We start from the raw sequence: 101598 nt of genomic DNA, 5'->3' as shown, positions 1-101598 counted from the left end.
ACCCGCAGCTCCCGACGGCACCGACCGTGCCCCAGCCACCGCGGCGGCGGAGCCAGCCACGCCAGGGGCCGAGATGCGGTGGCAAGGGGGCTTGAGCCCCTCCCATGGTATTTGCTGGGTGGAAAAAAAAAGAAAAAAAAAACAAAAAATACTTTGCCAGTCTGGAGAACAGCTTTAGCTCTCCCATCTCTTGGCACAACAGCAAAGCCGCCCACCGTGGGACTGCTGAAATATCAGCAGCCAGCGCCGCCGCCTGCGAGGCCGGGTGGGCAGCGGCGCGGGAGGGCCGAGAGCCGCAGCTCGGGGCGGCCAGGTCACCCCGCCACCGCGGCCGCGCCGGGGGTGGGTGGCAGGACGGCAGCCTGCCAGATGACACCTCCGCAGCGCGCGTGGGACGGAGGCGGTCCACTGCTTTTGAATAAAATTTTAAAATTAAAGAAAAGAATAAATTCCCTGCACGGTTCTCTCCGAGCCAGCGATGGCGTCTGCTCGAGGAGCTGCGCCTTTCGGGTGGCCACGTCTCCCAAAACACTGGGTTCGGTGGTGACACTGCCAGTTCTGGTGAATCCCCCTGCAGCCAAGGCTGCGTCCCGCACAGATTCACCTCCCTCCCCCCGAACCCCAGCCCGCGCTCCTCGCTGTCCGGCTTCGGGGGGCTGGACCGTGGCCCCGGCTGTCAGCTGGAACAGCCTCCCAGCCTCGGACTTCTCCTCCTCCCCAGGTCCTACCACATCTGTGGATTCTCCGAAAGGGGAAGGGGAGCTGGAAGGAGAGAACGTCCCGGAGGAGGACACCGAGCCGGAGCGATGCGCCTCTCCAGCTCTCGGACCAGAGAGTCCCCTTGCCCCCAACCCCCCGGGGAGCGGCGCGGGGTCAGAGAGCGGAGGCTCAGCGCAGCCAAAGCTGCGTGGAGGCGAGCGGGGGGCACCCACCTGAGCACAACCAGGATGAGGAAATCCCCCGACAGGTCCCACGCCAGCCGCCCCGGGCTCGTTCGCATTTTCCTCTTCTGCTTTCGGTGCTTTTCCCCCCAGCTGCTCCCAGCTGAGCCCAGCGGTCCCCGCGGGGGCTGCCCCAGTCCCCAGCTCAAGGGCCACAGGTCTCCGCTCTCCGCCTCGTTGCTGATTTTACCAGTTTGCACCCCCCAAAAACCCCGCTTCCCGTGACACCTTGGGGGGGGTGTCACTACTTCCATTAAAAACCCCGTTTTTTGAGAAATGTTCAGGTCTGGGCTCATCCCGAATTTTCCCCGTTGAGGGAAACGCGTGGATTTTCACCGGGAAGAGGCTGGGCCGAGGCGACGCGGCAGCGTGCTCGCCGGGGAGCTGACATTTCACAGCAACGTTTGGCAAAGGATGAATTCAGCTTATCGCCCGGCGGAGCGGGGCCTCGCCAGACCCCTGCCTGCGCCAGGCTCAGCCCTCCTGGGCGCAACGGAAGATGCTCTGAAGTGCGGAGGATTCGGGGGGCAAAGCACCGGCCGCCGCAGTGGTGGCGTGTGGGAGGTGATGGAGAGGAGGGCCGTGCATCCCCACCTCCCTGCAATTCCCGGTTTTGCCAAACGCTGCCGGGGTGTCCCAGCAGATGGGACGTGTGGCTGTGGAGAGCCGCTGGCCCTTGGCCGTGCCCCCCAGCTCACCTCCCTGCGGGCAGGTCGGTGGTCCGTCAGCGCCGGCGGTGAACGCGGTGATGCTGCTGGCACCCAGGAGCTGGTGGGATGCGGGCGGCACCGAGAGCGTTGAGGGTGCAGCGATGGGACCCTCCCTCCCCACCCAAGAGCACAGGGCCAGGACGAGCATCCCACCGGCGGGGTCCCTCTGCCCCCACCCCAGAAATGAAGGGCTCAGAGCCAGGACTTTGAAACTCCAAGCTTTATTCTGTTGCTTCGGCAGCGGTGGGCATCACACGGAGGGAGGCGGGAGGCGAGGCCGCGGGGGCGCCGCGGCGGCCGGGGGGAAAGCTTGCTCCGCTCCCTGCGCCCCGGCGTGGGCCGGGGGCTCTAGTTGGTGGGGTGGTAGGCGCCGCGCTGGTGCCACTGCATGTCCCGGATGCGCCTGACCGACTGGATCTGGGGGTGCTGAGCGCCGAAATCTGAGCTGTCCTTGTAGTCCCCCTTCTCAAACAGGTACTGGTAGCCCCGGTAGCCAGGGTACTGGTATCCCACCCACCTGCCAAGGCAAGCGCGGGGGTCACACGCCGTCGCCGCGGCGCAGCACCGCGTCGCGATGCTTCGGCATCGCCCGCTCCCCGCCGTCCCCGGTACTCACGTGCCGCTCTGCACCCGCACGGACGAGACCTTCTCCTGGTAGCCGTGGGCGTGGAAGCTGGGCACGTCATCGTCGATGATTTCAATCTTCTTGCCGGTGAAGCTGGGGTTTTCGTACAGCACGATCTTGTGCTCCTGGCTGTCCTGTAGCGGGGAGAGCAGAGACGGGGCGTCAGCGGCAGCCGGCACCCGGGGCTGGAGGGGCAGAGCCCAGGGCCATGGGGAAACCGAGGCGAGGGGCCGGCGCCGCGCGCCGCCGCGCCCACCCGCGTCGGGGTGCTCGGCGTCCCTCCGTCCGGCTCAGGGAGCCGGCGCCCGCGCGGGCGCTGCCGGACTTACCGGCGGACATCCTCCGCTCCGGGGTCACCTGCCAGCGCCCCCGTCCCCGCGCTCCCTCCGACCCCCCCACCGGCTCCCTGGGCCCCGAGCGCTGGGGCGAGGGTGCGCAGGAGGGGGTGCCCCTCCGCCCGCGGGGCTGGGGAGGGCGGGGGAAGGCTGGGGAAGATTTCTGGCTGCAGACCTTGGTCTGGCGGGTGGGTAGTGGCTGTCTGGGTGCTCTCACCACTTTGATGGGTCTCAGGGAAGTGATGCTGTCGCTTCTCCGGCTGTTGGTCCAGGAGTCCCAGCGGGGGTACTCCCCCTTCTCAAACACAAACTGCTCCCCTTTGCAGCTTGCCTGCTCGTAGCCCACCCAGCTGGAAGAGAGCGGGGGACGAGTCTCAGACGGGGCAGCGGCACAGGGTCCGGCACCCCGGCGCTGACCCCGGCAAACGCCCCCGGCCGTGTCCCAGGTCACTGCTGCAACGGCACCGCAGGAGCACAGCGCTGCCGGCGTGGATGCTCAGACGTGGCGGCCTCCCATCCCTGGTCCCCGGGGACCCGCAGAAGGACGGGATCACCCACACGTCCCAGACAGGGCTGTGGTCCCGGGGTGCTCCACAGCTGCCCCGTTGCTCCTGGGTGCAGCGCACTGCCGGCTGTGGGACGCAGGCGGGGAACTCGCCCCGACGCTTTCCAGGGGCTCCCCATTGCCCAGACCCCCCAGCCTGGGGAGCAGAGCCCCTCTCCGCGGTCGGCTGGTGGACGGGAACAGGAGGTGGCAACTGCTGAGGGGTGGCCATTCCCCCCCCGTCCCTACGCCCCCAAAGGAAGGAAACCAAACTGGGGGTAACGCTGCAACCTGTGCCCGTGCCCACGCCCCTCCTGGATCCTTCCCACCGAGCAGGGCTGGGGGACACCAGCCCGCCCAGGGAACCCTGTCACCCCCTGCTCAACACTGGCACTGGGGCAAGCAGCACAGCAGCGTTGGCCACATGAAATTCGCTGTGCGGTGGGGGTACCAGCAACGGGGAGACCCCCTCCACATCCCTCCGCCCGCTCCCCCAGCCCCCCGGCACGTACGGTCCGGAGTGCACGAGGATGGAGCCCACTTTGTCCACGCCGGCGTCCTTCAGGTTGGGGCAGGCACCGCTCAGCTCATGGCAGCGGCCCTGGAAGTTCTCCTGCTCGAAGATGGCGATCTGGAAGAGAGCGGGGCCCTCAGAGCGGGGCGCGTCGCCTCTGGCACCGCGGGTTGGGGAGGCACCGGGGCAGCCGCGGGCGCCCAGTGCTGCCCGCTCAGCACGGATTTCATGGGCCAGCGGGGTGCAGATCTGCTGTCTCCGTGGCGCTGGCGGGAGATTGGGAGCTGATCCCTTCCCACCCGCTCTGGGATGTCAGCAAAACCCCACGTGTCGCCCACCCCGCTCCCTGTTCCCCTATCCCCCTGCAAGCGGCCGGGCACCGCAGCCGCCGATGCTTGGCGCCGGCCGGGAGCACTGCGGGTGCTGGCGAGGGGCTGCACCATGGCAGCTCGGCCGGGGTCCCAGGCCATGCGGGGGGCGATTTGGGCGCCCAGCGAGGCGGAGGATACCCTGGCCCCGCCGCAGAGCCGGGAAGCCACGCACTGACCTTGGAGCTGGGTTGCTGCTGCTTGGAGGCTGGCATTTGGTGCTCGGAAGCCATCATAAGCCGGGTTGTCCGCTGCCTTGGGAGGAAAACGTGCAAGGTTAAAAGCTGCCATCGAGGACACGCCCTGCGCTGTGCCTACGGCCCCGTGTCCGTCCATATCCCCCCGTCCATATCCCAGAGCCCACCCGGCGCCCTGCCGCTGCCTGCTCCGTGCTGCCCAGTTGCACGGAAAAGGGAAAGGGGTGCAGGGCCGGGGCTCGCGGCAGGGTGGGCGCAGACCGGGATCACCAGGGCCAGTCCCCGCTCAGGGCTGCTCGGCACCGCAAACTGCCCCGGGCTCATGGAGGAGCCCAGGCGATGGTCCCGGGGCAGCATCACCCAGGGTGGGACCCGCAAAGGTCTCCAGCCCGGAGCGAGGGGACCCGTGAGCCTAGGGTGTTCCCGAGTCATTCCTCACGGAGCCCAGTCCCCGCGGCCAAGGATTTCCCGCTGTCCCTGCCCAAAGTGCGACAGCGAGGAGCCCTCGTCCCGTGCGGGTGCCCAAACGGGCGACAGGGAGAAGCCCCGGGGCTGCTCCCACCGCTCGCCCCGGCTGTGCCTGTGCCGGGTGCCCAGCGCTCCCACAGCCCCCCTGCGAGAGACCCTCATCCTCACGGCCAGCAGGACCCCCTGTGCCTGAGGGGGCTCCAGACTGGGTGAGAACGGCTCCTTCCCAGTAAAACAAGAACCAGTACTCCTGCGCTAGCCACCCAGTTTGGGCTGCAGGGACAGGACGGTCCCCCCAGCTCAGCCCCTCATGCCTGCACCCCGCTGCCACCTCCGCGCCCCGGCCTGGCGCTGCGGGATGGAGCTCCAGCATCGGGGGAGGCAACGACAAAAAAGAGGACAATAAATAGAAATGTCTTACCAGTTATACCAGTACCCGCTTGAGCCAGTGAAGGGCTGGGGCTGAGAGGTGGAATTTATACCGAGCCGCAGCAGAACGGTGCCAAAACTATTTACAAAATAGTTAAAGCGTGATTCAAAGCGAGAATGCTGGATTAAAACCCAATGAAAACCAAGGTCAGCTGATCGGCCGCGGCCTTTGTCTCCCCAAACGCCAGGCCGGGGAGTTATTTCATTAGCTTTCACATTCGCGTCGCCCGCTTTGTTGGGTTTGTTGGCAAGGAGATTTGGAGTTTGCATGCATCAGCCGAATGCGTGCCAAGACCCCGGCCGGCCCGCGCAAACAAAGCGCCCGCCAGCCCTGCTTCAGGAGTTTTGGAGCCAGAGATTTTATCCCCCCGACGAACCCGCCAGCTGCCCCGCCGCTGCGGCCGCCGAAATCTGCTGAGGTTGGCTCTTTCCGGGCGCGATAAAACCCGCCGTCAATAACCGGTAAATGCCTGGCTTTGCGCGTCTGCAGCCCCGGCGAGCGTGTGCGCCCGCGCCCCGCCGCCCGTGCCACCGAGGGACCCCGCGAGGGTCCCGGGCCTGGGGGCACCACGGGAGCCCCTTCCCACCGCCACGTCCCGCTGACCACCCGGGGCTTCGGGGCTGGGCAGGAGCTGGCGGCACAATGCCGCGGGGCAGCATCCTCAGCCAGGCGTCGGGCTCCCCCTCTGCTGTCCCCCAGCCTTTTGGGGTCCCTGAGAAGCATCCCAGCCCCATGGGGCACCGGGAATGGCAACGCGAGGCCCTTCTGTCACACTGGGACAAAGCCGGGGTCGGCAGCGGGGGACACGTCCACCCTGGTGTTTTGCTGCCGGGGAACCTGGGGGGGGCACGTCAGGGCTGCGGGCTGATTTTGGCTGTAGCAAAGTGAGCTTCCTCGCGGAGGGACAGACACCAGCACAGCACCCACAGGCCCCTCTCAGCCCCTGCAGGAGCGGGACCCCCCTCGTCACCCCAGCAAGTGCCACACGTGGCCCAAACCAGCTCTCTCCCGCACGCAACATTTCTTGGGGGGGCCCGGAACGGACGTGCCGCTGGCCCCAGTGACGTGCTGGAGCCACCCTGACCGTGGGTGATGTGGCCCCGCGGGGCTGTGAGGGCCGCGGGCGACCGGGCAGCTCTACAAGAAGTCACAGCATGCCACAGACAGGTTTTGGCAGGTCAGCTTTGTGAGCAAGCGCCTGCGACGCTCCCGGCCCTGCCGTGAGCCATCTCTGTTCCCTGCACCTCCAGCTGCGGCACCGCGGCGGGATGCAGCCGCTGCCCTCATCGTCCTAGGCTGATTCACGGGGTCCCCGGCCCAGGACCCCCGCAGACCTGCCCCAGGTCCCGGTGCAGGACACCTGCATCCCTGCGGCTGCCATCCGGCGCATCCCAGCCCCTCGCACACCGCAGCAAGCGGCAGATGCAGCACTTGGCAGGGCTCTTGCCAGGCTGCAGTTCCCTCCCCTTGGCCGTGCCGGCCCGGTTTTAGCTCGGCTCAGCCGCGGGCAGCAGCGATGTCGCGGGCGACCACGCCGGCCCGGGGCCCCAGTCGCCCCACCGACTGTCCTGGAAGCAGCTTCTGCCACCCAGGGCCACGCCATCCCGTTTGAGAGCTGCAAACCCGAGCCCAAAATGAAAAGCTGCAGAGCAGCCGTTCCGGGGCTGGCATGAAGCGCCCCCAGCCCATCTCCCACCTCTGCCGCCAGCTTTGCGTGGTCCCCGGGCCCAGGGGTCCCCCAGCGTGTGGCCGCTAACCCCCACATTTGGCGACCAGAACGGCTGCCCCGTGCGTCAGAGACCATCCCCAGGGAGCACCCACCCCAGGCGCTGGCGGGGAGCTCCCTCAGGGCCAGGTCGGGGGTCCCGCAGGGCTCTGGGGCCAGGCACAGCCCTGACCCCGCGGGGTGAGCCCCCGTTTGGGCCTCACAAGGCCTGGCACCACCCAGGGATGACCATTCCCCACATCCCCACTGCTCCCGGGGCCCCTCTGTCCCCACCACCACTGCGCTGCCCGTGTCCCCCAGGACCCTCCAGCCACCCCCGCACCCTTCGGGCTGGGCGCTGTCCCGCAGCAGAGCGGGCAGGGCTGGGGAAAGCGGGGAAGGACCCAGCAGCAGGGCTCCCCAGGCTGGGGAGATATTTTGGGAAGGGGCAGAGTCACGGGAAAACCCTTGGCAGGAGGCCCGAGACCACCCGCCCCGGGCGGGCCGTCCCAGGCACAGGGCTCGGCTCCGCGCCACTTCGCACCGCCAGCCCCGCGCCGCAGCAGCGCCGGGGGTTATTTTTGGAAAGCCGCAGCCTTTATCTCGCGCTCGTTCCTTCCACGCTCCCACACAGGCACTGCTGGGGGCACTGCACGGCTCCCGGCCACGTCCCACCATCCCCAGACCACCGCTCTGCTCGCTGCCCCCCTCCCCGAGCGCAACCCCGGCCCCGGACCAAGCAGGGCTCGGGCAGCTTCCAGCTCAGAGTTTTATTGAGGGTTTTTGCACAAAAAAACCACCAAGGTCACGGCGCGAGGGCGGGCAGCCCCCGGCGCGGGCGGCAGCGCGGGGCCAGGCGTCCCTCAGCTGTTCTCGAAGGAGCCGCGCTGGTGCCACTGCTGGTCCCGCACGCGGCGCACGGACTGGATGAGGGGCTGGCTGGCGTCCCAGTCGTTCCAGTGGCGGTACTCGCCCTTCTCGAAGACGTGCTGGCGGCCCCGGTACCCCGGGTACTCGTAGCCCACCCACCTGCAGGGGACGGAGGCCGCGCTCAGCAGGGGCGGGGGGCTGCAGCGGGCGGTGATGGAGCCGCAGGCGCGCGATGCCACGCAGCGCTGCCCAGGGCCACGGCTCCATCGCCGCCAAGGGCCACCGCAACAAGGCTGCGGAGCCGGGCTGGGAGATGCCACCGTGCCAGGAGCAGTTGGGGACCCCAGGGCCGAGAAGGGGCCATGGCTTCCCCGCCCCTGCAGCAGTGCCCAGCGGAGCCCTGGGTCGGGGCGAGGAGCCGTCACAGCCCTGGTGACGCTGCTTGGGCCCCCTCACTCCCTCTGGGCCAGGGACAGGGCGGCAGCGGGGAGGGACCAAGGGACATGATGGGCACGAGCAGCACGGGGGGGACAGCCGCCCCGTCCCAGCCGCAGCGGCTGTGCCCCCACCCCGGGGGGACCAAGCACGGTACCACAGGACAGGGGTGCCCCCGCACGCCCCCGGTGCCACCGTCCTTACGTTCCGTTCAGGGCCCTGACGCTGGCCACGCGGTCCTGGAAGCCGTGGGCCCAGAGGCTGGGGACGTCGTCATCCACGATCTCCATCTTCCGCCCGGTGTAGCCCGCGTTCTCAAAGAGGTGGATCTTGTGGTCGGGGCTGTCCTGGGGGAACGCACGGGTCAGGGGCCGCCCTACCCTGTGTGTGCCCAGCCCTCCGCGACCCTCCCAGCCCGGTGGTCCCCACCGCTGTGACCGAGCTGCTCGTCCCCATCACAGCCGTACTCACGATCTGGAGGGGACGGACGGACATCAGGCTGTCGCTGTGGCGGCTGTTGGACCAGGAGTCCCAGCGCGGGTAGTCCCCCTTCTCCAGCACAAACTGCTCCCCGGCGAAGGCTTGCCGCTGGAAGCCCAGCCACCTGAGGGACCAGGGGGTCGGGGATGGCACTGCCAGCCCCGCACGGGGGGAGCGCCCCAGCATGGGGCAGGGCTGCTGCCCCCCGTGAGCGGGAGGTGAGGGGTGCTCTCCCGGCTCCCCCCGTCCCGGGGCTTTTCCAGCCTCCACACCCCAGACTTACGGGCCAGACTCCACCTGGATGGAGCCCACCTTCTCCAGGTCTTTCTCGGTGATGCTGGGGAGCTCCTCCGTCAGCTCACACCTCTTCCCCTGGAAGTTCTCCAGCTCATAGATCGTGATCTAAAGCGGGGAGAGATGTTGCTGCAGCCACGCTGCGGGGGGACGCCCTGCACCGGCCCTCGGCAAACGCGAGCAGCGGCAGAGCGAAGCGCTCCGGCCACGTCCCCTCTGTCCCTGTCACCCCGCGCCAGCGTCGCTCCTCTCCCGCGCGGTGGGATCCCGCCACGTGCGTCTGCCGCAGCAGACGGCTCCTGGCCTCCACTCTGCAGGCAGGCACCGGCCAAAGAGGTTTGCGTGGTAAGACACGGGCTGCGTTTCATCCGTGCCGGGCTGAAACAAGGTGACCGCCTCAAACACAGCATGGAAAACACGGAGGGTTTGTGCTAAGAGGCCTCCAAGGCCATGGGCCCCACCGTGGTCACAGCCCATCCTTTCCTGCTCACCGCTCCCTCCAGATCCGTTTGGTCCCCTGGCCTGGAACAAGCTCGTTTTAGGGTGTGTTTGTCTAAACCCTGCCAAGCAGAGACCACAATGCCTCCCCAGGACCCCCCGCTCTCAGCAGAGCTTCGAGGCTGAGCTGCAGGACGAGTTCGAGCCAGTACCAGCGGCCGGAGTGTGGTGGGGAGCAGGGCCCAGGGTGCCCAGCACAATTTGGGGACCAGGAGCGTCACTGGCCAGGCACCCCCCAGCCCCTGACCCAAAGGGGTCCCAACTGAAACCCCTCAGACTGGGAGAAGGGCAGAGCCTCCCGCAGACACCGCGTGACAGGGGTATCAAGGGGTGGGGGTGACCCCCGTGGTCCCCAGAACTTCCTTCCACCCCAAAGCAAGAAGCAGCCCAAGCTCCCGGCACCTCTTGGCCCCATTCGCAGGCTCTGCTCCCACCTCCAGTCTCCCTCGGCCAGGAGCAGCCTTGCCCGGCTTCCCGAGCTGCGGGAAGGGCTGCAACCATTGCAACACCCGCGGCCGATCTACCTCTGACCAACCCACGGGCACAAGAACTGTAACCTAAAAAAAACGCACCGGGAATTTCACCGCTCAAACCCAGAGCCGACCCCCGCCGTGACAGGATGCTTTATCTCCGGGATTAAAACGCCGCGCAGCTGCGCACCAGACCAAACGCAGCGTGCAGCGTCTCCTCCTGCCAGCCAGCAGCAAACCCCGGGACGAAGCCTCCCTCCCGGGCCCGCAGCCCCGCGCAGCTCGGCTCGGTGGGCGAGGAGCGGGTTTATCGGGGCGGTGACAGTGACGCTGCGGCACTGGGAGAGCCGGAGGCCGCCTGCCTCCCCAGTACAACCCGCAGCGCCTTGACACCAGCACCAGCCTGGCGCACGCGCGCTGCACGGCACGGGGACCTGCAGCATCACCCCAAGTCCGTCCGTCACCAGTTGCCCCCAGTATACCTTGTAATTGCCAGCTCGCTCGCCGGCACCCTCCCCAGTCGCCATCTGCTCGGGGGGACTTTGCTGCTCGGTCATTGTGCCTGCAAAACCCAAAGGGCAGGAGGTTAGCGCGGCGCCGCTTCCATGTCAGGTAGCGGCCTTTAAATCGTACAGCGCTTAAGGAAACAGAAAAGATGCAGCGGGCACGGGAACAGGTCGCAGAAGTGAACGCAGCTGCCCCCGAGCGAGCGGCTGTAAATCCCCAGGGATGTCCAGGCGAGAAGGGAGCGCTCCGTTATCCATCCTCCTCTCCCTCCTGCGCACGGGCCCCGTATCCTCACCCAGCATCACCGCGGCGCCGGAGAGCCCGTGGCCGCACCGTGGTCTTCCGAGCGACACGGGACCCCTCTCTGACCCCTGCTCGGTAACCTCCTGCCTAAAAGCCCGTGCTTTGTTTCCAGCAGGAATTTGCCAGGGTTCAGGCTCCAGCTGCTGAGATCTTTCCCCAGTAACACAAAGGCTGGCGGCTGGGCCTTGCTCCCGCCGCCCCGCGTCCCGGGGACACCAGGCCCGGCAGCCGGAGCCGCTGGTAGGAGGGCAGGGAAAGCCCCCTCCTTGCTCTCCAGGAACATCTCACAAAGTTCCTGCTGGAATGTTTGCACCCCGGCCGAACACGCCTGCCCCGTCCGCTCTCGCCGCGCGAACGCAAGGGGTTGCCGAGAGGTGAACCGGAGACGAAAAAAAGAAACCGAGTCTGACCGGCGTCCTTAACCACAACCCTGCGGCACCGCTTCTCGCCAAGCGTGAACAAGGCGAGACCTCAACTCAGCCGCGCTAATTCTTTCCTAAAGCCCCTTCCAGTCCAAGCAGCGCCGCCGCTACCTCTCCCGGCGTGGTTCCGCTCTGCCGGCCGGCGCGGGCGGCCCTGCTATTTATGGGTTGCTTCTGAACAGAACAGCACATTATTTGGACGCTGATACAGCAGCTGCGTCCACTGAATTCCATCCATGAGATTTCGTCTCAATAGCGCGGGCTTGCAGCGTGCCATGGAAACGTCATTCAGATTTCTCGCGGCCGTCCCTTAAAAATGTGCCACTCGATTTACAGAAGATTAACGTCAAAACTCACATCAGCACGTTCACGCTGCTTCTTGCCAGGTTCTCTGGAAAACTCTCCCATCAGCAGTTCACAGGAGGGTTTAGCCTAGAAACCAAGCACAGAGCAAAGCAAAAAAAAAAAAAAAAAAAGTGTGCGAAATATTTACTGTTTGTTTGGGCTGCACACCACCGGTGCTCAGCCGCGCTGCCGGGGAGGCCGGGCCCCAGCACAGCGCGCGGCGAGGCGCGGAGGCGATGGACCAAGCCCGGCACAAGAGACAATCCACGCAGAGCGCGGTGTAGCGCCGCACTCCGTCTCCAACGGGCTCTCTGTCGCCACGGCGGGTTCGGATGAGGGACGGGACAAACCCCTGCAGAGACCGGCCTTCCCCACAGGAGCCCGCCCGCGGGGTGCGGCACCGCTCCGACAGACAGAGCCCAGCACGTTTTCATATTTTCTTTGAATGTGAAACTGCTTGGCTGTAAAATACAAAATCACTTCCGTGCAGAAGGAAGACTCCAAGCAGAGCAGGGAATAGATGAATTTGTCTCTTTCACCAAAAGCGACAGCATCTGCTTTCCACAGATCGGAAACGCAGCATTTCCTCACCGGCCCTGCCTTGCCAGCGCCCTCGTCACGCTTGGCTCTGGAGCGGCTGCGCCGCCCATGAATCCCCCGTTCCCAAACTGGGGGAGCTCGCACATTGACAAGGCAATTGCCAAAATGCGACAGAAGGGGCACTGGATCTCACTGATTTGTCTTCCTGACAGAACCCAACTTCCTTTCGCTGTCAGCCTCTGAAAGCCCTTGGAGAAATGCATGCAGCACAGTGATAGAAAGTTGATTTTTTTCTTAACATCTGTCAGGAGCTAAACTGGAACCGTAATTGTACAGTACAACACGCAACAGCCAGAACAGCTTTGTTACTTAGGAAACTATGTAGTACAAACAGGGGGGACAGGCGCGGCTGGGCGCTCTCACCACGACCGCGCTTTCTAACCCCACCTCAGAAAGGACACCCACCACTCACCGCCTCCACTCGTACCAGTGCGCGCAGGAGTCGTTGGACCAGAGGTTCCTGGACTCGGCAGTCCCAGCTGAGAGGTCTCACAACATCGTATCCCTAAATCCTCAAGAAAAGCGCCACGGAGGCTGGTTTCTGCCCCAAAGCCCTGTCCTCACAGAAAGCCCATCTTTGTTCCTTAAATTTACATGAAGATGGAGGAAAAGCAACTGATAGCTCTTGTGCATGCAGAGCTCAGGTTGATGAGAAAGCAAACATCTGCTTTTCCTTCACAGCATCTCTATCTGGGACAGCGCGACCCCCCTGCGGCACTCACCCCAAAGGCAGCGGCTGGGGTGACGTGGGTGACGTACCCCACACATCCCTCACCCCTGGGCGCCGGCGGGGCTGCGGGCTGCTTTGCTGCCTCCATGCCTGTGGCTTGCCCACGCGTCCTTCAGGAAGGTGAAGGCGGGGGCACAGAGCACGGCTGGCCCGGGACCACCGGAGTTCTGCACACGCAGGTCCCCGGGCTCCAGAGGATCAGCCAGATGCCTGCCTCTCGCCTCCTGCGCGCAGTAACGCCAGGGGCACCGGCACCCTGGTATCAGCGCCCGCTTTCCTCCACAGCGAAGGGAAAAAGGCCTGGAGAAAGCAGTGCCCTTTACGGAGGCGCAGACTTTTGAAGCATTGTATTTAAAACTATTTATGCGATATTTGTCTCAGGCCTGCCCTGATCCCACTCAGCCGGTTCGGTGTGTCAGCTCCCCATTCCACCGCTCGACATGGAACCACGTCCCCGCGTTAACCCGCGAGGCAGGCGGCCCAGCTGGCTGCGCCGGCACAGGCACCAACGGTTATACCGAACCGACGCCGCTGCTCCAGATGAGACAGCCGATTAACAGTCCGCACCTAGAAATCTGACCCACCGTGCCTTTCACAGTTTGCCAGTAATTATTTGCAAACAAGTAAGAGGGTAAAGCAAACTTTTGTGCAAGCAGAAAGGTAGGGGGTCAGTACCTGTAAGGACACTTTATAAAAACGTTTCGGCCTTCAAAAGCTGAAGAACAGAAACGTCGCCTCTCTCTCTGCAGGAAGCACAGCAACACAGCACGACTCCGAACAGCCACGGGCTCCAATTAACGCTACACAGACCTTAAACAATGAATTTGCCAACAGAAAAGTTAGAAGGAAGAAATCCATAACTGGAGATTGCAATAGAAAGAAACAGAGCAACAGCGTAAATCTCCAAATGACAAACTGAAACGGAGGGAGGACTTCTGGTAATAATGAGAGAAGTGCAATCAGAAAGTATTTTTAAATTCCACAGACCATGTACTTTCACTTCTAAAAAACATTTCTCTACCGATGCAGGTTTTTAAGCAAGCAAAAAAAGCTGAGCAGCTGTCAGGGCCCCGCACTCCACGGGCAGCACCAGAGCCTCCATCACGTCCGTTATCCCCCAGACACGGCCGGGACAAGGGCTGGAACCCGCTCCAGGACAGGTCCTGGCAACAAACGGAACAGGATCCCTGACGAAAGCACCGAAGCTGAGAGCTCACTCCCATCTCAGCTTAACAGCAAAAAAAAGTATGTGGCAAAAGTAAAAGCATAAAAAATTCACAAGCGTTATTTGGAATTAAAATAGAATTGTATAAAGTGTATTACAGTATGCTATATCATTTAGGAAATAATAACATATTTATAGATCTTTTATTACAGAGTGATAACCTGAACAGAAGGAAACAGATATTTAATCCATGTACAATATAAAGAAATGATAGAGCAGAAAAAACACTTTCCCATTCAACAACATTCTAAAGATGCTTTTTAATCAGACATTTAAGCATTGAACATTTCTCAGTAGTAGGTTAAACTACCAAATACAGTAAGTTTCAGTGCATTGTCCCAGCGGATGTGGAAATGCAAACACATTCAAAGGGCTTGGTGGAAACCTAGCATTCGTGCCCTCAGCTTCCTCACACACAGCCAACGCTGCAGGGACAGAACTTCTGGCCCTCCCCTTTGGGCCAAGAACCACTAAATCCTCCAGTTACTGGTAACGCAACACTGCCAGCCTGCTGCACTCAAAACCCAGGCCTGCGTCAATATTCTCGTAGGCAGGGGAATTTACCTGATTTCTGGATGCTGTTTAAAGTAAGCCCCACTCCATCTGCTAACGCTACGGACAGCGATCAGCATTCTCCTCCCGCGCCTCCTCGCTGCTGCTCAGGGCTAGCCAAAGCGCGCGTCGCATGGGGCGTACAACAGCCGGCACACCTTGAGCGCTGCCGTAAAAAAAAAAAAAAAAAAAAAAAAAAAAAAAAAAAGTCCCGAAAGAGTCGTATGCAGAGCTTATCTGAAAGAGTCGCCTCTCCCACCATCATCTAAAGAAGAGGGAAGAAAATATGTGCAACATTTGGAAATGAGCTAAGAGTCTCTCTTTAACAGTGGTGACTGCGCTCAGATGAAGCCCCTCTCCCGCCGCCCAGGGTTAGAAGCCTCACAAAACGGAACGCTTGGCAGAAATTGGGTGATCATGTCTTCACTGGTAGCAGAAAGGGCTGTAAAACCGTAACAGTGGCAGCAGCTCTGATGTGAAATAGGGCAAAGCAGCAAGTAAGGATTTTTTACACATTCCTTTCATCTCCATTAAGTACCAGGAGCTGCCACCGGAACTAAATCTGGGAGAGAGAGATGCACATACAGGACGTGTCTCCTGGCATACTGCTGTTATTTCCTACGAGCAGACTGGGACTAAAAACCACCTCATCTGTGACTCCTCCACGAGAAGAATTGGCACATGGTTTTGGCAGCTACAAGCCCGATAGACAGCAGACCAGGCGTGCTGTTCTGGTTAGCAGACGCACCGTTGTTGTAACCCCACGCAAATCAAGCTTTCCGAAACGCTGATAATTTTAAAAAAGGAAAATTAGTTCAAGTGCTGGTGCTTTATCTTTAATATCTAGAGAAGCCCATCAGCAGGACGCGGGAAGCGCAACGTGAGGAGCGGTATCTGCTCCCGCTCCAGCCCCACCGCTGCCACGCTGTCCCACGCGACAACACCACAGAATAACCTCCCTTGCTGGGCTACATTTTTACTGAAAAGAGCACTTAATTGGGGAAAGAATAAAGTATGTCTTACATGGACACCTTGGTTGATATTTCAGAATCTGTATTCAAAGATATTAACATATTTGCGATATTAGTGACATTCATCACACCCGTGTTATGCGTGAGATACCTACACCACTACTAGAACATCGGTCTTACCAAATGAAGAAAAGTAAATCATCTGAGAAACTGAAGATCACATTTAGGTTATCCCACACAATCAGCATACAAATAAAAACTGAAACCTGGTATTTACAGATTAACGAATAAAAATATGAAGTGGGACTATCCAAACTGCTATTAAAGTGACATTCAACAATTAACTGGAACCCTGATATAAGTGTAACATCCTCCCTCTTCCCTTCCTTTTTTGTTATAAAAACAGTATTTACATTTTTTTTTTTTTCTAAAGAGAACTGGTTGACATTATTGCTTAATCCTTTTTAGGAAAGACATTCCAATGAAGCAATTACTCCACATGCTGACAAAACACAGAATATACCATTTCAAGAGTGACAAAAGTTAACATTTTGTTCATCTAAAAATTATATTCACCTGCTAGGTCAGCAGATCACATGTAAATATAAGCCAATCAAAAATACATTTTACAAAAAATAATCAAGTTTCCTTTTTCAATATGGCAGTAAACATAATTTGTTCTTTCACTCTCACCTTCCACTAACTTCGTTCTAAATAGGAGCTTACTATTTTTTCACAAAAAAAAAAAAAGATAAATTTGATTAAAATTGTTATTTTCATAAACAAACACAAAGCCCAGCCTTACACCTGATGTATCCACCAAAAGTCAAACTTCTGAGTGCTGAACACCTACATAGTCTTTGTTCAACAGTGAGGGGACTTCTCTGGTGCCCAGCACTCCTAGATCAGATATCACATCCTTCCAGACTTTCCGAAGCGCTAACTACGAACCACCGGCTCTTCTTCCCGGCAGCTCTAAAGTGCCTATCCTCCCACAGCTTTGTATTTGACTATGAATATCAAGCAGCTTTCTCCACAAAACAGGAAGGCACCATGCACATAGCAGTTGAGGCAGGAAGCAAACAGCAGCAACATGACACGTGAATTGTAGGTTCAGATGAGTTAAGGCTTCTGTTAAACTCCTTTAGCTTCTTCTAGGTAGGATCGCTACCTGGAAAGAAAAAACAGAAGCAACTGAAGTAACAGTATGACATGGTCAAGCAAGCAGTCAGACCCTTCCCCGTGTCTAACAGGAAAGCCTCCTCAAGGGCACGTAACGGGTGTAGTGTCATCTTGGTCTTGTCCCATTTAATGCAGTAAATGCTCCAGAGCTGCCCAGACACTGCCAAAACTCCAAGGTTTACAACATGTGCGCGAGCCCTGGTTATTCAGTGACAGACTCATTCTTGCTTGATGGAAGCACCATGAAGTCACAGCACAAACAGACAGAGTGTTGTTAAAATAAAATTATGTGCAGAGCATCAGTGAAACTGGATCCCCTGCAAATGAAAACTTCACTTCTAGGAAAACTGCTCCACCTCAACACAGAAAGGCTTTACATTCCGGATGCACACTCCGTGGTAAGTCTGCTTTAATGCTTCTGCTTACAGAGTGGTTACACTGACACACTGAGGAAACACCTTCCACGTGCATATGCATCACTGCACACTTTCACTTAACAAAGCCTCTCTTTACCTTTTCAAACCTGATTCTCGTAATGGCTCTGTCTCTTCTTTGATTTCAGCTCCTTCAGCCACTGAGGAGACTTTTCCTCTGACCTAAAAAAAAAAAAACCCAAAAAAAACCAACAAACCTCTTTATTGTTTAAAGAAAACCCATTAGAGAAACAAACAACAAAAAAAAAGAAATACACAGTTTCCCCTGCAGGCTTGGGAAGCCTGCTTGCATTATTGTTTTTCCCCACCAAAATGAGTCTCAGCAGCTGGTGAAGCCTCTCACCTGTCCTCCTTCTCCACGCTGGAGGGCAGCAGTCTGCTACCAGGAGTTCCAAGCTGCAGCTGTGGTTTAGGGGATTTGAACAGCTGAGCAGAACTTATTTCACCAGGACTCTCAGACTCTTGTTTTTTCCGCAGTTGAGCCTGAAAAATAAAAATAAAGAAAAGAGTTCCTTTTTAAGGCAGCATTCAGAGTTTCTTTGGAACGCAAACCAAGTAACCCAGATTTATAAAGCACAAAAAAAAGCCATGCCTGGAATCAGTGAATAAACTTTATAAACCCATGCAGTTCTGAAAGCATGTTTGCTATTGAAAAGTTTTTTTTTCCCAGATCACTTCATATTCCTAGCCAACAGCTGAAAGTAAGAAAGATAACTGCAAGGCTTTTCTACACATCACACCCACCCCCCACAAACAACATTCTCGTCCTCAGCAACATCTCCTAGCTCTGTTCCAGGAGTGCCTGCAGCTGCTGAACCGCTCTGACCCTCAGCTGAGGCGTTCTGCCGATGTTCACCTTGAGAACGGAGTGGTCCATTCCTGGAAACACGGGAAGTCTCTGAGCGTGCACAGAAGACGATCTCACAGGATGCTGTACCTTGTCTTCCTCATCAGAATCTTCCTGTTGCATAGTTTTCTTCTCTTCTAATTAATTGTTAAAAAAAAAAAAAAAAAAAAAAAAAAGGCGGGGGGAGGGGGGAAGGCATTAGTCAGCAGGCTTTTCATCTATACCTTGTTCCAGATCTCTCCATCCATTCAAAGCTGTATTAACAGCAATATTAATGCACCAGAGGGGTGGGCTCAATGCTTCAGAGATCACAGCAACAAACACACTAAGTACGCAGCCACACAACGATTGCCAGCTGACAGAGTTGAGGGAGCAGGAGGTGCTCCTCATTTAGTGAATGGTGCTACAGCAGGGACCTGTAATGAGCGTGTGCACTAAACCCTTAACTCACGTCGATGAGCAAGGATTTTCAACTCCGACACACTTCCTTACTGCAGCCTAAGGAACAGGACAGGCCAGGAGGGGACATTTCTAATAGGATGGATTTGAAGGAGTTGATTTACCCTTAACCAGGCCTCTTTAGTCCTGTAGTACTTCTTACAGATGCCAGAAAGAAAGGATATTTATGAGCACCTATAGAATATGAACAATCACAGTTGCTCTTACACATGGGCTTAGCTATAAAGAACGTGCTAGGGAATGCCTCCAACCACAGCGATTTCTGAACTCAGTGTTTTCTCAGGAAACAGAATTCTCTTAAGTTAGCAGGTAAAAGCTAAAGGAAATTGCATCGGAGCTCTCCTTCACCCTGGTCGTCTGTGGGTCTGGCTGCTGTGGCTCCCCTCGCTCCACAGGCTCCACGGAATGGAGGAGAAGGCTTGATTTAGAGGATGACCCAGAGGTGGGAAAAGGAAGCTGCTGTTAAACCTCGATGCAACTTCAGGGATGTCACACCACTGAGAAACTCCTGCCCTTAAAACCAAGTTGATTACAGCTAATTATTTCAGATAGTTGAGGGATACCTGTGGAATCTTTAAACATCCAGGTACTATCTGGTTCTTCCGTCAAAGAAAATCTGTTTTCAAACTCCAGCCCTCTGCTTCTTCTAAGCGAGTGGGAAATAGGAGCCCGACGACGTCTCTTCTTGCTGAGCTGTACACGATTTTTCAGCGCACTGGAGTCCAGAATAGTGGTTTGCTATAAAAAGAAATAAAGCCTTTACTTTCAATCAGCCTGAAAAAAAAAGTCATCATCTCTGTAATGATTTCCCAGCCTACTTTAATGCATTAACCCATTCAGTTTAATTAAACTATATATAATTTTCCGGATTATTATTCTTCTAGTTACTTAAAACTATATTAAAGAGAATTTATGATGAGGACATGCTAGATTGTGGCTAACTGGGTGCAATGATGATTCTTTGATCTCTCTTGGCTGCGGATGCCTGATCTGCATTAATTATTTTACTGAGAATAAAAAAAATAACTGCAATAAATAGGATTTTGGTTCCTAGAGTGTTTCAAGAATACAGGCCTTACTAGCTAGAAACAGCTGAAGGCCAGTAAGAAGATTGGGATCTAAAAAGAGCAACTACACAAAATTCTCCTGTAGCAGAGTGCTATAATTTCACTGTTCTGACAGGCTGCTATCCACAGAACATTCAAGCTGCTGACCAGCAACAAGGAGACTGCAAGTTAAGCCTCACGGCATTCAGAACATTTCTGTGATCAGTCGTTTCAAATACCTCCATCTCTGTGCATGACGGTAAGGCAAACATTTATAGAGCAAAAGGAGCCGTAATTTATTTATTTAAAGCAATTTGTTCTTAGAGACTTGCCTGTAATCACCAAACATCACTGAGCTTCCTCTTCTTCTTTGGAAGATGTGTTCTTATTTCTTTTCAAGAGATTTCGGGTCAGGAATAAACTGCTCACTAAACCAGTATATTCCCAGCTGCACTGAAGGTACTAATGGTTTAAAGAGACACCTTGAGCTGTCCAGGGAACAGCACAGTACAGGGCCATCTCCACTGCCTGCAGAACCACTGAGAGAAAATGCCATCAGCGCCGTTCTGGGCTACTAACGCTTCCCGTACAGAGCGGAAAGGGCACTGGGGATACCCTGCTGAAGGACTACTCACTGCTGCCAAGGCCAGGGCACGTGCAGCAAAGCAACGCACCACCAAACGCGGCCTCCGTTTCAGAGCCAGGGGGCTGCAAGACGAGAGCAGCACCTACTTCAGCAGAACACAGGTTTCTGCAGTTCCCCGAAAACGGCAGCACCAGCACAGAACAGAGCTGGCCGGAGGCACTTTCCAGCAGCCTGCGCAGGAAGCAGCTGTGATTTTACCAGTCAGTTCTGCTGCACCAGACCAAACTGCCTCCAGCACAAACCTGCTCGCATGCTTCCTACGTTCCGCAGAGCAGCCTGCTCCTCAACTCAGAAGGCGTTATGGCACTTCGACAGGCAAGGCAAGGCAAGGCAGCTTCCCAGCAGCTGCACCACCCGTTTAAGTTGGGAATCTTGCACTTTACCAATTTATCTGCCATTAGGTATTACATAATAATTAAAAAAAAAAGGTGCACCAACTCTTATTAAAAAAGAAAAAGCAGTATTTCCTAGGTGCTATACTGAAAATCTACAGTTGTGTTCATGCTTTCAAAGAGCACGAAACCTCATCTAACTGGTATGGCCAGAAATTATGTTCTTATACTCGCTGCAAGATTCTTAAGTACAAAGAAAAAAATCCTTTACAATGCAATTGTAAGCTACTACTGAAAGAAACCAATAGTAAATAAAAAAAAAATTATTAGTAAATGTCTTTATAGCCTTAAATCTGCATGGCTCATAGCACAGCAGTCACTAGCTATTTGTGTTACTTAATGATGTTTCCAGTGTTCAGAGCCATTTAACTCTCCTGTAACTGCTCACTAAGGAGCAGAAAAAGAAACAGAAACTTCATTAAGCCATTGGTACACATTATCTGAGGGCAATAGCTTTTTGGAATCTCTCAGAACCTAAGCAGTACCGGAACTAGAAGAACTTTGTAGCTTTGACCTTAAACTTCCAGGAAGGAAGTCAGCTGGGAAAATTAAATGTGACAAAGAAAAGGCAGAGGAAGACTGGGTGCACAGTTTTCAGAAGATACTGCTTCGCTGTGATTAACGCTGGTAACAACAGTTAACAGGAAAGGAGGACTTGTGTTTCCCATGATGGTAACTTACATCAATGAAAGAGAAATCAGTGGTCTTTTCGTCAGGGTAAGCATGTCCTGGAGGAGGTAAGTCGGTCCCATCAGTAGAGTCCATGTCAGTGCTGAAACGGTCCAAACTCTTGCTCCTTTGGTCTTTTGAGAAGTCATGGTGGTCAACCAGGGAGGCAGGCTCCGTTTGAGAGGACAGTGAAGATGGGTGGCTGTTTGGAGGCTGCTTTCTTGTTGAAATGACATCGTTTTCTGAGGAAGGAGATTCAGGCACAAAGCTGCAAATTAAGAAAACAAAATCTATGAGACTTCAGGGTAACAAATACATGCAAATATAGTTTGGATCATGCACACTCAGCAGATGATAAATAAAGTTAGAACTGAAACTGCAGCTAAAGGTGAAAAAGGCATCCTTGGAGGCAGCAGGCACCAGCAGCAAGGGCGTGGGTCACTTGCTTTATCACTGCTTTTTACACATGTGGATTCACAGTGCATTGAATAATACAAGTATGCAGATAAACTGTAATAAATTGATCGTAACATGCTTTTATTGCTCCTCCCCAGCACAAAGGCCCCTTCAAATGTACACAGGCAAATGAGGGGAGGCAAACAGCAAGCTGCTCAAAAGCCCCAAGCAATTAGCCCAGGTGATACACGAGAGCAGCAGACCTTGCGCTTTGGCACTGTACAGAGCTCAAATGCATCTGAAAGGACTGCGAAGGGCAATACCCTGTTTGCAGGCCCCAGGCAAAGAGTGACTGTTGAAAGGTTCTCCTCCTTGCTCATCCAAAACTGTCTTAAATACATACAAATGCTTACAGGTACAAAACAATAAACACTCCTCGACTGGAAGTGAAGTCCTGCAGGACACTGCAAGCTGCCTGCAGCCTTTACAAGAGCCCACCTTACAACACCCCGGCTGTTCACGTGCCCATCTTCTCCCTAGGAGGGCACTTTTTAATAGATACATATACCACAAGTACATTTGTATTAGCGTTACTTTAATTCATATTCATCTGTTATCAATATCTATTTTATACATACAGCAGATACAACAAATGTACGCCCACTTTTTCTGAAATCCCAACAAGGCTGTGTCTGCACATCTGGACCCGAGGAAAACGTGAGTGTACTGGGAATGGCCCCAGCCCCTGCGGCAGCTCCCGCAACGGTTTGCGCTCCACGCGCGCCAAGCACCAGGTGTGAGTGACTTCCATCTCACATGACTCGAAGGAAACCAAAACATCTTCAGCAGCGCAGAGGATTCAAACATTCTGGGATGTGATTTTTAGATGCTAACAGACACTGGATTAAAAAAAATATTACAGCCCTCGTGTCGTGACAGAAAGAAGTGTCTCTGTTGGTGCTGCCCTGAGAGAACAGCTCCTCCACGGCAGCTGCAGGAGGGTGCCAGGAGCTGCAGGAGCGGTGGGCAGCAGGTGGCACCCTAAGGCAGGGCGCTGGGAGCAGAGGCTTCGCGGAGAGCACCCAGGGCGGCAGCACCCGCGCCCCGGTGCGATGCTCCCAGCGTATTCCTAGGAATCCGCCCCTTGCCTGGACTAACAGACGAGTTGTGGGGTCAGGACTGAAAGCTGTACACTTATGTCTCCCCCTTTGTCACTCAGGTTTTTCCTTCAAGCAGCAGGAGACTGTAGGAACACAGTAAGGGTTCTACGGTCAGTGAAAACAGGGCTGTCTTGCTTCAAATTTTAGGTTTTAGTTTAAAAAACAAAACCTAAAGTATTTAAGGAGTTCAGATTTTTCTTCCCTGCTTAATAAGCATCTTTTGTTACTAAGCACCTTTTCTTGAACAAATATCTAGGAAAACTGTCCTAAAACAACAAAAAATTGAACACGTATGTATGAATACATGCACATTTTTTAAACAACAGCCCTTCGCATTTGGTAGAGCCCACCGTGACAGCAATGTTGGGAGGATAACACTCAGGGGTCTCCCGTTGCCAACAGCTCTCTAGCAGCAGCAGCAGATACCATTTCCAGCCTGGCAGAGCGAACGCTGCACAGAGGGTTTCCAGCACACGAGCAGAGGGAATGCCTCTTCCCCCGTTTAGCAGCGGGCCCCAGGATAATTAAGAACTGGCACTAATGAGCTCCAGGGGGAAGTTTTTGTCTAGTATCTGCTGCTGGTATCTGCAGCACTAGGCTTTAGATGCACTGGAATATGGAAGAACGCAGAGATGAAAGACAGTCTGCAGACTTATCACCCTTCACGGAAATTAAAACGTACACCGAAAGGACCCTGTCTGACGTGCGTGTCTCCAGAAAGCCTCTTCCCTTCCACATCCTAGCTTACACAACTCAGTACAGTTGCTCAAACTGAAACATTTGGGAGTAAGGGATGATGGAAATACGGATTAATTCATACTGATTGGGGGTTTCTAATACACAAACCTTTCTCACGGAGCCTCCTTGGGACTTCTCGCACCAGCTTTACACTCACTGTGGCACAGCTGATCACCGCACGGGTGACTCAAGTACAAACACTGCTATGCACAGTGGATCCTTTCCAGCTGAACAGCAAATTAGGGGAGAAATTCCCTTCAGAATAATGATCAAATATTGACATTTAAAACATGTTTTCAGTTCTCATTCCTGAGATGATTATGCATCTTTTCCTGTCACTTCATTAAGATTTCAAGTTTTATAAGCATATCTGTAAGCTGCCAGCAATGTTCAACAGGTGTCATTTACTGATGCTGCTCTGAAAAATTATGCTGCCTGGAGTGCACACAAGTATCAGCAGAATGGTTATCACCAATACGCAACAAACTAAGATCAACCTTAAATTTAATTGCAATTAATAGAGAGTTAGTTTTAGCGAGACAGTGCTCGGAGGCTCGGTGCTTTATGGCTCAGAGGCCATATAGAATGCGTTGCTTCAACACCTGAAATTAGGAGTCAAAAAAACATTTTTACATAGCTGCGGAGTCATAATCAAAAGGCAGCTCTCACTACTTGCCTAGGGCATCACACACGAAGTAACGGCCATTTAAAAATGCCCTTTATTCTGTAACTGCAGATTCCCATCTACAGGTAGCTGATACTCTACAGTGGGTTTTCTTTTCCAGAGCTTTGCTCTAGTCTAGCTTCAAGCATCTGAACAAATAGCTAAAGCCGTATGAAGTCAGAGCTGTATAGCTCCATCACCTAAGAAACACAGTCCCCTTTCTGGAAAACAGAATAGTTTTTCCTTATGAAGACTGTTCTCATCTAAAAGTAAGAATTTGCTATGATGTCAGCTTGGAAACACTTACTAGAGCACCTGAGAAAAAATAAAAATAATGTATTTTAAACAAAGTAAGAAAAATCCAGTTAACACCTACAAATTAAACTACCTCCTTCCATTCTACAGGGTTATTTGCCAAAGCCTACTGCAACCAGCCAAGCGCAGCCCCTTGCGCTCACTCGCGTGGTGACTAAGTTCCAGCCGAAATCCATCCTTCCTCCACCTTCCCAGAGGCTTACCTAGCAAAAGGACTGTGTTTATCCTGTTGCCATGTAGTCATGGCTTTTTATTTTAAAATTCTCTTCCTCTCCCAGAGCAAATGAGTTCATTCACAGATGCATTAATGAAACACTCCTAAGGGGGCTAAAATAATGGCTTCATGACTCAAATACTGGGAAATGCCAGAAACTGGAAGTTCCTCCAGACAGCAGCAGCAGGCCGGAGACGTTGCTTGGCTCCCCGTTTGCCCTCCTAGGACGCGGGTCACCATGCCTGTTTCTCCACTGCGCTGTCAGCCATGGGTTCAGCCTACGGCCAACCGCCGGCTGCGGGGGCGTATCGGGGTGCGTGAGGAATGCCACACCACGGGCTGCGTGCCTGGCGAGATATAAAGTCTAAGGGAAGTGAGCCAGGCAAAACAGGAAAGCTGAATTATCAGAGTCCCCTGTAAGTTCCTGCCTGTGCACCGAGCAGAGGACGAGACGACTGCCTCGGCGGCGGCCGAACACGGAGACGTGCTCGAATCACCCACGGCAAGAGGAGGAGAACATCTGCACTTGTCCCGGCGGAAGGCTGCCTGCTTTATAAAAAATAAACTGCAAACCAAAAGCAGTTTCAGTATATTCCAGGAAGATTTCCATTATTAATGCTTAAATACATCACTGCCATTTCTCTCCAAGTGCTTGCATTCGCACACCAGTAATTCTCCCACAATGAACCGTAAGTCAAGCTAAAGCAGAGCAAGGGGGTGGCAAAATGCTGAAGAGTCACTAAACTGTCATCATTACACTGTGAAAAAAGAAAAAACTAATCATTTCTTACAGTGGAGACAAAATTCCAGGACATGGGGATTGAGTTCAATACTTCGATTAACCAGAATTTTTGGGTGGAGCTTTTCTAAACAGGAAGAATCCTTCAGGTGTGAAATAACCTTCAAACGCTGCCTGCTTTGGAGCTGAGACAAGCATCTTTGCTAGGAAACTGATTTCAGAAAATGCCTATAACACACTGAAATTGCAGTTAATTTTACAGAAGACTTGGATTCACTGTTGGGCATGTCAGCTCGCTGAACTTCAGGCTGAAAGCTACTCGGATTTCATAAGCAATAAAATATTTATAACACACAGTTTGCCAGTGTAGAACACATCAAACATTATTGACGTTAATGTCTGCTATAAGATCTCAACAAATATAGCATTTAAAGAAAACCCAGATAAAATGCTCTTTTCATACGACACTGAGCAGATCGGATATCGGCTCAAACGGCGTAGATGAAGCTGCAATTTACACAACAGGTGTAAATCATAAAAACCCTCACGCTTCAGTGCTCTAGGTTTATCTCATGCAATCGTTTCAGTAACAGAGAAGCATCCGCAGCACTATCTTCCATTCCACTGATACTCCATTTCACCCTCCCCTTCCCCACACTAGCCCGCCTCCGAGCTGGCGAGATGTGGCGACGGCACTGAGGTTTACCAGGATGCACTACGCGGTGCGCCATGCGCCGTCCTGCTGCCGGAGCCAGAGCTGGCGGTCCCAGCGCTCCTTCCAGACGGAGTCTGCCCCTCAGCCTACCTGGTGGCACAGCTTTGAAGGCAACGCTAATTGCTATGGAAGAGATCAAATTAAAAAAAAAAAAAAAAAAAAATCCAAACCCCCAAACTGTTCGTGTACCGTGTCTAACCATAACCAGACACTTCTTCATCTACTCAAGAGGGAGAAAATCAGACAGCTTTAGCAAAATCTTCCCAGAACCCTAATTCCACCCATTGGAGGCACACATCATACAAGCAGGTAATCACTTTCTAAATGTGAAAATGCACATTCCTAATTATAATTACAAACACATAAAACCAAAGCATAAAAAAAAAAGTTTTGCTACCTATGCTAATCTAGTGAAAGCCATTTGGTGTATTCATTGAGAAAAACTGTTTTTCCTGTATCTTCTTTCTACCATTTCAGCACTAAAAAATAATATCTCACTTGTGCGTCATGTACTAGCGGACTGTTCAATCTGTACCAGCTCAAGGGGGTTTTGTCCTTGCTGATAAAAGCGGTGATGCTGCATTCTTACCAGAAGATGGAGTTTAAATTTCAAAACTCATTGCGATTTGAAGATATTAGAGAAATATTTCTTCACCTGCAGACTACAGAAGCTGTGCAGTCACTGGCTCTGAGCACTGACCTGTAGAAAAGCCATACGCATACACACACGTGCACACACGCCCACCCAAAGCCAGGTTTCTCCTCGTGACCCCGGCGCGTGGCAGAGGGGCCCCTGCTCGCCATACCTGCCCCCGCTGTGCCGCTGCTCGCCCCAGGTACCGTACTGGCTGTCGGGCTCCCGCACCAGCGTGTCCGTGTCCTTGGCTCCCGGGGGCTGCCTGGAGAAGCACTGCTTCAGCTGGTCCTGCAATGAAACAATTGAAACCTTTCATCATTGCTTTAGCCCGTGGCTGAATGATTAACAGATCTTCCTTGCTACGTGGTTTTGAATTGCCAGGTTAAACTTGGACCACATCAACCCAGGAATACGCTTAAACATGGCAAACAGCTATGAACTCGGAACGTCGACTCTCTACAAAACAAGCACTGTTTTCCTGCGCAAATAACCGCTTCTGGAGGCCAGAAGTGACTCCCTGGTTTTAGTGACTCCATACTGCTTTAATGTTACGCTTGTCTCAGGTTGCACAACATCTTTAGAAGCTCCTCTGCAAACACAAAGAGTTCTGCTGGGGACTACACTTGATCTCCCCGAGCATACAAGGGAAACGTCAGCTCTACTGCTCTTTTCCTGGTCTAGCAAAAGGACTTTTTTTTTTTTCCATCTCTTTCTTTGGAAGACATTCAAAATAAAAAGCATAAATAAATAAAAAGCCATAGTGCCAGACGCTAGAAAGCCTTTGACAAAATGATATGTGCTAATGTAGGTTCAGCCACAATGTACAGCATAGAAGGACAGACCACAGTGGTGATTCTGCGTTCTACTCTGCGCTCTCATGTCCTAAGCACTTTTATTTCTCAGATCTGCTGCTTTCACAAGAGGGAAACAGTGCATCTGAGGACCCTTCCCTGCCAGGGGAGAGAAGTGGGCCAGCAGCTGGTGCTGGCACCCAGACTTGCAGCAGGCCAACGCTGATGTGCTCCAGAACACAGCACTGTCACACCTTTTGTTTCGCAGTTGTACCGAGTTACACTCCGGAGTTAGATGGCTCCTGAAACAACGCATTGTGCATAGATAATTAAATATCGGTCCTTCTGCATTCATTACCCTGAACAAATACAGGAATGGCTTTCAACTTTACTTATGAAGATCTCATCTGACACCAGATTACTTTCCCCCCCACCTTTTATTTTAAGAGAGAAAAATCTTACGACAGGTGGAAAACAAAAATCACCAAAAAACCCCCAAACACCCACCCACTGCCTCAAACCCACCCAGCAGAACACGCTGGTGTTTGGGGCATCCCTCTCACTCCAGGCAGCAACACAAAGTGAGAACCACATTCAGCGAAACAGGATTCCTTTATATTACCAGGAAAAAAAAGTGACTGCATGTTTTCTTGTGGCCTTAATTCTGCAAACCTAAAGAATCCTGCCTTAAGACTATAAAAATACTGACATTAGGGGTAGCTCACCAACGCTGACAGCTGGCTACCGCAGCAGCCCTACAACGCTCGCACCGTTGTAAGCAGTGTCGATTTCCCCAGCCATTCTCTAGCTCTCCCGTGCGCTTTGCTGCCGACAAGGTGCTCTGTTTTAATGCTGCGTGAACTAAACAACGAAAGGCTCCACCATTTATTCCAACTATAACAACGCACTAGATAAAATTCTCAGCTTGCAGTACTGACGCGAAAGAGGGGCTCAGTTTGCGAGGTACAAGAAACAGAAGTTTCCTGCTTTTCACCTCCGGATGTTCCCACAGCCCAGCAACTCCCTGGCAGTAACTCTCGCGTTTCATACACAGATATATACCCTCAGAGGCAGTGGAGTTCTTGCGCTTCTCAGTGCGTTCCAGGAGCTGAGCTCTCAGCTGTCAGCGAGGCACACGCTTCTCCCAGCAGCCAGGTGGGCGGCAGGGGAAACGGTCTTGGATTTCTTGGAAACCACAGGGCATCTCCTCCGGCTCTGCCCAGGCACGTCTGCCTGTCTGTCCCCAAACTCCCTGTGTAGCTTTACACACCAGGGGCTGAGCGAACACGAACACCGCTGGGCTCAGCCTTCTGCCGTCACTCGGTGGCCACGCACCCTTTGGCAGGCTGGGTCACTTCCAGGAAAGGCACTAACGAGTACAAATCGTTACTCTCGCTTTCCTCCCCACTGCCCACGCTAGTTCAAGGGTTTTTTTAAAACTTGATGCTTGTTATGAATTTTTTCAATGCCAATCTCACAGTACAAGCTACCACATTCTTGTAAGCAATACGTACTGACTATTGATCAGCTTTTCCCGCTGTGGGCGCAGGAACAGTCGGGTCTGGATGAAGCGCTGCACCTGCAGCGCCGGGCAGGCTCAGGGCAGCACGCTCGCCGCCACGGCCCGAAGCCAGTAACGCCTGCTGCCACAGAGAGATGATGACCCAACAGACACAAGCCTGTTACCCTTTGGTTGGAAGCCAGTGTTTTCCACCCGCCACGGCTCCAGCACACTATCTCTGTGCACAGTATGCACCGTATTGCTTGCAACTGCTCACATCGTTTCTAGCTGGGAACAGTCTAAAAAGCTCAGGAACAGGATGGGGAGCAGCAGCAAAGCAGCTTTGTGTACCGCGCTCAGGAGACATTGTTTATAAACAGTGCGATGTTATCGTGACTGTGATGGTTGTGAGGAGAAACCATGCACAACCCAGATAATACCATCTCGGGGGCAACAGGGGAGAAATTTAGATGCAAGCATATCCCTCACCTGAAGGGTCAGTAATCCTCAATAAAATTTTACATTGCAGACAAACTGGTCAGTGGATACTCCTCCTTTTCAGGAAACATTTTCCTTGATATTATATATGTTTGAACTTTGAGATGCAGTTTATAACCTAAACGACACCATTAACACTCAGTGATCCTCTCCGCTAAAACCAAAACAAGCCTGAAAAAGAAATAACATTACTGCTTCCGTAGACATTGTGAACCTAAATTCAATAAAACAAACCGAGAAGTCTAAATGTAAGGAATTAGACACTCCAAAGTCATTTTGCTTCTGGAGGAAGCTACTTATTTCAGAAGATGACCGTGTGCCTTTCGCTGATGATCCCTTTCAACCCGTGCTTTTTAACAGGTCAAACGCTCAGCTGGTAAAAACAAACATTCTTTCAAGTCTACGATCACTCCCTAGGTCTAACCTACTTAAAAACCCCAGCTGAGAAGAACTGCAGGGAATTTAATGAGGTACGATAACCTGGACAGCTAGCTGAGAGAAAAAAGGTACCAGCCACAACCCAAACAGGGAGAGGCGAGAGGAGCCGGTCCTCTCCCCGGCTCACGGAGGTGGTGTCAGCTGGGAGACTGAGGGTGACGCAGAAAAGACATTTATAGCCCACGCTGCTTGGGGGAGGCGGCGGGTGCAGAGGAAGGAAGCAACAACAAACCATAAAGACTCTTCTTTCCAGTACATGATTAGCAGCAAGCACAAGACTGCTGAGTTCTAGCTTTTCTTTTGAAGATCTCTTTTCTATCATCTTCAGCGCGCTCCAGAGAGACTCAGGGCAATCTGGTAACACGGGAGCACTGCGCATCAGGGCCTGGGAGGTGCCTTGGAAAAACCCATTCCCTTCGTTTTCCAAATGCTGACTCTCAGTAACTATAAGCTTTTTTTTTTTTAAACAGAGTAGACACAAGTAACCCAATTAGATCACACAGATAAATTTGCAATTTCTGGCATTCACATTTTACTTGGAAGAACTTGGTGTTACAGACAGAGAGCGTCAATGAAGAACAAACTGGGATGACAAATGGAAAGCTTTAAAACATATGACAGACTGGGAAAATAACCTGAGACTTACTGCATGTACTAGAGCGACAATTCTCAGGTCTGTCACAAGCCCGCTGTATCACCGCCCCATAGTGCCCTGTATCACGTTAATTTACATCAAACCACAGGCGACAGATCACAGCACCCTACCTACTGCCCCACAGTGCTCACACCACGTCCCGTGGCACAAGGTGCACTGAAGCCAGCTTTCACCCAAGCACGGGGAGGAGAAGGAAATACTTTCCGACATGTACTAATCCCAGACATGACCAGCTTCTGCTTTATACTTTGCTCGCTAGCCTAAATCCTAATTTAAAGATCACTTCTTCAGAGGGATGAAAATAGTATTTCTTCTTCTTGGAAGAAGAAAGGGAAGTTGAAAGAAGAGGTGTACAACACATGGAGCTAGGCCAGATACAGCCGTTTCCTTGATAAAGGGAATTCTCCTGATAGGATAAAACCAGAAGTTTCAAAGGAAAAGACAAGAAAAAGAGGGGCCTGGTCTCTTCTCAGCACAGAAGATAAACTAGGAATTTTCTTATTTATAATCACAGAAAGGTATCTCCAATCAAATAAATACTACTCTCGATCAGTACTGAAATGCTGTAATTCTCCATGCTTTGATCTTTAACTTCATAATACTTACAACTGTAGCCAGGAAAAAAAATCAACTTAATTTTCATATGAAAGAAAACAGCCAAGTTGTATAATGATTTGCCTCTAGTTCTTCTAAAATGAGACATTATGATTACGCCTCTTCCAGTGCTCCCTTGGAATTAAGCTGGGTTTGGCAACAGCCCAGGGCCGATTACTCCTGCAATTTCCAGTTCCTGAAAATGATGCACACACAATATCGGTCCCGCTAGCACAAAAATTACCCGTAACCAAGAATGACTGCGTACATTGATGTGAAAAACTCCTTTGCACTGCTGCAAAGTAAGGACCTGGCATATGAGGAATACCAGCTGAAAGATCTCCTGAGTCAGAGTCTGCACAGACAGTTTCAAAAATATCTTTACTTGCAACAGAGACCCAGGCATCAGACAGCCAAAATGACACCCCACAGCCTGAAGTGCAAAAGCTAAAGTCAAAATCTACTGGCATCAATTGAATATGACTAGGTAACTGCACAATGGAATGAAGTTTTGACCATCTGCCCTGGTAATACAAAATTCAAAGAGAAAGGTTTTTGCTAAATTCCTGAAAATATTTTTGTCTCTCTCTCATTTTTTTAACTAAAAGAAGTCAGAAGTTTGGTCAAATTGCTCATATTCAGAACAACCCTCCCCCTTAAGTGTGACACTGCACTGAAGGAGAGTTTACAAGTCCCTGCAAGCCCAGAACACCCTGCCAGTTGTCCCCAGGAAAATGGCAATACAGCTTATGCTATTAACATTTTATTCTATTATTTCACAGTTGACTCTGCTTTGAACAGGATGCAGAGCTAGATGACCTCTGAGGTCTTTTCTTACCTGAATTATTCTACAATTATCCTAATGATTCTAAGGATTATTACTAAAATGTAAACTACACATTTTGGACCACTAACTGAATTACCAAGAACATAACACCCTATCAAAACCAACCAACAAAAACCGCCACAAAAAGAGAGCCTCAGAAACTACACAACATTTCACAGCCCGTACTATTTGCTCTTTGTAGGCATTCAAATGTCAGGACAGCAGTGGGGAAGTCTGACTCTGAGGAACCGGCATCCCAGGGTTGCCATGTATACTCACTATCCGGCGAATCAGCGCTGCCCACAAGGAGTAAGTCATGGTCCAAGACCAGCGTGGTCAGCTCCTAGCACCCAGGCGAGAAGATCTACCAGCTCGGTGTGTAAGTAAACTGCTGAAAGGAGCAAGTGCCTCAGGGTAATGCCCCAGGCAGAAGGCAGCTCCCTCTGGGTCCCACCCCACCCTCCATGCTGCAGTGACAGATAAACAGTTCCAGGAATTGCACATTTTCTTTCTGACCTCACTGATGAGGGAAGTTAAGAGACCTCCAGAGCAGGCTCCACCCACAGGCATCGATACTGAGGACGGCTGCCTCGGCCCTCCCAAACACCCTGCTCAGCACAGCATCTTCAAACCAGGGAAGCACTTGACAAACGCTGGAGACCAAGCCCAGGAGCAGTGACCACAGCAATTGAGTTAATCAGTCTCATAACCTCAACTACACGTTACCATACAGGCCATCTCCACGGCTGCCACCAGCAAGGAGACTGCGGGGAGCAGCCCTTGTTCCTGCCCAAGGGGACCGTCCTGCGGCCCTGGCGCAGAGGACCAGCTGGTTTAACGGGGCGACCCGCAGCCGCTGCCACGGTGCGCGAGTACACACTTGGGGAAACACAAGTATGCCGCAGCCTGCGTCCTGAAATGCTTACACAACGTATTGAGCAGTTACATCCTAAGGATCCACACTGCTTTACTCAAAACGCCTTTAAATTGTAAATGTTTATTTAATTTTTCCATGGGGGTACATCCCAAGTCCCACGGCATAAAACATTCTCATAAATCATATCAGCCACTACATCCTCACTGTTGCTATGCAACCCGGGCTGTCTCAGCCATATGTGTTTTTGCTACCTCTTCCACCGGGATACGATAAGCATCAGCCAATTATATCCCCGACGTTCAAAGCTGACAGCATTTACCTTATGAAACATGCGCTGTTTTTAGAGGCTGACTGCTTTAATTCCCCACATTTCCATAGCTTCCCAGCTTGATGCACAGCCCTGAATCCCAACCCCTTCTCCCAGAAAGGCACAGCAAAAGCTGCCGAAAAGCAGAGCTACGTCAGCAGAAACAAGGGGAAGGGCAGTCGTTCTTCCAGCCCCTAACCCGAGGGAGCAATGCTAGGAGTAAGTTGTGAAGGGTTGGTACCCGAGTGTAACTGGGGGGAGAGGGCGGAGAAGCTCCCAACGCTATATCCCATCTGCACTGCGAGCTCAGCTGCTCTCCTTTAAAAAGCTTTGTACTACACCCCGACAGACCTTATCGCCAGCGCTGCGGCCTTGCTGACAAGGAGAGCCAGCCTTCATCTCAGGAGCAAAACTCTGCTGCAGTATTGTATTTAAACGGAATCGAAACCAAACGAAATCCATTGCGTTTAACCTGTATCCCTTTGAAATGTATACACGCCTTATGCTACGGTAAAAATATTTTCACCCGAATCAAAACACTGAAGCTGTGCAACAGACCCAAACACTACCAATGATGGGACAAGCGGGTTAGCACAGCGCTGACAGCGCTCCTCAAGCACCAGCACAAAGCGTTCACTGGAAACGGTGAAGAAGAGCCAGATGAAATCACTGCCAGCAAGTTCAATGGTTTACTCAGGAACAAACAGCACGATCCCAGCAACACCTTTCCAGCCTAAACCTGAACCCCCAAGAAGCTGAATACCATCACAGCTCCCTACAACCCAGCATTTTCCACACCTTTTGAACACACAAAATAACCTCCCCTCCTTGCTGGTCTGTAGCTAACGGCTTCTCCTGCGTTAAGGGATCTTTCACGACCCTGAGCTGTGCCGTGCCTCCTGGGAGCCGGGTCCAGCCGAAAGGCTCACAATTTGACAGGCAGCACCAAAGAGACCCCAAGTTTACCAGAGCTGACTCTGGCCACAACAGAGAACGTTGCCAAACTAAACCAGGGGAAGGTAGCTTAGCCAGGAACCAGGTTACCACCGTGCAATGAAGTCCACTCACGGCTTTTGCAGGGACTCTCCGTGCAGTCAACCTCCCTGCTCCATTGAGGATTTCAAACACTGGAGTTTGTCATTTTTATACCCTGAAAATAGAGCTGCTATGACTCCCTGCGAGCACTCACCACACACACATCATGCGGTTTCAGCGCAAGGCTGAAACAGAGCAGACAGTGACTTGATGTGCAAAAAGCAGAGAAGAACCAAACGCTAAATATACACCCTGCCAGGGCTGCGTGAGCCATGACAGCACTTCCTCTCAGAGGTGGGAAGGCAGAAAACCAAAGCGGAGCAGAGGAAATAGTCGGGAACATCTTTAAAATCCCTCCTATGTCAACATATTACATTTTCTTTTCAGCCTCAGGCAGTCAAGTTAAAGAGAAATTAAATCCTAAGAAAGCCGCGGCAGCAGGACCAGAGCCAGAGGCACAGCAGCCTGTCCCTCAGGAAGGTTTTGAGCAGCAGCACGCTCTCCTACCTCAGGAATCCGCGCTCTCCCAGAGGGCACATGCAACTCCCATCAGCACTAATAGAAGTTGGCACCAGGAGCTGAATAGGATCCCTCATCCTCAGCACTGCGGGAGGTACAAGCCAGAACATGACTGTTTTATACTGTTATGCTAGAAAGTGAATACATTTGCTTTTTTTGAAAAGCTACAGGCTTGAAATCAACACCTCCTACTTGAAATACTTTATTTCACAGCTCTTCTGCACAGTTACCATTTTTCCACATAAGACACAAATTAAGCTTCAAACAAACATCCCTGGGAAAAAGGGCTCTTTAGTTTAGAGTCTAGATCCAAAGATGGAGAGGAAGTGAGAGGATTTATTGACAAGTGAATAACACACACACAGACTCTGGAAACCGTGCATTGCTTGCTTAAACAAAAATGAAAAATCTCAGGCAACTCAGAAGAAGTTTTATAAGACAGCAGTCAAAATACACCCAGGCCAATGAAACACCCCTAGGATTTCCTGAAACTATCACAATGTCACCACATTTCAATAAAAATGGATTGCCAGTGTTAAGAGTGGTGCTCAGTGGTGGTTTTCCTTAACACAATTTCTTCCCCTCTTACAGCTAACTGCTATCACTCAGTGCTAAAACAAACCAGCAAGGTGAACGAGCACAAAGTGACCATCTCTAAATGTATTCATGTTCCTTGCTTATGCTCTAAGAACATGGGAAAAACCAACTCCTCGCAGCCAGCCTCAGTAAAACCACAGAGGGAAGTGATTATTCCTGTCAAAATAACGAGGGAACAACAAAGGCAGCACTAAATACTCAGCACTGCAGTTTCATGGCCCACATTTACGCTGCCAGCTCTGTTCATGGCCTGTTAAACCAAAGAAAAGTTATTAAGAATAAAAAAGCATGAACTGTTCCAGTATTGGCCCTTGTATCTTCATTAATTAAACTGAACAGCCTTTCTCCTCCCCCTCCCCCTGAAAAAAGACAAACAACTCATTTTTAAAAGCATGCTTTCCGCAAACACGCTTCACGCCAGCGTAACGGCTCTCCGGAAGCTTAAAGATGAAGTTCCATTCACTGACAGCACAAAAAAAAAAAAAAAAAAAATACACATTTTTGAGAGTAATTCATTGCACTTTTAGTGAACATTAGGGTAAAATATTCAGCGACTACTTCTTGTAGGGTCTGTATCAAAATAGTCAAGCTCAGAATAAAAGTGTCAACTTGTCTTAACTTCTTTCCAGAAACAGTTTGCCGAAGATGTTCACCACAGAGGAGAAACATTGCAGACAGGCCTCGGGCAAAACCGAACAGCGCGTACCGATCAGTGCCTTTTAAAAGGGACACAGTCCCAGGCGACGTGCCGGTGAGTGGCAGCAGTATAACTCAAGCCTCAAGCCAGGTTTAAGGGGGCTCCTCTTGGCCCCCACATGCTCTCAGCGCCAGAGAGGGACTCTACTCCAGCAGAAAACGTGACAGCCCACCAGCTTCCCCAAGAAACAAACATCTGGGGCAATGGAAAGAACCCCAGGTGGGAATGTCAGCCCCTCGTAGGGCGGATGGTAGGCTGTACAGGCCTCTGAAGGACCGAGCGCCCTCCCGGCACATCTGGGGCTCCTGCAGTCAAACCAACCACTCATTTCCATCTGTATGTCGGAACCGTACCAAAACTGAACCCAAACCAAAGTAACTGCGGTGCTGTCAGACCAAGCTTGAATGCAAAGATGATTTTCATGAACTGACCAGTACAGCAGACAGCAACGCACAATTCGGTGCCCTTTGGAGCGACTTTCAGCGCACAGCAGAACAACTTGGGTCAAACACACGGACCTCTCACCGCCCCAGCACCACTGAACTCATCGTTTCTGCTCTGCTTCAGAATCTTCTCCCAAAGAATCAGAAACACCTCTGAGGTTTCCCACAGCTCTGCTGCTCACGCTAACAGCCTGAAAGGAGTCAAACTGCTTACAGAAACACCAACTGCCGCACTCAGTTAGCAGTGTAAGGGGATGGCGAAGCAGCCGCCGGCACTAACAACTCCCCGCTTTTGTTGTACTGCAACAAACTGGAGATCTAGAACTGATGGCACTGGCCATGAAACCAGAGATTGCACCTACCGCAGAAACATGACTGATATTACGGTGATCAAAACAGAGGTAATGTTTAACGAAAGCATCTCTGCTCCTGTTACAGCAAAGACACCGAGCTGATGACGTGAGATGAAAAATGGAAAAAAGCCTCAATAAAAATGTCTGGGAGAAAAATCAACTTCCATTTAAAAGGGTTCTGCTGTATGCTGTAAATAAAAACTTCTGCAAGCTCAGCTACAGATTTCCAGTTCCGATATTAATATTCCAGAATAACGATGCAATCAAAACTGGTCCTGTGTCATGATGTGCGGACAGTTCTCAGCACACGGGACCTGCAACAGCCAGTTTCTCCAGTCCACGCAGACACCCTTTTTCCTTCATTAAACACGAGAGCACTATATCACAGCTATTTGTAGAGTATCTTCTCAGACCCATCGAATCCAGTGTCCGTGGGAACACAAAGGACAGGTGACCAGCTTTGAAGAGACGGTGACAGGAACAGACTGCCGCCAGGCCAAGGGGAGGAAGGAAAAGCTTGGTGGGAAACGGAGCAGACGGGAAAAACAGGGCGCTCAGGGCTGCGTGCTGTCAACGCAGGCAGGCAAACGACAGAGAATTCTATTTCCATGAAGAAATTAACTGGAGTACTACAGGGAAAAATAATAATTAAAAAATAGTCTTTTTCCAAGCAGTTTGCTGTTGAATATACCAGAGAAGCTATTTGAAATAAAAATTATTCCTGCACTCCTGTCTGTCATTTGCAGAATTTGCATATACTAAATTCTGACTGATCAACTGTTGGTTTGAGGACCACGAGATAAACTAGTTTTAGCTCTCAGGCTCATTTTATCCCTCCACTTGTCCTAGCTTTTAAGCAGTTTTTGAAAACATGGCTGTACTTTCTCTAGATTCAGAATCCGATTGCCCTGGGTTGACATGTATTTATCCAGGTGTAATTTAAGGCACATGGATTTAAATTTAAAAAAAAAAAAAAAAAAAAAAAAAAAAGAAGTGCAGTTTAGAAGATATTTTCTAGGCACAAATTAAACTCACAACATCCTATGTCTAAAGACTGCGTCCCATATAGAAACTAGAGGACTGCATTTTAAATAAGGTACATCCAAGCCAGGCTCCCTCCCTGAGGAATCTGCCGCGGGATCTCCTCCCCGCGGCGCTACCGAGAGCACCGAGCATCCGAGACAGAGCTGGGTCGGGACATCAGCCCTGCCAGACATCCAGCAGGAAAATGTGACAAGGTACGAACAGAATAACAAAGCAAATACATAACCTCAAGCTGTTAAAGAGAAGTGTTTGAAAATAAAATTGCTTCCTCCCTCTCGCAGCCCGATTCCTACTTTTATGACCTCTAGCAAGGAAATAACCAATTAGGGCAAACCGCTTTCACTCCACTCGTAAAGCTCCTCTGCAGCGGATAGAAATCTCTCTTACAGCCCAGAAAATATTGCAATATCCCTAAGCCCTTTCCCAGCCACACAGCTTGCAGGAGTTACCAGCTAAAATATGCTGTAGTACGTTCTTAGCGAGGTGCCCACCCGCCGGTTTCCCCACATTGAAAGAGACCGGGAACTGCACCCATCTGTGTCAGAGCTGCGGAACTGGGCCGAGGTTTCCCGCTGTGGGATCCAGCGGACAGCACGCAGGGCATCAGCCCTTGGCCGTAAAAGCCACTACAAACATAGGATTGCAACTGAAGTACGGAACTAAACAGATAACAAGACAATTTTTGAGGCCAAGCACTTTTAAAAAGTCATAGATATTCAAATAAATGGATGAACACTTTAAATACGATACTCGTAATTCCTCTAAATAGCTCAAGGTGAGCGTTCACAAGTTGTTCTGGGGAAGACGCAATGGCACAAACTCCAAGCTTTCCCAAGTGCTGAGACCTTAAGTCTCAGCACAGGAGTTGGGCACAAGGTAAACCGAACTCACGCATCGAGCCAAGCACGCGCAGAATTACTGCTGAAACAGAGAACAGCAGCGCCGGTGGCTGTCACCAGTGCATTAACTGGAAAGGTCATCCCGTGTCTCACAATTTCTGCTCTGTAAGCAGGGTAGCATAAGGAAAGCAGTACAGTTGCCTTCTGCAGGTTCCACATTTCCATTTTTCAGTCTTTGTTTCTTTTAAACAAGTTTTTTAAAATTCAAATTATTCTAACAAATCTAAAATCTTAGCTTAAAAAAATAAACCAACTGAACTTCGCCATGCTAGCACTGTAACAGTGGTTACCAAATATTTTCCTCCACATTCTTTTGTGCTCACTTAACAGTATTTTCTTTTCCAGTACAACCAAACAGGAGGTGACTAGCAAGCTAGGACAAAAACGCTGTAACCATAACTGATAAAAAGGCCTGGAAATGGCCCGCACACAAAGGCCACACCTGCCCGAGGAATGCAGCTTCACCTTCAGTCATCCAGTGAGCCAACCTCCATGCGGCCTCAGCAGAACTTCATGTGTTGGCACTTTGCAATGAAAAACCACTTTGCAATGAAAAACCACTTCATTTCAAAAAAAAAAAAAAAAACAAACCCAAAAACCAAAACAAAACCCAAACCACGTTGGCCAATTCAGAGAGCAAGCTGTTCAGGACTGACCCACATCCTGGGGCCAAGGCCTTGGTCCCGATTCCACTCCAGTCAACGACAGAGCACATGCTTCCCACAGCTCTAGCGTCAGTCCTAAATCATCCCTTTCAGGTACAACTCCCAGTTGAGGCCCCGCTCCATGAAATAACGCAGAATACACTGCCTTTGTTTACCTTTCACACACCATAACCCCGAGACATTGCTGCTTTGCAGTGCTTGCTGGAACCAGACACGTGTGGAACAACGCCTGCGAGGAGCAGGGCAGACCCAGCCAGCCCCAACGGCCCGCACGCCCTCCACCCTACACAACTGGTGGTACCCCACCACGTAGCCATGCCATTTAATACAGACCGTCCTTCCCGAAAACAACCTGGAAACTGGGAAAGGACCAAGGGAGGGGAGGGGGCCCTGCACGGCACCGCGTCGCGATGAACCATGAGCTCTTCATCTTTCCTTTGCTCCCTGAAATTACACCCTGCCTCTGCCCCACAAGTCGTGCTGGTCACAACTTCTATTTCATGACAAGTAGCCATTTTTCTGACAAAAAAAAAAAAAAAAATCTCTTTTTCAAAAAAAGAGAAGAGAATAATGATTATTTACCATTGACTGTAGAGTGACAGCACTTAACTTCTTACAAATTTAGCTTCAGGCATTTTTTACTGAAAAATTACAAATACCGATGCACATTCAAAGTCACACTGACCTGTGGTGGTGAAATGACCAACACAAGTGCTAATCTTTTTCTAATTTTAGACAAATATTTGCCCTACCTTACTGCGTTGCTTTAAAAAAGATCAGCAACATATTTCCCATTCCCAAAACCTTGATTAACTGTGTTCCCCGGGAAATGACAATATCCCCCTGCACCGCAGAGAGAAGCCAGCTGGGAGCAGACACCGACAGCTCTACCTGAGGTGGTTTGGGGCTATTTTTAAGTTGAAAAGCAGACATGATGCCGGTTTTGTTATACAGGTAAAATGCTGCAACAAACCCAAGTTTTTTTGCACTGTATTTTCTACCTCCAGCGTCCCCAAAAGGTGAACAGCTTACAAGCTCAGGTGGCTCTGAACTGGTCTGCCTCTTCCTCAGAGAGGAAAACCTCTGCTGACTCCGCACCGAAAACCTTCGGAAGGACTCTCTGCTCCGGGACGCAAAGTGCCTGAAGGAGGAGGTTCGCTTGAAGGGAGTCCTGCTTCCAGCTTCCCCGCCCGGCCGTTCGTGAGCAACTGCAGTAGTGACTAAATTGAGAGCTTCCTGTAGGGATCTCCGCACTGTGCCCATCCACTGGGTCATGTGAGTTTGTGCCACTGTCAGTTTGTCTCCAAGGTAATCCATTTTTCCAGCAGAGATGAGAAATCTATATTCAGTAGCAATTACTGTAAAATATATTCTCCTTACAACCCTGATTTTATTTTGCAAAAAGCAGTTCCACTTATAAAATATTTTCAGCTAATGTAAACAGCACTGCACTAGAACCATCAGCATATTTCTATATTTAAATAACAAAATATATGCGAGGTTGGAGATTGGTATTCGTCAAGTAGGAAAAAAATAAAAAGACTTTTCCTACTTACAATCAGATTTCCAGAGTTCCATCAAAATACGTTTAAGTCAGCCATGTTAAAGAGAGAAATCAGGGTTTAAATCCTGACAGAGTCACTTGAGATTAGTCCATTTACAAGCACCAAATTAGTCTCTTACTGTCTCATTTCAGAGCCGGAAAAGCAACTCCCTTTTTAAGCCAAGTTTTTGCTTTGCTGTAAATATCAGAAGGATAAAAAAAAAAGTATTCTTCTGGCTCGGCAGCTTTTCAGGTAACAGTACATTAAACAAAGTTCTGATGCTTCTATACAATCCATTTAGCAGCAAAATAATTAGATCTTCTGAACAATAAATCCAAATTATTTTCTTCCCAAAAAACTCTGCAGGAAGGTATCAGCATCGGCAGAACCCCCTCCTCACCAGCCTTGCAGTTTTCAGGACCATTGCACAAAATTTCTACTTCCAGAGATGCAGATCACAAGCGCGTGAGCACAGCGGAGCTGAAGGGGAACTGTGTCAAGCCTGCTGCCTTCAAGACGGGACTTGCTGGCTGCTGGGAGCCTGCCCAGAGATCTTCTGAATGACATCAGCTCCTCCGCTTCAGGGGGGCTTCACGACGGAGGAACGTAGCTGGGAACGGTGAAACGCCGTACCAGTGGCCAGCAGAGACTTTCCCCACGCCTACTAAAGCCGCTGCACGCCCAGCTCCTCTCCTTATGCCATCTGGAGACGCGCTCGGAAGAAGCTGCTGGAGACCCCAGCTGCTGGCGAGCCCATCTCCGTCTGACGAGCGAGGCTTGCCGTGCTCTGAATGCTCCCCCAAACTGGCGCAAGAGGTTACACGCAGGCAAAAGCCGCCGCTGCCTCCGGTATCCTGTTCCCTCCTCCCTGTCCCTGCCTTGCCTCTTCTCCAGCGAGGAACAATGAGCGAGGTGGAAGAGCTGCAGAGCTCTGCCCAAGGAAGGCGCTGGGCTGGGCTTTATTATAGTACAGGCACGGGAACCATGGCAACGCAGGGAACAGCATCTGCCTGCTGCCGAAGCAGGCAGGAGTTACACAGATCTATTGGAATGATTCATAGTTTGCACATGTCACGTGTACTTACTGCTTTTAACCCTTCTTGGGGAAAACAATAGCAACTTCCCTGCCAGGGAATGCTGTACACCAACACCAACAGGCTTCCCGTTCAGGCGGGGCGGGTCAGGACAAAACCTACCCCCGCTGCCCTGGTTTGCTGGGGCGCCCAGGCAGCGCCGTCGCATGGAGCTGCTTTATTAGGCGACTTACAAACTGCAACGAGATGCTTCCAAGTTAGTGGCTGGGAAATCAGGACAGGATAATGATTAAGCCAGAAGCTCTAACCAAAGCCGAACAGGTCTGACCATTTGAAGAAGGTTTTTTCCACTTTCACACACCGCTCACAACTCCTGTCAGCAAGGGCTCGCTGTCACCCGCAGCTCCGCTCCCTCCCCGGCAGCCGGAGCACCACGGGGTCAGCACCGCCGCCGCGGTGGGGGTAACGAGAGGAGCCCCAGGTAACACCGAGCAGTTGGATGTCACCGGCCCCAGAATTTCTGGAAACATTTTGGGAGGAGAGCAGAAATAAAAGCCATGGTTTTAAAGCAATAAATGTAAGTAGGTGTCCCAAGTCAAGACAAGTTTAGAACCGAGCGGAAAGAGAGGCACAGGTACAAGGGTGAGAAAGGCACGCTGAAAGCTGCTCACTCTCCTGTTTATTCAAGGGAGTTTTTTTGTTGCTGTTGCTTAATTTGCCATACAAAGTACCACGGTCTTGCGTCATCCTCTCCTCCCCCCTAATCCTTTCAGGAAGAGGTTTAATGGAATGAAAAATTTCTAGATAATATTTTATGAAATGGCTCTCACAAAGTTTTATTGTATCAGCAATTCGACTTAGAAGCATGCACACAAGCATAAGATGCTCTGAGGAAATGGGGCGTCTGCCTTTTAAGCACTGCTTTTAGGAGGTGAACTCCACCAACCTGTAACTGAGCTCCAGGAAAAACTTCGGGGACAAAATGCAGTGTTCCCTATCTTATTCTTCATTTCTGAATACATTATATTTGTTTTGCATGTTCTCAAATTAGCAGTCTAACAAAAACTCTCAGTGTTAGAAGAGAATCCCACCAAAAAGGGAATCCAATCAATAGAGAAAAACCTTCTTCCTCACACAGCTCTCCTTTTAAATGGCTACACAGTTGTTTTTCTATGGAAATTGAAAGATGCTTTTGGTCAGATGTTCCGAGAGACAGGAACATCTTATATTTTTAAAGAAACACAAAAAAATTTATATTTATTCTGACACAGTTATGGATTACGCCTCATGAATGACAGAGATCGCTCATCCAAGGTTGAAATTTAAGACTTACTAACATTTTCATACTGTTTAATCTAAGCTCTATATTTCAAATGTCTGCATTTGCAAGTGCAGCTCTGTGCTCGCCGCAGTACAGGGATTCCTCACAAGGCACTTTGCTATTTAAGATGGTTTCAGGCTCTGTTTGATGCAGTGTCCCCCCAAAATAGCAAGCAGAGCGCTCTGGACTGTAGCTGCCATGCAACTCAGTCAGCAGTCCCTAAACAGGACAGGCACCGTGGCTCTGAAATCTAACCAAACTCCTGGTACATCACCTCTCACAAAACAGGAGGAGAGACACTACCAGACTCAACCCAGCATCCACAGAAGGCAGCTTCCTCACAGCTTGCTGCAAGAGCTTCTCACGCATGTATTTCACCTGAAGGATCTGAAAATTCACTAGAGAATATATTCCACCTTTTTATTCGGCCTCCCCTGAGAAGAGTGAGATGTTATACCCAGTTTACCATTCTCAGAAGACTGTAAAACTGCTGATTTGGGTCTAGTCTGCAATACTAAATTTAGTATCTTCTGGCTCCCACATGAACATACTGCTAGGTATTGAACTATACTCAGCAGCTAAATTATTGCTTAGACTTACACTTAATTAACACCATGGCAAAACATTTCAGAAGATAATCAGATGCACTTTCACCATCGAATTCAAATGGTTGAAGATTCTTCCATCCCTTCAGCTGAAGTGCAGTGACCGCATGTTCTCCTGCTTGAGCTCCATACCAAAACTGGTCTGGTTCAGCAGCTGCCAGGAGACTGACAGACTATGCAAACTTGGTTTCCTTAGAAAATCCATCTAAAAATAACTGAGGTCCAAAAAAAAAAAAAAAAAATGGATTAAGTGTTAAGAAAATTTGTGGGAATATTTTTATCAAAATGGATCTACATAACAATTACATAGAAAAACCATCCTCAGAAATCCCTCCCACTGGACACTGCAAGGACTGGACAGATTATTTCACAACTCCATTTTTTTTTTTTTTTTGCCCATGCTGACCTCTGCCTTGATCTATGCAGAGTGTGTGTGTGAGGAGAGTTACTATTCTGCTTTATTAAAGTGGACTGCTTCTGTCCTATCTATTCTGGTAAGTAAAATAATCCTTCGAAACCTCAGAGGACCCCATTAAATCAGCCGACCAAAGCTGGTGAACACTTGGAAAGTCTAAAGGCTGGAGTGTTCAAAAGCGGTAGGAAATTGAGTAGCAATCATGTTTTGGGGCTTTTCTGATTCAAGTGAGATTTTACCCATATGAAAAACACAAGCCACTATTAAAAAATAACATTAAAAGACATAAACCACCTTCACAACAGATGAAGGACTACACTAGCCATACAAAAGCACCAAGTTCAAAGAGCACGCTGCCACAGATGAGATCTCCTGCCTGCGGGCGTGCACACAACGGACACCAACTTCTCTTTATTTCTTTTTAAGGCTCCCCAGAATACGATGCTCTGTAGCACTCCGCACAAACTTCCCAGCTGGCAAAAGCTCACAACTGTATTTTAACTAAATAACAGCATGTGGGTTACAGACAGGCTCTCGATTTACTACTCTGGTGAATCTACAAGATGTTTTTGCCACCACCAGCCTACGGAACGCAGCTCAAACCACACAGGTGTTCTGTCACCGCCTCCCAGCCGCTTCAGCCCAGCAGTCATTCTGGCGGAGTCAGGGTTTCCTTCTGAACAAGCGTGGCACAAGATGATCTTCTGCCCTTGGAAAACACTGGTGATTATCTCACGCTGCAGCCACTCCGGATCTGTCAAGGGTCTGCAGTTCCAGAAAGCAGAGCACACATTGCTAACCAGTACTGCATGACTAATTACCACAGTAGCAAATGGGGGCTCGTTGTTCAAACACTGCTGGATACTTTTATTATTAAGATATCCCACCTACAACTCAAAAATACAATCCCTATTTTTCACCTCGTTCAGTAGAAACCAAAACTCTACAGTTACATTCTATTTTCCAAAAGCTTCTTTCAGCTCTTTTTGAGCTTTACCTGTTCTCAAACACATAATTATACTAACAACTATATAGGATGGAACATCAAATTAAAGCCAGGCTGGCATGCAGCACACACAGAATACACAGCACGAGGCAGGGGGAACCTGCAGCACAGCCCCACCGTGAGCGTGAGTGCTCAAGTCCTCGGGGTCTCTAGCAACGGCTGGGTGCCCCCACCACCACCTGCCTTCTGGCAGCCCCGGTGTGCATGGAACTGGGAATGCAGTCCAGCTGAAGGCCTACCAAAAGGATACTGGGGGTTAGTTTTCACCCAGACCTGGTCCCTGACTGATCCTTGGTCAGCAGAGCAGACGTGACAGAGAAGGATGGGCGGCGTTAGTTTAAACTGTGAGAATAAAGGTCTGCTTTTCCCTTGTGGGTCCCTTGGGCAGAAACCCCTTCTGATGCTTACATGCCTCACATGCCATCACTCTGCTTAAATTAGTAATTATTAATAATTCATGCACTTAAGTTTTTTCTGCGAGTCACCATCCCACGTACAAGCAAATACCATGATCAAGAACTTGCAGAGATCATGACAGCCTGAATTCCATCTCAGGCCTCTTAGTCTGTGCATCTCGATTACACCCAGCCTTCAGCCGCCACCGAGGAGCAAAGCCTGCCCTTGTAAGGCTGTTCTGGTCCTGCATTCCACACCGACTCTTTCTGTTTCATTAGTAAGAGAACTTAATTTAACCTGTTGTGTTTGACACAGGGACTATTTAAAGACGCAGCACCGTGCTGAGCTTAGTTGCACTGCTCCAGGCTCGATTACTCCTTGGGTTGCTCAGACACTACAAAACAACTTCTGGGTTTTTATATCCTCCTTATTTTTGCCTCTGTATTCTTTATTTTGCTGTCTGAATTGTCACGTTCAAAGAAAGACTACAAGCATTCCGAATGGCAGGCTGAATTTCTTACATGTGACAGCCCATAATAAAGGTTTTTACCATGTCACATTCTCATTTAAATTGAAAAAGAAGTGTTTCAGTACTCTGAAACGTCAAGTAATATTCTCAAGGCTTCCTAATGATCTGCCAGTTCACAACAGTCCTGCTTCCCCACCGTCCCAGCGCCCCGGCCCACATCTGGCAGAGACACAGCCTAACAGCTGGAGCAAGGGCTTTGGGTTTCTTCTTTCACTCCAAACAGAGATCGACTGAACTGCTTTAAAACAATCTTAACTCGGGAAAATACACAATCTGGTAAGAGCCTGGGCAGATACAGTATGTTTTGCTTTCCACATACAAAGAACAACACTGTTTGTGTATCAAGCTGCTTTCTTTAAAATGCTCCTACCTCCTTGCCAGTTCTCACGCCTCCCTTTCTCTTCAAAATGCCTTGCTATCACACAAACAAAACAGATCCCCTGGGTACACTTTGTAGAATATCTGCATTTGGGGAAATCTGAAAAATGCACAAGTTTCAATCAGGTGCTCAGGTTTTAGGGTGAAAATCACCTAAGTTTGTCGGCCAGGGTACATCTCACTTCCCTGGCAAGAACTCAGACCTACAGAATTACAGGCACTTTCTCTGCTGCTGTCAGAGAGCTGTCACAACTGTTCAGAGAACAGTCTGACGGCACAAAGTCTTTAATTTTTATCTTTGTTCATAGCAATCTTTTTAATTTAAGCTAAAAAAAAAAATAAAATTAACACAGAGCTTAAGTTAAACAAAAGGCTTACATTTAGGTCCATGAGCAAAAGCCTGGAACCGTTCAGGCTCCTGCACCTCTTTATGCTTGACAAGAGTTTAAAACCCAACATCACTTCAAAACCAGAACAAGCTGCTTGGTGCACGGGTGCAGAAGATGCTGCGACACGCATCGTCTAGGGGAAACAGAAATAAATCCCTCGGTCCAGTCAAGGTCTGTTCCGAGAGAGGAGAAAAGTGATACCATTCACAGCACAGCATCCATCTCTGTCACAAAGCCAGCAGCCCAGACAGCGATCCGCAGCAGGCCAAGCACCTTGTTTTCAGCTCAGCATCCTTCCGGCTCACACCTTCCCCGTGGGCTTCCAACACACTGGGCAGCACCAGCTCTGAGGCAGGTACCCCGTCTGCCCACACTGCAACAAATCAATCACAGAGGCCCCAACAAAACCAACACGGCTGCACGGGTACTCTGAAGACAACAAAAACCTTGCTTCCCCGCTGATTTTTACAGAGCATCACCTATACAATCACAAAATAATTGACGTGACGGCGACTCTGGGCCAGTCACTGAGGTAAGTTTGCTTCCTACGCCATCCTTGTCCCCGTTTGCTGTGCCTAGCTTTCCCGCCCCTCAAATCCAAGACTCCCCATGAAACTTAACACAGGCAAAGACAAAAGGGCTTAGTGGTTTTATCTGTTTTGGTTTAGGTTTTTTCTTCTTCATGCTGGTAGAATAAATATAATTCATACAGATGCCCAGGCTGTTTCACCTGCCACAAGAACCGTAAGTGTCTACGGTCAAGAGAAAAAAAAAATTTAAAGTGCAGAGGGGGAAAGAGTTGAATGGATGGAGTGTTTCAGCACAAGGACTTTGTACAGTGTCCATCTACAGGGAAATCTCTTTTGTAAACCAAAACACCGTGTATCTCAATATTTACACTAAATATTTGTTTTCTATTCCTACTTTTGTCTCCTACTGAAACTAAGCAAACTGAAACTAAGCAAATTACGCTCACGTATAGTTTTAATTTATGCTTATTCAGAATTTAAGACAACTTGCACAGAACTTGGCATTAAAGGCACCTCCCTCATACACAGAACCAACTACAAAAGAGACTGAAATTCCATTTCCAGGCTTTTTTCTTACATTAGGTTATTTTAGAAGCCCGCAGAGGCCTCACAAACTAGCGAGCAAGGACAGACTGCAGCAGCAGCAGGTTCTGGATTAAGGCTTGTGAAGTTTACACCAAGCACACAGTAATACAGCAGACTTCTAAAGAAAGGTGCTAAAGCACTTCAAAGTATCTCATCAATGCAGCCCATGGCTATTTTAAAAATCTTTATTTTAAACAGAGCTAATAATAACCTCAGAGTAATAGTAATTTCTTAAAGAAGTAAAGCATTTCAAACGTGGGAAACAATTACACTTTGCAATTCAGCGCCAATGGCTTTGCAGACAAAGATTTTAATTTACTCCTCCAGAGCGAAGAGCAAAGTGGAATTTCTCGACACTCGTGCACCATAACTGCAAAAAGGCCTGTGTAATAAAGCTGTCTTTGCAATTTGCCTCTGAAATCCGAATCTCGTCTGATCTGCAACAGGACAGAAAGATTCTTTATTTATCATCCAGTCAAACTTGCTTCAGGACAACGTTCGCCGAGAAACTGATCCGTGTCACTCCGAAGGCATCACAACGCCCAGCACACGAGTGCCGCGCAGACCACATCACGTCAGGACAAATACTCATCATGGTCTCGTCTCCTGCCCTGCGGTGTAATGGAATGGCGGCAGTGCAAGCTCTAGGAGACTGAATCGCTCTGACAGGCGGCTGCTGAAAACAGAAATGATGCCACCCGCACATTGTGCATCCTTACTCCACAGCTACCTTACTCTTGAAGGTCACCAGTGGTATTACTACGTTTATGTGCTAATTAACGGAGCTGAACTCACTTGGCTGCCACCACGCCATCCTGCCTCCTCCAGCCGAAACGCGCAGGGTAAGGAGCCAACGGCGATGCAGAACAGCCCAACGCCCAGGCGCGGAAGGGCCGAGGAAGGCTTTGTGCTCTGCCTTGCCGCGTGCTAACCTGACGATCCTCTCCAAGCACAAAAAGCGTTATAAAACCAACCCTGTTTTATGGCAAGCACAACAGGGTCCCTCGCGCAGGGGCAGAAAAGCAACAACGAACATTCCCTGCCACAGAAAGTGGCTTCAGGGAGGAAACCAGCAACTGCCCTCGGGCCTACGGCACAGGTTTTGCCAGCTTCCCCAGTTCAGACGCATACGCTTTGCCAAGGTTTCACAAACAACCGAACAGCTCACAGGCACTGCACACATTTTGAATATCAGCTACAAGAGGACAACAAAAAGGAACACTGAAAGGCAAAACAAGAGAAATACATCCTTTCTCCAGCTCTTGTGCAGAAAGACTTGGTTAGACTCCACAGAGGACAAAATGGCAGTGAAATTAAAAAAAAAAAAAAAAAAAAAAAAAAAAAGGAAAGAAGAAACAAAACCCCCACACTGCCCAGGTACAACTGTCATCTCACAGCATCACTGGAACGCCCCTGGCCAGGGGCAGGAACGGGAAGGAACCGGCACGAGCCATTCCCAGCTCAGCGTGCGAAGGGGTAGCAGACACACTGTTCCTCAGGCGTGGTGCTGGCTGAGCGCTGCTGCCAAGCGGAGCCAAGGCTCAGCACCAACGAAAACGGAGCGTACGTAGCCAGGGCCTCCTTCCTCACCTGCAGCCCAACTCCTCTTTCCCTGTCCCCCATTGCAGAATGGAAGTTTTGTTTCCAAAGGTCTCTGCAAGCGGTGCATCGCCTGTCTGGGGAGCAGGAAGGAAATTTTTTTCACCCCATTTTCTATTATTTGTCTCCAACCTTCTCACTCTGTATACATTCACCGGCGGTAAGAATGACTTGGAGTTAGAAGCTTCAAAACAAGCAGAAAAACGCATCTGGTGCTCAGGAAGTAAAGGTTAAAACGGCCAGGTCTCAAGAGAATTACAGGATTCAGAAGCAAGTATGAGGGAGATCCTTGAGACTCCATAACCCCACCGTGGTGGGAGGAACGTTAAAGGGGTAAACGTCTCACACCTACCCAGTGGTAATTCACTAAAGCCAAAGCTTACACCTGAGTATGGATTCCCGTCTCACCCACATCCTCTGACAAATAACACGTTCTCCGTGGCACACAGTGTTGTCCAACACAACACCGAAAACAGCAAAAAGCTGTAAAGCGTTCTGTGCGCCGCTGATGAAACTTCTGTGTGCACAGTTCCAACCCTTTTTAGATACAAAGGGGACTTTTACCATCTTTCCTTCTTCAGTCTTTTAAAAAATAGTGACCCAGTCTGATCAATAAATCTGACACACACAGACATCCACACTCTTCAAACAAGAGAAGAAAAAGATTAGAAATTTCGCTAGGACACAATCTTTCTCCCTCTCACGCAAGCAGCACGTTAGCGCATATGAAAGGAAGGATTTTATCACAGAGAAACGTTTTGCAATGTTTGCTCAAGAAGGTCAGATAGTGAACACATCTAATCCACCTGCCAGTCCCCCCCACAGCCTGACTCTTCCCACTGGGAACGCTCGGCCCTCCGTGGCCATGCACTCTGCTCACCTTTGTCAGCTCCCACCCACACCCTCGCTGTGCTACCACCGCCCTTCCCCACGTGTTTCGTTACACCATGGGGCTCGCATCCACTCGTTAGGTTATGAAGAAAAAATCACTTAGATTTGCATTCCTTGGTTTCACAGAACTGGACTTGCGATAAAAGAAAACACATTAATAATTTTCATGACTGAACGCTCCACATACTTGTTTACACCTGCCAAAATAGTTTTGCCTTTTTACTACCATGGCCATCCTTGGCAGGATCAGCAAAGCATTGCAGCTTCCCGTTTCATTTGTAATCAAAGCAGAAAGTCAGCCACCCTTTTCTCTGTACGAGATTCTGTGCACTTTTACAGTAATAATAAATTATTCCAAGATTAACAAAAACCTGTAAACAAAGGTAATTGTGAAATATAACTTGTAATCTAAACGTTTAAGCAATTAAAGTTTAAGTACGATTACCGGTAATAACTGCAACAACTAGAGTGCCAAAACAGTTTTTTTGAAAATGTGAATTCTTTTGTCCCCAAACTATGTTTCTCTTGAACGTAAGAAAGGCCCAGTTAAACATCCTGAGCACGCATAGTTTTTGTACCTTGAATTGTTTCGGTGTAAAACAAAGCTATCCACGTTAAAGCTGAGGGAACAAGCTAAAAATACTTATGTTGTTTGAAAGCCCATGTACATAATCACCCAGCACTTCCCTTCCATCTCAATGGAAGAGGAAAAACTGAAAAACAAAACAGAACCAGGAAATTCCTACAGCACAGATGCTTTGGAAAGTACTAAAAATATTTTCTTTACATTTATTTACATCAAAAGGATCAAGCCAAGCCAAAGATGGATAGTTACAGGGTTTTTTCCATTTATACAAACAAAAATCACCATGAGGGAAGTTTGGTTGGTTTTTTTAATAGACATTACCATACAAATACTAGACATCCCTTCCAACGTGGGCCCAAAACTACAACCAAATTAGCTACAAGCTGAGCAGCGAGCTGAGCATTACCTTTCACATCACTTAAAGATGCCATGGAAAACCAGGAGCTATCTTACCATAGGGGAGGTATCTAGTGTCAACAAGAAACGCAACGCGAGACTGACCCGTCAGCAAAGGAAGCTGTGTGCACAGTGAAATGAAAATACCAGCGCGTAAACAAACACAAAGCGGGCTGCACAGCACGCGCTCCCGGCAAACGCGCCCAGGCGTCCTCAGGAGCAGCGCTGGTGTTCTGATCAGATACGCCATCTCAGCACGCGACTGACGCGATGTTCCCCAAGGTCCCAGCCTTCAGTCAGGGAACCTCCGCGGCACGCCAGGCAGCCCCAGGGACGAGCGTCAGCCCGCACAGGATCTCCTCGTGCCAGGGGGCAAACAGAGCAGCACCAGAGCCAGGGCCCTTCCAGTAAATCCAACGTGGGAACAGGGATTTCTCCATCACCTGACCCGGGGACTCTCACACGTTAACCACCGGTAACTGCAAAACATCTGCAACAGAGACTCCTCAAGGACAGAATGTGGCCTAAAATACCTCCAGCTGCTAAACCTTTCTCACAGGGCAAAGAAGGTGAAGTGATGAACGAGAACAAGCATGGGAATATGCTGCTTCTGCTCAAAACAATAACAGAGGGGTTGGGAAATCCCTTGTTCCCGTGACTCAAATTACGTGCAAACAAGAAAAAAAAACAATCTGATATGAAGAGACATTCAAAATATTTCCTTCTCTGACCGATACGTTTTACTGTCAATTCAGACCTTCACAGGAGCAGGCATTCAAACCACTCCTCCCCAACATCGTTCTGCAAATGCAAGTTTAACTTCAGGGATAAGATCAGATTCACCGATTTAATGCCATCCCTTAAAATTTCACCCTGGAATTCTGATTCATCTCACTAAATGCGAGCTGATTAGTTTTGTAGCATTACAGCCCAGCAGCATCTCACTTCTCACCAGAGGCACTCAGCCCCGGTGCGCAGGCTGGACAGGGCTTGCCACCCCCATGCCGTAACAGGGAATCCCCTTCCGCGAGAAGAGCTCTTCCTGTGCACGGCCGGGCTTTTGGGGAAGCAGGATTTGGCCCACACACATTACATTCATCAAGTAGATTCTAGCAGTCAGAAAATGTCTCCTCAAATCTCACAAGTTTTAATGTTGCTTGGTAACATCCGACCCAGAGTCGGGGTCCGTTGTGGCGCGCTCCGAGCGTCAGGCAGCACGGGCAGTTCCAAACACAGCGAACAGGCGGGCCAGCCGCGAGAGGTGACAGACAGACTGCATGCTGTACCGGGGAACGATGCGTTCTCTGAAAGTCAGATTTGGTCCAAAGCACGCTGCTCTTTTAGATCAGTCAGCAAATGCCAAGTTTAGAGTCTCTCAAAGTGTATTTCTGTCGTCCTTCTCAAAGAGATAAAATGCGGAAGTTTTTATTACCATCTGCCGGGAGAAATTTGGTATTGCTTCTCTTTCTCCCAGAGGGTGCTCGGGTAATCCCCACCTACTGCAGGTTCAAGTCTGCTTTCAGAATTCAGAGAACACTCTGAGGGAAGAGCGTGCTTTTTTGCGCAAGGGATTTCCATCTTCAAAGAACAGTAACAAGAAGCTAGAAAGTAAAACTACATCTTAAATCGTTAGAGCTGTTCTCAGCACAATGGCATGCTGCCTGCCTAAACCACCTCCCCGCTGCGCAGCTGGGAAGCACGCAGCACCTGCTTGTTCTGTTTGCTCCCTACAAAACACTATTCCATGCACCTTTCATTTACATCAACCACTTCTTGATCCCAGTCAGTAAAACAAGTACCAGGAATGTTTATACAATACATCCTTCATCCATTTCATCTTGCAACCTGCCGTTTTTATGAAAAAAGCAGTGGCATTTATTTGCCATTGCTGTGTAACGCTGCATGCATACACAGTTCCATTATTTCTCGGACTCTGCTCGAACTGCCGCCTCCTCCCACGCGCAGCACGTCAGCCCCACGTCACCTGCGGGAGCGTGGCTGCGCAGCCCAGCCGCACAGCAGCCCGACGCTCCCGGTCCCCTGGGACGCGGTCAGTGCGCCCGTGGGGGACCACACGCCAGCCGACCCCGCGCTAGCACCCAGCTGCACCCAGCCAGCACGCTTTCGGGAGCCTGGAGCAGCGGCGTGGTACAAGAACACCCGGTGACTCTGCAGAAGGGTACATCTTGAACTGCTTATCAGGGTCGCTGTTACAGGTGTGGCCTTCATTTACATTTTTTAGATTAAGGACATTGTTTCCTGCTTGGTCTGGAACTCTGTGGACCTCAAAGGCTGATCTGCTGAAATTCCTCTGCATTCTCAACGTGATTTTCTGTATTTCCTGCCCTGAACTGTGAAGTACTGCTGAATTAGACCAAACGCAGATGTAAATCCAGCCTCATCCGACATCTTCAATCTCCAACCCTAGCCATCAAAACTTACCAAATATGCACTGTGGTTAGCAAATAATCCACACTGCCTTCCTTACTGTGGCAGGTATCTACTAGCCTCGGCCATGAATCACTAAACCAAATACTACATTTGATCCAAGCTTCATTCAAGCTTAAGATCTACCTTTGCACTGCAGTGCAGTCCTGTCGTATCTTGAGGAAGGGCCACCACAAAGAAGCGCTTTCGCCATGCTCAAGTTGCTCTCTAAAATGCCGTTTCCTTTCAGTGCAGTAAACACACAGGGGCTGTATGAACAACTCAACTGCTGAAAGCACAGGAACAATAGTGGGAACTTGGCTGTCTCCCAGCATCAGCGACATGGACAACGGCATGGGAAAGAAGGAACTGAGTCAGAACAGCTTTGGATCAAAATATTAGTAGAGAAGCAGTGATGTTACCTCTGCTTTGTATGTGTAAATGAGGTTTAACAATCCATTTTTGCTTCCTATCAGGAGTGTACTCTCTACTTCAAACCCAAACTAAAGGGGAGGGAGGCAGGGGCATACAGTGCCCCAGTTTCAGCTCTGAGCCCAGAATGACACAGCCATTACCAAAAAAATTACCAGGTCTACAAACAGGTACATCTTACGGAACGCAAACCTTACTGCACGGAGATAACCTAGAATGCACTATTTCATAAAAGCATTTTATGGTAAAGTTAACTTAATACCACACCTCATTATAACAAACTGGCTTGGATTCTGCGCCATTTCCCTGCGCTGCGTGGACGAGGGCCTTGGCCAGCCCGCCGGCCTCCCACGGCTGAACAGCACTCTCTCGTGTTCCCGCGGGGAACAGGCTTCCTTGTCCGGCTTTGGTTCGTCTGCTTGCTCTCAGCAGTGACACAAAAGTTAGAATTCTGCTTCTACAGCAGCCTCCAGGAATTAGGAAAACACCTTTCTGAACAGTTTTCCTCCCTGCAACAGGGCCTTGCTTACTCAGATTATGTGAAAGGAAGATGTAGCTCCTGGCACCAGCACAGCAGCCATACCTCAGACATGACCCGGCCATGAGGGGTTTTTAAATCTTTGGGAAAAAACGCTTGTCTGAAACGTGACTGCCCCATCATCAGAAGTAAACCTCAGTACAGAGCAGCAGCAGACCTGTCCACAGGAAACCCCCAGGCAGCGCACACAAAGGGGAGCCACACAGCCCCAACACAGAACGCCTTCCCTCCCGCCAAACAGGGACAACCCTTACGCGTGGCAGGCAGCCCGGTGATTACGGTTTCCTTCCATGACCCACCAAAATGCTGCCGCAGAGACACACCACGCAGCGTGGCTATTATCAAGCTGCCACTTCCTCTGGAATCACCTGATAAAGAGCTATCAGAACCACTCTTAAAAGGTAGTGACTAAAATCTCGTCAAAACAAACTTAGATCTTGCTTCTTAGTTAAATAGCCCAATTTTCTTTTGATTTTATAACTATTGTTTAACGACTGTCAATAAAGAATAAAAAGGCCTTTTAAAACCATGGTGCTGCAGGGTAACATTTTATATAAAACACACTATTTTCTTTCAAATGCTTTCAGGATGTAGCGCTTGTTTGCTATTTGAACAAAGACAAGTGCCAGACTGACAAGAAACATCTCCTCAAGAATGGTACCTGGCACGCTGAAGAGACTCACTGCTATTACCCGTACCAGGAGATCTGAACCGAGCGATGAATCTGGAGCTCACCTTCATTGCCACGGTGTTATCACGGTATTACATACATGTAACACAGAGCTGCAAGTTTATGAGAGATTCTCCGCTCGTAACAGGACACTGGTCTCCCGCGGGCTTTTCAGAACTTCATTTTGTTGAAGTGGAGGCACGGCCACTCTCAAGGGCACACACTTATGATGTTTTCACACCTTCAAGGCATCGTCAGCCACTGAACTGCCGCAGATGCTTTTCTGTCACACTCAGCTGAAACCAACAAAACTATTCATTTTATGAGATGTCACATCTACCACGCGCACTGGGGGTGGGATGCAGACCAACATCTAGCTGTCAAGAGAAGGACTGTGTGTTCACTAGAGATCACAGCACACTCTCATACTGGGGCGTGCAGCCGTAGCTGCTCTCAGCTCTTCAGCTGTCTTCTCTCATCTGCTGGCATGATCTGCCTTATCTGGATTGAACAGCAATCGCACAGCTCTCCATCGAGCCCTGAGGTTTCGATTGCTGATTGTCTCCAGCACGACAGCAGCACAGCTGCAGGCCCAGCCTGCACTCTGAGCCAGGTCCCTCACTAACCACCCAGCCAGCCCGGACTGTTCTGAAGGTGGCTCAGCAGAAGCAGCCACCAAAGTCGCAGCTGGTTCCTGACCAAAGTACTAAAAACTGCACCTAGCACAGTTCACACCAGCCCTCTACTGCCCTAAAGTACTGCAGTACCTGTTCAAAATCAGCCAGGGCTCCTGTTCTTTTCCTTCAGAACCTATTCCGGAACAGATCCAGAGCTTTCCTATCTCACCAGCTCTGCCCCCACTACAAGTAGTCTGGCCTCCACTCCCAGAGCTGGCTTGTGCTACTGGTGCTACTTGTGACGTGGACCAGCATTTACCAGTGTGCTCCTACAGCAGCCTCAGACACATCGAAAAGATTACATCATCAGCGTTGCAACATCCCACAAAACGCCCTGCGGCAGAGCAAGAATTGCTCACGACTTTGAGGTGGCTCAGGACAGGAACAGAACCAACTGCAAGCACTCCAGTAGTGGCTGGGTCCACAAGCAAGCCAAAAAAAGCTGGTTATTGGAAAAGAGGTGTTACAAAGGAACAGGAAACCCCATTTCTGTGGCTGCATACCTGGGATGCTGAGCTGCTCCACAGTCTGACTGATGCTAGCAGCTGGACAACAGACCACTGACCTGCACTTACAGGCCTCCTTATGCACGTCAGACCTAAAGATGTCCTGTATCAGCTGCAGCAAAGCTCCTCACCAGCTGGAAAGGGATGATGAATACTCCATGTACCCTGGCAAATACTCAAATACAACAAATATAGCACACGGTCACCGGAAGACTGGCACTTGAATATATAATTATAATAAACCAATTAAAGATGATGAAAAGATCACAGCTAGGAGGAAGCTACATGGCAGCACAAAGACGGAAGTGATGATATGGAACAGAAAGCCATGATTCAGTCTCTGAATTTCAGCTGCTGAACTGCAGACGACCACCATCCGTTTGGTGATTAGCGCACAGCGTCTGCTTTATGCTTACCAGAGCGTTTGACTGAAGGGGTCCAAGTAACAAACACAGTCTGTAACTGAAAATACAGCTGAAAGCCACGCAACAAGTCTGGATTCCGGGTTGATGGACAAGGCAGCAAGAGGGATCGGTGCTGACACCAGCTGGACGGTAGACAGCCAGCCCTGAAAAGGCCGGGAAGAGCAGCACCGCCAGCAGCCCACAGGAAAACACAGGCTGAGGCAGGACCAGCCACAGGTGGTCCTGGCCAGGGCTGCAGACAGACCTCGCAGGAAGCCTGGACCTTTTTCACCCATCGCCAGCAAAAGCTCAGTTGTGTGCCATACAGGCTGTATCTCACACCATCTATCACCTGGATGGTCAGGATCAAAGGAGGACCAATATATTGCTGGTGTCAAAAAACCACAAGCTTCTGAGACATTTCTCCCAACAACAAGCACATTTATAGTACGGAGAGACAATTTACTGAAAGTGAACCAGACACGGCGGTGTTTAAGAGCTCTGCTCCTCCCCCCTCCAAGAAACATCAACTAATTTGACCAAAACCAGACTGTGTTATCACACCAGCCAGGAACAACTGGATTCTTGAACAGCCATCCTAAAGACTTGTAAAAGCCTTATCCAGCAATCTGCAAAGCTCCATTACCACTCTTGGCTTTCCTCTTTTATTGGGTTTTTTTTTGATAGTTGGTACAGATGCAGCACTAGTGCTCAGTCGCTCTTGTTAGGCCACCGTCTGTCATCAGAAGTCCAGTGCTCAGTCTTCCGTAGGAACCTGCTTCTCAGGAATCCCTGGTTCAGTGTTGTGCATCACAGTAAAGAACACATCAAAGAGGAGCGAGCTGCCGTATTTCAGTCCTGTCGCACGCCTCATTGCGAGTGCAAACGATCCAGGTTTGATAAGCTTGCTCTTCTCCTCATGATTACAACTTGAATTAAAAAAGGAGCTCAAGGTTGAATTACCAGACAGAACTCAGCTTGCATCTAACATAACCTACTGAACCAAACATTTTGCCTTGGACACAAAGCCTGGTTTTCAGAAACTCAGAGCTGTCACTCAACACCCCTGAGTTGTCACTCAGCACCCCTGACTACAGGACACAGACTTCTTGGTGGTCAGTCACCACTTCATACATACTCAGGAAACCACAAGTTACACTGTGCCTCAACAAATACTAAAAGGATTTTTTTTGACAAGTTTCCTACCCAGCACAGTAATATATGTGCCACTCAGATCAGAAGAGGAATCAGCAAGTAATTAGCAGATAGCTGGCACTGAGTGGGTCCACTTATGTCCAACAACAAATACACAGCAGAAGAGATGCAACCTATCATTAACTCTCAAGAGTGGCTTTAAACATGGAATTTCATTATAATATTTTTAATTAAGTTAGAGCTTCTTAAGGTACGTCTACCTAATGAATAAAGTATCCTAGCTCCCCAAGATAGATTAAGTAACTCAACACAGGGCTTGACAACTAACCCCACATCTCTGGTTACTCCTGACTGTAAATGCAGAGAACCGGTGTCTCCTTAGCGGGCTTCAGCTGTAACACCAATACAGAAAGGGAAAAAGGCACTGTTCTGCTTTTCCCTTAAAGTTTCTTTTTTAATATATATTTAATATCATGAATACCACAATCATCATTCCCGTATTTTCTGGCAACATATCAGGAGAGCGTACACTAATGAAAATGCCTGAGGGATACTTCAAGGCCTCTAAAAGAGCCCACACAGACAGAAAATACACCATACCCATTCTGTTACAGGCTGAAACTGCACAACACGAGATATTGTCCCAGTGATCTTCTGGACTGATCAAAAAGTCTGGTTTGGTTTGTTTTTCCTGGCCTGGTGGAAAATCACCAGATGTACGTGAAAGCAAAAGCATTCAGACATCTCACAGACTTTTCACACTGGCAAGCCACGAAGAACATCCGCCTACTCATTCTACCAGAGTCTGAGACAGAACACTAATTTTTTAATGTGCAATTTAAAGAAAGCTTGCCTCTTAAAAAAAATCTAGCTAATCAAATTTAAAAACAAATATCCAAAGACTTCCATGTTTTACAATACTACAGCCTCCAACAGGAAAAGTTTTTTAAGAAAATGCTCGGTTCTTCAAGTACTACTTTGTCTCCCAGCTGCAAAATTTTACAGCAAGCCATCTCATGTCACTACTGACCAAAGCACACACAAAGCAAGGACGGTAAAATTAAACTCTGAATGAGGGAAGCCAACTCTTTGTTACTGTTCCAAGACGCACTAGCAAACAGCTAACATCCAAAGGTTTAAAGCGTCGGTGTTGATTGCATGCTGACTTTACAGCTGAAAAAAATGACTAGAGGAATGCAGACAACATCACAAACAAAGCTGGTATTTGATTAGTACAGAATAAATTAAAACATTAAGTAGTTAGGTTCAGAGTAATATAATATCTATTCATAAAGGCTTTAAAACTCAAATTCAATTTTTACAAATGTGAAAATATCAGACAAACAGCAATCACTGTGCCAAAGCAACCGTCCAGAGCTGGCGGGCCAGCACAGCCTTTTTCCTTGAAGGGAGCCCTAAGGATCCTTTGGAGAGCAAGCGCTCACCGGGAAGGGCAACACCTGTCAACACAGCCAAATTACAGGTAGGTAAGGAATTGCACAAATGCACACTTCCAAAGGCACCAGTACCGGCCGTTTCACTGGAACGGCAGGCAGCAGCTCCAGCCAGCAGCAGGGAAGGAGCGCTTCTGCGGCAGCCGTCTCCAGAGTCCAAGGATCGCTTGGACACAAACGGGGCAGAGCATTGCTACCATGCGGCGTGCAGAACCACAGCTCCTGTGTTTGGCCATGAACAAGGAATAAACTCCAACTACCAAGAGGGTATTCTGAGGCACAGTTAAGTAGTCTGCAGTCTCCTGATTGTAAGCCAGTATTAAAGATAAAAGAGCCTCTCTCACACAAAATAAACCCCACGTTTACTGTTACTATTCAGAAAGATTAGAAAGAAACTGCAAAGGAAAGCCGTCGCTACACAGGAACATTCTCAGGATTTCTGAAAACAATTTAAAATGTCCAAGTCGGTAAATGCAGTTACATTAAAGAGCACACTTACCCACAAATATTGCAGGAACTTCAGCAAGCGTGGACAGTAATAATACTCCATCTTCCCAAGCACAAAGTTAACGCAAAACCATCTTTGTCAGCCTCAGCCTCCCCGCGCTTCCCTGTCTCCAGCAGAAGTTACAAGCAGAGCGGAGCAGTTCCGAGCGACATGAATAATGTACGGTGCCTGTGGATCCGGCCCCCCGCCAGCACGCGCAGCTCTGCGCCTCTCGCAGATGCTGTGGCTACTTATAAGCAGTAGCTGAGCTACCGGCACCATGTGACTCAACCACTTGTTATTGAGCATCCAACTGCTCCGACCTCTCCCACTCGGTAATCCACAGAGTGTTAGTCTAGAATTAATAATAGCACTTTGGGTTTCGCACTAAAAAGCCCTTCAGCTGGAAGGAAAGAGAAGCTTCTAAACCCACTGTTTTGCAGGCTGGGTTATGAAACGCTATTAATGCCGCCACGGTTGCCGGGGTTGCTAACTGACCTTATTTTTCTGTAACGTACAAGAAAAAAAAAGAAAAAACCACACATGAAAGAAAAGCTCCTGCTTTTAATATAAAATGTCTTTTGTGAACAGGAAGAAATAGACATAACAGTCTTTTTTATATACCACTGGAACGCTCCCAGCACACGAATGCTACCAAAAAAGGAAGAAAGCCGGGGCAAACTGAGTTCTTAACCAACACCGGGTCATCCTCCGCTGGGCTGTTTTTAGAAATAGGAAACAAAGCTGAATGACCGAACAGCAGTAAGTGTGTTGTGAAGAGCAAAAATGGGAATCATAACATTTCTGTCTGCTCCTGCTTTTGTGACCTATGTCCTTGTTTTGATGGGAAAAGGAAAGGTAAGTGACAAGAGCCAGCCCAGGAAGGACCCTGATGCCTCTCCCCCAGCCCTGCTCAGGCTCTCACCTTTCCCAGGGAGGGACGATGCAGAGGTGACACACAACAGCTTCCAAGACTCCACAGTTTCCTTTGCTTGAAATTTGCTTCTGCATGTCTAAGAACAACGCACCCCACTCTTCTAATTGCCAGTTGTAAGACCTTGTACAGCTGACAAATTCTTTTTATTTTCTTCCAGGTGGATTCAGTGTTCAGGCTAACAGAGCAATTTGCACATGATGATTTTTCAGTACCTCTATTTCCATCTGGGAAGGAGTGAAGCCACGATGTTAGAGGTGTTATACGATCAGAAGATGAGAACACTTTGCTTGTCAATGGGCAGGAGAGAGACCTGTCATGGCCAGAACTGGAAACCACTCACACGTTGTCATCTGTGACAAGCCAAACTATAAATTCATCTGCACATGTTTATAAAATATTTTATCTTCTTTCCCTTGCAGTTCATTTCCAACATATTTTTAAGATTCAGCTCATGATTTTCTTAAACAAACCCTTCTCCACCCACACATCACAGTCTCAAATAAGCGCATCTTTATATGGATACCATTATGGATACTAGATCTTCCTCACCAAAGGAAAAAAAAAAGTTTAACAGAAAATAGGTAAATAAAATATATAACCAGAGGCTTCAGAATAATTCATGCCTACACCAGTTCTAGTACCAGAACAGCATTTTTTGTTGTAACCCATACTTGCATTAAAGCTGCTCTGTTTCTCAATGAGGATGCAATCCCTTCAGCTTCATAAAGCAGCAGCACTCACTTCCCTGTGGGGGATGAGCCACATCACATTCCTCAGTTTCTAATTCATAAGACTCCTATCAGTCTGGATGACTCAATCAGGAATTGAGGTTTGTGATCAAACGTCAGCGAATTCAAGCCCTGTGTCAGCTGTGATGGAACCAGTACTAGTTATGAAAGACAATACTTGAAAACATCCTCTGAAATTCGAGTGGTGTACCACAGCACGCTGCCGTTACAGTGCCTTCTACGGCAGCACAGCGCGCACAATAACCCAAAGTCTTACAGCAACATACACAGAGAGCATTTTCATTTTACAGACAGCTACAACAGAGGCTCACAGTCCCTCAGATCGCATTCAGGGTCTAAAGGAGGAGACTCCTAGAATAGTCCAAGGCACTATGCCATGCAGACACGCTGCTAGAGAGTCCGAGAGACTTGCAGCTAATTCTATGAGTTAAAGCCTCAGCTGTCCGGAGCAAAGAGAAGAACAACTTTATTTTTATACCTATATTCTGACGCAGGCAGGGCTAAAGATCCATATAAAGGTTCATGAAGGAGTAAATATTTTTCAATGGGCCGAGAAAAGTTTTGTCTCCTCGATACTGTTAGCTCTAGAGATGCAAACAGGATTTTATTTATTTGCATAAACTCTATTCTTTTCCTTAATTCCCTATTAGATGGAAATAGTTTCCTTCTTCAGTAGAATTGGCTATATCAAAGTGTGAAAAGGGAGGGGGAATTTATGTTGGAACAGAATGGTCAAGCACTAAGCTACAATTAACAGTAATATTTATAAAACAGTCAGTCACTTGTTTAAAAAAATAAGAACAAAGTTTACAATCATAAACTTATTCTAACCTCCAAGAAACAGACAGAAAGGCCAAAATAGCAACACAGAAATCATAAATTAGAAGAATCTGCCCTGCCATTCACCTGTGTCTTTGTGATTAATGCACTCTAGAAAGCAGAAGTCCATCTCCGACCCTGACCGCTTACCCTCCACGGCTACCCGGCTGACTCCCGCTGCACCAGTCACCTTCTGACCATCTCAACAGAAGGCAGCCAAGAGAACACGAAAATGTCCAACTACACAGGAGCAGGAATAGTTCTGCAGATCCTAACATGTTCTCCAGTACACAACACACGTAATGCTACTGACCTCAGACAAAAATACACTCTAACAAATCTGTGAGTCTTCAAATATCTCCCCAGCTTGAAGGTTTTAAACCATGACACCTCCACAGTCTCAAAGACCATCACATCAAAATGCAGACTTAGTCATCCTCTGTTCTGGAACAACCCAAATAAATAAGGAGGCAGTTCCAAACTGCTGTATTTCTATTACTTATGGGGACAGAAACCATCTTTTCAGGTGGTAGAATAAGTTATTTTTAAAAAAATACATAGAGACACTCTAGCCTAATTTTTCCTCAAACTCCAGCATATAAACCAATGGTAGCGTGATACATTCACAGTCATTAATCTACCACAGTCCAATAAATTCACAGTCATTAATTCGCCACAATCTTCGAAGGTGGTGAAGTCTGGAAGCTGCTGCTGTAAGTACAGAATGCCTTGCCCTTCCACTAGGAACACCACCTCTTTGAACGCTGTGATGCTTTACCAGCCTTGTCATACTTACAGCTCCAGAGATTTCCTTTGTGAAAAACATACAGAGAGAAGTACCACCCATAGTAAAAACACCGACAATGACAGTCTAGCAATGATTCTAGAATCTTTAGAAAAGCCTTGTTCTGTTTTAAGCAATACAAATACAAACTCAAAACAGCTGAAAAATGCAATCTAGATGAGTGTTCAATCTCAAGAGTATCATCCTTCGCAATGTCAACCACCAATCCCATACCATTAACTGTACACTGTAATGGCGCCATTTCAAAGAAGTCCTACGTAACATTTCGAAAAATAACCTCATTGGAAGGAGATTCCCTAGAATATAATCACAAAGAAATTACTTCTCCAGAAATAAAATTATACTATTACAACTTGCTTCCATTTAGACTTGTGTTCATCCATAAGACTCTAGTTCACTAGCTGTCCTGGAAAACTTCATAGGCAGATGGGAAATAGTGCAACAAACATATTAGTTTAAGTTGGTTTGTCAAAAACAAACACAAAAACGAACTCAGTTCCTTTCATTTTTTTATCATTTTTGTCGATCCTCCAGTAAAGCGCTGTAAACCGCGGTGCGAGTAACGACAAACCCAGGCTGTCTGCAGAGAGCAATGCACTCCGCCGCCACGCGAGTGTGCTAGCAGACCAAGGACAGATGAGACTTGCTCTTGGGAGCACGGTAACATCCTTCAGTCCCCACCCCTCTTCCACACAAGTGGAAGACTTTCGAAAATATGTGGGGCATCCAGATTTGCAAAAACTGCAAACGTGTATGCGCAGAGTTACACAGGAGAGCACTCTGACGTGACTACAGTATTATTCCAGGGGATCAAATTTGTTTCCATGCACAGGTTAAAAATAAACAAACTTAAAAACCACACCACAAAAAAAGCCACAGCACTTGCAGTGGTTCAGAACAAGTTCTTCCAGTAAGCAAGGATTTCACTGGCTGCGGCAGCGTCTCTCTCAAAATTGTAGAGTTCTATGCTGTTGATGTGGTTTTCAAATCCTTCATCTTCCACAGAAAATGCAACTTCTGGACAATACAGACCTTTGCACTGTATTCCAAAACAACACCTGGACATAGGATGCTATTTCCCAAGCTAAATTTCATCTGTGGGCCAAAGTCAAGAAATTCTTCTGCAACTTAGGAGAAGATCACCCAACAACTTTAAGTGGAAATTTACCCCAGAAGTATGCATATCAGAGACAAATCAAAACTACCTTAAAAATGTCAGCTGTTACTCTTCACTGTGTGTTGTCTACAGAAAAGAAAGTTAAATCTGTCATTTTTCAGGCTATGACGTGGTTCTATTCATCTGCATAATTTTCCAGAAAAGATTTTCTGGAATCTAACCAGTTATCATTATCCAAGATGAGAAACAAACAAAAAGCATAATGATCTAGATCCGTCCTAGGAGTTCAGGATTAAAATTCTTGGCTTAGAAAGAAAAACTGACAAGCTGTGTGGTTAATGCTTTGTGTTTAGATGTTTTTAAAGATTTGGCATAGACCGGTGTGGTGGAATCCCAGGAAGAAGCGTTCTCTCTCAGTTAAATTCCTAGCAGAAGGAGCAGATGCACTTTCTGTGGAAGACACGTACCTACTTTCACAGCTATTTGCAACAAGGAAAACAGTGCTGAATGTAGTAAGCCAGGCTGCACCGCCCTTATCTTTCCCATAGCCCCTGCCCAAGAACCTCCTCCAGAATAACATACCGTCCCGCTATCTGCCCTTCTGTCCTTGTGAAAACTGTGCCGGCTTCTCTGCGTAGAAACGAATGAAAGCTCTGCTTCGTCTGTTTTTTCTGAACTCTGCTTGGCCCACTCTTTCCTAGGAGCCTGCGAACATAAAGTGATGTATATTGTTACACATACATATGGATATAAAATTCCCTCTAGGAAAAATAAAAAAAGTGGAAGTTCAAAGCTGAAAAGGCAAAATGGAAAAACATCACAGCCATTAATGGCCAGCTGGCCATGCACTAATGCATTAACGTGTTCAGTATGTTCAGGGAGTCACTTGCACTTCACCGAAGTCAGTAGCAGCAGAGAAGTTTCACATACAAATGAGGGCCATTCACCCAGCAAAAAATAGTAATAATAATTTGCTTCCTTCAGGGAAAAACAAACAAACAAAACTCGGAAACTATCACGGCTGACAACTTATAAAGTAAACCCAAACTACTGCTTTTCAGATCATTATAAAATTGCAGAGTTAAGATTGAACATCCCAGGTTCATAGCATTAATAAAATAATATGCACACATTTTAAAGCATTTTCAAGCTCTCCATGGAAACATCAATAAGTATTTATACACTTGAAACACAAACCTAGCCATCTAGTACAACACAAATTCCTCAAGAAAATACAACCCAAAGGGAAATGAACTCCATTGAAAAGTGTGTACGTGCTCCCCTGCTGCACAGTCACAGCTAACGCTGAAAAGCAGCGGAGACACAACCAAAGCTTCTCCTCACTTCCACTCCAGTTACAGGAAGCACTTAGGAACCATTTGGCAATACCTTTTTATCCTCGTGGAAGAAGGATTCTGAGTGAGACGACCTCTTGTGTTTCCAGCCAACATCCGCACTTTCCAAGGGGAAGCTCTGCCTGGACTGGTACAGATCCTTTCTTGCCCTTACTTCCTGCGTAAGCGGTAGATGGTCTTTTCCTTGGCGGCTCTTTTCTGAATAGGATCGTCTCAAATCTGGGGGTGCACTTCCTAAACCAGATGTGTAGCTCTTCCAATTCATTTTACTTTTCATACTGGAAGAGTCATTCTCACACGTTACCTTACTTGCATTGTCTTTGTCCCTCGTTAGAGAGCTCCTTGCTACATTTTTGCTCCAAGTGCCTTCTGGAGACACCTCCAAGAACTGTTCTTTTGCGATCAACTTCTTCTGTAAGAGGCCATCATCTGCCTTTATGGACAACTTGGAGGTAAAATTAACTTCCAACTTCTGCTCTGTACCAACTGCATTATTGGGCTGCACCTTATCAATTACAAATTTTGAACTTTGACTCCTGGAAGTTAAGTTCACTTCTTCATCCTCATCAGTGATGAAAGTTTTCTTCCTAGTGAACTCCACAGATGAATTTACTAACTTATCTGAAAAAAAGCTGCTAGGATTTCCCCAGTAAGGAGGGTTGAACTTTCTGTCTTTGGACTTTTGTTTATCAAATTCAGGGCTACATGATTCCAGTTTCTCTTTGCTCTTTTCATTTACAGTTAATTTCTCTGGTCTGTGGTACTCTTCTGCACAGTCACCTTGTCTGTTACTAACAGAATAGTGATCTGATCCCTTCCACTCCTTCCAGCTATAGGAAGAAGTTGTCCTGTCTGACACATTTCTTCTGTTCTTTGATTTCTCCCTACTAAATAAGCTGTGATCTTCAGAGAACTTGTCTTGAATGTTACTGGCCTTGACTGATTCTTCTTTATATTCCGCCATAAGCGCATCAATATCGAGAATCTGGGATCTGTAACCATCCTCGGCCTTCCTTCCAGAAAAATCAGAGTTATTTTCACTGCTTTTCTGGGGGAGTAGTTCACTGTCTTTATGTGACTGTGTAAAACGCAGTGGGGATCTGGGCTCATGGTAAGAGGACATTTTTTGCCTGATACTTTTGCCATCAGTCTGAGCTGCATTTTCCAGATCCTGTTTTAACAGGAAAGTATCAACATCTATAATTCTCTCTTTAGAATGATCCAGACCTCTATCGTGATACTGTTGGTTATCTTTCTTAGATACATGAAAATTACCAAATGCAGTGGTTTTTGAAAAAACATCACTTTTGTCATCTTCTTTGACCCAATCTTTGTTAACATACACTTCCTGTGAGTCTTCTCTATAATGCGTACTCATCCTATCCTTATTTGGCTGCTGCAATAAAGGTTTGGACCTTCCAGGAAAAACAGGGTCCAAACTAATTGTTGCTCCCTCACTTGAGCTAGAAGTTGTATTAGATTCACTTGCTCTAGGAGTACCAACAAAGCTCTTCTCTTTTTTGTTACCAGGAATCTGGTAAGTCACTGCAAAATAAGTTGCCTTTGGCTCAAAGGCAGAACTCTGATTTTTCAAGTAATCATCAGGACTGCCAAGAGCATTTTGGTTTGCCTCGTTCCCTCCCATCTCTTCTTTGCTTTTTTTGCTTCTCTTTTTAACTGAGCCTTCATCCAATTGCAAGGAATCTGCCCGACTCAGCCTTTTGATATTCTCAGGAGTGAGCCAGACGACTTCTTCGGTCTTGACAGAATCCTGAGGCAAGGTTCTCCTCCTCCACCTTTCAGAAATCTTCAAGTCAGAAACACTACTTCTGGTTCTCCTGACTTTTTCTTCTGGATCTATTACTCTGATTTTTTCACTGTTTTCATGAGCTGTACTACCTAAGTTCAAGTTCTGTTCTTTGCAATTTAAGTCTAGACTTTTCCTTAAACCAAAAGCCCTAGATTCCTCGTTATTAATGGTTAGCACTTTTGTATCGGGATGGTGGCTAGTGGAAGATTTACTGAATTGTCCACTTGAAAGCACTGAAGAGGGCTGGACCCCATGTTTATTTACACTTGTTGAACTAACTTCCCGATCAAAGTTGGTTCTGAATTCATAGCTGTCTGTGCCACCTGGTCTAAAGTTCCTTTTCTCAGAAGAGCATTTCATCATATTAGACCTCTCTGTTGTATCTATGCAAGAGACTTCACTCTTATCTTTCATTTCAGAATGTAGTTTGTTTACTTTTTCATTCATTCCTGAATATTTACTTTTGCTTGTAGAATAAGGTATTTTCTCAGCTATTAATACTGGATCAGTTTCAGTTTTATCAGAATCTTTTTTCTGTTCAGGCAAAGTGCATTCACTGGAGAAAATATCAGTAGATTCTCTGAATACAGACTTGCTCATAAAACCTTTTGTGTCTCTAACCTCAGAAGTAATGTTATCTTCTTTCAGGTAGAGAGTTTTACTTTTCGTCTTAGCCAACTGACCAGTGTGTAAACCAGCCTCATCATTTTTATTCTCTTTCACAGATGATTTTCTAGTTCTCAGTGTCATAGCCTTCTTTTCAGGAGCCATTGTAACGGCTTCACTAAGAGCTCTTTCACCACACGTCTGAAAGATTTCGTATCTCGGCTCTATTCTTTGGTAAGTTACAGAGTCTTCTGCATTTCTAGGAGTGGGTTTTTCACTTTTCTCAACCAAAGATTTTTCTAGGAGAATTCCCGGAGTTATTTTCTTGTCTTCACTTGAACAACCTGGCTTTCCACTTTTTTCTACATCTGCTACATGTTTTGATGAATCCGACTGCTTATGATACTCCTTCTTTATACTACTGGTTTCCTCCACTTCTCCCAGCCCTGATCGTCTGTTGTGCGCCAGCGTCACTACATCACGCTTTGCCTCAAGCTCATTATTTATCTTCAGCGCAGAATCAGTTCCAGGATGATCAGCAGCAACGTTATGCCTCTGAACATTATGGTCAAACATGGTGGCTCGGACAGTTTTAATGTAGGTCTTTTCCACAAGTGTGGTTGGTTTTAGTTTTTTTTCCAAGTTGCTTGTGAAGGAGACAGAATTTTCACTTTGTTGAGAAAAATGCTGGCCATCTCCAAGGAAGCTTCCTTTTCTCTCTATCTGATCAGGTTTATTTGTTATTTTTAAAATCTGCCGGGGTTTCCAAGAGCTCCCAGTAGCTTGCGCTTCAGTGAAATCTGTGCCACATGCGGGCTTGAACTCCTTACTCTGGAACAAGAAAACCCAACAGTTAAGATTGTTAAACACCTTTTAAATAAACTAAGCTTATTTTAAAACTTACTTGCACCTACTCTGTGCCTGCACAAGTTAAAACAAATCCACATTCTCTGAACACAAAATCCACTGCGACCAAGGTAATCTAAGCACACGAGTACCTCCAGCTCCTGAATCTTGATTATAACAGAATTATTTCATAGCTTGATTTTTACTTTTAATACAAGAAAGGAAAAAAAGGTATGAAATGTTGATACACAAGATATGCATGATTCTGTGAGTTTCTGAGCTCAAATTTCACAAGACATTTTAATCTGCAGTGAATTTATACCCACAGCATACTCCAGAGACGGCAACATATGCAAAAATAGTACAAAACTTCAGAAGGTTCATAACCCCAGCTACCACAGGAACACTTATGAGCATTCATGTCGCAAGCCCTACAGAAACTGAAGTTCAAATGCAAAGCATAGAAGAGCAGCACAGGGATGTAGACACTTCCAGAGAAAGTCTGAACTCCTGGGAGACACCAAATATACTGTATTTTGTCAAAACTGTCTTTTCAAATATAGCTGTTCACTAACTAACTAGTTACATGGTCAGTAACTGCAGGGAATGTGAAGATCTGAGTAAATACCACAGCTGGAGCGGCTCAGCCAAGAAGAATGTTAAGGCTGAGCTGAAGTAAAACAAGAAAGCAGGAATTAATATTTATTGCCAATTCTTTACTACTATCTACTTGCAGGAAATACAACTAGCATCCTGAAAGCTGTTATTTTTATAACATCCGTTGAAAAAGCACAGTGTACAGATAATCAACAGACTCAAAGAATACTCCCTAGTCCTATAAGAGTTCAAACTTTTTTTCAAGTTTCAAAATTTAAAACTTGGAATTGACTTAAGATTCTTTAAAAAAAAAAAAAGTTGAAGAATGTAAAAAAAGTTGACACCAAAGGCATTTACTAAATAAAGAATTTTAAATCTGACCTATATTCTTCTAGGCACAGCAAAGGAATAGTTTTAATCCTACATTACTGTCAGATTCTGAAAACGGCACTTCCATTAACGGCAGGTTTTCCTTTTAAACACATTGATCTTATTTAAAACGAAATTAACCAAGAGAAACTTTGTATCTAGCTGCTAGTTTCCTTACCATATATGCCTATCAAACCTAGACAGGAAAAAAGCACAGCCATGAGCACTCACAAGAAATACCCTTAAAACTACATTAAACGTCCAACACTAACAAGTGTCAGCAGAGAAGTTCTGTTTTGCAACACCGAAGTGTTGCTTAGAAACAAAGACAGCCTAACTTTCTTTGTAATACTTTATTGTGAAAACTTCTAAATTAAATGTTATTTAGGAGATTGATATGAAACATTCAGCATGCATTTAATAAGGAGATGTGACGTCGATGTAGAAATGTACTACACTAATGCTATGCTTAGCAAAAATAAAGGATAATCACTGCCTAAAACCACAACAGCCATAGTCTATTCACTATGTGTTTTCAAGCATTAGGAGTCCCGTGAAAATAGTATGTAAAATATTTCTCACTCTATACCACTGCACGTTGAATACACTGCACGTATTCAACAGCATGCATATTTAACTTTTTTAAAACTCAGCAGAGATGACAGTCCCATCTTTTGTCAGTGTGTTCTAAAGATAGACGTACACAAGTAAACCCGTTAGGATTATGTCATTCTTAATCCTCTCAATTCCCCACGTAAAAGGCAGGGGTTGATAAAGAGACACGGCGCACAGGAGAGTGCTTTCTGCATTCTCAATGCAAACCTAACTGGAGACCACATCACCTGATGCCATCTTCTTACTTTTTGACTTTCTTGGATTTCATTGATAGAGCTGTTTCTAACTTCAGCAGGTTTCTCAGGCTTTGCTTCACTGCTTGATGTCGGACTTGAAAACCTAAGACAAAAGACGTCTGTTACTTCTTTTAGTCCCGGTAGTTAGGAAGTACACGTCCTAGCAAAGCAGACTGGTAGAAATTATCCAATAAATTCTATTTCTTAAAGGAGAAATATCCCTGTTTCATAGTGAGCAACTGTATTGGTGGTTTCATTGTCTCTAGATCAAGCTTATTGTCTAGTATAAGACTTTACATACACGTAATGAAGCACAGTGAAAGAGATACTAACACTCTCATGCCTCAGTTAAATTTCTTTTCTTTCTTGTGATCTCAATGTCAGAAGACCAAGGTTTGCTGAAAAATTGTACTGTTCCACTGTTGATAAAGCAGATCCTGCTGCATTCATTCTGCACAGCACACTCCCTACCGAAAAGCATTATCCTTCTTCCCTGACCTCTTTGTCACGGCACACAGAACATGAACTGTCCAGGCCAGAACCAGGCCCTGCCGCATGGCCTCCGACAGTACTGCAAAGTGCACAACGCGCTCTTATTCATGTCACAAACAAATTTCTATGATTTTGAATAATCGATTACCCAGCTTTGCACTGAGAGAATACGTTTTATCTTAGACCAAATCACTCTTGACTGGAAAAGACTTTTTTTTGTGGTTTTGGTATGTAAAAATTAGCAGATCTGATACTACTCTAACAACGCTGCTCATTGCCACAGACATCACAGATATTTAGGCTTTAATATAACAGTGAAATAAGATTCCAGTCTGGCTAAAAACCCGATACTGTATACCGCTGTCGAAGACAGGGTAACCATTCTTTTGCTTTCTCACAAGCACATAAGCTTGCAGTCCGCAATGCTCACTTCAAGATTTCAAAGTGCATGAAGTGTTAATAATAGATATACAATTACACTAACATGCCAAGGTCACAATACTGACAGCATTGTTTTTTCTGCCACTGTTGTCAGGGTATATGTCATTACGTTTTCTTTTCTTGGGGGCAGGAAAAAGTGGGAAAGATGTTCAAGTATAATAGTATAAAAAATAATTACACTTAGTGGAACAAACACATTTAGTTATTTTACTGTACTGAAAGAGCAAGTTTTACTGAATGGCATGAAGTGAAGAGGATTAAACAGAACTTCTCTGCAACCTACATCTTTGTTAAGTCCGCAGAAAGTGGTCGTGATTGAAGTGACCTGCGTAGGTTTCCTGGCTTAACATCAGTGTTTTCTGCTGTCAGTTCTTTGATTCTCTGCTGGATGTTCACACATCTGTTTTCCTTCTCAGCAGTTGGTGGGAGCAGCTCTGTGTCCACTGAGGTACTGGGATTTTCCGGAGTAAACAAACTAATGTGTTTTTTAACACTACGTCTTAGGACATTGTTCTCTTTTTCTGAGGAAGCCGCAGGGCTCTCACGGCCTAGAAACACCAGCATTTCTTTTTGATCTGGTCTTTTCCCCTCCTTATTAGTCCTGTTGTCACTGGTGGTTTCATGGCTTCTTTCAGAACTCCGCAAGTTAGTCATTATTTCTGGTTTTGTCTCAATTTGTTCACTCTTAGATTTAAGCTTTGTTTCCCATATGTATTTCCCATTATTTAGGATGCCAGTGTCCTGACTACTGGACTTCAAATTTATTTTGTAAGAATTATCTTTATTAAATTCAGTTTCTTCAGTTTTTGGCCCCATTTCAGACTGATCATGACAGCCCACATCAGTAAAAGAAATTATCGATACATTCTCCTTGCTTTCGTGAGATGAACAAGTCTTCTTGCAAGTAGAAAGATCTTTATGTTCAAACTTAGCTGTCAGGTCCATGGACAGAGGCCTTGGTTTTCTAATCCAGGATTTCTCTGTGGGAGATTTTTCCTCAGAAGCTTCCACGGTCCGATGCTTTTGATCTCGTAATGATTCCAGAAAAATAGCAGATACTGGTCTCTGTTTTGGCCTTTGCTGCACATCAGTGGAGAAATCAGCTTTACTGTTGGTATTACTTGCATCATCACTGTTTCTCTCCCCTGGGTGACCTTCATAAGCATCTTTTTTTTCACCAGTTTTGAGGGAGTTCCAAGAGACTGGTCTAAGACTGGAAGAAAGCGATATCTGCCTATGAAGAGACCCTTCAGGGTTCCTGGATGTCTCAGGTGGCTGAGATGGTTTCTCCAGCTTCGCACTGCACTGAAGCTCTTTTGTTTGCATAGTGCTAAAGACTCTGTGGTCACCAGCAGCCCTTTTTTCTTGGGCCAGACTTACCTTCGGTTGCTCTGTGCCTGCTGTCTCAAAAAGAATGACAGTATTGGCACTGGGACCAGTGTAGAAAGTCATGTTTGTGACTACTTCACTGCCAGTCTTGTTTTCATTTTCAATTCCTTTCTGATCTACTAACGGAGGAACATTTCCACTTAATACCTTAGCAGATGATGTTTCTTCAGCAGCCTTTCTAATAATACTACTTGATCTGAAAGCTGGCACAGGTGGTTTTACATTTGCAAAAGTATCTGAAGATTTCTCTTTAGAAAAAGGCTTTGGGAAAAGTCTTGGCCTTGATCCTAGTGACGGCATTGTTGCAGATCTCAAAGTACTCCCAAACTTGTTCTTCTCTTCAAGAGTTAGCGATGCTGAAGGCTCCTTTGTCTTGTTACTTGTATCTGAAAGCACACTGACATACACACGCTGTGATTTATCCTCATTTCTGATTTCCTTTAAGTCAGGTACTGTCGTCAGAGACGCCAAAGTAGAATTTATTTCTACTCTTGTTGCCATAGTTGTAATTACACATTCAATAGAACTGAAAAAATCCAACAAGGAGAAAGAATCTGAAAAAAAAAAAAAAAGAAAAAAAAAAAAGAAAGAAAATGCAAGTGTTCTTGTGGAGTCAGCATGAACATCAAATAACATCATTCTAATTTAAATTCATAAGGTAGCTAAACCCAGATTAAGGTGCCTTTCAGATATGCTGTTTACAGAGTGTATCACATAATGAAAGACATGCTGTTCCTCCTCCTCTAAAAAAAACAGCAAGAAACACCATTATTCATTGATTAGGCCTAACAACCAAAAAATACATCACAAAACCTACAAGAGCATCCGCACAGCACTAAGTTCCCATTAGTTGAGTAAGTTTCAAGGTCTGAGATAAAGATAAAGCAAGTAACTTCTTTTCTGAAGCAGACATCTCAATGTTGACATACAAACATCAGCTCCTTTTAAAAATATAAATAACTGTCCTGATGCATTGAGTATGTACTTTCAAACTAACAAAAATACAGAGATTGGTGTGACTGAAAGTGTTATTTGTTATCTATTAGCCAAGGCTTACAATTAAACAACGGAAACAAACACATATTCTACACATCTCCAACAGCGTTGCTACCACTTACCATAATTTGCATTTCCTGCTGCAACCAGTCTGTCCAACCTGACTCACTTCTCATAGTGAAAACAAGCCCTTGGTCACCAAGATCACATTAAGAACCAGGGAAAGCAGTCACTTCAGCAACGTGGATCAGACCCGTCCTGCAAAGAAACAAAGAGCATTCAGATGTAGGTATGGCACACACCCAGCTCTACACAGGTAACACGAGACAAAAATCCCCAGCATTTTAAGGAAAAAACCTGGCTCCCATTTTGAAATGTAAAAACACCAGATTTAACTGTTTAAAGCAAAATAATGTTTAATTTTCAGATAGTTATTAAAGAATCAAGAAGAAATTATCCCCTAAAGTCTGAAAGGTATAACTGTGAAGGGTAAATAATTTGTTCTGCACAATAGACAGCCCAAATCTGAACACAGTTAAAACCACGTTTCGGTGAGCACTGTTTGCTAATTCAAGTGATGTCAATCACTAGTTAAACACTGAGCTCTATTATTGTAATCTCTATTACTGTAATTTACTTTCTACTGTAGATCTTCTTTCTGTGACAACAGTATGTGAAGTGCTACCTGAGCAGCTGACCTTCAAAGGGCTGATTTTGAATCAAAATATTACTTTTACCATGACAAAGCAGATTTTCCAATATCTTGCCAACAAAGGCGGGAGATTAGTTTTATCTTTAATTATATTCTTACTGCAGAGATGAGGGAAAACCAGCAGTAATTAGAATTCCAGTAACAAGAAGTAAGCTGAATTTTTCCTAATAAAAAGTATATTTAAACTTTATAGCAGATGCAGGTGGCTATGTAAGGTTAGATGCATTTTTTTTTTCCTTTAAAACCTGCCATACTCTTATATTTTAGGAAATTCATACTGTATTTCAGTCTTTTACTCGGGAGCTCAATTTTTTGTTGCCATCCTCTCATCTGCTTTTGGGCAGGCTTTGAAGGGGCAGGCTTTGCACTCCTCTCGCCTGATCTATTTCGGTGTGCATTTACCCTACAAATACATCGATTTGCAGATTCTGTGGAATATGGATCTCCCTGCATGTGAATATATTTAAAAAAAAAAAACAAAAAAAACCCAAAAAAAAAACCAGGAAAAAAACCAAACCCCAAACCAGCAGAGTATTGCCTTCCCGAGTCTGCAGTCTGCAATACGGTTATGTCACCTTCAGCTTCCCTTGAATAGAGTCACAACACATTGGCACCTTAAGTTGCAGAGATTTATTTCTGTCCCTGTAGGGAGGCTAATGAACTCGGTTCACCTTGCCCGTTCCCTTTCATCTTTCAATCCACTTGAAACTCTGTCTCAACTATGCTAGTCTCCTTCAAGTCCACGACCTCTCCCTTCCAAAATAGTCACTACCCCAATCAGCTTATCAGAATCAACCTGTCCCTTCCACAATCTCACAGATCTTAAGGAAGTCTTCCTCCCTCTCCCACTCCTTACTCCAAGAAACACCAGCAAAATCCGATTAAAACGCTCTCACATTCCAAGGATGCAAAGGTTTTGTGAAGAACAGTTGTACTCTTAAAAGCAGAACAGTTACCACTTGCTTAACAAAGGGTGATGCTCACAGGAAACAGCAAAGCAAAACATTAAGCTGTAAAAACAGTATCTGTCTTTCAGAACTTGAGAACAGGTTTGCTCATATCATCCTGTAGTTCTTTTTCTTTGGAAAAGAAGAAGGGGGCACAGAGCTTCTTAAATGGAATAAAACTTGATCCTCAACGGAACGCAAGGCGGTGAGTATACAATGGGGGACATAATCCGCGCTAACAGCGCACAGCTCACTTCACAATTTACCCATTCTGGTGGTGTTTGTTCCTGAGTTTTATTACACCACAGTTCAGCTTCACAGGACCTCGTTTTTCCGACGTGATCTAGCAAAGCCACTTTTCAGGTTTTAAATTCTGATTACTTAGATACCCTACAACAAATATGTGGCCCAAAACAGACAGGTATTCAAAAAAGGTGAAAAAAATATCAGGGGGAAAAAATACCACCCAGTTTTGGAAATTATAAAGCTCCTGGAACTTCAAAAAGCTGTACATGTGATGAAGAAGAATCATGTTATCAATGCCACATATAACACACACTAGACATTGGGGCTCGGTTTTAAAATACCCACCTTGGTTTTGATGAACGTGATTCTCTAATAAAATGCTATCTAGTTAAGTTGGCAATGTACAAAATTTGGGGCAATTTATAAAAATCAACTGTAAACTAAATTGCATGAGAGCTTCGGATGCCATTAGCATTTACTGTTACCGCTGTAACGTGCTGTTACAATTCAAGTCCCTCATCATCATGGACAGCAGGTTATTCCATCCCTGACCTGCCTCTGCCCAGGGACCGTTGGTCAATGCGCCCGTGCCGCCACGGCCGCCGCGCCAGCCGCGCCGCCACCGAGAATTTTACGTGTCCCCGCTCCGCTCAGCAAAGCGCCCAGGCCACGCCGTCACCTTTTCCGGGCACTACTTCTCATCGTGCTCCCTAAGCCTCGGTCACGCTCCCCGCGGCTGTTCCGGGTTGCATTCTGCACGCACAAATGAAAGTGTAAGTGGCACCGAAATACCTTTTGAAAATCTTCCTGCTTTGAATGCAAAGTACAGCACGTGAAGGCCCGGCTCTTTCCTCGGCTTCTAAACAGACGATTTTTCCTGGGCCAGGCTGAACCGCTGCAGGGTGTTACACACCCAAACACCGCTCCAGGCTCAAACTGAGTCTTCAACTCTTAATATCATGAGATGATGTTTGCATTTTTAATTAAACAATATCCTTACAAAGAACATTAGAAATCAAAACAGCTTATTCACTTCACAGCGTGATTTTTGCAAAAATCACACGGGAAGGGCTTCACCCCAAACACACCCTTTCTATTTAGCGTTTGCCTGCCCTGCCTTGCCCACCAGCGGCACACGGAATTATTATTTACATCAGTGGTAATTCCTTTAAACCTATTAGGACAACAGGAGCAGCAGCCTGCAGATAATTTTTCCACCATGAATCACGTGATTATTGCCAACTTTCTTGCTCATAAATAAGAACGTTTTAAATGACACAAAGCAAAATAATCTATAATCTGTTCCTGAACCTCACAGCAGATAAACAAGCCCATCTGGCTTTTGTAAGGATACAAAGCATAAAAATTCTGCAGAGAAAATCTCTCTGATACGGGGCGGGGTGAGGGGGCTGGGGGGCGGGAAGCACACACACAAAAAAAAACCAAACCACAAAACCAAAGGAAAAAAGTCCCCAAACCCAGTTTATAAAATCAAAGACAACCAGACAGCATGGCTGCACAGTGAATATCTATGTCTGTTCATACGAAGAATACCAAAGAAACACAAGCTTTTCCTTCTTTAGACACAACTTTACCAGCAAATCTGCTACTAGTACAAAAAAATTACTCCCTCAGCGTGTAAAACCAGGAAGGGGTTTGTATAACCACAGACGTTAGCAGCCGTAAGCACAGCTCTGCCAGAGCGCACACGTTCCCTGTCCTGCAGGTCTGCAGTGGCACAGCAAGCCTCAGGAGCTGCTCAAACACGCAATGGCCACATACACTGCACAGACACGAGACAACACAAGATTTATTTCATTCCCTCTACAAAAGGCTTCCCCACTGTCTTAAATGTTTCAATCTTTAAAAAAAATATTTTTTTTTTCTTCTTTCTTTAATTCCTCTCCTCACTGACCATATAGCAATTCGTGCCATCCATCCTTAGCAACCATCCCTCCGCTGCGTCCCACAGCACCTGGAGAGCTGCTGGCAGGATCTGCTCCGTTCATTCTCATTTAATCCAATCACTTACTGCCCACGTATGAAGAAAAGAATAACATAACCAAATGTGTGAATACTGTCAAGAACATAAGACTTACTATCACAATCAAAATAAAACAAAGAAAAAAATAACCTTTTCTGAAACTTTTATAGCTAAGGAGATCACACAACTAATGCAGTGAAACAAGGCTGCTTCTATTCCTGGACTTAAGCCTGATTCACGTTACTAGTACCGTCACTGCAATGGGATCCATCAGGTGTATTTAAGAGGACATACAGGGTCTCTTAGAGAGGAAGATTAACAAAACCACTCTCATACTGACTCTAACTTTAAAAAACATCCCTGGGCAAATTTATTCACAAAGTAAGAACAGGTAATAAAATGCATTTAAATTATCTTTTCCTAGATTCACAGTGAGAAGTTCAGTAGAGCAAGGTGCTTGCTCTGCTTCTCAATAATCAAAATTAACAGCTTGAAAACTGAAAAAGTATATTCCAAACCTCACAAGAAAGATATCTAATGACCTGCAAAGCCCCATAGATCTTTAATACCAATATTCCAATGCATTGCAAAATTTAAAATGTTATTTCTCCATTCCCCACGTGCAAGTCTATTTGAAGCCTCTAGGCTGTTTTTAAAAACAGGACAAAGTGTCATTCTTTTGGACATTACAGTCCAGGCGCATCACAAGGATGCGATACTCCACTCTGACATTTTCTCCCACTGCAGAGGAAGATTAGCGTTTTGTTAAATAAAGTGGCCATCCTATAAATAGCAGCATTTACAAGCACTTGTAAATCTCTAATTGCTACTGCCAGAACAATTACATAACCATCATCGCTTGCTAGAGCTTCACCGAGAACGAGAGGTGCGCTAAGAACAGGAAGATTCTCAACCATCTTTTGATGCTGTGCTGCCATCTCAGTACTGCAGTGAAAACTTTACCCCTTCTATTTTAATGTCCATGTTACAAAGGTAAGGCAGTTAAAAGGGTAACCAATTACAAAGCACTATAAGCATGTGCCTTCAGTAATTCAAGCTGGTCCCACAGAGGCAGTAACATTCACAGCGAACCAAAAATTCGATGTTAAATACACTGGCCCATCCATGTAATGAGCAACATAAATCTCATATTACATTCTTGATGTAGCAGTACAATCAATAAGCATTCAGGAAAACACATTAATTTTTATTAAAATAGGAACCAACAGCAAAACGCAACTATCCATAACCAAGATGGAACGCACTGTGACAGCTGTGGGGCAGAGGGAGTCATCCTCCAAACTTCCTTGAATTTGTGAGACAAAGGTCAGTCTGCAGGGAATGACTTGTGAAAAATAGTATGTGTAATTGTCTGCTTCCGCAGCTGGCAGTCGTGTAGTATTCATAACAATGCCTGCGTGTCACCTATAAAAAGTAACCAAACAGGATTAATCTACAAAACTGCGGCACCTCCAGCGAGCAGTAACATCCCTCGCCCTTGTCCGTCCGGCCACGTGTCTGCACGCTGCTCAGAAGGAAAAGGCAGCAGGTGGAACAGCCCTGGAACCAGAGGGCGTTTGCTTCCAGTTATTTCTAGAAAACTGTTTCAGAATATCACCTTTTAAAAAGATCCCCCGACGCAGCAGTGACGGACACGGTGCCCACCACCCTTCCTGCCACTCTGCTCCTCTGTAGTGCCAAGTGGTTTTAAAGGAGGAATCCATGATCCTCCCCAGCAAAAACAGATCCTGCCAAACATCACCTGCGACCTTTCCCCTGCATGGCCATCACATTTATTAGCAATTACCCATTCTCAGGGTTTTCAGCTCTGAGAAGACCTCCAAAAATTTCTGCATTCCGAGTTTTGGGGACGATCACCACTGTTCCACAGACAACTAAGAGTAACTACTTCTCTGTCAAGATAAACCGTGTCAAAAGCAAACTCTTGGTTAGGGTTTTTCCTCTTCGTACATCGTTGCCAGTGTGTTCTCCTCAAGAGAGAGATCCACCAAGAGCACACAGACTGAAAGAGCACGTTAGGCATTTCCTCTGACCTGTACAAGCACCTCATTACATCTCATTCTTCCGTAACTTCATTCTCCACAACCCTCTCATTGATAGTTTCAGAGGAAGCTCTTTTCCCTTCCAAGTTTCACAGAGGGTCTAATTTGTTTTGAAAGTCTTATGAGACTGAGCTAGAACAAACCCCCACCAAAGGAAAAACACTGAAATGTTGGTGAATCATCATTTTTCAGTACCAGATGCTGTGCATCCTCACCCTCCTGGGTGAGTCATGTTTTATTTCCAGCTAGCAGAATGCAGGAGGGATTCCACCCAGCTCATTAGTGGGTGGGTATTTTCAGAAAGTCCAATTCTTTTGCCAGTTGAAATAGAGAACAAAAGCTAGATCTTGATTTCTGCCAGCAGATGACATTGAGCAGGAACAGCACAAATTACTGGATGAGGCTGAAGTCAGGCTAAGAGCGTGTTTGTGCGGAAGGTCAGTATTCCCAGCAGGCCTCAGCGCTGTTTTGTTTGCTTATGTCATCAAACATTTGCTTTTGTGGTCAGCTTCAAGTCCTATTAATATTCTTTTAGGTTTCATCCTCGTAAATGTGTTTCACCTGCTAACAAGGCCTGCAAACAACTTCCCCCCAACGTATGCAGTTTAGCATGAAAAAACATTCCAGAAACAACTGCATTGCATGCCAAATGAAATATTAATGATCAGGTTTGGCTACAAGCAAGAAAAATTGACTGTGGAACTAAACCAAGAAAAAGCTGTCAAAGCAAGGCTCTTCGAGGGAGACGTTCAGTTGTTTCAGGCAGAACTCTAGTCTACCTGCAGTTCCCAAAGATCAGTTCCACCCCTGACACACCGCAGGCTGGATGCTTTAATTTGGGATCTGGCAAATTTCTTCTCAAGCCTTTTTAGAATCATTATAAAACTTCCTCCTAGTTAATCTGTAGGAACAATACCATGTTCTTGCTGGAGGAAGCTTAACTTGATTTTTAACTGTATATAAAAAAAATAAATTTTGAAAGAGTAAGGTTTTTTTTCAGAGATTCTAAAGGAACGGGGTAAAACCCCTGCCTATGTCTTTTTCATACTCTTATGCTGCACATCATGAATACGATGAAATTAATCACATACTGATTTATTTATACCTCCTTTGAGTGTATGGTCTCCATGACCTTCCTTTACAAGAGGTGACATTTGGTTCTTTATTGTTTCAGAAACACATGAAGTAGCTTCTGACCCCCCTGACCTCGAGCTGGCAGCACTTTCAACCACCCCTTCCTAGCTGAAGCCCGCAGAGGCGAGGCAGGGCTGCGTTTTCTCTGGAGGCTCCAGCTTTGAGTGTGAATACTCTCATTTGGCAGGCACACCGTGGACACAGCTGAAGGAGATGGATGAGCCAGCTGCCTACAGCACAGACAGAAATACAGGACTGGAAAAAAAAAAAGAAAAAAAAAAAAAACCAAACTTTGGCATTCTTCCCTTTGTTACTCCCCTACAGAATGCCATGTTCAGTACTACATTTCTACAGAAAAAGGAGCTGGGAGACCACCCACACCTGGAAACAGTCACTGTAATTGTGTACTTCTCATCCGCGTGGCAGTAAGGGAAGACAAAAGACAACTGTCTCCAGTCTCAGAGCTGACAGGACACAGACATCACCACTGGATTTTCCATTTTGCTCACTGCACTTGCTGCCTTGAGAGCTACCAGCTGCTGCAAACGGTTTATAAGCAGCAACGGTATTATCGGGACAGTCTCCTCCCAAAATACTGGTGAAAACTACACAGACACTGAAATTATTTACTTCATGGAGCAAATGCGAAGTTAAAATTCCCCTCAGAAAATCCCTACAGTGAAACACCTCACTAAGCTTGCCAGCCAGTATGGAAAGAAGCACAGCTCATGAGAACTGCAAAAGGTGCAGCACTCATTACTCACAAGAGATGAGTGCGCCTCTGACCCGAAATGGCACGCAAGTCAAAGTATCAAGCGAAACAGATCTATGGGCTTTGGTTTACAAAAAAAAAAAAAAAAAAAAAAAATCCACCTACTTGTTACAAAAATAGGCAAGTGCCTTCACAGAACTACTGCTTGCAAGCAAAGGCTATGAAGCCTTCAGAAATAAACCTCACACATCACCCTCGGCACCCGGGAAGGAATCCGAGGGAACAGATCATTTCATATAAACTGAGCTTCCGAAGGTCATTTTATTACAGAAATAGCACGGTGTGAGAAGACATTTCCTGCTTGCCTTTATGCCTGGCAGGTGCTTCTGTGTCAGAAGGGACTGTAGGAAAGGACAAAGCCCATAATCCTCTGATCCTCCTCTTCAAATTCTAACAGGATTTCCAGTGCTGGAAAACACATTTGTGGACTGGCACGGCCAACCACCTTCAGGAATTATAACCAGCTCGCGTTGTTCCATGATTGTCTTGGAATCGCCAGTCCTAGTTTATAAATGGTATGTCTTTTATACATTCACCTGATCGCTGAAAAAGGGATTAAGGTATTGCCATAGGTAGAAAAGAACAAAGTTTCATCAAGACTTTAAGAAAACCTGAGGCTACTGGTCTTGGACCACTACCTTCAACAGGCCAGGAGATCATTTCAGCAGTTTAATCACCTGCAGAAAACCTGAACCCAATGGACAGCAAAGGAAACAGAGTGATGAGATAGAAGACCAAAAAGAATCATGACAGATTAAAAGTTATATGTGTGTGTGTATACAAATGTGCATCTTCTCCAAGACAGAACACCTGGGCAGAGCTAAACTGCATGGTTTCCATCAGGAAGACAGCTTTCCTCCTGTTTTAATCCTCAGGACGTGTTCTCCCCATGGAGGTTCAAAGCCAGCCATCTCAGGCCACTATACAGCCACCACCACCAACTATTAAAGAGTGACTACCCACTGATCCTGGGAAAACGTCTTTGGGGAAAACACAGTTTGCTCAGAAGGCAGAGCAGAGCCAGACCTGTCAGGCAGCGGGGAGAACATCATCTCTCTATGCAAGAAAGCAGAGGCGCGGAGACCCACGTACCGGCCAGCGCCTGCGCAGCGTCACAAGAAGGAGAAGAGCTGCGTAACCACGGCAGCCCCAGTCCTGCACACATACAGGGGCAGGGGGTGGACTTGCATCTATATTTGAGGTCTAAGCATTGAGACTCCTTTGCTTCTGCAAAAAGCAAGAGGATTTACGCTGTATTGGTTTTACAGCTGTACTTGCCTTGCAGAACAGATTCTGAAGCTGCACAATCACCAGCTAAAAGACTCATTCACAAAAAGCACGTGCCACCTGCAGACAAAATACCTAGAGCAAAGATGCTGTCATAGATTATGCTGCTTCTAAGCTTCCACCTAGTCAAAAAGAAGTTTGTTGTTGCATATTCTTGTTACAAACATTTATGTTCTTCTTCGGCTCTTACAACTATACCATTTGATGTCTCCACTAGCTTGTTTTCCACTTCTTTTCTTAAAAATAATACACTAAAAAGCTCTGTGCTCAACAGCTTTGGATTTTGCTTCTAACGACACTTTTCCTTTCAATGCAGACAGCCAGTAATGGCTAGCAGCAACTTCTCCATTCAGTCCACCATTCTACCTTTCAAATATCCGCGTTAGTCATAACAGAAGCATGTAGTCCAGCATGGTCACTCAAGCTGAAAATACCTGTCCTGAGCACAACTCTAGAAATGAACTGCAGCATCATGGGAGAAACACGGACTGAACTGGCTCTGCTTTAAACAGGGACGATTCCCAAGAACAGACTACTCTGTTCCATGAACAAACAAACAATTTCTAAGCCTGATCATCTAAGCTGTAGGAAGCTTTGAAAGATGAAGCCTGCTGCAGAGCTGCACCATGGCAGTACCTATCTGAAGTGGACAACAATGCTATCTCACCGCTACTGTTGGGAAAGACAAACGCTATGACAGCAGGCTGCCAGAGCGAACACTAAAACACCACAGCTCCATCCCACTTCTCCCGTTCCCATCCAAGGCAGGCAGGTGGTCCCAGCGAGCAGCATCTAAAGGCGCTGCCAGCGGGGCCGCCGAGGGCCCACACTGAACTACGCCTCGCGCCCAGCTTTGCTTCTCCAGGGTTCAGCTCAGAATTACCACTGAACGCAACTAAGTGTGCTGGGCACAAACGTTAAAAAACAAAAAAAGTCATAGGCACTATTTACCAAATTTTGACTAACGACATTCCTAACATCTGACAATAACAATGGTGGCGGCACACACAACACTGAATTGCTAGAAAGGGGGAAGCAGCTCCGTCCCGGGCCCCAGGGCCCGCAGGCCCAGGGCTGACTGGCACGGCCAAGACAAACCCCAGCTTCACTGACAAACTTCCTTTTGTGCGCCCACCGACACAGATCCGGACACGTCCCTCTCAGACGCGTTAATACAGACGAGTTTTTATGACCGACCATTTTTTATGTGTGGTCCCCATCACCCAAAAACATTTAAGGCAAAATGGACTGAGTAGTAGAATTGAAACTGGACTTGGGTTTACACGACATTGGCATCAACTCTTGGGGGAATTTTCCAGTGCCTGACCACACTGAAAACCCAACTTCAGCACCAGTTCCAGTAGGCCAACACCACATGGCACAGAAAATCCCAGTCTCCTGGCCACATTGCCCAGCACTACGAGTGACGGAGGGGAGGTTATCTGATAAAAACCCTCCTTTTCCCAACTTGCTGCTCCTACAGCAGCAATTCAAATGCTGTACTTAAAGGACGACCCAATTTTGAACAAGCCAATTATTAACAATCTTCAACTGGATTAATTTTACTCTAGTTATGCCTTTCAGCATACAGACAGAGCCATTAAAACTCATTTAAATTCAAATGGGCATGACTATCAGATTTACAATTTCCACTTGCTTCTCATAAATATTGAAATAATTACTAACTAGCAAGAGATAGGTGGATCTATTTGGAGTTAAAAAAAAATAAATAAATATTGTTATAAAAGCAAAATATTTGGTAGCATTTACCACTCCCTGGGCCAGAATCCCTTCTGTCATCCTCTGCTCTACAAAACAATTACATACTTTGAAATCAATCTTTTTGCCTCTTAGGTTGTTAACAGTTTTCAGACAGCTCTTTGATCTCTTCCTTGCGTACTGAACACAGAATTAATTTGGGAAGGACACGTTACTGCAGCAGCGTGCTGCCTCCTGTCAGGCATCATAACCTGCCCCAAGCTGCACGCTCATTAAAACGTTGCTGGGTTTTACGTGCCAGAGGAGCTACTGCCGTTGCCTCGATGATAAGGCTCCCATTTTTCCCTCAGTCGTCACATCTGCTTTTTCACATGTGCAGAAAATAGTCTTAAGTATTTTCCCCCCACCAATGCAATTGTCCATTTCAGAAACTGAAACAGACTGGCCTATTTTTTTCTTTTCTTTCACCACCTACAAACCAACCAGCACACCACGGACACTACTGGACACAAACTCTGCCCAGGAATTGCACTGATCAGCCTGAGTTCCCCTCCCTAGAAGGCTTCAGGTTCAAGAGCCAAAGTGACAAAAATCAGGGTGAACAAAAACAGATCTACAGGGTGGGAGAAGGGATCTACCTGACAAACCCCCAGTGTCCAGGCAGTGTGTGGCCTATTTGTTCTGCAGCAAAATGATAAACCCTACAGATTTTGATGCCTAATGTAAGTTGGACTGGCTATTAAACACTGTCTTGCACATTGGTTTAAAGCCAATACTGGTTAAACAGTTTGAAACAACCTTCTCTTGATTATGTAGTTTAAAATATACTTTCAAGCCTGAAGTTTTTCACTCTGGCCTCCTCTCCAGTATACTCTTCAGGCATAACCCAGAGCAGAACCATCAAACCTGGCCAACAGTCCATTCTCCGGTCACTCTCCGAAGATGAGTTCAGGTGCGGACTCTCCCTGTTCTGTTAGCAGTTCCTACCCCACCCTCAAACACATCAGAGCGCTCCACAGCCAGAGCCCATCAAGCACGGGCAGTGACCACCACGCTCCAAGCAGTGCCAGGGACTCAGAGAGCCCCCAAGCAGGAGCAGCTGAGCAGGAAGCTGCCAGGCGGCCCAGTGTCCAAGCGGCATCCTCTGCCTTCCAATATGGGCTGTTACCAGTTTTAAAGCTCTCCAGATGCTAACCTGCCATCTCCGCCACACTCCTGAAGTTGTTCTCAAAATGCTGGGTTTAGGTGCCCCTCCCACATTCACAGGTTTTTTCCACACTCCCATCAGCAACCAAGTCCTGGTGGAACCAGTGTAATTAACAGGATGCTGAGATGCAGATCTCCAGAACAGAGTTGCCTCACAGTATTTGACAGAGCCAACATAAGCAGAAAATGGAGCAGAGCAGTTTACAAAGGTTTGAAAGCAGTAAAAAAACTCCAGACTCCAGCAGCCCTGAGCAGGAGGTGGGCAGGAAAGGAGAAGTCACCCTGCCCCGAGAACGTGTGAGATGGCTACAGCCGTCCCGAGGTATAACGATCCTTCAAATTCATCAAGAACCATACCACCAAGTTCAACTTCCCAGCATTATCAGGAAAAGACGCAACAGACTTAAGAGCATTATCATTTCTAGAGCCAAGCTAAACAGAAGAGATGGCAAGATCTTTCACCTCAAAGTAACCATTTTCAGCATCTATAAAAGCAGCATTTTGAAAGTGTACTAATCTAGAATTAAAGCAGTTACATTAAAAAAAAAAACCAAAGGGAAAAAAAACCAAAACACCAACAAAACAAAACACAAAACTCAATGGAGCTGGGACTTGTGGAAACAATTTGAAAAACATACTAACCTACTCCTCACAGAGCCAAGCTTGTGCAAAAACCCTCTTAGTCAACCCATACATCTACAGTGCAAAGAAAAAAACTGGATTCAAAATTAACTGCTTTTTGCATGGGGTGCAACAGTCCAGTATCCACAAACACAGCTCTCTGTGTGATCTTTATGTTACACATACACCACATATGCTTTAACACATCACAAATAATCTCTAAAGACAGTACATATGCCGGTTAGGAAACAATACTCACACACATTCCCAGTATTTAAGACCAAATGTGAGAGAAAAGGCTTAGCATTGTTTGTGAGAGGTGCCAGTAACCAGACCTAAGTTACACATCTGCTTCAATGCACATTCCCATCTCATTTTTGCACACACAGAAACAATGAATTCAATCATTACAGCTGCTAGCCTACCCACGTCTTTTATCCCAATATAAAGCACCTTCGAGAGAGGAAAATAGGTATTTCATCCTAAACACGGCTTCAGCCTCTCCATTGTATCATCTCCTCAGATTTCCTCTTCATTCATAAGCACCAGCCCGGCAGTGACGCTACTTAAGCAAGTACTTAATGTAAAGAACTGGATACAAACCGAGATCTGCAGACACGTTTCTCGCATGTGATCACAGTACAGCGTACAAGAAAGCTTCTCCCTGTCCAAAACTAACCCTCTGCACTCCGCGCGCAGAGCAAAGGCTCTGTGGAATCTGCAAGCACTGCAGAAGCAAAAGGAAGCGCAATTCCAATATGTTTAACAACGGAATTAGCATAATGCTCACCACGCAGAAACCAGTTTCCCTGACCTTCTTGAAATGCTGACCTGTAACTATTGATGAGTCTCTCCTGTGTGAACTCTGATTTAACCGTAACAAGAAAGAAGTCAAGGAAACATCCGTTGCCCTGTCAAGTTTAGTGAAAACAGGTCAGAGATGCAGAAACCTCTCTGCAGGCTCACACAACCATGGCGCAATAGTGGATACCTCCTTCCTACTTAGTATTATTTGCATGAATCAAGATCTCTCTTTTCTTGGACATAACTGTTATTGTGGGCTCAAACACGCAAAAGAACAACCCTGTATCATTTGTATATGTGTACTGCAACAACGGGATGATATTTAGGCAAGCCTGCAATCACGTTGCTTAAAACATTCTGAGGGCAAACTCTACTAATATCTGACATTTAATAGTGCCAGTACAGAAAGAGCACTGTTTGACAACAAATAATAAAACTGACATTTCTTGTAAGGTCTCCAAGTAAAGGAACGAGCCAGCTGAGCTGCACAACTTCAGCATAAACGCCCGTTTTAGAAAGGCATCTGCACTCGCTTCGTTCAATGCAGAATTCCGAGTGGTCTCATGAAATATCAAACACAATTATGGTGGCCAAAAATTCCAGCCCTGCTTAAAATGTATCATGGCTTTGCTGGGCAGAATGCTTTCGTTACGGATGAGACGGCTTTGTCCATCGAAAGCCTTGTATGGTTGAACATACTTGCAGCAGATAAACATCCCTCTTAAATTTTGGCACAACCCGCTCCCTACCAAGAGCTACTGATACCGCGGCCGAACTGAAAAAGCCGCCCAACTTAATCTGAGCTGAAGTCTGAGCTCATTAAAAGAGCGGAACAAAGACAAATTTAAATTCCACTCCTATTTATGTCTATCAGATTCTCATCAAGACTGTAAAATAAAGGTCATCCTAGTTCTGCAACAGTAGGAATAACAAGTTTTAGAACTTCACATTTATTAATACCTCTTGTTGGAGAGCGCAGAAAGCATGTATCTAACCGATACAAAGGCCTGAAAACGCCATCGCTATGAAAATATAAACACAAGGGGCTGATGTGTATGGCAACACCACTGCACTAGCGAAAGCACACACAAATACTCGTGTTTCCATGCATTTCACTACAATACTGGCAGCTTTTTACCCTTAGGAACCATGAAGGGGAAAATTTGTTTTTAACTACTAGAACTAAAGAAAAACTAACAAAGTAAAGCACCAGCATCTTCACCTCTTCCCCAATGTGCCAAACTTAATTTTTTAGATTTAAAGGACAAAATGGAGCCAATTTATTTTTGTTCTGCTTTCGCCACCCATCCCATTCACAGCCCGGCGCTGCCCCCGCGGCGCAGCTGAAGCTGTTCCGGGGCCGGCCCGGCTCACCAAGCACACACGCTTCGCGCAACGCCGGAGCTCCGCGCAGCGCGCTGCCCAGCCGAAAGTGGGTCAAGCCCGCAGCCACAGCTAACAGGCCGCTCACTGGTGGCGATTCTCTCCCCAGCCCCCAACCAAATTAAAGGGGTATTTTGACCTGGAAACAAGGCTTAGATCTCCTCCCACTTCGCATTAAAGCCCACGCTAATTCTGTAAAGAAGACAAGTAAAAACTACAGCAAAGCTAGAGCCGTTCGCGTGCCGCATGCATACGCTCTTTAAAGAGGCTGCGGGAACGCACATGGATGTGCCTTCCCTCTCAGTGAAAACCGTGCAGATAACAATTGGGGTGCTGAAGGCTTGGTTATCTCTTTCTACTTGTTACAGCAGGCTAATGACCATCCTGACTCATAATTGCTACAACAGTAAGAAGCTTTCTGTTCTCACACTGCTGCGAGACCAACACTTATCTCCTTTCAGGCATGCAGCAGCTTTACTATAGCCCAGAACTGAAAGTTTTGGCACTTAATTCTGATAAGAACTTCTAATGAAGGGCCCTGCAAGTGGCTCCAAAGGAGCCCAGATTCCCCCCTCCCACCCCCGCAATGTTTACGTGTGTTCACAGGACATGACTCAAAACAAAAACAAGCAATGCTTTGGATAATAATCCTCTGTAGTCCTAGACTGCTCAGATTGCATCACCGCACTCATACAAGCCTAAGAAAAAATTAATTTCCTCTCCTCAAGCATGTTTTGTAGAGATGAAGAGTATGAATATTCAACTCCCATTGTTTCAATGTAATCGTAAGATGTTCAGAACTGTGAAAACATCTATTAGCAATCTCCTATTTATATAGATGCATTGAAAAATAACTCCAAAGGATTTGGAAAGCTGTATGTAGGCTTTCTTGCCTGCAAAGTTCCAGCATTACATTTTTCCAACCAAAGACAGCGGGAAGCAAGAAAATAAGTCACCTTGATTTGAGAAAAGAATCTAAATATTAAACTGTTTATGGAAGTATACTTCTTTTAAGAATCTAGATTATTTAAGCCTAGGCCTGAGGAAAATCGTCAGTAGACCTACATCTCCCTTTCTGATAGATGTTCAGGTCACACTAGCATAAATTGATATCCAGTCACAGCAAACAAAAAGAGAGAAACGTTACTGATTCTTTTTAACCAATAGCTGCAAAAAACCATAGAATAGTCAAACTAAATCTAGTGTATTTTGCCAGAACTCAGTGCCCAGGTTTTCTGAAGATCTTGTTTTTCCCACTACTTTACAACAGGGAAAGCCCACTGCACATGAAACCACCTCACCCACAGAAGCCCGTTCAAGGCACACGGTAACTGACTTGTTCTGGTTTTGATTTGTTACTCTTTTTAAAGTATTACTAGAACTTCAAATGAAAGGTCTGAGTGTTCAGAAAAAAGTTTATGTATGGCCTCCAAACTTACTGAAAGTCAATCAAGGGGGGAAAAAAAAAAAAAAAAAAAAACAAACAAAAAACCCCAACTTTTTTCACCTCTTTCAATCCAGCAAGTAGAGCATCTCCTCAGAATCAGCTCCATACAGCCACAGCTCACTGGGAGCGCGTATATGGGCAACACAACAGCAAGTTCCTGTGCGTTTTCAGGAAAAGTCTGCACATTCAACTGCAGAGGGCAGGTGCGGCTGGAGTTTACCAATCCCCATGTTTTCCAGTTAAACTGTTAAATCTCCCAGGTCCATGGTCAATCAGGAGGCTGTGATTAGGATTCAAGACTAGTTTAGTGCAGAGGGAATGCCAGGGCTCTCCTGATGTTGTTATTCCAGCCTCTTTGGCCACAAACCCAAGACAAGCACGCGGTGCTTTACCCTGCAAAGGCTACTACTGTAGCCAGGGAGCCTTCGTTTAAATAGGCAAAAGCAAAAAGTTTGTGGCTTTTTCCATATGATATTTTTGGGTGATTCCTACATACAAAACAAAAAACTCACCTAAAATATTGCAACATTCTGAGGTTCCAGTCACCCTTGCGTATCAAGCACAAAGAAGTGATACAGACTGTGCTCACAGCATCACTGCAAGCTTCATGCCTGGGCTTGCAGGATTAAGTAGTTTACTTCAATCTCGCTTTTACAAACAGCCCACTGAATACAGCGTGATCTCCTATCCTGTGAATGTCTCTTTAAAGTAGTGAATAGGTACAGTACTTTCCTCCCAAAAGCTGCCTGCTACTTAAGAATCAAAGAAGGAGTCCCAAAAGGTTGTGCCTGCATTAAGAAATAAATTAATAACATAAGTTAGCAGAAAAGCCAAGACGTTAATACCTCCCTACTACTGACAGCACCATGTACGTTTACCAAGCTATGAAAGTGAGACTTCCAACTGCATTATCTGTATCCTCATGTGCTAACACATCCTACAAAAAGAAATAGCTTGAAAATAAGAAAAGAACAGTGACATTACATGTAACTGGATGCAGAATGTTAAAACTTGCATCTAGACACGCAAGCACACACCCCTCCCCTTTTACTTGTCACATTTTTAAGTAACTACACAGCACACAACTCAGTATGACAGACTTCCTTGCCAAAGGAAACTTGCCCTGGCTAGTCAGCAGCGCCAAGTTACCTGTTTCTGTGGAATATCAATTTGAGAAAAAACATATCAAGTCTTAGAGAAAAATCTCGGTATATGAGACTCGTCAGTGAGAAACCAGCACAACTTTTAAACACATGAGCAGCCAAAGGGATGAGAGAGGTAGTTCTCTGAAGCCACCACTGCACTGTGTCCCTAACTGGCACGCTCGAAGCAACCCTCTCAAATCTGATCCCGAGTCCTGTGTCCCTGATCTGCAGAGTACTCCCCACAAGCATCAGGAGACCGAAGTTTTCACAACTACAGGAAGTTTTCTTACCATCATTTAAAAACTCAAGTACAGGAGAAAAATCGCTAGGAGTTCTATCAACTTGATCCTGACGATACTTGGAAAATCTACCCGAAGAGAGAAAGCTCCATGACCAAAGATCAGACATAGACTAATCCCAAGGGAAGGACTAGGCAGCGAACACAGCAACATATTCTTCACCAAGGAGAGAGCGCTCGTTTTTCACTTTACAGAAACCAAGCATGTGTGAAAAGGAAGGGAGGTGACAGGACTGGTTTCAGAATTATCTAGTAGCCAGAGAAACCGAAGCACTGAATGGAGCAGAGTCCAGGACAACACCCAAACAAAATCAAAGAGCCATGCAAAGAATCCCAGGAGGTGGCATACCCGAGCTCTCCATCTGCCTTCCACCCAGGACCTGCTGGTCAGGACTTGCTGCTTTCACATGTGGTCTGAATTTTACCTTCCATCCACAGAGCAGTAAGGGCTGGCAAACTTTTCAGACATAGACCTTAGAGTCTGAAATTCTTTCTTTCAATAAAATCTATTTCCAAGTCATCTTTTTTTTTTCCTCTTTGGGAGAAACCAGGCATCCAAGAAGCACATTACTACTGTCAGAGGAGTCTGCAGACACACAAGGGGCTCAGTTAGCAGCCAAGACTACAGTGCTACACACGGTTGGAAACAGTACTAAAAAAAAAAAAATAAAAAAAAAAATAAAAAACTAAACCCAACCACCAAACACCACCATCATCACTACACAGAGCTCTCAGTATGGCAATGATCCGAGGTGTCTAACCATCAGGCATTAACATTTCCCTAATCTGTGGATATCTAGTCAGGTATAGAGCCCAGGCCAGGAGGAACGCGGATGGGTACTCTGCCCCTTCTCCTCCAGCCGTGCGGCAGGCAGCCTCTAGAACTGCAGCGTGCGCACGAACCCTGGTGACACTCACATCATTTACTACATATATAAAACGAGATAGCTGAAATAAAAACTACAAATATTTCACTGAGAAAACAGTCCTAGATTTTGACTTCCTCTAGGGACTCCAGAGTCACTCTGTTCTACACCTTTTATATACTGGAAAAGAAACATTCGGTTTAGAATTAGTTCAGAGCATCATCTGAAAGAGAACAGACTAAAGGATATTTTCAACAAACTGTACATCTATCAGAAGTGAACTACAGACAACACCTTCTATTTAAATAGGATTCCTACCTCTTTAATTTTCTAAAGTAGAAAGGCTTTATAGATCTGTTGCTAATAAATATCCTTGACTATTTTTACATAGAAAGGCATAGCACACAGTGAAGAAAATCCTACCAAAAAAGGCAAAAAAAAAGAAGTTTATAAACTCTTGAAAGTTTTTTGGGTAAGTCTTTACCTGGATTAAGCTGCCAGGCAACTTTATTAGCATTTCTGCCATGCATTGCCCGTTTCCCTACCACACCCTAAAAATGTCACAGAAAAACAAAAAAAAAACCCCCAGTATTTTAATGAGGTCGTTAAAAAGATGCAAAGCCTTCTAAGTTATGGAGGAGAGGAAGAGAGACAAGGAAAATAAAATACCGACAACCTTCAGTTCTGACAAAAAGTACCTCTGAAGCAGCTAAACAACTTCGCATTTACCCTGGAAACACAGTTTACCTCCTCAGCCTACCATGAAAATTGCCTGCAATTACCGCAGTGGAGCAAAGCACCGGTTTTGATAAAATATCAATTGCTATATGCTGCAATTCCTTTATCGCAGTACCAGTATTTTATCATGAGCTATACTTTATCTTGGAAATAATTACATTACTAAACTCTGAAGAATCAGATCTGTAGGTATAATAAAAGGTTACGATACCTCTTAATGGTATAGAGAACTCCGCCATCTGCCAAGTGTGATTTCCCTTAATCCCATTCCTCACACACAAATCAAAGTCACAGGGATTACGCCACAGAAATAGAAGTCAAGTCAATACCTGAACCCACAAGATTAACCTCCTACCTTCGGATGGGAGAAATGCAAGAGCAGTAACAATGCCGCAAACAACCTCAGGAAGGCAAAGCTTTTTACACGACTCGACGCAGCACCACACAGGAAATAAAGCAATTTCACAGATTAGCTGCGCCCTTTCAGAATCCCGATTTTGCTTCCTCCCAAATCCAAGCGCACTACTCCATGCAAATTCAGGGAAATGGGAACTGACCTCCGTGCCATCTTTTGGGTCAGCTATTTCCACCCACGCGCAGAACTCCACACCTAAACTGCTTATGCTTTGAGTTAGGAAGAAAAACGGACAAATGGGTTGCATAATAGAAGAGAGCAATACAAATCTGCCCACCCAAACGTCAGACGTGCTTCTAAAATAAAAACAAAGGCACACGCACGGGCTGATATGCCAACACGCAAAGGTACGCGGCATCCCCAACTGAAAAGAAGTGGCGCGATGACCTTAAAGTGGGACTTCAAACTAACTCGAGAGAGAAGATGCGTTTCCTGAGGTCCAAGGCAGGAGGGAGTCACGCACCGCTCTGGGGGAGGCCCGCGTCCCTCCCGCGGACGGCTGCGCACCCCAGCAGCGGGCTGGAGGCTCTGTGGGGTGGGTGGGGGGGAGAAATCTTTATTTGTACGTTTAAGAACGCCAAGCACATTACCATCGCTAATCCAGAGGGGGAAGAGATAATTGCAGCGCTTACAGAAGTCATCTTGGATTACAAAACAAGGCTCTAATCTGCAGAACATGAGACCCACGAGCCACCAAAATCACGACGCAACTCCCTATAACCCCACGCAGACCTCCCACCCCCAATTTCAACCCACGAAGGGTTGTTTGTTTTTTTTTCACCAGGACCCAACTTCTCCCCTCGCCCTTGGCTCTGACGCAGTGAAAAAACAAACGGAGAGGACGATCCCCACACCGTCGTTACCGGACCCCCGAGCCCCGGTGTGAACCCAAAATTCTTCGGGGAGCCGGGAGCAGCAAGGGTACCCCGGGTCCCCCCCCCACCGCGCTTCTAGAGAAACGGGGGGGCGAGGAGGGCGGCCGGGGCCGCGCTCCCCTCCGGGTGAGTGAACCGGACCCGCCCGGTGCCTCACCGGGCCGGGCCGCCTTTGTCCCCGCCGCCACCAGCGCGGTTCCGCGCCATTCACCCGTGGGCCCCCCCCCGACACTTACCCAGACGGGACAGCGAAGAACCCACGCGTGGGACGGCGCTGGCTCCGCCGCTAAAAGCGGGGTGGGGGGGGTGAGGAAGTTCCTAACTTAAGTTTTGAGCACGGCGGAGCCCCAGCGGCCTGCCCGGCCGAGGTGATCGGCGACCGGGCACGGCCGGACACCCCCACCCGGGGGCGGGGCGGAGCGGCTGGGCCGCCCCTCCGCGCTCCCCGGGGGCGAGGGGCTGCCGCGGAGGGGGGTGAGGGGAGGGGGTAGCGGGAGGGGTGCGCCGGCGGTGCCCCGCCCCGGGTCCCACCGCCTCGCCCGGGCTGCGGGGCGGGCCCGGGCCCGGCCCCTCTCGCCCCGCCGCCAGGAGCCGCCGGGAGCACGGCGGGAAGCGCCTCTGTTACCATGGCGACCCGGCGCGGCGCCGGCGGGGTGGGCGGGGCGTGGCGCGCGCAGCCCGGCGGCCGCGCACACGGTTGGCTCCGCCCCTTCCACCTGCAGCCGGGCGATGGCCCCGGGGCGCGGCGATGGCGGAGTGGAGGGTCGCGGGTTCGCGTCCCGGCCCCGGCGCCAATGCCTCCCGGCCCCCCTGAGGGCAACTGTCCTTCCTCCTCCCCCGAGGACAGCACAACCGCCTGCCCCTTCGCCCAGCCTCCCCTCCCTGGGAAGGTGCTGGGTGAGCAGCACCCAGGCTGGGGTAGCCCTTTGGGTGAGCTCTCTGCCACCATTTTTAGGCCCTCGGCTTTGGGCTGCAGAGGGAGACCCTGCGCGAGCCTCCCCGCTGCCCCTGCCAGAGCGGCGGCCGCAGCCTGGGCACAGCACTGAAATGGCGGCCTGCGAGGCACAGGAGCCCAGTCCGGGGAGCGCCTCTACTCAGACGGGGACCGTTTCTCCTCAGAAAGGGAACGTGTCTCAAAGCGGAGCACCTTTCTCCTCATGCAGCCGCCCCCTCCCCTGAGGAATGGCACCCAAGTCACTGAACCTGCCCACGGGCACCTCGGTGGCCCCTCCGCTGTCTCCGAGGCCACACACCACAGTTGTAGTCATTCAAACGCTCCAAATGCTGCTTTTCGTCACCACAAAAGGTGTGGGTTTTGTGTGACCGGGGAGTCCAAAGTCGGCTTCTGCGGCAGGGCCGGCGCGGAGGCTGGTGACTCATGGCAGCGGGCAGGGCCCACGCGTCGGTGTGGAGAGAAAGGAGCTCCTGGCCGGCAGCAGGGACCGGACGGCCAGCGCAGGAGAGGACAGCCCCCCATCCTCACCCCAGCTCTTAGCAGCACCTTGGAAGGCCAGGCAGCAGGTCCTGTGTCCCCACTGTCAGTGGGGAACTTACTAATCTGCCATTAACCAGCTGAACCAGTTAATCTGCCCTTTACCAGCCAGTTGACCACCACCCCCCCCCCACCCCTTTTGCAGGCGTTGGGGGTCCTGAGCAAATTGAGCTGACCGATCTCTCTGTGACCCGTTCCCGCGCTGCGCGGGGAGGTGACGCTGCCTCAGCGTGCCTTCGCTGCACGGGTGCGCGGCCGCTGTCGCTCAGCAGGTGCATGGATGGGGGCCAGCGGAAAGGCTGCAGCAGCAGAAGCATCCAGCTCTGCAACAGCTGCAGGAATAAATGAGCGCACCTCACCTCCCCTGTCCCCACCCCTGTTGTATATGCCCACATCCCATTTAAATTAGGAACCCTTTCCCACAGATCCCCCTTGCTCGCAAATCGGGATAACAGATGTGTTTTCCCCACCTTAGCAATCCTTTTATCTTCACCACACACACAAACACAAAGGAATCCCAATTCCATGACTCATTTACCTTTCTCTTTTCCAGCAGTCAAGACATAACCCATCCCCTCATCCGCCTTTCCCCCCAGGACCCCTCCCCGGCAGCCTGGACCCGTCACACGGCTCAGGCTGTTGCTGGTGACCGGCACCTGCCTGCACGGAAGAGGGTGATCCATGGCTGGGACCAGTGCCTCTGCAAAGAGGGTGTTACTGCTTCTCACCCCTTTTTGAAGTGGTTCTTGTTCCACCCATGGCTTGGGAACCCCTGCTCTAGCACACGGGGCTTTCAGAAGGAATGCGAAACAATGAAATAGTCTGATCAGTTATTCTGGAGCCGCTGTAATGGCAGCACCCTCCACAAAAGCACCTACGTGTGGTGACGCAGCCAGAGATGAGAGAACCGGCCACGCCGGGCTCCGGAGGCTGCGTACCCTCGGGGAGCCTGCATCCAAATGGGCGACTTCAAGCAGAGCAGATGTGTTCCCAGGAAGCTTCTGCCTGGTTTCCCACTGTCTGAGGAGGAACCTCAGCCTGTGCCTTTGCAAACGCCCGGGGAAATGAGACCTGGGAACTTCAAAGTAGCCACAAAAACTCTCGGTGCTTCAAGCCCCGGCAGGCCAGCGGCAGCGGCTGCAGCTGCACCTGCGGGATCACAGGGCTGCGGGGTGGATGCCACGGCGCAGAGCAGGTCTGGCATTGACGGGCTGTATCCTCGCCCCCGCTCAGCCCCTGTTGCCCTGGGGACATCCTGAACGCGCGGGAAGGGGAACGGCTGCGGGTCCGGCACGGAGCGGGGAACGTGGGGCCTGCGGTGCTGCCGTGGGAGCCGCGTACCGAACCGGCGAGCGGCCCTGGGGCACGCGCAGGACCTGGCTCGCAGCCCTGGCTCCAGGAAGGGTTTCTTCCCCCTCCGAGACCCTGTGTGAACCTTTATCCCGCTGCGTTTATCAGCCAGCATTGGACTGGAGCTAACCGCAATCTAGGGGCAGCGGTAAATGCGGAGCCCTGTTCTGTCACCCCGTGTATATAAATTAGAGCTGTAATTCCACCCTGCAGTGTGCATGGCGATAGCCGACCCACGCTGCCAGGCCCATCTCGCGCAGACATTGGAGCTTTGAACCTTTGGTTTATGATTTCACCAGAACCATCCGTGCCGTGATATGCAAGCAATATACGGTGAGGGAGTGCTTGTACTCGGAAAAAAATGACAGGCCCCTTATCTGTGAGAAGTTTCCATTTCTTAAGCACATTCCTTGTCGTCACACCAACAAAAGGCTCTGCCGGGCTGATGTACCAGTTTACCAGCAGCTCCGCGTCTCAGATGGGTAACGGCACTGTTTCTCCTCTGCACCGTGCAGTTAACTTCCAGGGTGGGACCTTGTCAGAATTAAACCCAGAATTGCACAAACCAGTGAATAACTGTTGCGTGCGCCCGCGGGGCTGCGCGGGGGAGCCGGTTCCTCTCGCACAGTCTGTCAGTGCCCTGCAGTGGAGAGATGGGTTAATTGCATATGGCACATGGCGCAAGGGCCAAACGGCTGCCTTACCCCTGCAGACCTGAGGGCCGCCCGCGGAAACTGCTGAGGAGATCCCAGGCAAACGCTGCTGCCGCTTCCCAACAGCGCTGGCCTGCCGCCTCCGCTCTGCTCCCGCGCCGCCTCTGCCGTAATGCAGCCAGGCGCTGCCCAGCTTCGCCGGGTGCGAGGGCAAGGCTCCCGCCTTTGTTCCGGCCACTAACAATTCCGTCCCTTCCCGCTGAGCAAGTTGCTCCTGTTAGGAGGAGGTGGAGACGTATGCAAAACCACTTCACCTGCATCTGGGGAACAGGCGTCTGCTCTTCTCAGGCTCCCGTGGGTTTGAAGTGTAGTGCCCGAAGCTGTGAAGCACTTCGGTGTCCTGGCTTGCAGCCCTCCACAAAGTGCTCCCACGAAAGCCAGAACTGTCGGTGAGGGTTCAAGATGAGGCCCCAGGAGGAACCGGCCAGGAGCTCCCTGCACATCTCAGGCATCACTGCAGATAATCTGCAAAAAGGAAAGCAGAAAATCCTCCTCCTCCTCCCCACCACCACCACGCCAGGGGTCCTTCCAAGCTCCTTTCCCACCTCTTCATGTTCCTCAGCAGGAAAATCAGCGCAGAGCTACACGGAGAGCACCCAGTGCCCAGCTCAGAGCGCAGCAGAGGCCATGACCCTCCCATGGGTGCACAGACCCTCTTCACACCCACAGAATAAATACTGCTTCCTCCAGAAAGGAGAAATTTGGCAGGGCACAGGCTGCCAAACCTTCCTTATCCCTCAGCTGCAGACAGCAGCCACAGCCGGAAATCCTTGACAAAAAAAACAAGGGATAACTGAGCATCAAATTTGTGTGCACAATGCTCTTCAGCAGGAAGGAGCTGGAAGATTCACTGTAGTGGAGGTTTTGTTGCACCAGAGTGAAAACTCCGTGGGTGTGGAATTTTTGCCAATTCTATCATGTCTGGCGGTTTCACCTCCGCTGGTTTGGGCGAGGAGAGGGCACCCATCCCGGCCAGAGGCCCGCCCTGTGCTATCGGCGAGTGGCACATGGCCGGACGTGGGGGGACTGTGGGGAGAACAAAGGAAAGCAGATTTCCTGGGTCTCTGCTTTTGTTTTCCCAAGCAGAAGAGTGACTCAGATTTCAGCTGTAACCCGGCCAACAACAACACATTGTTGGTCAGAGCGATAAAGGCCAGTATCTTTGTTCCACTTGCTGAACTAATAAAAGCTCAGACAAACTTGTCCACCCAACGGCCGGCTCAGCCCCTAAACCAGAGCCCACGCGCTGAACCCCGCGCCCCGGCAGCGCCTTGCTCCCCGACAGCCTCGCTCGGCTCCCGGGAGCCCCTCGGCAAACCCGCTTCTGCCTGCACCGGCACAGGTGACCTCTGTGCGTTATCACAGCCCAGAGCTTTCTGATAAATACTGCGAACGCTTACACGGCACTCTAGTGCAGCTGATAAAAGCGTTGCAGAAATGCTTTCGCTTTCTGAGAAATGCTCCAGGAAAACACACTTGACTTCCTTGTGCTTAAGAAACAGCTCAACCCATCCCCGCTCCTTTGTCTCCCGTACCTGAGCTTGTTTTTCACGGCTGTGAGGTGCATCCACAGCTCGCTGCAACAGCCACGGCACGAATCGCTGCGTCCCAGCTGCCGCACACCAACGCAGCAAGGGGGACTCTGCGTCCCAGCCTGGCAAAGCGCGTCCCTGCTGCACAGACCTCTCGCATTGCCGGCCCGCTGCGGTTTGCCAGCGGGGTGAGGCAGCGGCGCTGGTGCGACCCGTGCTGGCATGGTGCAACACGGGGCTGTCCTGTTGTGATAGAACAAGGGGTAATGGGTTTAAATTAGAAGGAGGTAGGTTTAGATTAGATATGAGGAAAAAATTTTTTACAGTGAGAGTTGTAGAGCACTGGAACAGGTTGCCCAGAGAGGTGGTGGATGCCCCATCCCTGGAATCGTTCAAGGCCAGGCTGGATGAGGCTCTGAGCAACCTGATCTAGTCAGGGATGTCCCTGCTTCTTGCAGGGGGGTTGGACTAGATGACCGTTGAAGGTCCCTTCCAACTCTAACTATTCTATGATTCTATGATTCTATATATCGCTGCAGCTGGACGTTGGGAAGCCTTTGTGTACCGGCTTCATTTTCCCTGGAAAAGGCCATCCCGGGAATACGAGTCAAACACCTTGACCGGGTCAGAGGCAGCGGGAGGTGTGAACAGGACGGGGCAGACCGTAGCAGCGTGGCTGTTGAGACTGAAGAGCTGTGTTTGTGCGGAGATTTGGCGTGCTCGGTCATGCATGCCAACAACAGGCTAGAAATTGGCCCGGTCCTCCCCGGCCGCGCGCTGCGCAGGTACCGCGTGCCGCTGCGGTGCAGGGGGGCTGTGTGAGGACACGCGCTGGCCGCCACGCTGGCGGGCTCACCCATGCAGCCCCCCGCCTGCCCCCGCACCCGCCAGACACCGCCACTGCCCTGGGCCGCCCTGGGCGCCTGCCACCCGAAACGGGTTTGTCAGCCGCCCGTGGTGCAGCGGCACGGGCAGCCCGAGGGCCCGGGCTCACCCAGCAGAGCATCGAAATGGAAAAGACGGGGCTGCCACCACCCGTCCTGCCCTCAGAGGGGCCGCCTCCCTCCGACGCCAGCAGATGGTGAAGCATCCCCTGAAGTGCCCCTGTTTGCGGCCCAGCGCGCGTCGGGAGCAGTTCGTCTTCCCGCAGCGGGCAGGAGCTGCCGCCGTCCAGGAGCCGCTTTG

At 48.1% G+C, this 101598-nt stretch overlaps 3 protein-coding genes across 10 annotated transcripts; all 3 read right to left on the bottom strand.

Moving 5' to 3' along the window:
• Positions 1 to 1856: 1856 nt before the first annotated feature.
• Positions 1857 to 5401, bottom strand: CRYBB2 (crystallin beta B2). 2 transcript variants are annotated; one of them, XM_086761475.1, is made up of 6 exons: positions 5124 to 5401; positions 4217 to 4292; positions 3668 to 3786; positions 2787 to 2961; positions 2268 to 2410; positions 1857 to 2168 (listed from the first exon to the last, which is right to left on the bottom strand). In XM_086761475.1, exons 1-6 carry the CDS (start codon positions 5399 to 5401, stop codon positions 2000 to 2002), a joined length of 960 nt encoding a protein of 319 aa, XP_086617601.1. In that variant the 3' UTR covers positions 1857 to 1999. The 2 variants fall into 2 exon arrangements, with proteins under 2 accessions (XP_086617601.1, XP_086617602.1); XM_086761476.1 differs by having other exon boundaries at positions 2829 to 2961; positions 5124 to 5225.
• A 2191-nt stretch (positions 5402 to 7592) lies between these two features.
• On the bottom strand, positions 7593 to 12365 carry CRYBB3 (crystallin beta B3). Of its 3 annotated transcripts, none has more exons than XM_086761394.1 (6): positions 11610 to 12365; positions 10367 to 10446; positions 8906 to 9024; positions 8614 to 8746; positions 8347 to 8489; positions 7593 to 7866 (listed from the first exon to the last, which is right to left on the bottom strand). In XM_086761394.1, exons 1-6 carry the CDS (start codon positions 11893 to 11895, stop codon positions 7701 to 7703), a joined length of 927 nt encoding a protein of 308 aa, XP_086617520.1. In that variant the 5' UTR covers positions 11896 to 12365; the 3' UTR covers positions 7593 to 7700. The 3 variants fall into 3 exon arrangements, with proteins under 3 accessions (XP_086617520.1, XP_086617523.1, XP_086617521.1); XM_086761397.1 differs by lacking the exon at positions 11610 to 12365 and adding an exon at positions 11228 to 11545; XM_086761395.1 differs by lacking the exon at positions 11610 to 12365 and having other exon boundaries at positions 10367 to 11218.
• A 3239-nt stretch (positions 12366 to 15604) lies between these two features.
• On the bottom strand, positions 15605 to 95754 carry KIAA1671 (KIAA1671 ortholog). 5 transcript variants are annotated; one of them, XM_086761230.1, is made up of 13 exons: positions 95563 to 95754; positions 74787 to 74922; positions 72563 to 74222; positions 71356 to 71449; positions 66302 to 69514; positions 65495 to 65617; positions 26962 to 27080; positions 21227 to 21482; positions 19025 to 19199; positions 18012 to 18139; positions 17499 to 17638; positions 17235 to 17317; positions 15605 to 16710 (listed from the first exon to the last, which is right to left on the bottom strand). In XM_086761230.1, the coding sequence occupies exons 3-12, from the start codon at positions 74167 to 74169 to the stop codon at positions 17239 to 17241; spliced, it is 5934 nt and encodes a 1977-aa protein (XP_086617356.1). In that variant the 5' UTR covers positions 74170 to 74222; positions 74787 to 74922; positions 95563 to 95754; the 3' UTR covers positions 15605 to 16710; positions 17235 to 17238. The 5 variants fall into 5 exon arrangements, with proteins under 5 accessions (XP_086617356.1, XP_086617359.1, XP_086617357.1 ...); XM_086761233.1 differs by lacking the exons at positions 65495 to 65617; positions 66302 to 69514; positions 71356 to 71449; ... (1 more) ...; positions 74787 to 74922; positions 95563 to 95754 and adding an exon at positions 60498 to 60632; XM_086761231.1 differs by lacking the exons at positions 65495 to 65617; positions 66302 to 69514; positions 71356 to 71449; ... (1 more) ...; positions 74787 to 74922; positions 95563 to 95754 and adding an exon at positions 40564 to 41494.
• Positions 95755 to 101598: the final 5844 nt, after the last annotated feature.

This window comes from Chlamydotis macqueenii, chromosome 17, assembly GCF_036417535.1.
Source record: "Chlamydotis macqueenii isolate bChlMac1 chromosome 17, bChlMac1.mat, whole genome shotgun sequence".
NCBI classification, from domain to species: Eukaryota; Metazoa; Chordata; class Aves; order Otidiformes; family Otididae; genus Chlamydotis; species Chlamydotis macqueenii.
This window is presented reverse-complemented; position numbering and strand designations above follow the sequence as displayed.

Bases quoted from the DNA above. Each gene is read 5' to 3' on its own strand.
- CRYBB2 (XM_086761475.1), bottom strand. From the start codon at position 5,401: ATGCAAACTCCAAATCTCCTTGCCAACAAACCCAACAAAGCGGGCGAC. The intron at 4,293-5,123 runs GTAAGACATTTC...TTTCCTCCCAAG, and splicing joins AGCGGGTACTGGTATAACTG to GCAGCGGACAACCCGGCTTA. The intron at 2,169-2,267 runs GTGAGTACCGGG...TTGCCTTGGCAG, and splicing joins GTGCGGGTGCAGAGCGGCAC to GTGGGTGGGATACCAGTACC.
- CRYBB3 (XM_086761394.1), bottom strand. From the start codon at position 11,895: ATGAAAACGTGCTGGGCTCTGTCTGTCGGAGCGGTGCCGCACCCCGCG. The intron at 8,490-8,613 runs GTGAGTACGGCT...GCGTTCCCCCAG, and splicing joins CCGTCCGTCCCCTCCAGATC to GACAGCCCCGACCACAAGAT. The intron at 7,867-8,346 runs GTAAGGACGGTG...CGTCCCCTGCAG, and splicing joins GTCAGGGCCCTGAACGGAAC to GTGGGTGGGCTACGAGTACC.
- KIAA1671 (XM_086761230.1), bottom strand. From the start codon at position 74,169: ATGGCAACAAGAGTAGAAATAAATTCTACTTTGGCGTCTCTGACGACA. The intron at 17,639-18,011 runs GTGAACATCGGC...TTTATTTTTCAG, and splicing joins TGGACCACTCCGTTCTCAAG to GCTCAACTGCGGAAAAAACA. The intron at 17,318-17,498 runs GTGAGAGGCTTC...TTTTTTTTTTAG, and splicing joins AGCGTGGAGAAGGAGGACAG to GTCAGAGGAAAAGTCTCCTC.